The sequence below is a fragment of the Indicator indicator genome, chromosome 5, assembly GCF_027791375.1.
Source record: "Indicator indicator isolate 239-I01 chromosome 5, UM_Iind_1.1, whole genome shotgun sequence".
Taxonomy (NCBI): domain Eukaryota; kingdom Metazoa; phylum Chordata; class Aves; order Piciformes; family Indicatoridae; genus Indicator; species Indicator indicator.
Window position 1 is genome coordinate 26970784 of NC_072014.1, and position 127237 is coordinate 27098020.

The window sequence follows — 127237 nt, forward strand, 5'->3', positions numbered from 1 at the left end:
CCCTGTACCTTTAGAGAAGTAAAATAGAGAAGCCCAAGGTCAGGGAGGATAGCACAGCCTGAATCCAGAAGCAAAGTAGCAAAGAGCGAGGAAGCAAAGAGAAAAAATTCTGCTGCAAGATATAAGCTATTCTTCAGACCAATTTAATTAGATGGACCAATTTAATTATAATGTGAACTCTGAGGAGTCTACCCCTCTCGAGCTGTCTGAAACCTCAGGAAAATTCTGTTTACAACAAAATTTTAGTTCCAAACTGTAACAGGAGTAAAGGTGGTACAGCTGCATTGGCTTCCTGTTGGCTCCCTCCTCTCACTGGGATCTCACCAGTGTCTTGAGCCGGCTCTTTTCAGTGCAAGAATTTTAAGCAAGGCACTTTGATCCATACCAAGAGGCCTAGATGCAGCATCCAAGTGTGAAAACATTGGCTGCTGTCCCATTTGACAAAAGAGGAATAACAGTACTCTGGGAAGCATATGGAACACCTCCGATTTATTATTTGGCTTATTTATTTTGTCGTGTTTATCAGCCATTTAACTCTCTGGGCACACAGCCCATACATTAAATCCCAGAGTATAACACAAAGATCTCCTTTACCCTGAGCATACCCTTTCTGTAAAACCAGGCATGGGCAGGAGTGAAGAATGAAAGATGCTTTACCCAAGCAAAGGATGACAACAATATATTTTTCTCCCAATTCTGTTATTGATGGAGCCATTCTAAAAATGCCGGTGACATCAAGACAAGAAGATGAGGGCAATAAAAAGCAGGGGAGGTGGAAAGCTGTCCTAGAACATGGGCACAGAGACTCAGCCTCTAGCCAGCCTGTCTCATGCTCAGGAAGTCCCTAAAATGCTCTTTCAATTATTATTTCTCTAATGACTCCATTAGACACGTGAAATTCTGAGAAGCCTTACATATGTTGTAAAGAGTCACGTGGCAAATCTGCCCAGCTTTTCTGAGAAATGGCAGACTGAAGCGATGAATGTTTTAGCTTTAGAGCATCCCAATGTGTCATTTATTTACTGGGAATTAATCTTATATGTAGATTTCATTTTTCTATAGCAAATAATCAGTTTTACTCCCTTTTTAATTAGGTAACAAGACAGATTCCTCTGCTGATCCTGGCACAGTGGTTAATACATGCCATGTCTTGTTCTAAGGGAGACAATTTCAAATCATCCTGTAAGGCCAAGCACAATTTGGAGTGACTTCAGGTTGTGTATCAGCTGTAACTCTGGAGTCACTCCCATTGAAGACACTAGGCACAAGACCAGCTAGACAAACCCAGCCTGGGCTTTGATGTGTACTATATTCTACTGAAGCAGGAGTTTGAGGAAACCCTATGGACAAACCAAATTAATGAGCCTGAAATTTCAATGGAGCTGACATGAAGTCAGATCCAGGGCCAGCTCTATGCCACCACAAGTTGCATCCTATTTGGCAGGTCCTGTCTGGTCCCTGGTCTGAGACATTACAGTGACATTAGGCAGATTGCATGGACTCAAAGCCTTCAGAACCGTATTGTTAATACAATACAAACCCAGCACCTTTTTCAGCTGTTCCAGCTGCAGTGGCAAAGAGAAGGTCCCAATGGAGAGACAATTTTCCCCTTGTATTTGGAGGCTGAATGGGGTGGCACTGACACACATAGCAGGGCAATGTGGAGAAAGCCACTTCTGCTGATGTTTGCAGAGAAAAGCTAATGGACTCCAACAGCTGCTGCTTAAAACTGTCAAATAGGCTGAAGAGAGTAAAAACAGCTTTGGCTGCCCTTGGTTATTTTCAGCAAGTCTCTAATCAAGCATTAGTGCTCAGTCATATTTACCCTTCACTGGGCTACATGGAACGATATTTCTGTTGAAATATATGCAAATGAAACAAAACAAATGTATCAGCGAGCAAACGCTGCTGGAGATGAAAAACATATTGATTATCATAGCTATTAAACCATGAAATCCTCTGCAACTAATTAATCTGCTAGGGGAAAAGTTTGTTAGTGGGATTTCGGCTTCCTGCTGGGAACCTGTGAAGCAGGCATCATTGCCCGAGAAACCACTGAACACTCGATCGCTGCCACCTGCCCCGGGAAGTTCCTGTATTCCAACGGTCCCCGTAACGGGCGGCGGCAGGTGAAAGCCGGCCTGAGAACACGCTGGAGCGCAGAAGTCTCGCGTTTGACAGCTTGCGGAGCCTCGCTGCTGCCTTCCGGCTCCTGCGAGGCGGAGGGGCCCGCTCGACAGGGCCGGCGGCGGGGCTCACGGAGGTGGCGGGGGGCGGCTGGCGGGGGCGCGCAGCGCAGAGCGGAGCAGCTCGGAGCCGCCGCGCCCCGCCCGCTGGAGCTGTCCGCCGCTCCTGGTGCTGAAGCCGCAGCGGCCGCCCAGCCCCTTCTCCCGCCCCTCCTCCCGTCCTCCCCGGCGTGGGCTCTTGCAGGCAACCGGCAGCCCAGGGCATCAAAGCTTGGGGAGGGCCCCATTTCTCCCTTCGATTTCCCCCCTCCCACACCTCTCCACCCTGCCTTTTTGCTTTTTGCCTTTTTTTTTTTTTTTGAAAGCGGGGGAGGGAGGAGAGCGCGGCCACGTTACACCCTCCCTTCCTGCAAATCCTCGCTTGCACTGCAAACGATTTGCCTTCCCCATTGCATCCGAGGGAGATAGCAACAGCAACATCATCACGGCAAGCCGGATGGGAGAGCAGAGAGGAGCCTGCTGCTGAGGGAGAAAGGCACACAGGCACACACCAGCTCGATGTTGCCAAAGCGGCAGGAGCCGCACGAAAAATAAGCCATGCTGCCCCGTGTGTCTGGCGCATTGTGCTCCATCCGAGCCTTTTAGAAGGAAGAAGAGAATTATCTGCTCCGATTTCTTTTTTCATTCCTGCCAGCGAGAGTGCGACAGACTTGCGATGGTTGAATGTCAATGCCTGTGAGAGAGAACAACAGTCAGAGGAGGAGGACAGAAGGGGAGGAAAATGAAGGTGGGGACGGTGGTGGAGAGAAAGAAGCAGCCTCGTCCAATGCATCAAAAGGAGGTCCCTGCAATTGCTGATAGAGCCTTGACCGCCTCGCCATCCACAATGGTCTGTACAAGCTGCCAATGCGTTTGATGACGTTCCTATTTTGTGAAAGGAGGAAAAGAAACGTGACCATGTAAGATCCACGTTTCCCCGGTCAATTACATGCGAAGAATAGATCCAATTTCGATGGGGTTTTTTTTGGTCCAGGATGGTAACAGCTTAGGGAATAATACAGCCTCCTTCCCTCACCAATTTCGCTTTGATTTTTTTTTTTTTTAGTGTGGTCCAGACAGCTGTTGGAATAGAGAAGGTCAGAATATATAAATATATATGAATATATATATGATATATATGATATATATTATATATATAAAAATATATTTATCTCAGTACCTCTGGGATTAAGCTCATTGAATGCTAGTTATTTCTTTCAAGACTTTTAATATTTACAGTGAAATCCTTTAAAGGCAACGGCAAAATCTGAAGCCACCTGGGAGTACAGTGTTGGAAACATAGGGTGTTTTCCCACAAACAATGTGAAGGTCTTTTTTTGTCAGACAGGCAATTTTGATAATAACAACAGCTACCAATTTTGCATTTTGATAACCAGACCGGCTGCTATTTTGTCTGGGTGCACACCGGGTCTCGTGTGATCGGGTTTTATTTTTTAATTGAAAGAAAAAATATTTTAAAAAAATCGAAGAAAAAGGAAAATTACTTGAGATGCCAAATACTGTCGAGAGAACCATATTCTCCCTCCTCCCTACACCCACCGGAGACGTGGACCCTTCTTTTTTACAGGCTTAGGAGTTGGGAGAGCCGACCAAGGCTTTCTGCCGAGCCCGCCGCCCGCGCCCCCGGACCCTCGGGCGTGGGAGATTTATTTCCTCCTCCCGCTGATTTCTAAACAAACTTGTGGAGGGGAGGTTGAGAATCCCCCAGGAGCGCAGACCCGGGGTGGGGTTGGCGTTTTAGGGTTTGGATTTTTGTTTCTTTTCAGTTGTCATCCTCGCCGGATTCCAGCGGGCTGTCGGGGATTTAAGCCCCTCGCCCCCCGGCTTTGCTTTTGTCCTTTCCCCGCCAGCCAGCGCAGAAGCCCCCCACCCCAGGCACTGAGGCCGCAGCAGAGCCCCCCCGGCCGCGGGCCGCCCGGCTCCTGCCCTTTTCTTTCCCAGCCCGTCCCCACCTGCCAAGGAAAGGCACATGTTAATACCACCCGGCGCGGGCATTTTCTGCTACTGCTGCTGCGGGCTCCTCCGTCCGAGACAGATGTTGCGAAACCAAGGCCTCCTCAAGTGCCGCTGCCGCATGCTCTTCAATGACCTGAAGGTCTTCCTGTTGCGGAGACCCCCCGCCCCGCCGCCGCCCTCCCCGCCGCCGCCGCTCCCTATGCCCGGCGGAGCTGAGGCGGCGGCAGGCGGCCCGGGGGGGGCCGCACCGCCCGGGGGGCGCGGGCCCGGCTGGCGGGCGGCAGCGGGCGGCGGCGGCGGCGTGGGCAGCCCGGGCGCCGAGGAGTGGGGCAGCCCTGCTGGGGAGCCGCCCGCCTCCCTGCCCAGCAGCACCTCCTCGGATGACTTCGGCAAGGGCAAGGCGGAGGACCGCTACTCGCTGGGCAGCAGCGTCGACAGCGGCATCCGCACCCCGCTCTGCAGGATCTGCTTCCAGGGGCCCGAGCAGGTGAGCCCGCGGAGGGTGCCGGACACCGGGGCGGGGGGACAGCGACAGGCCGCGGCGGGAGCCCGGCTCGCGCGCTAGCAGCGATGCTGCAGCCTGCAGGAACCGGTGCTGCTCTTCTCGGGGGTCTCACCGTTGCCCGGAGCAGGACCTTAAACCCAGAGGGGCTTGCCCTCTGGCCAGGCCTTTAGCAGTGTTTCCCAGGGAAATGCGAGGTGGAGGCCTGCACTGTCCCGCTCTGCTCCGTCCCGCTCTGCTCCCTGGCCAGCCTTACCCCAGGTGCCCATGCTCAGCCTTAGAGTCGTGCATTGTGGCATGGCACTCATGGATTCCTCCAGAGAGCAGAGAGTGTCTCAATAAAGGGGGCTTTTTGTCACCTCATGGGTATGCAGTTGGGGTGATCCTAGGAGGGATGCAAATGATGTGTTTAATATGTTATTTGCTTTTAAAAATGCAACTTAAGTCTGTATAAACATGTGTCAGGAGGCAGCCTCACCTCATCAGTGCTTCCCAGGGGATAGCTAGCAGGAGCTCTGCAGTTTTGTCACTGTTCCCATGCTCCAGTTGCACTAGTTGGAGGAGAAAAACTGCTGGCTGCAATTGTGCATGCTGAAGCTGCAGGCTTGAGCTGGTCCTTGATAGAGACTGAGATTAGGCCAGTGAAGTTTCCCTCCACCACACAGGAGAATGAAACAAATTCAGCCTCACTAGAACAGAAGGTGCCACCCTTGGGCATTATTTTCCCTATTTAATGACAATTAAAAGCAGTTAATGTATTTTCAGGTTGGCAGCTTCCATTCAGTGATGGAGCACTGGTACATAGCAACATTCGTACTTAACATGACACAGCTGCAGGCAGCAAGGAAGGCTGCAGACCTCTGCTTGTGGGATCAAACCCAGATAGGCAGATAACCATTTTTACTTAGGATAGTCCTTTTACAGTAAGAGATCCTTGCACAAGAATGGGTTGTGAGGTTGAATTGGCTGATGCTCATTTCCGTTTTAGGCACAGATCCTGGTGCATAAGGTGATACGGTGAAATCTTGAGAGAAACAGGGTTTATATCAATTCTTCTTTCCCCTTCATGGACCTGTGTACTCTCCTAAAGAAAGCCAGTGCTTATCTGAGTGGCCATGCTCTGTCATACATCCTGCCTGTCCCAAGGCTGCCCACGTCTGTAATGCAGTGATTGTGCCTTCCCTTGTGTCAGTCCAAGGATGATGGTGATGGGGGGTGGGAAGGTGGGGAATGGGTTCCTATTCTTCCATGGGAATTGCGGGGTCTGCCACCAACTCATCTGAATATCCACCTATCCACAGCCCTGCTGGATGTGTCATACCAAGGGCCCTGTAGATCAGAGCTCAGTGCTCAATGAACTGTAGCCTTCTCTAATGGTTTAGGCAGTTGACTGGTAGCTGTGAGACACAATTTTCACTGTAGGCTTTTAGATGAGGGTGGTGGAAATAATTCTTTTCTAGAGATGCTCTATGCCATCCTCACTTGACTGTCTCCTCCCCTTCTCTTCTAAAAGTTGGAAGCCATGCAACTCACTCCCTGGTAATTTACATTATTCCACTTTCTAGTACTCTTCCCTGGCTTGCTATTCTGCCTGTGTACACGAGATGTAGTGCCTGCAAGATTGGCTTACATGTCTGAGCAAATAGAGCTTAAGCAGGATTAAAATAGAGGTAACACACTTCCTTGGAGAACATTAATGCTTGAAAATAATTGGATGCTAATTTTCACACTGAAAACCTGTGTAGGTTGCATTGTAAAAGTGAGACTATTTGCTGACCATCTGCCAGCCTACCTGAGTGAGAAGCAGATCGGACGTGACTGGCATCTAATAGAGTTTCACCAGGATTTCTCTTTTTTGCCTCTCACAGTTTCTGACCAGTATAATAAGACATTTGCAGCTGGATTCTGCCACTTGTCCTTGAGCAGCATCTAATTCTGCAAATAGTTTTTTCTTCACCAGCATGGTTTGAGGAGTATCTGAAACTCTTTGCCCTGTAGCAGCTGGGAGTCACAAGTCATTATGGAGGCCCAAATCATGAGGTTTTAAATCACAGCCAGATGCCGAGACAGCCTCCTAGCAGTACAATTCTGAATAACTGGGAGCCGAATCAGTGCAACTGATGTCAAGTCCTGCAATTTGGTTTATTTGGCCCTTACTGCAATAAAACTTCAGTAGGGCTAAATCCCAAATTCCTTGTTCTGTTTTTATTATGGTGATTATTACCAGTTTAGCCTTTAATTCCCATCCATTTTCCAACTCAACGGCTGAGCGAAGATACTTTGAGTTTTGGGCCCTCACAACTGTAAATGTCATAGATGCACATTATTCCATACTACCCCTGCCAAGATCATCAGGAAAATTTATCCACTTGGAAACAAAATATAATTACTAGTTCTTTACTCTACAGATTAATAACAATGGCAGATATAAACAGTGGTTTATTTACCTGTCAAAAACATCTGAAACTGCTGCAGCTGTGGGCAAATTTACAGGGCTGCATCACAGTACCAAGAACAAAAGCCTTCATTATGAATTGGCTGTTAGGAGCTCTAAGCTTATTTACTCAGATAAAACGACAGTGAGTCTCCAAAAGATGTTTTAATCCTGTTTTGATTTAAAAAACCAAAACAGAACACCACAACAGTCAAAAAGGTTTCTTACTAATCTGGCTTCAAACAATGAAACAAGTAGGTTTCATCTAATATCTAATGCAAAACAAAATCAGTAGGGATTTTCACTTTTAATTTATGATTGCCCAACACTCATGATATGTCAGGCTACTGAATTGCTTATATCTTAAGCTCCTCATGTTTGTTTGTGGTTCTTATGGGTAAGCTGATTCTTTAATTTTAAAATGTGCTGAGGTCCATAGGAAGGACCAAAGCTCATTATTGTGAAACTGTTCTGATTGTTGCACGATACTGGGGAGAAACCAGAGCTTCAGACAAAGAATGGATTTGATGACCAGGTGATCATAGCATCTGGACTCCCATTTGGAGGGCATGGAGAGCAAGCTCTTCTCAGGTCTGGTAGGTGAAAGAGGCAATTGCCTTTATTGAAAAAGAGAGCTTAACATCATGAAAGCTGATGGGCTGAACTCTGTGCTTGGTAATAGCATTGCCTTTCAAGGACTTGCTCAGCATTTTCAAAGATTTCACTCACTGAAGTCCTGCACCACTGTGTTAGCTAATTCTGAGACCCTGGAATGAACAACAAGGCTCTGGGGAGGATGTGAGAAAGAAAGATACTGGAGTATTTTTTATGTTCTAGTTAATGCTCAGTGTTTACAGATTTTTGTCTGTTTTCCTGGATTTCTGACAATATTCTGCAAGAGAAAGAAGCTAAGATGAGCTCTGCTCTCACAAGTGTTTCACAGTATTTGGTATGGTTCCAAGCTGAAGGCAAGTCAGAGAGAGCAGCAGGAGAAGACATGGGGGGAAAAGTTCTTCCCCATCAACAGATAAGCTATTTGCCCATGTCACAAGGAGTTAGCAGTACTGTAGAGCTTAGGATCTCAGAGTCAGTGCTAACTGTGCTGCAAATAAACAAAAAAGTGTTCCTAAATGAAACTGAGGTAATTTGGAAGTCCGTGTGTCTTGAGGATTGCTTGTTTGGATTGTCAGAGCATGCATATGTCTGGTCTTACCTGTCAGTTCCTGTCTGCATTTCTCTGTGTCTCTGTTCTGGGGAAAAAATGCTGCAAAAATGGATATTTGAAAAGTCAGTGCAGATAGGATTGGTTGGCTAAGAAGGATCAGAGAGAACAGACTGTGGACTCTTCTTCCTTCGGGCTGCTAGCTTGGACTTAGAAGTAGACATGTTTGAAAATACTCTATCATTCCCACCAAAGTCCCTCCAGTCTTCAGTGACATCAGCTCATGAATATGTGGCCTTGAAGACCTTTAAGGAAATTGGACGGGAAGACAACTTATAATAGATATTAGGACATGCATTTCCAGGCAGCAGGTAATTAGACTGTGGAGCTCCTTGCTGTAGGATGTTAGCAGAACAAAGAATATAACTAAGGTGAGTGAAGGATTGTAAAATCTTATGGTTGTTAAGAATATCTAGAGTCATCTCAATTAATGATAACACTTCTGGAAGTAAAATTCATGCTTCAGGTCTGAAGCCAATCTAGAGATCAGCATAACACTGTGGTGGAGCAGAGCCCTGGGGCTAGTCTCTAGCCCTACAACTCAGTAGCTCTTCGTACACGGCCAGTAAGGCCCACCTCTCTTCAGGTGCATGTCTAGATTTCAAGCATGTATAATGTAGTATCTTCACCCTGTAGGCACCTGCCATACTCAGGACCTCTCTACAGCTAAGGTGACTTTTATTCAGTCTGGATTAACATGCCATCCTTGAGAGTCCTGTGTAGGATCAGTGAATGATTAGTACCATCAAATGTCTGGTTATTAACATGCCTTGCTTGAAATAACTTGTGAGATTCTCAGCCTCTTTCCTGTTACAAATATAGGCACAGGCAAAAGCCATCATTAGCCTCCTGCCTGGTAGTGTCTGCAGAGAAGGCATGAACTAAGCCAGGAAGTGCTGCCACCCTACAGACTCTCAGCAGCACAGATGAGTAGAGGAAATCTCTGGGATGCTTGATTTCTGATTTACAATGTTGTAAGAATGAGGAGAGTTGGGTATTTCTTTTCTGGAGTGAGACAAAGAGGAGAAGAGGTAACCCATGAGAGAATTCAGGGCTTGAGTGCAATAATGAATTAGTGGAAGAAGAAACAGCTGTGCAGCTAGCATCACAAGCACATCTAAAGCCAAGGAAACTCAGAAAGGGAAATGCTGGTGTTTGGTGGGGTCTGTCCAAACCAGATACACCATCAGGACACTGTTTTCAAACATGTTGAATCATGTATTCATGGTGCAGGCTTCCCATCCATGTCCTTTTCACAGATGTGTTCCCACAAGATTCACTTACTTAGTGTTAGAAGGAGAATCATTCGTTGGAAAACAGCCAGTCCTGCTAAAACTGAAGGCTAAGAAATGCCAGGATGCAGCCTTTAAGATTTCAATCTGTATATTGTAATTTATGACAGAAAGGAAGGGAAGATGCTTCCCGTGACATTCAGTCCACCTTTCTGTCCCAGGATCAAATCTGTACTGTGCAGGCAGAACATTTTTGTCTTTGGCAAAAGCTCTGCTTGAGGCATCAACTGAATGGAGCCCAGGATGTCATCTGTTTTAGATTTAGACTCTCTTGCCACAGAGTTGATTGGCAAAGCTCCCATTAACTTCAGCAGCAAAAGGGTAGGCATCCAGTAGCAGGCACTTGACCCCTGTATTTCAATAATGTTGTGCACACAGCAGGGTTTCTATAAATAATAGTGAAGGCCACTAATCCTATTGACTTTTAATTGCTCCAGGAGACAGAGTTTTCACCTTTTGTGCCTGCTGAAATTCTGATGTCTGACCCATTTATTTCAGTGCCACTAGCTAGCCTGAGGAGCAGTTTTTCTTTTCTTTCCTTTCACTTTTCCCCATATAAAAGACTTCATGAAGAAACTTATCTGTGTTTGTGTCACTGTTTCTTAAAATATACATTTCAGGCCATGATTAACAGTGGCTGGTGTCAGTGACAGAACAAGCTATGCAAAAGCATGTAGCTCCATTGTTTGCATCTGTAGAGTCACTGTTATTTCCAAAGGCAACACTTGCTCCTGGAAGGGCTCTGTTCATACAAAATTGAATTGCATTCAGGTTGTCTTTCAAGCAAAAATTCTTTCACAGCAAGGGCCTCCTCTGTGGCAGTCCTTTACTCACAAAAATACATTGGTATTTTTCCATTCAACGTTGGCCCAGTCCAGAAGTCAGAAATATGGTTGTGCCAAAAATCTGCAAAGCTGTGTGTCCAATGTTTCTGCTGAATATGTTCTCATCACTCCTAGGATTGTAGTAAAATAATAAGGTAGACTATAATCCCTATTGGTCCATATCTGTGGCCACTCTATCCCTTTTATTAGCTGCTTGCTAAAGGAATAAAGCCATGCAGTGTTCATCATCCCTTCTCTAAACCTAATGGCTGATTTCAGCCAGATTTGGCAGAATGGAGAACTGGAAGGCATTATATTCCTAGACGTTTCATGAAAGCTAGCTGGATGAAGAAGGGGAAGCCTAAAAACGTCCTAGAAACCTAGAAATGTTGTGGAAAAGACAACAGCATTGGCTGTGCTGTACGCTGTAGGTAGAATCCATACAGGACAGAACAAAACAAAACAAGAAAAGGAAACCAGACTCAAATAATTCTCACAGAATAGCTTCTTTATCTTTCTTCTTTTCCTTTGTTAATCAGGGTTGCTTGCCTAAAATGAATTGCCTGATGCTGAAGACTTTCTTAGTGTCCCCCATCGTTTCACAACTGACCTTTTATCCTTTTCAGATGTATCCCTGGTTACAGTAGAACAGATTACATTGTTGGCAGTGGAGAGTGATGAGTGATGACTTTCTTCTGGTGAAGAAAAATCCATCAAGACCTGGAAATTTATGTAGATGGGCTGTTCTTATGCCCCTCTGTAAAAAGTGATGAGCTATGGTAAAATGTTGGTGGGCAGACTGGTTCAAGTTACAGGGTCTGGATCCTGAAACCCTCATGCATCTTTTCTTCTGTTGTGTCATTTCTTCTTCTTTACTCTCTTTGGTGGTTTTCTTTTACCTCTTCTTCTTGGCCAAACACGTCAGACCTTGGTGCCACCCATCCTATCTCTCTCTACTCTGTACATGTTCTTCTATGGCCTATGTACCAACAACAGTCACAGAAGTTTAACCTGCTTCCCTGGATGGGAGTGAGGGAAGGAATGGTACAGAATGAGAGAATGATAAGCAAAAATAGGCTTATATGTTGTTTCCTGCATCTGATGCTGTGAGTTTGTTGGAGGAAATCAGGCTGTGCTTGGGAAAACCTGTGTAAGCTCTATGGAGGATGGAGTAGTTTAACACTGAACAGATGCCTGAGAAAGTTTTGTCTCCTCTGCAGAAGAGCTTTGTAAGGAACTTCCATTATGGTTGGAGAATAGGACTATCAGCCATACTTCTTACCATGGAGTCACAGAGGTTTTAGACCAGCAGGTTCATATACAAAACAACTTTGCAGACCAGGAGAGAGAAAACAAACTTGATATTCTACCAGTTTGGAGGTCAAAGACTGCAACTGTCTTTGCAATGTCCCATTGTGCCATGTCACTCTCAGGAGAAGTGTACCAAGGATTGCTTGATTGTCAGTCTGTTTACATGTAAGATAAGGCCATGAGATCATCTTTCCCATGCAAAAAGCTAGGAGATCCCTGTAAGAAGCACCTTGAAAGTTTGTAGTGCACTGAGCACTTGGAAGTGTTTACCCATACTGGATACAGACGTTCCTGTAGCTGCAGCCTTTGTGAAGTCATTTGCTCTGACTACCATTGTAACTTCTGGTACTCTGTGGGCTTAGTTTCTTCTGCTTAATTCATGCACCTGGGCATCAGGTCACAAGAGATCAAGTAGTCCACCCATCCAAAATGTGGACAAAGACTGATCTAACCAGTTATTAAGGGGGATCATCTTTCTTACTGCAGCCTATTTCTTTCTCCATTAGGAGGGCAGCAGATTATTTTTACTGTGTCCTTTTTTCCAAGCAGTAAGTAATTTAAGGTATTATCCAAGTACTTGTGTGCAAATAGAGTAGAAGTTCCTCCTGTGAGGACTTTACAAGTTCAAGTGACAACTAACGCCATGGCACTCTCTATTCATCTTTAGGCCAAACAATCCCAATTTTACCTTTGCTCTTATGGCATGTTTTCTAGACCTCTAATCATCCTTGATGTTATCCTCTGGACTCTCACCAAATGGTCCATAGTTTGCTTTAAATGTACTGTCTAAAGCTGGAAACAGCTCTCCAGCAGAGTCGTCGTCAATGCTGAGCAGTGCAGAAATGTTTTGAATCCTTTTTAACAGATAACATTGCAATCCATTCCAGGGTGATGTTTGCCCTCTTTATTTATTTATTCATTCATTTATTTGTGAAACAGCAGAACATTATTGATTGTTACTCAACTCATGATCCCGTATAATCTTCATGTCCTTCAGAATGGCTTCCTGGCCAGTCCTCCTCCATCCTGGCTCTGTGCAGTTGGCATTATGGCCTTGGTGGAGGAGCTGTACTTGGTCCTACTGAATTGCATCTTTTTTTCCCCACAGTCCCCTCCTCTGCAGTAGCAGCTCCTTTCAGGTGGGCCTGCAGATGTAGTAAGGATTAACTTTATTGAACCTTGTCATTAATGACTTGAACACTTCTGCCTCAACTCCTGAGGAGAGTTGGGAAGAAAAGGCTGGGGGAGCAGCTGTGCTTCTCTTTAGGAATCCCTTGACTGCTAGAGGTGAGACTTATGGCTGGGGCTGTTCCTGTCACTGCTCACATACAGGCATGTGGAGGAGAAGAGAATTGATCTTGGTTACTTCAGTTCAGGTGTCTGCTCTCTACTCCAAATTGAAGCCACACTCAGTAAGGCTGAATATGACCTTTCCTGATAGATGCATACCTCTTGCCGGTTCTGGCTGAAATGTTTGCCCCATCACCCATTTCTCTCCTGCTTCTACAGTCCCTTTATCATTGATGGGGTGGCTCATATTTCCTCCACAATCCCCTTATGGGGTCCCACAAAGCTCCTTTATCCTTCCTATCTTTTCCCAACCCATCGACTTCCTTCATGATATCAGTCAGCCCTTAAGTCTGGCTCTGCAGGCTTGATTTGCTTCAGTCCAACCCCAGATCTCCTCTGTCTCCTGGACATCTGTTATTGAATGCTCTGGCATCAGCTTAGATTTTGGATATCCAGCATTTTCCTCCATGTTTGTGTTTTATCTGCCTTCCTCTTGTGCTAGCACTAACACTTGGGGCATTAACTCTACCTTCAGCTTGAGCTTCTTTCCTCTCACTTTCCAGCTGTGCCCAGATCTTCATTTACTTTCTTTCAGGTTGCACAGACACTTGCTCAGATCATAATTTCTTGCTTTCATTTCTGTGATCTCTTCTTCTCCACCCTCCCAGCAAAGGCATTGCCCTGCTTCAATTGAGTCAAAACCAAGATGTGAAGATCACTTCTTTGACTTTTGATGGAAGTGGTTTCCCTGAGAACTTCCACATCATCTTGCCTGCCATCAGTGTTTCCTCTCCTTAGACAGATATGCCTCATATAGTGTTTTACTCCAATTCCCAGTCTTTTGGAGAGCCAAGAAAGCCTGGGATGAATCTGATAAAGATAAAACATACAGCATTCAGGAATCCTGCTGACACTTCACCCACATCACATCAGCACCTACTCTGGCAATTTCATGCAGGCTCAAAGAATGGTTTGCACTTTCTCTAAGTACAGGACCATGGGCTAAACCTGTCCCTCCAAACACCTCAGCTCTTTTAGTTGTGTCAGGTAATCTTCTCAGCCTGTCTGATATCTTGCATGACTTTGCTCTGTCTGATGAATGAATTACTTTCCATTTCCTCTTCTCCTTGTTAAGCACACTTGGACCTTTCAGGATTAAAGGTGCTGGAGAAGCACAAGCAGATTATTATCCCATTCCAAGCGATATTAAAAGAACATTAAGACAAATCAGATGAGCATTCAAGAAAAGTAGGTAATAATAAAATACTATATCAGAGAGAAATAGCAGTTAAGTAATTAAAGAGAGGGTTTGCACAAGAGGCAGAAGTAAAGTTATGGGTGCTTCTGGCCTCTAGACCATTAATTTTAATGCTGTGGTAACCTTTAGAGGATGTCAGTATGTCAAGCATTCACTAAGAAGTGAAGCAAATGCATTTCTTGCCCCAAAGAATTCATATTTTAGAATATAAAAAAGCGCAACATTTCTTTAACATTGAAGAAAGGTGAATTCTTACAAAATTTAAGGCCAGAGGGGGTTATTGGGCTAGTCTACTCTGAACTTCTCTGTAATAGCAGAAATGAGTTCCCTCAATGAAATTCTCACTTGAAAGTTAATAGCTGTGCAAGGACTGGAGAAGACATAGCCCATCTTGATTTTTTAAATCTCCAACAGTGGGAAATTATTGCAGTGCCCAAGGAGAAAATCTGGGGAAACAGAAACTGAAACTGTCTTTGCATACAAATTTTTGTCTTTTCTGTCACAGAAAGATCTATGTGCAGTGCATATCCTTAGAAACCAGCTTCAGAAACCCTTGGGCTGGCTGGCAGAGAAGATAACCCTCATGTAAAAAGTTCTGTGTTTCAAGACAATTTTATTCCACAGCAGATTAAAAGAAAGAAACTCTGCCTGGAAAAACACACATGGGATTCAGCTAGATTGGAAAAACCAGTTCATAGCCTTCTCTGACATATGAGAGTAGAAGTGACAGTAGAAGTGCTGTCACCTACCTTTAGCCCACATTTGGAAAATGTTCTTTTAGACAGGATAGCTACATCATTTCTAAGAAGGAAACATTTCCACATCTCCCATAGACTGCAGTGAGGACTTCTACACAAAATCCAGTTTGCTAAGCTGCCATGACGTGGCCTAGCTCTCACTATTATTCTCTTTCCTAGTCCTTATGGATTTATTTATTGCCTTTCTTGCTGACATGTAAAAATCTTCAGGAGAGACCCTCATCTTACCATCCTGCAGCTATTCAAGAGACTCTTCTCTCACCTTTTTCTTGGAGACGTGCTCAGGCATGTGGTGCACATGTCAGGTGAAGCTGACAATACTGAGTGTTTTAGTTCAGATCAAACAAATCACACAATCACAGAATAATTGAGGATGCAGGGATCTCTGGAGGCTGTTTTGTCCAACCTCTTCCTCAAGCAGATCCAACTAGATCAGGTTGCTCTGGGCCTTGTCCAGCTGAGAGATGGATATCTCCAAGGACAGTTACTCGACTCACCTGTCTGGACCCTTGGTCCAGTATTTGACCTCCTCATGGTTAAAATGTGGGTTTTTTTCTGATTTCTAATCAGAATTTCTTGTGTTCCAAACTGCCTCTTGTCTTAGAATCTTAGAACCATGCACCTTCGAGAAGAGTCCATCTCCCTGCTATACCTTTCCATGAGGTGGCTGAAAGACAGCAATAAGATCTCCCCTTAGCCTTTACAGTGATTTTAGGTGGAGCTGTGCAAACAATAGGATAGAATGTCTACTCTGGCTCCCCAGGGTGCATCTGGACAGGGGCATTTTTGTAATGGTAGTCTGTTAAATACCAAGGGAAAATAGCTGCCCAGACATAGACTGAAGAATGAGAATAAACATCTCTGATAATAGGAACAGCTCAGATATTTCTGTTTGTAATCACCAATACATTTCCTGATCTGATAATCATGAAACCTCCAAGAGGTGATACTGTTTTGGATCCAAGTTGTAGAAAAGCTTGACTGAGCAATAACTGTTTCTGCCTAAATTGAACAAGAGGATAAGCAAAAAGAGATTTGTAACTAAGGTGTTCAACTATGCAAAAGCATATTTTGAAAAATTAGGAATCTTTAAAAATAAGCAATATAGCAGGAATTTCTTATGGGCTGTGTAATGACTACCAAAACAGTAGTTAGTCTCTTTATAATAAACAAAAGCTTTCTGGAAACTCAGTTACTCTTCCTTCTACAGGCTATTTTTGCTTTCTACCTTCAATTAATTTGTCTGGAAAGCTGTTCCAAACCTGTCCCAAGATGTATTTTAATAAAACTGAAAGATATTCTTCTTTCTAGCTTCCTTCCCTAAGCATCAGTAATTATCCATGTAAGCTCTGTTTGTAAGTCCACAAGATACACTCTGTTGACATTTAAACTTCATTGCCAAATTCAACCATCTTTGATAAATAAAGACTGCATAAATCTTGAGCTTTTGTGGATTGCATGAAAATATGTGTCCAAGTGGGGCATAACACATTGGGTTTGTGATGCCCTGGAAGGAAACTGACATAAGAGGTCCACTCCACCAGGCATCAAAAAAGCCACCTTACTCCCAGGTATATTTCAGGAGGAGCCTACACTTTGTTTGTCTTCAAGAACTTAAGGTTTTGCTGTTGTGTTTTTTCTCCCTTCTGTAAAAAAAAAAAAAAAAAGGGGGGGGGGGACGGAAATGGAGGCAAGAAAAAGATCCACCTGCCAGCAGAATCTGAGCCTAGCAGGATTGAATGCAGCATTAGAGTATTTCAGCATTGTAAAAGTTTTAGTCTTCTGCACCGATCCCAGTCCAGGATCACTTATTTCAATAGGCCTCTTTCAAGGTGACTTTGCAACAGGGCAGTCACAACCATGGTGTTTGTTCTTCAAGCAGCACAAGCATGGAGGAGGTTCATGTAGGATGGCCTGAAAGCCTGAACCAGTCACTCTCCCATGCATCAGTTGCTATAGCAAACCAACTGGAGTGGAGAGCCTGTGATGGTAGACCAGTTAAGTAAGCAAGAATGGCAGGAAGAATATCAGAAATAATTCTGTGCAACTTAGTAAGAGGAGGAGCTTCAACCAGAAGCCTGTGTCTGCCGTGTGCCTGTCAGTGGGAAAGCAAACTAAACTGCTGGGACTCTTCAGGAGTTATTGTTGTGGTAATCCAAGAGGGATGCAGGGAAGGCTACAAGCTTGTGGATTTCCCCAGAGCAGTCTGAGACGCTCAGCATCAGAAACCATTTGCAAACACAAAGTGTACAAATGCGTGTGTGCATGTAAGTGAGCTGCTCTCTGTGTTTAGGAGGATCAGAAACCTACAGGGCAAATACTGCAATCTCATGTGAAGCTGGCAGGAGGTTTGCTACCATAGCATGGATCCGTTTTCTGTTTAGGTTGGATCCAGCTATTTTCCTGTGTAATGGATGTGAGGAGGCCACTGAGATTGGGTTTCTCTGATGAAGTAGAAAGTGCAGGGGGATGATCTTGGGAGAGAAGAGGCTGTAAAACACATTCTCTGCTTCTCTGATCAGCACTAGGTTATGCTGCACCTAATGGAGCATTGCTTCTTTATTCCTGCAGGTGATCCCACTGCCATAAAACCAGCCCAATAACATTCACTTGCTCCTTTCTTCTTTGTGTCACTTCCAGTTCTGCCTTTCCCCACTTGTGTATCTCCTTCCATAGGTTTTACAACTTCTTCCCTCTCCAGGTGGTGTCTCTCCAACTGGGCATAATCATCTGCCCCTAAGCACTTTGATTGGAGCAGCAATACCAGCCTCCCTAGGCTACAGGGGAGATTTTAATGTTCTCTAACTACATCCTGAGTGTTCCCGGTTTTTCAGCATTCTTTGCATTTTGGCCTGATTAGGTTATTTGTTCTGTTGTGTTGCAGGGACAAGAAGTGGTGCTTAGGCACTAGAGAGTATGTTCTCTCTGTATCCTGTAAAATAAGATAAAATTTGCTCAGCTGGAAATGAAACAACTTGGAGTTCAAAACTCACTTCCGCTGGCAGCCGTTTTGCATTTTCATAGACTTAACAGCCATCAGTACTGGCCAAGGTCTCTAGCCCTAGGTAAATGCCCCTAAGGCTCTTAAGCTATTTGCATGCTGGAGGTACTGATGAGTCAAAATAAGGCTGTACAAACACATGGAGATTGGGAAAACCATCCAGATCCCTGCCATTTGGCCTGCCTTAACCATGTCTGGGACAAATATGGATTCCCTGAGTCCTCTTTCTCAGACTGCCCTGTGGTATCTGCATCAGAGGGGTGAGATAAAACCCACGAGTCTTCCTGATGTACACTGGTAACCTTCTGACACAGCTTTGGATGTAATGAGTGGACTGCAGGATGAATAATAGCCTTTCCCATGATTTATATCCTTTCAGAAGGGAGAGAGGGATTTTTGGCAGATACTTGTCTCCCTATAAATGTGTATGGCATAACTGCTGGGACACAGATGCACTCACATGTCTGTCTTTAATCTGTTTCTTACTAAATCACTGTGTCTACATTGCCCTGAGCTGTTTTTCTTCCCTCCTGAAATGTGCACAGCGTCTCACTGGAGCTAGGTGTTTTCCATGCATTGCTCTGCTCTGGAACGCACACCCTTTGGGACTTTCATGAAGTGGTTGGAGGACCATGGAGGTCAGAGCCCTGGGCTCTCACTGACACCCAGCCTGGGCGCTCTGCCTTTGGAAGATCAGCATGATTTCCAAGCAGCAGCCAGCCAGCCTGTGCTGCCGCAGCGTGCGCTGCTCCCAGTGCTCGCTGTTAGGCAGGAGCTGGCTGTGCCCCTGTTTGTGGCAGTGCCGTGGAAGGCAGATGCCACGTGGCTGAGCTAAATTGGATAAAGAAGGAGATTAAATGGTCACTCGTGGGTCAGAATTTCCTGCAGAGGGCAGCTTGGTGCACATCTGGGCTGTTTAGCAGATGCAGCAGAGTTTCACGCTGCTGCAAGGCACTTTTGTGGAGATCTCTGCAGAGCTCCACTGCAGGGTTGGAGGCACAATACACTAACCAAGAACTCCTCCAGTCTGGGATGTTCCTGAGAGGGAAGCAGTCCTTTGGAGGCTGACTACTCTGCTGTTACTGGTATGTTTGTACTCCTAGATCAGCACTTTGGCTGTTTCTCCTGTTGGCATGTACATGGCATGTCCAGTGCAGCCTGGTGGTTTGCAGTGTTTCGCAACTGGGTGGAATCACAGCAGTCCATGGATTAGGCCTGTGTGTGTTTTGTCGTTTTTTTTAAATCCCTATAGCAGTGCTCCATGTCTGACCACTGAAAAAGATCTTTCCATATGGCTTGTCAGCTATGAAGTTCACCAGGTCATAAAAGCAGCCTGACCTGGACAGATCATAGAATCATAGAATGGGTTAGGTTGGAAGGGACCTTAAAGGTCATCTACTCCAACCTCCCTGCCACAGGCAGGGACACCTCTCAACTAGACTCGGCTGCTCATTCAACCTGGCTTTGAGCACCCCCCAGGGAGGAGGCATCCACAACCTCCCTGGGCAGCCTATTCCAGAGTTTCACTACCCTTTTCTTAAGATCCAGTCTAAATCTACTCTCACTCAGGTTAAAACCATCCCTCTTTTCCTGTTACTAGACACCCTTATGCAAAGCCCCTCTCCAGAATTCCTGTAGCGTCCCTTCAGGCATTGGGAGGCAGCTGTAAGATCCCTCTGGAGTCTTCTCTAGGTTGAACAACCCCAGCTCCCTCAGCCTATCCTCATAGCAGAGATGTTCCAACCCTTGGATCATCTTCGTGGCCCTCCTCTGGACTCACTCCAACAGCTCTGTGTCCTTCTTATGCTGGGGACACCAGAACTGGACACAGTATTCGAGCTGGGATCTCAAAAGAGTAAAGGAGAAGATTCACCTCTCAACCTGCTGGCCACACGGTTTGCCTTTTGAGCTTGGCTTAGACTTTCTAACTGGGATATCAGGGTTCTGACTGTGGAATAGCAGTGAGTCCCTGCTGGACAATACAAGTGGTAAAGAAAACTTCCCTGTTAGGGAAGTACATAAGCCATGTTAGTACTCCTCTAAGCAAATAGAGCAAACAGCACCCTGTGGTATGGAGGAAAACTACACAGGCTGCCTCCAAGAGAGCCTGGGGAGGGTCACCTCTGCTTTCAGCAGAGCCAGGGTTTGCCTTTCTGCTAGAAGAAAGGAATTAGACTGAAGGGTGTGGGGAAATGAGCAGCAAACAGGCCTCTCAGATGAGAGTTACCCTATAGGTCAGTATTAGAAAACACCACAATTTAGAGTTAAGGTGGCAGCTAAGTCACTGAGTAACAAACGAGTCCCAGCCTTGGTTGAGAGGGCTACTCGCTGGCTCTAAGAGTACTTGGAGTAGTTCCCCATGGTGACAGCTTGACTAGAGGGGTTTCGTCTTCCAGTTCAAGTGGATAAAGGAGGATGAGCAGCAATCCAAGGATCTCAGCTTCTCCCCAGAGCTCTGTAAACAAGCTGTGATCCTGGGCGCATCACTGAGGTGGCACGCAGCTCTGGATTGCAGACACCTCAATGTGAGTGTTGCGACGTAGGTGTCTACATGTGGACTGAGTGTCTAGGCAGTGAAAAATCAAGAGCTTGACTCATGCCCACACAATGATTTCTTAGTGGAACACATCTCAAGGTAGGTAATTGTGCCCCTAGTCAATACAGTCAGTGAAGCTGGAGAGTTAGACACCTACATTTGCTCAGCTGACTCACTCTTGGGGCTCTGCTGTCAAGATTGACTAGACCTCCATTGATTATGCTGGAACACAGATACCCAGTGCTCATAGAGCCACTACATCTAGACACAAGCTGACTCAACCTGGATTCACCTGCAGTGATGTGAAGGGCCTTTTCATGCCACTGTTAAGCAGGACTAGAAATCTTCACTTCCTCCTAGTAAGGGAGGAAGGGATCCTTGCTTGACTACAAAGCATGTAAACCTCTTCAAAGCTAGGTGTAGCTCTGTAAATGCTGAGTGTTTGCATTATGATCAGTAAGCAGCCATTCGGCGATGCCTGCACAGCACTGAGGAGTAGTAAACAGATGGGAGAAGTTGCCAAGTAAGGCCACACAGAAGCAGTGAGCAAAAATAAGTGTTAGAGGCAGTCTGACATTTTTATGGCGAGACAGACACAAGCAGGATTTGAAGCATATAGCAATGAAATGGGGTCAAGGAGGTGAGATGCCTTTTCTTGGCAAAGGCCTCCTCCTGTTGGGCAGTCTCTTCTGTGCTCAGACAGCAATCACTCCTCATTGCTGGCCTGGCTGGGAGGTTTCAAGATAATCATGGTGCAACACAGCTCCAGTGGACAAGGCAGGAAAAGAGATACTGTTTACGATGAGCTGATGTGTGGGAGAAGAGAGATTTTAAACGGAGCCTTGAAGTCACCGGGTTACACCAGCACTGGGCTGGGTTGAACTGACAACTGCTAATTACTGAGAGAAAAATGATTAACTAAAACCCAAATATAATTGTCATACATCTAATTAAAATGGATGATTTATAGCCAGATAGAAGACTACAGTCTTGGCATGGCGGACACACAGAATGTGATGGACAGCCTGGAATCTTGCATGTCTTTTACTGAAACTGAGTTCAAAAGTTGTTCAAAAGCCAAACTATATTTTAATTAACTGAAGGCCAGAAAAGCTGTTCTGAAAACCTAGGCAGAAACTGCACGAGAACGTGGTTCTCCTGGCAAAACACTGAATGTCCAGTTTGATGCTGCTGACAGCAAAACCTCTCTGGCTTCTGAGGAGTCACTATTCTCCCTTTTCCAATATCCATCTGGAATTTCTGGTGGAAACTTTCCTGTGGGGAGAGGAGAACATTGTCAGAGAGGGTTTTCACGCATAAATAGTGAGAGGGAGCAATTCTTGGGGACTGATGCAGCAAATATGTGACAGGCACTTCTGAAAACTCATGTCTGTCAGAGATGTCAAAACTATTTCCTGTTGGTGTCACAAGAATGTATGAAATATTTGTTGAGATTTACATGGTATGAATTGTAAGGAAAGCTTTTGTATTCTAAGGGTTTACACACTTTGTTACAGTGTATGCCACCTAAGTAGTACTAAGAAGGGCTCTCCTCTGTGTGCGTGTGCTACAAGGGAACGGTAAGAAAAAGGTAAATGGTTGGTGGTGGTCTTATGTGTAATATGGATAATTTTCCTCTTTTTGTCAGTGACTTCGGTGACCTGAAGTCTGTCTGAATTCTGAGCTGGTGTTGATGCTCTCATCATTTGGGTGTAAATGGTTCCACCATGCTTCTTGGGGATCACTCATGAACCTTGATCAGGCCGCTTCCAATCTCTGTTTTGGGAGGGACAGCTCAGCAGACCTTGGCTCTGAATTTTGAGCTGCTGGACCTGCTCAGCAGATGGAGATTTCTGCTGGGGAAGAAGGTACTCAGCATCTCTGGAAATGACACTTTTCTTTTTTAAGAAAAAGTCGTCTTTGTCGGCCGTTACACTACGGTTAACTTCCCACGCGTGTGTTGGAAGTTCCACGTTGTTTGGTCATTTCTCCTTGTAAAGCACTTCAAGTATAGTTCAACACTGGTGTGGGACATGATCTTCCTTAAGACAGTGGTGGCCTCCTGTTCACCTCCCCTTCCCTTTTTCTCTTGCCTCTTTCAATTGCTTGAAAGTTCCCTTGAGCCCTTGCTTAGCTGGTTCACCCTGGCCTCAAAATAGTAACAGCCTTAATCCAGGGGACCTCTTTAATCCTAGGCTCAGAGTATGAGCCATGAGTGATGGCTCTGAGCAGCAGACCCATTTATGCAAAATGTTTTGCTCTCTGAGCAGCATCGTTGAAGAAGGATGAGATTAGAAGGATATCACTGGCAAAGTGACTAAGAGATTTATCTTATTCATAGGCTTGGCTTGTACTTAAGGAATTTACATTATTGGGATTTTTCAAAATCTGAGCTGGCTGAATTTATCCTTCTTCCAGCAGCATCACAGATATTGAAGGCTTGTTGTTTCTTCTCTAGTTCTTACCTTTCAGCACCAAGACATGACTCCCATTGCTTTCTCTGTGGCTTTTCCACTAGTGTTTTCAAATGCTGGGAGTACCACAGCCTCCTCTAAGTCCCTAAGAGGTTATCATAAAACAATTCAATGTCAAGATATATTCCCAGATGTTCAGCCTGGTTTTTCTTTTGCTTAATTAATTTCTTCCTGATTTGTCTAGTTAATACTGTTGGGAAGATTTAAGAGGGATGCATCTCCCTCTGACACTGGCATGTCTGGATATTTGTAATAAAGAAGAGTTAGACCTCCTTGAAACTTCTAGCTCAGAGATCCTCTTTAGAGAGCGAGCTGGGCCAGGCTGTATTAGGGAGACAGACATTTCTGTGCTTTGGTCCTGAGAAAGCCTTTGGGAGGACAGGCCTCAGTGAGCCCTTATGCCACCTCAAGTCAAGGATGCCAGCATCAGGCCCCCCAGCTCACAATGCTGAGGGAAGTCCTGAAGTGCCTTTGTTCCACTAGCACTGCACATTCAGACAGACTGCTTGGGAAATGATATTAGCAAAAAGCCCATACTCCTCTGATAATGAAGACTGACACCTTGCTAGGGGCTTTGGGGAGGTGACAGGGCTGGGTTGGATGAAGACTGGGGATAGCTGGGCTGGGCTGGCACAAGTGAGTTGCTCTGGGGAAGGAAAGGCTGTGTGGAACAAGACATGCTGTGCTGGAAGGCAAGACATCCATGGTGAGTAAAGTCAAGCTAAAGTGAGTTCAGAAAATGTGTCCTCCCGTCAGGGTGTCTCCCTACTCAGTAGCTGAGCCAGGAGCAGCAGGGACATTCCCAAGGGGGAAAAAACAAAGATGTCACTGAAGTTGAAGGCAAGGACATGGGTGTCATCGAAAAAAATTGTAGAATGGCTTGAGTTGGAAAGGACCATAAAGATCATCCAACTGCCCTGACGAGGGCAGGGACACCTCCCCCTAGACCAGGTTGCTCAAAGCCTCATCCAGCCTGATCTTAAGCACTTCCAGGGACAAGGTGTCCACAACATCTCTGGCCAACCCATTTCAGTGTCTCACCACCATCATAGTAAAGAACTTCTTCCTAATGTCTAATCTAAATCTACTCTGCTCTAGTTTAAAACCATTGCCCCTTGTCCTATCACCACATGCCCTTAGAAAAAGTCCTTCTCCAGCTTTCCTGTAGGATCCTCTCAGCTTCAGGTACTGGAAGGCTGCTGTTGAGTCTCCGCAGAGCCTTCTCTTCTGCAGGCTGAACAGACCCAATTTCCTCAGCCTGTCCTCACAGGAGAGGTGCTCCAGCCCTCTGATTATCTTTGTGGTCCTCCCCTTGACCTTCTCTAACAGATCCATGCCCTTCTTGTGTAGGGGGCTTCAGGGCTGGGCACAGTACTCCAGGTGGGGTCTCACCTGGAGTACTGAAGCAGGCAAAGTCTAATCTACAGACCTTTCCTTAGCATAACGATCACTTTCCTGTCTCTTGGTTGTGTGTATTCATAAGCAAGCTGAGCCAATCTAAGCCCATGCAGCTGTAGTGAGCAGCAGCCCCAGCTCTGCATTTCCACACTTTCTGAGCTCTAGCACCAGTGACCATGAAGCCAGGGACTTGTTCCCACACGAATTAGCATTATATATGAGTATTAACTTCTACAGCTGCCAAGTTTGTTGATTGGAATTGCATCTGACCACCTGGTCACCAACAGAGCACCAGTGAAGGGGCAAGGCAGCACACCTGGGAGGGCAAGGGTAGGGAGGAGGTGGCAGCAGAGACTTAGGCATAAACTGTGTGGAATTGCATCCTGATATCAACAATTCAGAAACTCCTTTATAGCAACAATGAAGTATAAGGCATTTGAAGATATACTGCATCATTTTCAAGGGGACTATTCTAAATTCAGCTCAGTGAGATGAAGCATAATTTGGGCTCAGCTCTTTTAAGAAAACAAGCACCTTCCCTGACCTGGCCTCTAAATATCTGTCCCAGGAGGAAGTCTTTTTTACCTCTCTGAAAGGATAAAGAATATCTAGGCATGGACCCATGCCATTTTCGTTCTCATATACTTTGCATTTTTTTCCCAAATGATAATGAAGTTGTTTGCAGATCAGGCAGGCAATGTCTTCTGGCCAGCCTGGGGAAAAGGGCTATACTAAGGCTGTATGGGATTTCTTTCTTAGTACCCAAGTATTTCCCAGTATAGAAGTGTGATTGACAGTGCAGGCTAGTCCAGTGGGAGCTGCTGAAATGGTGAAGGGGCAGAAGAACATTATGTGTGAAGAGAAGGAAAGAGAGTTGGACTTATTCTGTCTGGCAACAAGACAAAAGGGCAAACCTGATGCCTTCTGCTACTTAAAGTCAGATTGTAGAGACCACAGAGCCAGAGGGGCACAGAAAGAACAAGAGGCAATGGCACAAAGTGCAGTAAGGGAAATGCTCATTGGATATACAGAACAAACTTTCACAGTGGGAGTGGTGCAGCCCTGAGACGAGAGCCTGGAGATATTGTAGGATCTTAGTCCTCAGAGATCTTTGTGGTTCAGCAAACAAAGCTCTGGCAGCCCTGAAGCTAGTCCTGGTTTGAGCAGGAGGTTGGACTACAGAAATCCAGACACCTTTCCTAATATAAATTCTCTGACTCTATGAAAACCACAGGGTGAGGGCACTGAGAAGTGGTTGCAATGTCACTATTCATAGGATTTATACTTCTTGTTCTGGAGAAGGGTGTTGGTGGGAGAGGGAAAAGGTTTTACACATGCAGAGATGTGCACCCACCCACTGCCTGCCTTCAGACACGAATGTGCCTGCAGCCATCTCAGTGGGGTCCAGACTTCTGTCTTACTGACCTTTAAAACAACTGAGCTGGCCCAGCATGAAAGCCTGCCCTAATGAGCACACCAAAGCTCATGGCCTCTTGAACTGGTGACAGCAGTCAGTGCATCACTGCTGCACAAGAGGTGCCTGTGCCCAGCTTCCCACTCATGTTGGGAGAGTTGCTACTGCCATCTTTTGCCTGTTGCACTTTCAAGATCAATTTAATATAAAACCAGTGAAAACTGGAGCTGGAAAGGGCTGGATAGACCTGCTGTATGCCCACCACCTGCCTTACCTGTACCTCTGACATGACCCCTGACCTGTCTCCTGCATAACCCTCAATTTCCCATATCATCCTGCTTTTCTACATACCACGGTTCCCAGCTGATTCCACACTACTCACTTTTCTCCTGTTTCCAAGCACTAATCTCCTGCTTTTCCCCTCCTCTCTCCCTTGGAGCTGGTGCTTTTACAGATGGTCCCTTCTGTCCTCCCTGGGACAGCATCAGAGTGGAACTGATGATGAAGCCACACTCCAAAGTCTGCTTTGCTCCCATGGTGAGACCATCTTCTGGTGAGGGTGAGGCTGGGTTTGGTGCCTCTGTCTCCTGATGTCCCTCTCAGCAGAGATGGAAATAGTTCCCAAGCCTGTCTTACTTATGAGAGCCTGGGGTGCATGGACAAACTGTGTGCCCATGCTCCTGCTAGCACTGCTGCTGCTCTTTTGCCTTCAGGGAGCAAGGAAGGGAAAGTAGTCAGGAGTGAGAAAGCACTTCTTTGACCAACCTGGTTTACTGCAGTTTAGTACCTAGGTCCCTCTGTGTACCATCAGACCCTTGCTCCCCAGGTCATCAAGCTCTTTCAGTATCGTTCCCCAGCCCGTCTTGCTGGAGCATCCCAGTATTCCATCCCCAGAGACTGTCACCTCAGAGCCACACTTAGCAGCATCCCTCTTACATGCCCATTTTCCAAAGCTCTTCCAAGCCCAGTATTGCCAGCTCATCACACTTGTGACTGTCCTCAGCACGGCACTCTTTCCTGTCTGGCACATCCCCATGATGTGCATCCCCTCCCCTATCCTAGTAGCTCTTGCAGCCCAGCCTCCAGAAATGGTCCTTCTGTGTACCCTCCCTTCATCTTCACCTTCCTCCCTGGCAGGAGAAGGCAGGAAAACCTCTCCCTGTCGAGTGGGCGTGCTTAATTCTGTGTTTGTTTTCAGTGCCGTCTGCTCAGTCACTGCTTAATGGAGTTCATTTGTGATGTTCAAAGAAAGAAAAAAAAGAGAGATATCCCTGCCTCACTGCAGGACCTTAAAATACTTTCCATGTTTGCTTGTAGATCCTGGTTTCTGTCAGTGAGGTTCAGCTACTAAAAGGCTTGAGTGTGGTCGCCTAAAGCAGGCTTTGAAATTCTGCTTATTTTCTCTCTCAAGGGAGCAAGTGAAAGGTTTTTAATCTGATTCTGTTCTGCAAAGGGAGAAAGCGATGCCAAAATGCAATGTGCCCCAGTGGAAGAGAAGTGAAGAGGACAGCTCTGGAAAGGCAGCGTGGGCTCACTGGGAAGGGTCCGGCCGTCACAGGCAACCCTCTATATAACCTGAGCATATCCAGCATCAGCAGATAGGGAGTTTCTTTCTCATTGCTTTTGGTGGAGACAGACCCTGAGCATCCCTGCACTGGGGATGATCAGGAAATACCAACTGATTTCTAGCCTTCCTGCAAGTCCAGGCTACTTGAGACTCATATGGTTTTGTGTCCACAAAGTCCTTTATTTAACCAAAGTCTAGCCTTAAGCCTCCAAAAGTGTGAAATAGTGGATCTATATCCCTTTAACTTGCTATTACTTTTCTCTTTTAAAATTTACCTCAGATTCTCCTATACTCTATCTATCAGATGCCACAACCAGGCTGTGACCCTGGACAGGGGCAGCTTTCCCATCCTCCAGGTGGGGTTTGTTATCAGCCCGCTGGTTTGCAGAGGAGCTATTTCCCCGATTGCGGCATGGGCTTTGACTCTTGCTCAAGCTGCTGAGAAAGGAGAAGCATTAGGGAATGGCTATGAGGTCTCCAGAGAGCCAGGCCCAACCAGAAGTGTGAAATGTCTTTCTGCTGGCGGGTGAGAAGGAAGAAAGTGTGTTAATGCTTTTGAGAAGCACAGTCAGGCTACAGACATCGTTTCTCAGCCATCCACCTCACAGCTCTATTTGGCAAACCGCAAATAGTAACACCTCCCTCCATCCCTCCATCTCTCCTGGGAACTGGGAAGCAAAATTAACTTTTGCAAAGCCCGCTGGGCACATGAAATGAAGAGTCCAAAGGGTCTGTGTGAAAGCCTTTCCACAAAGTAAATTCTCACTCATGATGTATTTTAGTCTATTCATAGAATTAAGAATAAAGTGAGACAAGCCTCCTTCCAGCACTTAGAGCTGGGCATGTGTGCAAAGTGGATTTTGGCTCAAAGAAGGCACTGCTCTCCACAGCACAAGTGATTTGACAGGCAAGCCCAGCCTCGCATTGTGCTTTTAGCACAAAAGGATGGATTTTGAGCTTACAGCAAAGGAGTATCACTGCCTTCCCCTGCCACCACGCTCCCACCTTCACTACGGCAGAGCGCGCTGCCAGGAGCAATTAGGCAGAACAAGTTTTGTTCACTCCAAGAGCAAGAGCTGTCTTGCAGAGAGGTTGCTTCTCACTGCTGGAACATGGCATAGCGCAGGAATTTGCCGTGGTTTTTGAAGGGGTGTTGCCAGGCAAGGTAGGACCAACAGGTTTCATTAGAAAGAGGATGAATGCAAAACCAGGGAGGGACATAGAGGCTGGTTAAAGGAAGGAAAGATGGTGCTAAGGTGAAACCTCTTGCACGGCACTTGCAAGCCCAGGGTGTAAATCCTTGCTCTGCCGGAGATCTCCCATGTGTCCTCCAGTGAGTCTCTTGCCCACACACCAGCTCCCGCTTGGGCACTGGGGACACCATGCTGTCCCTTCTGCCTGGGGAGACCATCAAGGTAAAGGTATGGACAGTTACATAGTCCTCAGGCAGTATGAAGAAAGAAGACCCACGTGCACATGCCCCAGATAGCCGCTATTAACCTTGCCTCCTTTTATATGTTTTTTACAGCTGCTGCAGATGTCTCCTTGTCTCCCTGGAGGGACGTTAGGTACTTGCAGACCTTCCAGCTCAGACAGAGCTGCCTAGAGGAGCTGACAGCTTTGGCCCCAGCTCTGCAAGGCTCACTCCTTGTGGGCAGGCTGATTGAAGTCGGTCGAATCATTTCTGCCCTGAAAGGGACTTGTCTGCAAGAGCGCGACTAGGTTTCGGCAGCTAGGGCAGTGCTGGCAGACACTCACCCAGATCTAATTGCAGGCTCAGGACATAAATAAGACAGAGGATAAATATGAAAGGATGTGCTGGGAAGCCCCACAAGAGGAAATAAGGATATTATTATTGATTAGTAATGGTAATAGCAATAGCAGTTATCGACTGGATCTTGCAGCATCAGGCACACCAGCCATGTTGTGCTAATGCAGGAGCAGCGAGAGGTGCAGCAACCCCTGCATGCCAGTCACGCAGTTCATTTGCTCTCACTGAGCTAACTGGAGAGAACATGTTTGTAAAATGTACCTTGAATATCATAAGCTAAAATGACATGTAGGATTTGCCCACTACAGTCACCTGGGAAGTTGTTGGCAGCAGTAGTCCAGAAATATTTTTCCGTGGCATCAGCCAAGAGGCTGATGTCCTTGCCAGGAAATGTGCTGAACTTGGGGAGCTTCGGAGATGGCTGGAAGATTCCTGTGGAAGATGGAGAGGAATAGGGATTTAGTGTCAGGAAAGTGCTAGCTCCCAGGCTCAGTAGAAAGCTAGTATACCTCTTTAACCCCCCTTAAGGGACTACTGGGTACAGAAAAAAAACATTGCCCACCCTCTTGGTGAGCTCTGCACATATTCATGTGATGAAAGAATACACTTGTGATTTCCACTTGTGGTGTAGCCATCTCTGTTGTGACACAAAGTGATTACTTTCTTCCTGTCAAATATTATTTCCCCCATTCCTTCTTAGCTGTCTGCTTCTTGAGGGCTCTCCCTCTTCAGCACACAGCTTGGCTTTGAGTGGAGACTCAAAGCATCCCAGAGTAGGGTACCCTGACAGACAGCTCTGTTCCTGCTTGCTGTGTTCTCCATTCCATACACGGTCCCAGCACACACTGACCAGCCCTGGTCTTGCCCTTCTGCTCTGTCTCCCCATGTTCTCACTGGCTTGAACTGGCAAAATGCCAGTAGCTACGTGAAGATCCCCTTGTAAAGGGGTATTTCTCAGCTTCTGAAGATGATTAATAGGGCAGGTTTGCCTGCCAAAGAGCCAGTATGCCTGGCACGTTACCATTTCTGCAGTTTCCATCTGCTCCCTTTGCCCTCCTTGTGTCTCATTTCCCCCATGTCTAAAGTTCAAATAAGAGTAGCCAGTTCTGTTTGGTACTAAGAAGCTTAACATATTCAAGCTTTCATGGCACCTGGAGAACCTTGGATGAAAGCACATGGGAAATGGCTCCATATTTTCATTACATGCATTTTCTACCATTCAGTCATTCCCTGCTGCCTCCCCAAAGCCACCAATTCTCCTACAGATGAGGCAGAGAGCTGACACTAAGCAACCGAGCCAGCTGCACAGACCTGCTGGTGGCAGAACCATCCCTGAAAGAACTGTAGCTGCCCAGGCTCAGGGCTGGCACAGCCATCCTTGGAAATGCTACATGGTGGGACATATCCCTCCTACCCTGGCTCAGCAGGGACAGCCAGACCCTCAAGGGTGCTCAGGGCAAGGGATGCTTTTCACAGAGTTGAACACTAAACACATTTGCTGTACTGTGCTTCATGGCGCCCCAGCCACCTCTCCATCTGGCCCTCTTTGCAAGGCAGGTAGATTTCAATTGGGAAAAGACAGCTAGAAAGGTGCAGCGGCTGCTGGCTTGGAAAACAGGCTACAAATGGCCTGAGTGAGCAAACACAGAACTCAGGGGCTGTGGGTTGGATGTAGCTCTGACTTGGGTAAGAGGCTTATGTGTGTTATGTGTGTTGCTCTGCACAGGAGCAGCTCATGTTTGTCTTGTCCTCTCACCCCCTAAATCAGATTTAGGGTGGCCTCATCTATGAGGAAACCTGATTATTTCCCATTCCTCCAGCCTGATTCAAAACAACTCTTTGGCCACCCTGCTAGTCCATGGTTGTGTGTGTGTGTAGAGGGGTGTTAAGCTCTTCAGAGCATGAAATGTGACAGCTCTCCCTGCACATGGTGAACTGGGGCTGCAAAGGGAGATGGAATTAATTGCACCAGCAGCAGAAGTTGATTGACAGTCAGCGTTGCGGCCCTGGTGTGGTGAGCCTGCAAAGGGGGGAGCTTTATCAAAAAGCTGGGAATCACCTTAATCAAGAGGGGTTTTCTTCATTTGGTAGCTGGGCAGAAAACATCTCTGTTGACATTAGTGCCTGGGGGCACCCACTGGCTTGGAGTTGGGTGGGGGGAAGCACAGCAGCTGCTTGGATGCCAGCCTGAGTTCCCTAAGGGTGCAGAGAAGGGTTGGGGATGGGGGGGGCGTAAGTGGTGAGCATCTGGAATGCACTACGTGAGAAACCTGTTTTGATGTGACCATAGGAAAGGAGGCACAGACAAATCCCTGGGATACAGGCTATGTGTGAGAGTTTGAGATCAAGCCAGATTTAAGCCAGATTTGTACCAGGTTTAAGAGTGGTTTTTGGAGGTAGCAATTTGCAGAAATAATAGCTGTCCCTGACAATGGAGTCAGAGGAAAAGGGACATTTAGCTGCCTGTCCTGCATGATTTTCAGCCTGGCATTTCTTCTCCTGAGCATGGAGCTACTGTGAATGCACTCTGCCATGACAGGGTAAAAGCACAGTGCCATAGATAACACTGGCAGCTGATCTCCAACCCCCTAGTTCCCTGTGGGAGACTTTATTAAAGATCTCCATAACCCCCAAACCACTTTGTACACCGATTCAAGGTCCCCACTAGGGCCGGATGCTTAGTGACTCCATCTTGGTGTCTTTCCCTCCCTCTTTCCACCTGCCACCAGAGAGGTTTTATTGCATGCATTGGATATGTGACTGCCCAGGCTGATCGGTCCAAGGCTGATAGTCACCATAATGACAAATTACCCCATGGCTCTGCAGGCTCATGCTCTTTTGTTGCAGGGCTATTGCTACCATGTCCGTGACACACCGATGAATCATTCTGCCCAGTGGTAACACACAGCCTCCTCCAGAATGGCTGCTGGTTACTCATGCACATCAGCAATACGTGCTGGCTAACTGCTCCAGGAGTGTCACCTCCAGCTGCTGCTGCAAAATGCAATAAGGGGGTGGTTTAGATCTGCCCCATGCTGTAGATGAGTGGGTCTGAGCTCCCAGGAAAATTGTCTCTGTCCCTCTACGGAGAGCAGAGTTGCTCATGGTCTCTACTGAGCATAAGCAAGAACCAGGATTTCCACCTTTGCATAAAGCCATTTGAGGTGATCTCAGTGGCAAGAGGCAGAACTGGACAGCAGGGCCCCTGAGCCCCTTATTTGGCTCATGGATGATTCACTGCCTGACACAGGAAAATGAACCAGGTTTGTCTGCAGCAGAGAATTTCACACACACCATCCCTCCCTCCCCCCCTTGCACTAATCTGGTCTGGCAGGGGAGGCAGAGTGAAGTGCCAAAATGCGTTGTTGTTTTTTTTCCTTTTCATCCTCTTTTTAAATAGCAGTTCAGCTGATGGGCAAAACATGATCTAGAGTAGCATTTCAGGCAGCAGAAAATTAGTTCAGCTTTTACCCTCATTAGCTGATTGCCAATAATTAACATTTTGTCATTAACTACAGATGTTTATGTCCTGGAAAAGAAGTTTGGGTGTCTCTCCATTAGCTCTCAGAAATGTACTGATTATCTCCATTTAACTGGCTGCCTATGCCTCAGTTTCCTTATCTGCTAAGGGGAAAAAAAAGATTACAATGACTCACTCATGTCCTCTAATTTACATTCCAGCCTGTAAGGGCTGTCAAAGAAGAATGTGCCATCTTCAGGAAGTTCAGCTTCAGGAAATGCAGTTTTTCACTCTCTCTAACTTGCCAGCCCTTCCCTTTAATGAGCCTCATCGTCCAAGAGATCATAATCTCTTTGGCATTAAGTGACTTTTCATTGTGCTCTGGAGTGTTACTCAAATAAGCATGGATGCCCACAAGTTTGTTCATGCCTGTTTTTTCATGGCACCCTTTTCTTTTGCTGCTGGTTACACTATGGTGTCCTAAAGAGCAATAGCTGGGGCGCAGGTGGATCATCCCACTCTAAAGACCCTAATCTTGGTCTGAAAAAGCAGGCATAGCCCAGCACTTGGGTCCTAAACCCAGTGGCAACTGGGGATGGCTAACACTCGTTCAAGTAATTCATCCTCATGCCTTCTCCCTTTTTGGCAAGCTTCTGTATCTCCCTGGGTTTCAGAACTAATCCTTCCATACTGCTTGTTTTCTCATTAAATAAATGCATTTATGTAGCAGCCTCTTCTGGAGGAATAAACCCACAGTAGCAAATTTGTGTGTGCAGTTTGGCACTTCAGAGCAATGGTCTAATGGGAAGTAAAGCCATCTGGAGTTTCACTAGGAAAGCTAAACAAGAGCTCCATCTCTCCTATCCCTACTCCTTCTGCCTGGGGCACTGAGCATGGTTGTGACTTTCCTTCCCATCTCCACTGCAGCAGTGGTGGCCCCAGAAAAGATGAAAGGTAGCAGCTCTTGGGGCAGAAATGTGTTTTCAGGAGGCTGCTGTGTCATTGAGTGAACAGGGAGCCTGGGTATGTAGGGAGAACTGGATAATCATGCACAGTACCCTGCTAGTTTCCCTTTGAAAGCCATTCCTGTCTATCTCCCAGGCACACCTCTCTCCCATTCCTCCCTCTGCTGCTGGGAGCTCAATGCTCTCTGCTTGCCTGCTGTTCCTCCTCATTTGCCTATATAGCAATTGCCACATTTTGATGCTCTTCCTTCAAGCAGGAGGGTGCAGAGCAGAGATTGTCAGCGCAGTTCAAAGGTCCTGGAGGTCAGTGCTGCTTTCTTGCTGCTGCAGTGGCCCTGAGTGTCTTTCTGGTGGTTCCACGTAGAGACTTGTGCACCATTACCTCTCCCAGGTGTAGCTGCAGCCTCTGCAAGCTCAGACAAAGGCTCTGGCTGTATCTGGAGATAGTGGCTGTCTTCAGTAGCAGGGAATATAGGTTTTCAGCAGAGCTGAAGGCAGCTGGGTGGTTTCTGACCCACACAGCAGATTCGGAGCTCAGCTTCTCTCTACACGAGCAGAGTGATTTTACGTGTGCCAGCATAATGCACATCGAAGCAGGCCATGCACCAGCCTCTCCTGCACAGCTGCTCAGCTGCTGATGGTGCTCCCTGCTGTATTTCTGTCCCAGCAGGGCTCGAGCCACGCTCTTCACAGGTGTCAGCATCAGCACAAGCAGATTTGGTGGTCCCCAGGGAGAGCTCACCTGAAGGATAGGGACAAGAGAGCATTGCAGTATCCAGGAACAGGCTACTCAGGCATAGTATTGGTGCTGGAATCCAGGACCAGGCCACTGTGCAGAGGGCAGGAGGCAAGAGAAATGAGGTTTGTGCAGTAATGCATTTTATCACCCTCTCACCTGCTTAGTTTCCACTTCTCTGAAGATGTCACCTGCTGAGTCTTCAGCTCTGCTTTTTCTGGCTTTGCACAGATTTAATCCAAGGGTGGCTGAAAACCCCTGAGGCAGTACTGGGAAAATGTGACAGCACAGAGAGCATCATCCCAGGAGCAGCCAAGAAAAGGGAATTACTGGGTATCCAGATAAACCCAAGGAGGAGTTCAAGAGTAGGCTTCAAGGGGAGCTAGTGTGTGGCCAGAAGCCATGTCACAGCCACATGTAACACCAGGTCATTATGCAGAAACAGGACCCCAGTGGCTGTCCAAGCTGAGCAAAGCATGTTTGCATACAGTGGGAGCTGCATGTCACTCTGCTCACTGCATCCTGCTCAGGCTGAGGCATGGTACAGTCACACCTGATCTCTTGTCAGAGCAATGCCCCCCGTTGTGATGACTTGTTAATCCCAGCATTTTTATTAGGTCTTGCTGGACCCATTAATCAGTTCTCCAGCTCTGCCCTTCAAGCACTGTGCCACTGGGGTGGCTTTGATCAAGGCAGGAATCCCCTCCCTGGATTTGCTCTTGGCAGCTCTTGGCAGACGGGCTTTCCTCGTGTAGTGAAACTTCCAAACACCTACAGGATCCTTGTGGAGTAAAAACTGTTTTTTTTTTGTTTTGTTTTGTTTTGTTTTTTTTTTTTTTGTGAAATCTCTGCTTTCTCTGCTCCTCAGCAAAACATCCAGTCACCTGGGGTGACATTGCTGCTTTGCAGACAGAGGGAACTCCAGAGAAGCCTAGTAAATGTGCTCTTCTTGCTTGTTAGATGTCTTCAAGATGAGAGGATCCTCCACCAACAGCTTCAGAAAACAGTCTCCAGTGCTGGTACACTGGTTCTAGCTCCATGGTTTCCAGGATGAAAAGACCATGGGGCTTCAGTGGAGGTCTTGAAGAAAAGGCTGATCAAGACAGCTTTCCTCTGTGCCTTGCAATCAAATTTTCTTGTGCTTGATCATGCGAACTGGATCAATTTTCAGTATATTAGGGCGTATCTGACACTTCTCTCTGTGTTCTCCCCATCTTGTTTAGAGACTCCAGAGTCTAATAAGGAGTATAACTATGTCTGTGAATTTTTCTACATTGGCATTTTTTAATAAGGTTTCTGTCTTCTATGCATTCCCATAAGTTCAAGAAACATAAGCTGGTGCTGTGACATCTGATGAGATGAGCAAAGTCATGATGGAGGAAGATGCAACACTATAGAGAGGGCAGTGGTGACAGAGCAGCGGTGGGATAGCCCTGACTGCAGGGGAGAAGGAAGAGTTAAATTCAGCAGTGCTCAAGGGTGCCTACAAGGATGGAGGGAGACTGTTTACAAAGGCCTGTGGTGATAGAATGAGAGGCAATGGTTTTGAACAAGAAAAGAGTAGATTTAGATTGAATGTTAGGAAGAAGTTCTTTACCATGAGGGTAGTGGAACACTGGAACAACCAGGGAGGTATTTGAGGCCCCATCCCTGGTAATACTCAAGGTCAGGTGGTGACCTGATCTAATGGAGGATGTCCCTGCTGACTGTGGGGGTTGGGGGTGGGGGGGTGGGGTGGACTAGGTGACCTTTGGAGGTGCCTTCCAACGCAGTTCTGGACAAAGGTTGCTAACTTCAGGTGTGATTAACCATTGGTCTGCATGCTAAGATCTTATGAATTTCCCAGAATTTTAGATAGGGAACTGGACAGACTGGTGGTTACTGGGAAAACTGGGGCAGGGCAGGAACTGGTGCACATATTTCTGCCCATATTAATGCATTGTGCCCTGTGGAACAGCTTGAGGGCTGGAGTGCCAAAGTATCTCAACGGGTTTGAACAAGAAGGACTCTAACAGGTGCTCAGTGTGCCAATGAGAATGGGCCACTGTCTTTGTGATGACTGTAGCAACTAGGAGAGAAAGTCCTTGATTCTCTTGGACACCCAAATGGACCTTTGGTCAGCAGATGAATGCCAGCAAGACCATTTTGTTTGTGGGAACTTTTTCAGTTACTCAATGTGTAACAGCTTGGCCTGAATAACTGTTTTCAGGTAAGAGCTGGAGAGTCATCTGAGACTCAGTATGAGCCTGAACAGCATAGAGATCCTCCTCATGCCTCAGCAAGCATGAAAACAGGGAGAAACACATTCCAAACTGGGAGGCAGATGTCCTGGTTGGGCTGAGACTCATTTGCAGCCTCTGGACAGATCCAGGGGAAAGGAAGGCAGTGTCTGCACCTGAGAGATGCTTGGAGAAAAGAATGTGAGAAGAAAGCATGGGTCTGGGCTGCAAGAGAAGGCAGGTTATTCTGATCATGTATAGGTGTGGAACAGAGGTCATGATTACCATGGGGCTCTTGAAGACTGAGGCAGGAGAGGAGAACTATGTGCAGGTGCTTAATAGCCTGATTAACGTTCTCCTGTATGAGGCACAACTCATGGCTGGAAGGCAACAGCTATGAAACAGACATTCAGAAGCCTTTAGGAAGAAAAGGTAAATCTGTGGGTTGTTGTGAGTCTTTTAGAAACCAGCTGTCTTCGTTTCTCTGTGGTGTAAAATTCATTTCAGACCCAGTGACACCTATTATTTCAGATGTAAACAGGTTTTGTTCAAGACTTCAGGAGCTGGGGGACCTAGTGCATCTAGGTTCTTTAATGGCTAATTGTTTCCCTAAAAATGCCCTTTATTTCAAAACTGTGGTCTGCCTGCCTTCGTCTTCCATCCATCAAATCTCATTCTGCCTGTCTACCAGATTAAAAAGCCCTCCACTGTTATAAGGCTTCTCCCAATTGTAGTACCTAACAGGCTACAGTCATGTCATGTCTGTACCTTCTCTTCATTAAACTAAGCAGATTAAGTTTCCCTTTCTGCTCACCAGAGAGGCAGGTTTTCCCAAACACAGCTTCACAGTTCTGCTTTTCACCTCTGAAATTGTATGAGAGTTGTGGGGAGTCAGGTACACTCCACATGGTCTGAATGACCAGACTAACCTCAAGATACGAGGATAAGGTGCAGGCTGTGTTTGAGAGGCTAAACACACTCTGTGTGAGGTGCTGATCTGTCAGACTATGGTTCATGGTGATGAAGTACAATAAAGTATGGTCTTGGTGACCTTTCCTTTCCACTTCATCCTCTTTCAAGATGTATTTAGAGGAGTTGGAGGTGTAAGAATCCTTCCTGACTTTCCCACTTCATAGTGGCTTCTCTCTCCATCTGGAAGTCTTTGGGTTAATGCTGCATTGGAAAGTTTACTGATTTGCAGATATCTCCTGTTTGTTTCTCATACACATTTTGCTAATGATGGACTCATGTGTCCTGTCTGCTTATCTATGCTGAAGAGGATTGACACGAGTGAGCGGAGCCATCCACAGCCTGATCATTCCTACTTGGCATCCTTGCATTTGGCAGAGACCATGGAGCTAGTTTTAAAGAAGAAGAAAGAACTGTAAGATGCTGTCAACTCTTCTTTCCTAAAGGGCTTGTTAGAAAGTATGTTGTGAGAATCTGCTCAGAAGTTTTGTGATTTGATCAAGAGTACCCAGAAGGGATGGGTGAAGCAATCTGGAAGGAATAAGAATTGATCTAAAGCTCAGCCTGAAACTTGTTGGAAGTTCATGAGTTTGACCAGCTTCATACAACTGTTCCCACTGCTACTTTCTTGAGCTCCTACCTTGCTAACACTAGGGCCAGGGAACTGCTCTCAAACCAGGATGTTTCCAGCCTGACTAGACATGCCAAGTCTTTAAGATGATCTCTGCCTCTGAAATTCTGGCTAAGCCACACTCCTTGATCACATGTTCCTCCCTCACTGTAAATGCACAGTTTCTGTAGAATCATAGAATTGTTTTGGTTGGAAAATACCTTTAAGATCATCAAGTCCAGCTGTCAACCTAACACCACCATGGCCATTAGACCATGTCCCAACGTGCCATGTCCACATGTTTCTTGAGTACCCCCAGGGACAGTGACTCCATCACCTCCCTGGGCAACCTATTTCAAGGCCTGACTACTCTTTCAGTGCAGAAATTTTTCCTAGTATCCATCTAAACAGAGAACATGCTGTCATTGCTGCCACTTGGGAGGAGTGGGTGGGATAGGTCTCTGATCTGGGGACTGAAACATGTTTGTGATGTTGTCTGTGAAAATTTAATCTCTTACTAGATGATTTGGTTTAATGCTCTCAGATCATTTTATGATAGATCCCCAAAGTCTTTCCCATCCTCTTCTATCTGGTTTGTGCAGAGTCAGGAAAGGGATGTCTAGCTGACTAAACCATGATGAAGACTGAAGAGTCCTCAAGACACAGAAGTCATAGAATCACAGAATTATAGAATGGCTTAGCTTGGAAAGGACCTCAGTGGTCATCCACTCCAACCTTCCTGCTGTGGGCAGGGATGACTTTTGACTATACTCAGCTCCTCATTGAGCCTGGCCTTGAACAGCTTCAGGGAGGAGGCATCCACAACCTCCCAAGGCAGCCTATTCCAGAGTCTCACCACCCTCATACTGAAGAACTTCTTCCTAAAATCCAGGCTAAATCTACTCTCTCTCACCTTAAGACCATTTCCTCTTTTCCTGTCACTAGACACCCTTATGCAAAGCCCCTCTCCAGAATTCCTGTAGCGTCCCTTCAGGCATTGGGGGGCAGCTGTAAGATCCCCCTGGAGTCTTCTCCTTTCTAGGCTGAACAACTCCAGCTCCCTCAGCCTATCCTCATAGCAGAGGTGTTTCAACCCTTGGATCATCTTTGCGGCCCTCCTCTGGACTCACTCCAACAGCTCTGTGTCCTTCTTATGCTGGGGACACCAGAACTGGACACAGCATTTGAGCTGAGGTCTCACAAGAGTGGAGGAGTGGACCTCTCTTGACCTGCTGGACACACTCCTTGATGCAGCCTGAGATACAATTTGCAGGAGTGCACACAGAAGGATTTAGTGAGAAAGAAGACTCACAGACTCTAACGTGGGGCATTCAGCAAGCTGGGGAAATCACTACTCCTGAAGTCTGCCTAGATCTCTCCCTACAGTTATTAAATTGTGGTAGGTCTTCCAGCACTAGCAGATGAGGGTAGATTGTGTGTGGTAAAAATTTTGCTACAGTACTTTTGGTGGCAGTCTACTGCCTCCCCCCTTTGGGCCCTAATCTGCCACATTTCCCTTTGCCCAATGACACATGCACACCTTCTCTCCATGTGTCAAGTAGATGAGCTGTACATTGAACAGTAAATGTGATGCCTGCAGGTGACACTAGACTTTCCAGAGCAACTAGTCTTTTCCACAGGAAGAATCATCTTTCCCAGAAGGTGGTGTGGTGATGGTTGGGTGACAGCCCAGGAAATGTCTCTGGTGTGACACACCGTGTGGTGGAGAAGTGGGTGTGGGATTTGATGCCTAGCACATGAAGCTTAGCAGCTACAAGTGCACATTAATTGTGGAGTTGTGCAACTACTATGTGCCCAGCAGGGACCCAATTTCCTTTCTGTCCTGTTAATACAGCAGAAGTGAAAGGTCTCGGGGAGCAAATGTGCTTGGTTACCATGTTCAGACTAAAAATAATTAATTCTTACGAATGCTAAGAGTTCAAGGAGCTGCCTGCCTGTTAGGTTATAAATCCCAACTAAATGTGTTTACCATAGGCAGTCAAACTTGTAACTTAACACTGACAAAGTTACATAGTAAATAAGGAGATTATTAGGTGTCTGGGCAGAAAGAGTGGATCAGAGTGCTTATCCTTAGAAGTCAGTGCCCCTGTGGTGCTTAAAATGTCCACTCTGTGCCCTGCTGAGCTTCCACAAAACATACAGGATAGGATGTTTGACCACCTGTATTTAAGGTAGTGGGTGGTAACTTCAAGCCTGCAGGGACCTGTGAACACTAAGCCCACTATGACTACAGAAGGGATTGTTCAGCACTGAGGAAATCTCTTATGCAAAGATCTTTTCCCATGCAGCAATCATAGGTGTTCACAGTATATACATGTATGGGTTCACATTCCTTTTTGCACCTTAAAGAACATGAGAAGGTTGGGGAAACACGAGTTGTAAAAATTCAAGGTAATTAAAAAAGGAAAAGAAAACAAAATTATGCATAACAGAGAGAGAGTTGTAATCTCTCCATTTTTTTTGCATCTCTGGACACTTCCAGATTAAGGATCAGAACTGCCTTTCCTACACTGCTATCTGAGCCCTAGCCATGGCTGCTGGCGTGGTTAGGTTTTGCTTATCATGTTTCCTGAGGGGTAGGGAAAGTCTGATTGAAGGACAGAGTGGGTTAGTGGGCTATGACAGGAAGGTGCAAATGAAATTTGCTGATGATGTAAGGTTCAGAGCCATTGGCCTTGGAGAGGAGAATGAGAGTCTCAGTTTTGGATTATTCTGGTTAATAGAAATGGCATGAAATGGAGTAGGGCTGCAGGGAATAACAGCCTGGATGTCCAGTGTTGCAGCTGGAAAGGGCAATGCACCTAGCAGGCAAGGTGTTTCCTGCAGAGGCAGGAAAATCATGACCATGGCATTGACAAGCCCTCCTGGGGAAGCCTGGGCAGAAGAGAATTTCTGGGATGGCCACAAACATGGAAATGCCATTAGATGAAAGGAAGACACCAGCCACGTGTTTAGGCTAGGAAAGCAAAGTCTGAAGGAGAAGCAGGTGAGAGGCCACAGCATTAAAGAGCAATGTACAGTAGCAGTCAGCACTGGTTCTCAAAGGAGAGAAATTCAGAAACAGCCTATAAATAGGAATAACAAGAAGAGGAAAATTACTTGTAAGAGGAACCTGAGTCCTTTGTTTGGGATTGAGGCTTGTCTTGGAGTCATGGAACCTGATCTACCCAGGTTTGAAGTCTCCCCTATAAAAACTGCCAGTTCAGAACAGTCTCACATAATTACCCTCCGTTTTATGTCCCAGAATGTGTAACTGCTGTTCTTCACACACTCAGCACCCATTTGCCAAAAATAATAAGGTAGCTACAGATAAAAAGAAGGTGGTATGGAGTTTTAGCTGGGAGATGAAGATTTGAGTTCTACAATTCTATCTGTACAGCTGGTTAATCCCAGCTGGATTGGTTTGTTTCAGTCATTTGAGACTCATCCCCTAGCAAAAATCAAAACATCTTCAGACTTATGACTATTTCATCATCTCTGTTTATTCTTCCTGAACAGAAACTAGAGCTATAAATCAGGCAATCGACATCTGGTTAAAGAAATGTTATCCTAGATCTCAATGAGAGTAAGACCTCCTTTGAACACAGAATATTAAATTTGGGAAAGGTCTAGATGTCCACACACACTCCTCATTCCACCTAAGCAGCCAGCTTTGCTGTCAGGAGTCATAGAAAGGAGATTTGCCTTGGTCCAGCTCCTACTCTCATAAACAAGGGCAGAACAAGCACCAACACCAAGACCTTGTCTTGTCTTTGTCTTGGCAGTCATGGCTTTGTAGAGAGACAGGATGCAAATCATTCAGGTCAGTATTTAAACTTCCACTCATTGTTCAACTGGTGGTCTGTCAAGATGTTATCTGAGGACAATCTCAAATGATCAGCAGGCAACTGGATTTGGCATTAGTTGTAGCTAATTACCTGTAGCTAGTGCAGGCTCTTCAGATGTAGACTCTGGTGACAGTCCCATTGTACCTTAGCCATCTGTGCAAGGCAGTGTGGTGCCTCCAGCACCTGAAGTTACCAACATACCTAATGGTCTCTGCTAGGGAAAAACTCCAACACTACCAGGAAATGTAGTTGAGAATCAGGCTCCATTCCTGGGCCTGAACAAGGGATGTCAGACTCTCCAGCTGGTGTTCAAAGGACTTCTAGCAATGGTAATTTTCCATGAGAAATTGCAAGTTCTACTTTAAACACCTAGCTTCGGTTTCCTGAGATCTTGTGAAAAGGTGGAAAGTACAAGGTGAGACAGTCATTGGTTGGGGTGGCTATTTTCTATGGGAAGCAGTCTTCTGCTGCCCCACACCATGTGTCAGACACCTCTGAGTAGAATTATCTCTGGGCATCTCACAGCCTTGCAAATCAGGGTCCAAAAAAGATGGCAGGAGGGCATCTGAACAAGTATAAATCTGGACAGGCTTGCTGGTCCATCCCAGAATGACCACTTTGCACTTCTTCTTCACTCAGCCCTAAAGCAAACTGTATGTATTTATTCCTTCAGCCTTCACACATGGTAGGGGATCACACAGACTCTTCAAATGCCCCTCATTCAGTGTTCTTCTGTAATATCCTTTCTCCTGGTCCTATTTACACCCTGCTCATAAGTCTCCCAGCTCCTTCTGCGGGTCTCCAGCCTTGCCTCTGCCACTGCTGGCCCTGGCATCATGGTGCATGGCAGACCTGCTGCACAGGCTGTTTTGTTTGCCATCAAAAACTAGTTCCCAAATGGTTTGCCATGGGCCCAGGCAGGTAGAGACAGCTCCCTCCAGGCCAAGTGGGCCTGGGAAAAAGCCTTTTGTTCTTTACAGCTAAAAATGTGGTGGGTTTGAACAAACCCTCCCTGAGCAGCCTGCCCTGAGACCGTGCTGTGGAAAGGCATAAATTACCAGCTCCTGCCAACTGCATGGGGAGTATTAAATGACTCACCAGGCTTTTCTGCCAATTTAATGTGATTTAAAAAAAAAAAAGTATTATTTAGCCACCAAACACATTTTTCATATCTGCTTTTAATGGAATGCATTTGCTTTTTTTTTTTGGTTGGTTGGTTGGTTGGGTTTTTTTAACCCAAGATTAAGGCATGATTTTCTGTTTTTAAACCTGGGCTGGTCATTATCTCTGTCGAAGTTTTTGGTATGTCTGGGAATTCTTTTCCATGTGTGTGTTATGGGAGAGTAGGACTTGAAGCAAGAATAGACATCCTGCATTTTTTCATTGTGCCTGCCATAAAAACCATTCCTGTTTGAGATGAAGTTTTGTTATCTCAAAGATACCTCTTACTTCTGTGGTGGCAGCTGCCAGAGAAAATGTGTTAGCCTTCCAGCTCATGCAGGAGGTTGTAGCTGTGTGTGTGGGAAGGAAGGAGTGTTTTTTCTGGAAGGACCCTTTACCCATGTGCAAACACCTTTCCAGCACAAAACTCTTGCTCCTGGGATGATGGACACCAGGAGAGGAAAAGATGGAGTTTGGTCCTCAGGAAAACATGGGAAGAGCAGTTGAATGGTGTGAGTGTGTTGCATTTTTAGGCAGTCTCTGCTGTTGCTTGACTTTGGTGAAGGCTAACATGCTTTTCTGGTGGAGCAGAGGGCCTCCAAGAGGAGCAGCACAGCCCTCAGTGGCCACCTACATGACAGCACATCGAGGTCTCAATCCCAGCCTTTCCTGAAGCCTTCACCAGCCCTGAAGACGGAGGCGTGTGTGGATGAGATGGGTGCTTCTCAGAGCTGCTCTCCAGATTACATCACTGGAGAAAAACAAGGAATACAAGCAGGGTACAGGGAAGAGAGAGGGAAGCAAACTGGAAGGGTGGACCCAAAAGCAGGCAGGGGGAAAGAGAAAGGCAGGATCCCAGAAGAAGAGGATAAAAAAGAGCTCAATGCTGTCGTCAACCTGGGAGGATCAGGCAAAGAGCATGGGCGTCCCAAGGACTGTGTGTGGCTGTGCTGGGATGTGTGGGTGTATTTGCTATCTGACAGAGACAGCTCAGCATCTTCATCATCCCTATCTAATATATTGATTGTGATTAATGCTATTACATGGCATATCTGATTAATTAAGAATGGCTCCCCACTTGCGACTGCTTCTAGCCCAGCAAGTGCATCAGCTCTTGCCTGGCAGATGCTGGCACTGGTATTGTTGACAGTGGAACTCCTCACTGCCCACTGTGGGAGCATGGTGGCCAGGGCACTACTAACAGGACTGGAGGATACGTGCAAAAGCACCACATTGTTTGCAAACCAAGCTTTGTCATATGAAGAGCAGAGTGGCTCCTTGTGCCAGTAGAAATTATAGCTAAGTGGGACATGTTCATCTGCTCAGATGGAGCAGGAGACTTGGTGAAGCCAGAGTTACTGCTATGCAGTGCCTTCATCTTCCTCCCAGCCCCAGTGCCTTCATCCTCTCCATAGTCCCAGGTCCAAACCACCAGGCTGTAGCCTTTGATCTGCCTCCAAATGGAGATCTCAGCACTATTTGGAGAGGAGGCCTTAAGGCTTTTCATTGCCTTACATCTCCTCCTTCTTTGCCATCGGTTGTCTTTTCTTGCCCATGAAGTCTTCTAGCCTTGCCAGGGAAGAGGCATTATAGGAACCTCCTTGCCTGACCTCCATGACAGGGAAAACTGGGAGCCTGCACATCTGCATCTCCTCTTTCCTGTGCACAAAAAGAACCTGCATGACAAGGGAAAGAGAGTGGTAGATTTTTGCAGCCTCTTCTACATGGAGGACAGGTCTCCCTCTGCCTTCCCCCTCATCCAGGGGCAAAGCCATACTTTGGCATCTTCTTTTCTGTTGTGTGTCCATCTTCCTCCTGCCCCAGGTGCCATCCTTCCTTGTGATAATCCTTTTTGTGGATGTTTTTGATAGCTGTTAACCTGTTACCATGACAACCGGCCTCTGTTTTGACATTGGTCTTGAATGGATGATGATTTTCAAAGTTCCCACATGTCTCAAATGGTCAGAGGCTGCCTTTGTGCCCTCTCTTCATCCCCAGCATGTCTCTGAGGCTGAGAGAAGAAGGGTGAAGTTTCCCTCTAATGAAAGCAGTGAGTGCCTGGCTACATTTTTATGTATTAGTGAACCAGAGAGAGATTAAAGGGAAGAGACTTCACTAAAGGATTAGCAGATTTGGATATTCAACTATCTCTTTAAATTATTATCCCTAATTATGAGTATGATGAAAGTCCATGTGGTGAGGGATTAGAAAAGAGTCAGATGCAGCTCTTGGGGCTCTTGTGCTAGCGCCTGGCTCTGGGGAAGAGCTCCACATCATGCTTTTGTGTGCTCCATTCTGCTCTTTCTTGTTCAGGTGGAGAACAACACACTTAAAAGTGGGTCTGAGGTCCTGGTATTCCTTTTCCTCCCCTGTGAACCCCATGAGATGTATCATTTAGGAAAAACCAAAGCCAAGGACGACCTCCATTGCCTTCCTGGCTCCTCACCTTCTCCCTTTGCATCCTTTTCTGGCTGAACATGGTTTTCTTTGTCTTCCCACATCATGACATGATCAGAGCCTCAGCATCATTTGCAGAACCCTTTGAGGTCCTCACATATGCCCCAGACAGAAGAATGATTAGTATTTAAATTCCACTCAGTCTTTACTGCATATAGATCTTTTGCATCTGCTGCATTATTTTCAACTTAAAGGCCTCCAAAGTTGTTTGCAAGGGTAAGACTTGAGTTCCTGCTGCTGACAGAACTTGTAATGGGAGAGAAGAAGGAGGTGACTCTCACCAGTGACAGAAAAACTCAACTCCTACAGGGCCCGACAATGGAAGTGCTTGGGAAACAGATGAGCTGAAGGATAGAGGCTTCTTCCAAGGAAGAATGCTGAAATTTGACCAGGAGATAGGATCTAACCCACATGTGCCTGCAGAGTGCACACAGAGAGGCTTCAGGTCATTTGGGGCATCGTTCTGGGGATGCTGAACCCCCATTTTTCTGGCAAGCTGGCACACTCCTTCTTGGCAGCTTGTGGGGACCAGAGTGAGAGTCAACTACAACCAGAGCTGAGGAGACCTGAAAGGGGTTTAAGCTCAGGGTGAGCAGGACTGGGGAGAGGGAGAAGCAGCTGACATCTCTGAGTCTGGGCTTCGTCAGAGCCTTGGTGGTCCTACTCCCTTGTGAAGAGCAGACTGGAAGAAGCACCCTGCAACCCCATGTGAACTGCGCCTTGGGGCATCTTTGAGAGCCCCAAAGCTTGCTGCAGCATCCTGGGCTCTCTTGTGGCTGTGGTGTCACACTACAGATTTGGCTGAATAATTTTGGTTTTGGATGTTGGGTGTTTGGGGGTGGGGCAAGGGAGGGTAAATTGCTGGCAAGAATTCAAAACAGAGCCATTAATAGGATTAAAGTGTCATGTTTTACAGGGCTGTGTACACAATTTACAGTCATGGGGGTTGTAATTATAAATTCTCCCAACTGACAGGGAAGTCACAGCTTGGCGAGTCGGAGTGCCTTATCCAGCACACCACAGCATCTCTTTGGGATGGGAAAGAACTGAGCAGCAGTGCTTGGGAATGGCATCATTTGGGTTGGGATGAGTTGAAATATAGGCTCTAGAGGAAACCTGAGTAGTCCCAGGAGGGGAATGGAAACCACATCCAAACCAAACATCATCATCACTAGCAAGGCTGTAGCACTCCAAGTTGCAACCACAGCAGTATTGCCTCCAGACAGTGATAACCATGGCTTTCCTGAGCTTCTTGCTGAGAAGAAGGGAGGAGGAGATCAGAGAGGAGGTGAGAAACCACATTTTGATCGCTGTGACTCAGCAGAGAGATGTGCTCTGCTGGTTTCTTTATGTGGTGACCTTAGGATTGAGCATCTGGTGGAATATGGCTGGATGATGTACAGAGATCCCTACACAGAGGCTGTGGGGTGAATTGAAAGGGCTCCTTCTGCAGGGCTCAGGCCATTGCTCCAAATATCTCCCTGCCTCTGTCACTGTCCTGCCTGCAGGGCATGGTGGCTTCATGGTCCATGTCTCAGAGAAAAGGTCTTTGGGGTGTGCTGAGGGTAAGTAATTAGTAACAACATAATCATGAGCCAAGAGGTGTCAGTATTTGGACTTTGCTACTTCATTTCATCTGCAGCACATAAATTGGGGGGTTCCCAGCACAAGGAGATTGGTGCCAAGCAACACTGGACTTTTTAATGGTTTCTATGTTGGGGCCCTCACTGAAGTTGGCTTCAACATGAACTTTTCTTGGGCCCCAGCATGAAGCTGGGACCCATAACTGGTTCTTCTGCACTCCCATGGCCATGGGCTCAGCTGTTTCCCCGCTCTGCATCATTACCTGGGCCAATGGCACATCCAAGCAAGAGTGCATTGTCCTCAGCCTGACTGATGTGGGAAGAGCCAGCAGATAAATTAAGAAGCCTGAGAGAGGTGGTCTGACCATGCTATCTACAAACTTCATCTCACACCATTAACCACAGAAGCTGAATTCTACCTGTTAGTTTGCAGCCCTTGGGCTGGTTTTGTGGTGCTGTCATGTGGTGGCATGTTCAGATTCAGCTGGGCTGACTGAACTAAGCCCCTGTGCTCTGCAGCCTCACAGTGATTTAGACTAGCTCTGATGTCAGCTTTGTGGGAGCAAGCACATTGAGGTGGGATCTGCCACTTTTCTTTTCTAGAAAACAGTGAAGCTTCCCACAAGTGGCTCCCTCACTACCATTTAAGTATAGTCCAATAAGGCCTCACTTTTCTGGGAAAGAAGCCAGGATTAGGTTGGCCTTGACCTCACCAGGTCTCCAGTTGAAAATAGGTTTAAGTCAGTCTCTACATTGTCCAGTACACCAGAGGTGTGACCTCTGGATGAGTAGGTCCCAAATTAGGGCTCCTCATAGCTAATGGGGTTACAAACACCTTGAAAATACATTCCTAGAAGTAGGGCTATGGAATGAACCCAGCAGAGCTCTAGGAAATGGATAATCCATGAGAAAGTCTGGATACAACAGGGCTAGAAATTGCCACCACAAAGAAAGATGAGATTGCCACTGAAGGGAAACAGGTCCCACTGGCAGGGGAAATGGCACAATATCCATTTAATTTCTGTAGGAGACACCCACTGGAGTGAAAAATATGTCCTTCACCTGACACTGATCAGCAGTCACCAGGATCATTATGTAAAGATCCACACAAAGTTATTGCAGTATTTGGGGGATGCCAAGGGCAGGAGGTGGGCTAGATTTGCTCAAATCCAATTTAGAAGGCATTTTTATGTGTGTTGACTTTGAAATTCACAGCAAGGACAGAACAAAGCTCATGCAACAGAAAGGCCTCACACTACCAAAAAAAAAAAAAATTAAAAATTGAGCACAGCTCAAGTGTGGGGAGGGTTAATTGCCTATTGTCAAGGAAAGTTGGAAAGCAGACCTCCTCCAGCTCATGATGTGCCCATCTTCCTGCCATGTCAGTCTGTAAAATCTCTGCCCACAGCCAAGATTCCTCCTAGCTCTGTGCAGTTGTTGCTCTTGCACCATTTCAACCTGCACCACTTAGGTCGTGTTTACGAAGTGCTAACGGAAACCAAAGTCATAGTTCTTGGCTGAGGAGCTGGGTCTGCACTTAATGAAGAGCAAGATGCTCTTCATGAGCAAATGCTGCCTTGGGTGAGATCAGATGGTGGGGTTGTGTGGTTTTTGTCAGCTAGATTTATACTCCTGTCCAGCCCCACTCCATGTCTGGGGATCATCTATGCACATAATTAATAAGTAAGTGAGAAGGGCTGTGATTTCTGCATTTAAGCACAAAGAAAGTCCCTTTTGGGCTAGTTTTCTGATGGTTGGCAAGGAACAGAACAACTCCAAGCTCCCTGTCCCTTTTGCTGAAGGCTTTTCCTCCATGTTTCAGTAATGGCATTCAAAGTCACCCTCTGGCTGATTTAAATATTTCACAGCTTGCAGGCCTTGTGTATGATGAACAATAAATTACATCACAGCATGTGCAAGTGGGTTCAGCCTACACGTGAAACACCTTTTCCTGAGTCATCACCTTTCCCCAGATCAATTTTAAGGCCATTGGTGTTTAAATGGCATCTGTGCAGAGGATCTTCAACCTGTCTTTTTGCATGCTGAGGTCAGTAACTGCCTAGTGAGTGCCATCAAGAGCAATAAGTATTTTAGTTATCCACCCTCATTTTGTCAGGGAGATTATTGCTTTGTTCACAGAAGTTGTGTGTGGTTTGGAGTATTACAGGGAATTGCAAAATCATAGAAACATCATAAAATCATAGAACAGCTTGAGTTGTAAGTAGTTCCAATTCCTCTGCCGTGGCAGGAACATCTCCCAGTAGCCCAGGTGCTCAAAACCTCATCAAGCCTGATCTTAAACAATTCCAGAGTTGTGGTGTCCAGGACTTCCCTGGGCAACCTGCTCCAGTGTCTCATCACCTTCATAGTGAATATCTATGTAACTTATTCCTAATATCCAGGAAGAAGTTCTTTAAATATGCCAGAAGACTGCATTGTTTGATGGCTGGAGCTCTGTATTTGGTTTTGAGTCCTGGGTTTGACTCTTTATTACATATTTAGTCCTCTGAGGTGTCTGTCATTCCCATACCTCAGTTTCCCCAGCAGTAAACTGGAGACAGTGGCTCCCTCCCCCTAAAAAAGTGCTAGGATGTACTCCTGAAGAACAGCTCATGAAAGTGGTTATATTTTCAATGCAGTGCTAATAAATACTACAATGCAAATAATTTGGTAGCCTTACATGTAATTATATACCTCCTTTAATTATTGAACAGATGCTTTAATAAAATATGTGGCAAATAATTCAAAATCTATTTAAGGAGAAAAAAAACACGCAAAAGATCCTTCCTGTAAATATATGCAAAAAATAATTTGTGTATTATTTAAAAACCAGAGAAGTCCTTTGCTCAATCTGTAGAGAATAATTGAATAGAAAAATATTGAAATTAGTGAACAGCAAATTAATAATTCACACAGTATTCATAGTCACAGTGCACCATATTTTCCATCAAGTGGATGTTCTCTTTTCACCAGACGACTGAGGAGATGCTGCAGTCTGAGACACTTGTGCCTGGGCACTTTTGTGAGCCATTTTGTGACTGAAGGATGCTACTGTGAATCTTGTCAAGTTACCCACCTGGCACTGGGGCCAGTGAAAACCTGCCAACATAGAAAGACATCCCTGACTAGAAGTCTGCAATATCTCAGCTGCAGTGCCCAGACTGTTGTACAACCCCTGTTGTACACGTGAGGACTAATGATCTCATTTGCATGCTCTGCATCCTAGTTCGGTTATCACAGGCTGAATCTAGTTTGTAGCACACAAAGAATTTGATTTTAACTTATTTTCCTTGCTCCAAGCTCCACAATGGTCAGTTTTGGAGGTGATTGTCCTATGTTAACATTTATTCTTCTCTGAAATTGTCTGAAAATCTATTACTTTGCCTGTAGCAAAATCTGTGTTTCTCAGGAGAAGTGAGAAGTCGTTCAGGATTCTCATTTAAAGAGGAAATGGGAGCGGAGAACAAATTTTGTCACAGACCTCCTGTGGGATCTTGATGAATTACTCAGAGCCAATCTGAAACCATCACTACAGTGTGCAAATCTGGGGGAAAAAAGGAACAACTTGGGTTGCCTCCTCTCCTGAGTCCTTCTGCTTTAGCCCTGGGGGCAGTGCCAAGAGGTGTGCACTCTCAATATCCAGAAACTGGGTGCTCAGGGCACCTCAGTGTTGAATCAGCACTGCTATGGGGGTGGTTTGAAAGCAATGAGTCATTGTGGAAACATGAGATCGTCTCTCCAGAGCAGTTTGTAGCTAACCAGATTGTACTCCCAAAGGCAGTCCCATCCAGCAGTGGGGGCATCCCCTCTCTCTCCCTGTCCCCAGCTATGAAGTGTCCTCACACCTGCACACAGTAGTGCAGCAGGAGACATTGCAAGGGCAGTATGGGGCCAGCCTCCATAGGCAGCAGTGTCTCAGCTGGCAGACAGCAGGGAAAACTCTTTCCCAATAGTTGCTGTGGGAGGGTTGATTTAACAGGGATGTCTGCGTCTTCCTGCAACATCCCTGTTAAATCAATCCTCCCACAGCAACTGCTGGGAAAGAGTTTTCTGTGGGTCAGACCTTTGGTTTCAGCTGCTGTCCCTAAAAGATGCTGAAGCCCAGCAGTTAGACAGATTTCATGTGGGCAGCCCTCCTGGGAAGGAGTCAGACCTGAACTCAGCAGCTTTTGGGCCACTTCTTTTCCAGCTGACAAACCTTCCAGTTTTTCTAATGACACTGCCCAGGGCATGTCTCTAGATTCCAGTGCATTAAAAGTTTTGGGGTTTTTTGGTGCTAAATCATGGGGGAGAAGGCTTTTTCCGAGGCTCTTGGAACAGGTTTTTCTAAGATCTAGATTTATGTTCTGTCCCTTCCCTTTCTTCAGATCTGAAAATGAACTTCTGCCTGACTTCTCCAGGAGTTTAGCCCCAGAGCAATCACATGTTTTTTCTATTCTGAAAACCATTATTTTCTGAAGAGCATTCACAGCATCTGTGAGCTCAGCAGCCTGGAATCGGGGAAAAAAATGTTTTCCTTACTAGCTCGCTGGTCTAAATCCTGGTCAGTGAATGTCCACCTGGAGTGGTCCTGTCAGGAGAAGAGCTGAACCTTGTTTCTTGTCCTAAGCCCTGAAAGGAGCAGTGTCAAAGGAGCAAGATGCCAAGACACGCTCACAGATAGGTGTTAGTGAGGCTAGGATAGAGTCAGGGAGCTTTTCAGGGAATCAAGGACTTTGGTGAAAAGGAAGCAAATGGTAGGTGGCTCTCTAGCATGAGCCATCACCAAGGAGAGGCCAGGAGCAATGAAACAAGCCTTCAGCCAGGAGTTAGGAGTGCTAAAAGGGTGGAGGTGTCTGCTGAGCAGGGAGATAAGGAGCTGTATCCTTTTTTGCATCATTCAGACATCAGCCCTTGGGGGTGTGTCTGGATCTGCTAATGAAGGTGGTCAGGGAAGTCACCAGAGATCTGAACTGGGGTTTATTTTCTCAATGAGGTTCCTCTTGCATTTTCCCCTGGGAACCCCCAAGTGACAGCTCTCCAGCAGGGATTTGTACAGCATGGTCAGTTGGTCATTACTGATGGAGATGTCACGTGCTGACCACAGCCACTGATGGGACAAAGAGGGAATGGGGGTTATCTGAAGGACAGGAGGTACTTTTTACTTCATCTGTAATTTCCTTTCCTTGTCTGGGCCCACATGACTTCATAAGTGACAAAGACAGGGTTATTATCTTCAGCTCTGTGACCAGATTTTAACGAGGCAATTCTTCTATTTCTGCTTTACATTCATTGAATGTCTGGATGCAGAGAGGAAGCCTTGCACAACGATTAAGCCATTGTCAAACCTGTAAGCAGTGGCAAGCCAGAGCTCTTCTTCATGCTTTCAGTCCCAAATCTCCTGCAGAGGTTGTGATGGCCACCTTGCCCCAACACACAGTCAGGAACTTGAGCAGCAGATGGTCAGGCACTTTGGGGCAGAAGTTGCTTGTGAAAGCCAACATTTTACCCCTCAGGGTAAGGAGTGCTTGGAGACCATGGAGCACAAAAACCAAGCATGAGTTTCACAAATGTTACTTTGCCATCCCATCAGAACAGTCTGGGTTACAGGTTGCAACAGGAGGGTCCACTTGTGCTTGTACTTGATGAGGGCTGGTAGGGCTGAGTGGTTGAGCACCCACTGAGGGGGGACCCTAGCCTGCCTCTAGACTGCCTTGGACACTCACAACCATGTTAGGGAAAGCAGAGGAAAGTGAGATGATGTGATCCACATGGCAACACCTGCTATTTTCACTTCTCCATCTTCTCCCACATTTTTTGATTCCTATCATCTATAACTGTCTGCTTGAATGAGGTCCTCAGTCACAATCTTGCCTTGATCACAGAGCAGTACCTGGAGACAGGTGCTGCAGAGTTTTGTCCTACCTTGGCAGGTTTAAAAAGTTAGGGGCTGGCAGTTCTTGACAGTGATATATGTTCTACCATCTAGGTGGAACCTTCCCTTTTTTCAAGGGGGAACTACTTCATTGTGTGTTTATCACTGAAGATAGATCCCATTGCTGCCATGACTAAGGACCCTTTTCTGAGCCTTTGGCATGTATTTAATATATTCAGCAAGTCTCATGTTAAGGCTGCTGCTTCTTTTGCTCATGAGAACACCACAAGAAGAACTGAAGAGAGATTTAGATGATTTTCTTTGTTCTCCTCAAAATATAAAAGGCATTATTCACACTAAAGACATATTTTAAATCAAGAAAGCCTGGCTCCCTCTCTATACACATGTAATGTAATTTCAACTACAGTTCAAAAATGAGGAAAGTTATCCTTATAAAAGTTAATTATATTCAAAGACAATTAGTGTAAATGAGATGTCAACTGATCAAAAATATTGCTGCATTTTTAAAAAACTTAAATTCTAGTCAGCCTGATTGTGCAGGAAAAAGCCTAAAAATATCACCTCTCAGATTCCTTGAGACAGAATTTCTGCCACTCAAATCAGAGGAGGGAAATTTCCAGGTGTGCAGGAGTAAGTAAGCATACTGCACCCCATATATAGGGGTGAGAAGAGAAGACTGAGAGGGGATCTGATCAATGTGTATAAATATGTGAGGGGTGGGTGTCAAGTGGAGGGGGCCAGGCTCTTTTTGGTGGTTCACAGTGATAAGACAAGGAACAATGGGTTCAAACTTGAACATAGAAAATTTCACCTCAACATGAGGAGAAACTTCTTTACAGTGAGGGTAACAGAGCACTGGAACAGGCTCCCCAGGGGGTTGTGGAGTCTCTTTCTCTAGAGACTTTCAAAACCCACCTGGATGCATTCCTGTACAGACTACCCTAAGTGATCCTGCTCTGGCAGGGGGATTGGACCTGATGATCTCTTGAGGTCCCTTCCAACCTCTGACATACTGTGAGACTGTGATACCTCCAGAAACATGTAGAAACCGGGCACTATCCCCATGGATTAATAATGGGTGGTACAACAAGGGAGTCTCAAGACCATCTCACTGGTTGTGGCTGGCTAACAGTTACTGCTTTGGCTCCCATCCTGAGAGTCTTACTTAACTAAATGTTGCTACCACATCAAAAAGCAGGTGTCCACATCTGCTTCAGCCTCCATTAGAGACAGGAGGCTGTAAGACAGGTGTACACTCATCCAAAAGAAGCCAAACAAACCCTGCCCTCTCTCACCAGCCCCTAAACCAAGAGCCCAGTGAGGAAACCTCAGGTGGAGATGTCCGCATGGGAGCACTGTGATCAATCCCACCCTTCAGTGTCTCTCAGGCAAAGTGTTTCTTGTGCTGTCAGTGCCTTTCTCAGTGTTCACCTCCAGGTTTGAAAAAAAGGCTGATGTTGCTGCTATCTATAGGCTATGCAAATCAAACCATTTCCCCCCCCCCCCCCCAAAACACACCACCTTTGCCACATTTCTAAGTACAAAGAAGCTAAATAACTAGCTCACCTTGGCTTGGCAAAGGAATGATGATGGGGATTATAGGGTAGAAATCTATAATATCCAGAATGAAGTGGAAGACAAGAAAAGGGAACAATTAAGTATTGACTGCTTTTTCCAATCCAGGAACCAAAGGGTGCCCAGTTATCACATCATAGGTTGAAAGGCAGCAAAAGGAAGGTGTTCCCACACAAAGCATCAGCTGGGCAGCTTATTTCCTTGGAGAGTTGCAGGAAGAAAAAAAAAAAAAAAAACCTGAAAAGGTCATTAAGAGTTATTAAACTGAGTGGTCTGGAAGTAACCTCTTTCAGTGAACTCAGGGTTTGACACTGTTATGAAGATTGCTGCTGTGAAACATTAACCCCAACCACTGTTGCAGACCCAAGAGGAATACTAATTAAAACACAGTTGTCCAGTCCGGGACAGACAGTGCCCATTGGTAATGGGAGGAAATCCAGCAGATACTGGTGGCTTTAAAGGCAGTATCATCATCTGTCAAAAAAATCAAAGGAGCCCAGCTGGACTTTAGGAATGGGAAGCTGATCTGCTGCATGGCCTCAGGCAAAGCATTTCCTTGGTATTGCTCCTGACCCTGCTCTGTCCTACTAATATGGTGGCCACCCCTGGAGAGCAAAAAGAATCTTTTACTATTTGCCTGTTCAGTTCTTAGGAAAAATCAGCCCATCTCTCAGGCAGTGCCTCTCATTGTGCTTGCAATAGAGACCAAAATTGGCAATAATTATGTCTATTATGGAAATAAAAATAAGTAATTCCATTCCACTGTGTATTTTACTCTGTATATTTGAAGCTATTCCATTTACAGACACCCTCCATGTGTCACTCCTCTTATGATGCAGATGGTGCAATTATTTATTAATCTGGTTTTAAAATATCTTCGGAGTGTTTCAGCAGGAAAAACTTTCTTCATGGTCCCAATTTCAGCAGACTCAACAAGAATTTTGCTGTTGAATTTGCTGGAGAGCAGGATTAAGGCTTCTTTTGTCCTTTCTGACCTTCACTTTCACATACTACCAACATCTTTTAGACCTGAGAGAGGCAGCTACTCTTGTGGTGCATTCATATTTTCAAAATGACTGAAATTGAAGGGATTACATCTTAAATCTTTGCCTGCTGTCCCTAGAGTGTTTCCATACTCTCACAAGCCATAGCAACATGGATAAGAAAAAACATTTAAAATGTCTTGAATTAAGTGTTAGAGCTGTTTTTTTGTTAGGGTTTTTTTTTTCTTTCTTTCTGGCACGTGTCCCAGAAGATTCAGGATGTCTGGGATGTTGGCTGCAGGCCCAAATCAACTGGTTTTAGTGTCAGCTTGATGGGTTTTGCCCTCCCCACCTTATGAATATGTAAAGCTGACCAGGTGATTCATACAATTCAGGCAGCACAGCTGAATTGGGCGTCCCTGTGACTCAGGCTTTTCCCTTGCTGTGCCATGGAAGATGTCTCTGTGCAGAGTAAGCATGGTTAGCCAATCACCACTAGCCAGCCACTGGGCTAGCCACCAGTCACATGCATGGGCTGGGATGTGTGCTGCACTGAAACCCAAAGACCAAATTCACCCAGACTTGGGAATTGTGCACTTTCTCTGTGAAAAGAGGAACTGCCAGGAAACCCATCCACCACCTTGTTGCTTTTACAAGGTGTAACTGAGCATTGTGTCTAATAGGCTCATGGAGGGTGATGCACTTCAGAAAGCACTCCTGCAACCTTCCACTGGCTTCACAGGATGAGGCCTGAAGATAACCATAGCCATCAAAAGCTCACAGCAGAAAATACACACAAGACTTCCCTCTTGTGCATGTTGTGAACCTGAGGTTGTGGTACTACACTGCTTGTTGCCACAGCCAGCCTGAGCACACCTGAGAGAAGGGCTGCCTTGTATTGAATGACATCAAGTGTGCTTTAGAGGTCTGAAACTCTGCCTCCAGGTCATTGCTCTGCCCCACCTGCAGAAACAGTAGGAAAGGCATAGAGAAACAGGGCAGCAGATTTCCCCAGGGTGGGCCAAATAAGACCTCATATCCTGACATGCCTCCCAGAAGTACCTGTCATTTAAATCCCATCATTGCAAGGTTGAGCTCTCTGTTGTTGCACCATGTCAATTTAGAAACAGTTAATTAATCAGTACACTTGTCTTATGCCCATTAAATTATGGTGCAGCAAAAATGTTTTCCCAGGAAGAGACCAGTTGTTTGTGGAAAATGAAAGAAGCTGTTTGTTTAATTCCCTTTTTTTCATTAATTGTTTGGACAAGGCAACATTGAAACTGGTGAGCAGGAAACAAAAGAATTCTGCCATTAAAGAGAAGTGGAACTCTTTCCAGTGCTGGGTAATCCTCCTCCTAGCTCCACAACTTAGAGCATCACTGTGTGAAAGTGCTTGCTGTACCTTGAGTCTGAGAGAGGAACACAGACAAGAGGGGCACTGAGGGGTTCTGCTTTGCTTAAGGAAATCTTCAGCTCACCTGGGCTTTTTCTGCTGTGCCTCTTCAGGCTTTTCCTTCATATGTTTTGCCTTTTTGCAGCCAGGGGTTTCTGTCATTTAAAGACTCTTTGGTGTTAGGAGTGGCTCGGATCCTTACCCTGCCATGGAAGTAGACAGGATGTGAGGGAGCAATGCAAAGCTTAGTCCCAGACAAGGCTTGGGCAGGTCTGAAGCTGATCTAGTGTGGAGCAATGCCAGAAGGGGGGCATGCTCTTGTAAAATTTCTCAGTCCCTAATGCACAGCTATTAGAAATTTGGTAAACTTCTGAGGCTTCCTTCTCACAAGGCTCCAATATGCTCCATCTCATACAAATAATATTTCGATACTTGATGCTGTAAGGTTCTGCACACATCAAAACCAAAAGGATGTATGTTTCCTTGTGTCTGACATGTCCACCCCTAGAGAAAAAAACATGAATAACAGAGAGAAGGTAACTGAGCTCATTGAGCAAGCCTGCTATTGTGCATTGATAACAGGGAGAAAGATCTCATAAGGTGATTTTGAATGACCAGGATGCTTCTGGGCTGAAAAAAAGACAAACAAGACTGCACCACTGTGGAAAACAGTCTCTCTATCAGCTGTCATGCAATATTGATACCTCTGTCTGTCTGAAGGAAGGGCTGGGTTAGGATTGCATGAGGAGCAGATTGCCCATGCTTAAAGGCTTTCAAGTCAGAAGCAGTGGGGACTGGCTACAGACATAACCACAGTGATACCATCTCATGAGCGGAAGCTCAAGAGCCCAGGAAAGGGAAACAGCTGACAGGGGACATGGTTTATCCCTCTAATACACAAGAGAAAGTGAGGGGAATGAAAGGAAGCTGTTCTAACACCCACAATTATTTTACAGCAGGAATATTTAATACAGGTAGAGTGGGAACGAATTGAAGGTGAAAATCATCAGCAAGTTTCTAAGTGACCAAGTAGGGTGGTTTTGGAGAAGCTTACCAGAAGGAGTTGGAGCATTAAATTGAACTGATTTTATAATGGGGCAGAGCACATCTGTGAGCAAATTTATCTGATGTGCAATATCGGAAGGCTAGAGCTGGCTGCTGAAGCAATCTCTTCAATCTTCTATCTGTCTGTTCAAAGCAGGCTCCAATTTCTTAACATAAAGGCATTTACCTCAGTTAGCAAGGGAAGATGTGTGTCTGGCCACTGGCCCCTGGGCCTCTCCCTGTAGCTCAGATCTGGTTTCCACCATGGTCTGTTCTCTGGGGTTGGGCTGGAGACTCACAGTTCTTGGTCTAAGGAGATACCATCAAGCTACAGCACAAAACAAAAACTTCTACACTGAAGAAACATCTTCCTCTGAAGTCAAAACCAGTTGTGCTCTTTCTGGAAGAGCCTCTCTTGAATGCTTTCAAGCTTTTATTCTCTGGCTACAAGGATAAGAGAATGTTATTCCTAATGCAGAAGCAATCTGGAAAAGGCATCCACAGAATGGTAGAAATATTGTGTTTCATGACACATGAAGGCTACAACAGAGTCAGTACAAGGGGAAGCCCAGGTGGGAGATTTTTTGCTCCCTTTCTCCCATTGCCTTTCCTTTAACTTTGCTGAATGAATTCTCCCTCCCTAATCTTGCAGCTTTCAGCAGACCATATGCAGAGTGTGGTTACCTGTCCCTCTCCAGCCCTTTTGCTGACTTCTAGCATGGGTATTCCCCTGTGCTAAACCCCCTCTGGGTTTTGTGAATCTGAATCAGGACAAGCAATCCTCAGATCATTGAAAGGAACCAGCTCCAAACTCTCACACACACGGTGAAGGAACAAGGAAATCAACAGCTTACTGCTTATTTAATAATATCATTCAGCAAAGCTCCTAGTTTGCTAATACATCTGGGTGGTCTTGTTACAATTGCTGTTGAACTGCAGAGGAGCATCCTCCAGAATAATTCCAGGTAGATCCCACTTGACTGGCAGATAGCTCTGAGTACCTCCCAAGTGAAATAAGTACTACTTCCACCTAAACAGGATCTAAGGAGCCATTCAGTGGAATAGAGGAAAATTAAAAAAAAAAAATTGCCCTGAGGAAAAGTATCCCAAAGAACTCAACAGCCTTTCCAGGCTGCTGCTGCCAGTAATACAGGCTAAGACAGCTTTCTTGAAGTGTAAAGGAAAATACAAAATTAGGTGGAGGGAGTGATGGTCTTTGGGGTACAGATATTATAACTGTTTCCAACAGTCTTGGTCTTTCACAATATCTTATCCTGTCACACTTGCAAAAAATATCATTAAGGATGGATTGTGGTGGTTCCAGAGACTGCTCCCCATGTTTTCACAGAGCCCAAGGCAAGAGGTCAGAGCTGAATGATGGCTCATCACAGGTTCACAATAGTGCAAGCAGCAGCCTCAGTGCTGCAAACAACTCACAAATGCACAGAATTACAGCAAAACCACAGACAAGAAGTGAATGCCTACCTGTAGGGCTGCTGAATTGCAGTGCATGTTTCTGTGAGTCTAAAGGTGGGCCAAGGAGATGTTCTTCATGCAGTGCCATAGGTCCCAGCTAGGTCTGCAGAGAGCAGTAATAGCTTTCATCAGCTGAGCTGGTACAGGTTGAAAAATGTCCTAAGCCACAGAAAAACCCATGTCAAGTACAGGCCAGATACAGTGGCTCTGGATATAATCTGGTTGTACAGAAAGAGGTGAGGGGTGAGCAGCCCCAGGAAAAGCTAAAGATAGGAGACAAAGGTTGCAAGTCCCCAGTGGAGAGAGGAAAGGATGTTGAGCACCAACCAAAACCAGGGGTGAGCAACCCCATTGTTGTGGGCCTTAAACTTGAGAGAAACAGTGGTTCATGGCCAGAAAACTGATTTGTAGCACCAAGATTATCTCAAGCTCTTGAGAATTAGGGGGGAAGATAAAACCAAAGCTGAATTTGGTCTAATGAAAACTACTGCCTTCCCCTTGCTTTGGTGTCTCTATTCATGCTCATTTGAAAGGGCACCAATCCTGAGCCTAAAACTCAGCAAGGGTGAGGTAGGTTAGACACAACACACCATGCTTTCTGTCTGAGGCAGCCCAGTTTTCTAGTCCTGCACTATGCAGACTCTCCTCTAGGGACTGGAGAACTGTGAGGGACTTCTGAATGACAGAAGCTTAGAGATAAAATGTGCTTAGCTTCAGGTTAGAAAGCTGATGCCAGCCCTCTATTCTCAGTCAGCCATTAGCCTGCTCTTGAGACATTTTGTACCTGAGAAGCATGCAGAGCAAATGTGGATACAAGAGGAATCCCAGCCAGATCAGTTCAGAGCTCGTGCTTCCATTTGCACCTGGCTGTGTTGTGGACCAAGACTGACCAATCTGTCCTCAAGGGTTCCAAAGTGACCCCTGGGGCTGCCCAGCCTTCCATGGCAGGGGAGATAAATTCCTTCATGAGGATGTGGGGTTAGGTGTTTTCTGGTCATTGCAGGCTGCTAGGTGACTTCTGTTTCTTCCCTGTGACAGTAGCTGTGATTTAGGAATGAAGTTCATATTTTGTTATTAGATACTATAAATACATGGCAGGAATGAGCTCACAGAATGTATGCAGGCACTGCATGCCCACTTGGAGACAAGCAGAGGAGACAGGGGAAGGGGAGGCTGAGAAAAATCAATAATACCTGATCCCATGTGACCACAAGACTGGCAAGCCAGCCTTCCTCAGAGGGAGGTGCAGATTAACATTGTCATTCTGCCTACCTACCTACCTACCTACCTACCTACCTACCTACCTCGCTCCTTCTTTCTCTCTTTTCTGGTCCACCAAAGACTTCATTTTTTCCCCACGTTGGTTTTCAGACAAGTGCACAGCCACTAAAATGCCAACAGGAGCACCAGTCAGCAAAAACTTCCCAGATGTCTGTATGACCATAGCAAACCCAGCAACCTCACTGTTCATTAAAACAGGCTTTAAAAGTACCTCCTCAGAGCTGCTCAGAGAAGCAATTCAGCTGTGGAGGCTCCATTTCTGGAGACCCTGAGATTGTTCCTGGGCAGGCAGCCTGAGACTCCCCAAGAGAAGAACCTGCTGCCTCATCCAAACCTTAAACCAACCTGGCTTTCTTCTCTTAAAGGGTGTACACGGGGAAATCTAGTATGACTGATAATGAGGGACAGAATTATGATGATGAGCCTAATGGCTCTAAAACACAAGTTAAAGGGAAGACTTGGGCAAGAGAATTCCTGAAATGCTTTTTGGAGAGCTGCAGTGCTGCAGCAGTAGGTAGGTTCTGATGCTGTGTGTTCCTTGCTGAGCATGTCTGAGCTGCAGAAGCCTCAGGTTCTCCCTGGGCAGTTTTTTAGGAAGTTGGGCTCCTGGAAAGGTTTTCTACTTATGCCAAGATGCTTTTAGTTTTAATTCAATATTAATGCTTAAAAACAAAGGACTGTTCCATGTTCCAGGGCACTTACCATCTTCCTTCCACTGCCCAGTAGGAACATGGAAGCTTTTCTCTGTGTGACAGTCTCCATAACTGAGTATCAGTGTACAGAAAGCCTGGGTACACTTGCATCAATGATAGATAGTTTCCCCTGTAGGCCCTGTGTCTGTCCCCAGCTATTGCCCCATCATCTCTCACAGCTGCACCATATGATGTTTCTCCTGAGTGAACAGTGCAGGTAGACATGACACAGTGTAAGCAGCCATCTATTGCTATCTCCCCCTGACAGTCTGGGATGAAAAAGGATGTAGAGAGGTCATGTAAAGAGCAGACAGGGAGGAAAATAAAGGTTATAGCAGCATCAGGCAGGCAGGTTTGAGGGACCACCTTTGTATATCTGAGCTTGTTTGATAATGCAGGGAAAACAACATGCAAGGCTCTGTACAAAGCTGGGGGACAGTGCACAGCCCTGCTCTGAAGGGCTTGTTCCCCAGGATGAGAGGCAGGTGATCAGCCCTGAAATCACCCTGCCTGAAATCCTAAGGCCCAAAGCAGGCAGGCAAAGCATCACCCAGGGCAAGGCAGGACTTGACCTGCTGGCAGTCTTGAGGCAATGTGACTTTAACATGTTCAGACCTAGCAGCATCTTATCCCTGCCTCACGGGGAAAATCAAATAACAAATCTCCCTGGGTTGCCACCCCAGTGCCACCTCTGCAGAGCCGGTGGCTCTATCGACTGCAGCCTGCCTGTAGGCTGCAGCAGGCAGGGCTTGGCGTGTGTGCTACCAGCCTCTGTTTACTCTTCACACCACAGCTCTTTGCTCTCAGTTTCCTTTGCACTTTCACACCTCCTTCCCTGTCATCACATTATGCTGAGGTGACCACTTCCCCTTTGCCTTCCCTTTGGTGAGCTCCAGCCCTAGCCCCAAGTGTTGCCTTCACATGCCTGAGTTACCTGCAGGATGTGCAAATAAAATCACCCCTGCAGTGGCAAATCCCACATACATTTGCCAATGTATTGTACAAGGTATTTCTGGCTTACCTTGGGGAAACTTTCACTCAGCTCATGCCCCTGTTTCCTTGCAATCTAATCAGGGAAGGACGAAGGAAAAACCCTTCAGTAAGTATGTACAGAACTAATAGTCACAGGTTGGATTATATATATTTTTTTAACTTATTAATTAAATTAAGTAGAAAACAAGCTGGTCAGGAGTGACCTGGCTACCCTGCTATCTGTTTGTGAGCCAGCCAGCCCTGAAACACAAGGCAATGCAGCAGAGCACGCCTCTAAGACCTGCCTTCCATGTGCTCAAAGTTCATCAGTGCTGTTACCAGGCCGACTTTCATCTCTGACATCTCCCAAGAAATTAAAGAATATAAATTAAATTAAAAATTCAAAGACTGTGGCTCTCCTTCCAGTAGCAGGAAGGCAAAATTGCTGAAGATCCTGGGCAGTGAAGCCCAGGGTGCAGGTCCCACATGGAGATCCCACTTAGCTTCCTAGGCTGGTTGCTGGCAGAGCCCAGGGATGGTGGCCAAGCAGGAGGGGAGCTGAAGGAGGCAGAAGGAGCATTTCCACCTGCCAGGTCCTGGGGCTCTCAGAAGTCCTCCAGCTTCTTGGGACGATTGGAAGTGCCCTTGCCAGCAGGCAGTACCAATTTCATTTCCCACTTGCTGCCCCTCAAAAATAATCTCTGAGTGAATTTATCATCTATGGAAATGTGTAGATATGAGAGCTGAAGGCAGATGTGTCTTGGGCAGAAACCATGGATGCAGGCATGGGCAGAAACCAGGCTCTGCTGTCCCTGGAGCTAGGTGCCTCACTGAACACCAGCACTTCACAGAAGCCAGAGATACTCATTTTGGAAATTAAATTTTAAAATATCATCTCCCATTGCCCATTCCTTTCAGGAAGGGCACAGAAGTCAGGCTGAGGGTTTGTGTGTGGATTTATTAAGAGATGGATGTGCAGTAATAGGATAATTTCTTTTCCCTCAAAGGCTCAGTTTACTTTCACATGATGCTGGCTCTGAGGACACCTGCCACATAAACACCCCTGCAGGTGGACAGGGCTCTAGCAAGGGATGGGACCTTCCTTCAGAGCAGATGTGGGCTGCCCCAGTACACAAGACTGGGACATGCTCTGCCAGAGTGACCATCAGTGCCCATGCAGGCTGGTGACCAACCATGTTTAACCACATGCTCTTCAAGAGCCTTGCTCATTGAAGGTCTTAAACCCCTCAACAAGTGCAGTTACATGAAGTCTCTGGCTGGCCATCTGCAATGGATAGGGGTCATTACCCTGGTACACAGAGCAAGGATCCTGATATGGAGATTGCCCCACAGCCAACAGCATGTCATCTGTGGACCTGCAGGAGGGACAGCCAGGGCTGGGACCTGTTCTGTTTATGCTGACCTCAGACAGCTGAGCTTCCCAGTGCACTGCAGCCCATAAGGAGCATCCACAGCTGCTGCAGATATTTCCCATTCCTGGAGCATCGCAGTGAAGGGTGATGGCTGGGTAATGAGTTTCTTTAGTCTTGCCTGAGTGCTTTCAGCTCTGCAGACACAACTTGTCAGTGTTCAGCACCAAAGATCAGATGAGTAGCTGATTACACACTACCCTGCCCTGAACACAGCTCTCAACAATTAATGGGACTTCTTCCAGGTAATATACATCTGTGAATAGAAATAATTTCTGTGCTCATCTCTCTACCAACCCCAGTTCTGCAAAAGGCAAGAATAAAACATGAGGTTCAAAAACGTCTTAAATCTTCCTGATTGGGGTTCAAAAACTTCTTAAATCTTCCTGACATCCCACAACCCAGGAACACCACACTAAAAGATCTCAGCTCTTGGGAATTCTAGTCCTGGCCACTTTGCATGCATTGCATCCATGGCAAAGCAATGAGAATAGCATCCCTTTTTCCTCTTCTGTCTCTGGTGGACCAGCTGATGATTCTCTTGCATCCCAGCTGCTTGCAGCATGGACAAGAGTAAAGGAGTAATTACTCCTACAAGAAGACAGCAAGTCATCCAGGATGTGGTCTGGTCAAGCATCAGATTTCTATGTTTGGTGCACCAAGAAACAGACTAGAGCAGCTGGGTGGATGTAAAGGACAATCCCATCCTAAAATCAGACTGCAGATTAGAAAGATAATAAAGTAGCTGTTTCTGTGCAGTTCTAGTGGCTGAAGCTCATGGTCAGCACACACCAGCTTTTCATTCCAAACACTGCCCAAGAGCAGGCTGAGCACTAGTTTTGTGGCTTGTCCTTTGGCTTCTTCACCAAGACAAAACAAAAGCTGGCCAGGAGCATGCACTTGTTCCTGTACAGAGACACACCTTGGTAAGCCAACTCTAAGTTGTTGCAGAGGATATGTGTTGCTTCAGAGGAAGGCAGCCTACCTGTTGGCTAAAGGAGGGTGCTGGAAGACCTGTCACAAACCTGCCTGACTGGACATAGTTTGCCAAGTTCAATAACCTAAACCAGGTGCAGTAAGAGGAACCTCACATGGCAGAAGTAGGTTTTGTACCTGATACAGCAAAATCCCATGGGGAGGGAGCAGGAGATGCAATTTGACAAAGCACAGTAAAGACAGAGAGGGTAATAATTCATATTTCAATAGGGCATCTCTTGTGCTGAAGGATACAAATGATTTGGCCTCTGGGATTCAGCCACCTCTGGAGTGGAACATAACCATGCATAACATTTGACATTGCCTCAGTGTTGATATATTTGTTAATATGCAATTTGCCAATCAGTATATCTTCAAAAGGTTATTGCAGAGTCAGATAATAAATCAGCCCTGTGTAATGCTCGATATCTTCACACTGACAGTGCTGAAAACTGCTGAAAGCTCAGAGCCCTGGCACTGGTACACATCTGTGTGTGTATTTCACTCTCACACACACACAGAATAAACCTGATACTGTTCTTGTGCAAAAGGAAGACTGAAAGAGAAAATAGCAAATGGCTTCTGTATGGCTATTCTTACATTTATTTCTACCTTTTCTCCTCCCTGTTTTATACTCTGCCTGTGGAAGGGAAAGCTGGATTCCCCAGCTGGAGTAGGAAAACACAACAAGGCTTTCCACCAGGAGGTATATGCAGGCAAAGACTGCAACACACAGATTCACAGTTTCTTATACAGGAGGCCTTTGGCCAGGGCAGCATTGAAAAAGTCAGAATTAATGTTGTGCAGCTTCCCCCAGGGACAGTGTGGCCAGCACCGTCAGTACCTTCAGCTCTATCCTCTTGAGCTGCTCTTGGCTGGAAAGCTGTCACGCAAGGCAAAGGGATTTGGGGATTAAGCTGCCTGTTCTTCTTTCCTGTGGTTTATTTTTGCTGCACTTCAACTAAGTGTGCCTATGGGTTTATGAGCTCTGGACCACGCTCCTGCAGTGGGGACAGAGGATGGTGCTCAGGAGAGTCAGCAAGAGCATGCTTGCCTGCCTCCTAATCTCAGCCTTTCCCCATGGAACTTCACCTACTTTTCCAGCAGCCAGAATGCATTTAAAGTAGAGAGCAAGTGAAGGGGCAATGTGACAACTCTTGACATGACCAAGTGGTTTGAGACTCCCTGTTTTTATCCCTCCCTTATCCCATGTGGAGCAGCTCTGGCTGTTCCACACTGCTGCTGGCTCTCTCATCCAATGTGCAGCCCCCTGACTCCCCGAGGTGTGACCCTGAGGTGCCAGCCCTGCAGACACTGCCTACCTCAGCCCTGTGGGTCTTCCCTGGATCCCATTGGAGAGGTATTATCAGAAGTGGTTGGTTTGGCCTGTTGGGGTTCCTGAATGGCATCCATCATTGCTGCATGAGTGCATCCTACAGGCAGCTGCTCTGCAGCCACTCCACCCGCCGGCTCAGCAGATACGTGCTGCAGAAACACTTTGTATTTATGGCTGGTTTGTAGCTCACTGCCACTAAAGGCAGTTCAGCCTCACTCTGTAACTGCATCATTTCCAAAGGAGGTACCTCTGCCTTAAGCACATGTTTGTGCCAGCAAGCATTTTGACTTTCTGCCAAACATTTAAGTGACCTTATGGAAGGATTGGAAAGCGAGGCTCTGGAGCTCTGCTACCCGCAGTCTCTGAGGGCCTTTATTCTTCCCTCTGTGGCCTCCTTCATATATTTTTGTTCAGCATCTCTGCTCACAGGGTTCCCTGTTAAAAAGAAATGCCTTCCCCACTAAGACAGTCTGTAGTAATAAGGAACTTGATCTCACATAAATTGGGATGTTCTGAGAACCATTTTAATTTCTGCTAATCGGCAGATGAAAAATGAATTACTTCAGATGTCATGTACTAACGTGACAGAGTTACCCAGTAATTGAAGGGCTCTACATGAGTGAACTTTATAATTGCATATTCTTCTCCTTGAGTCCAGGAGGCAGAAAGGAAAAGCGGATCAGGCCACGACTTAATGAAACAGCTCAGTCCTGCAGTGCTGCTGAAGCTAAAAGTAAACAAATTGAGCTCATTATTTTATGTCGCAGCTCCCCAGCTGCTGCAGCAGCCATTGTGTGTGATGTGCTCTCTCCCTCTCTTCACTATCCTTCCACTTCTGCTTTCAACCCCACACCAGCCCACTCTTGGCCCCAGTGGTAGCCTTCACCCCAGGTGCACCTGAGGCCAACATCTGCTCCAGTCCCAGCACAAAACCACATAGCAGGAGACACAGACATAGCTTTGGAGGTTTTCCATTTCTGAGCTGCCAGTCCTGACCAGCTGCCCAGCTGGAGCAGGAAAAGCTCCTACATAACCATCCCCATCCAAACCTGTTTGGGCTACCTCTCTTGACAAATCCCCACCTCTACTTCCAGCTGGGAAACACTGCCTTTTAGTACTGGAGACATGTTCTTCACGTCTGTCTGCAGCCTATTATTGGCTTCCACTTATTGAATGTGCACACAGCTTTCCCAGGTCCACACCCCTCTGCCCTCAGTCCTGGCTGAGGGTCACTCAAGGGTGCTATGGCAAATGGGAACCCCCAAATCCTGCAGTAGAGTCATTTTCCACTCCTCTCCATTAATGAACTGTATGTACCTGCACAAAGCAGCTCTTGAGCAGTTGCTGCACTTTTGGAAGGAACATCTCTCTGCTGTAAGGCTGCCAACAACACCTGGCCATTTCTCTCATTCGTGAAAAAAGTGGGAATATGAGGCAAATATTATAAAATAAAGATTTTCTTAGCTATTATGTTGAAGGAGTTTTCAGCTTTCTTGTGGGGGGAAAAAAATAATAAAACAAAAAAAGTCTGTTGCTTTGTTTGGTTCAGAATCTATCATCTGGACAGTCAGACCAGCATCCAGTTCTGTGGATTTTCTGTGGCTGCTCCTCAGCAGCTGATGGCATAATGTTTTCTGAAATGGCCATTAGCTGAGGATCTTTATGAAGAGCTTCCCAAGGAAGTGGCTGCAAAGTTCAATTTGCTGAATTATGAGCACATCCCTGATAAGAATTGCATTACATGGTACTTGCATGCTGAAAGCATTAACTTTCTACTTTGAACTTTTAAAATGCATATTGATGTATCTGACAAGGACTGAAGAAGTAGAAAAGTGAAGGTCCCCAAAGATAAGAAATAATAACAAATAATTGCTGGGGTTTTTTTCCTCCATGAAAAAGAATTGGTATATTTAGAACAAGTCTGTGCAGCTGAGGTTTTTTCACTAGCCAAAGCCATTTGTACCAAAAAAAAAAAAAAAAATTGAAAATTTATTACAACAAGCCATAATTTAAGGGCACTTGATTTGTGCTGAAGAGCTTTTGGCTTCATGGAGCTGCGTCAGATTTACCACAGCATCTTAGGGAGCAAAATTGAGCTCAATTTTGTATCTCACACAGAATAAATCTAAGTATTGTCTGAAATACTTTTAGTTTTTAATTAAGAAGAACCAGAGTGAAACAACAGTGAATTGCTCTTTCAGAGAGACTAGATTGTTCTAGCTCACAAAATCATCTGCAGTAAATCTCCAGAAGTTTAAAGCCTCAGTACTTTGAGTGAAAGCCCAGGAGTTACAGACTAGGACACTTCTTTTCTGGGATGCTGGGCCAGCTCTGCTCTGTATTCAGGACAAATCTTGAGCTGAACTGGATCTAACACCCAAGTGCTCAGGAGTGTTCTGGTAATCTTGATTTCTATGCACTGAAGGCTCTTCATTTAATTGGTGCTGTGATCACACCTGATGAGGCACAGCAGGTGATATTTGAGATGCTTGCCTTTTGATTCCTTGCAACTGAGCAACATTTAGTAAGAATTACTTAAATCAGCTAATCAAAAACATGTTCGATGACATAAAGATGAAGTGGACTCTGGAACACTTAAGTAATGTTATTTTTCTTCTGGAAATCCTTCTGTAGAGAGAAAAGCAAATTAATCCCAATGCATTTTATGTAAGTTCTCTGCTCCTTGAGCTATTGGTCAGTAATTCCTGAAAATCCTTTGTTATTCCGTATTCCAGGCAAGGGTCAGTTTGTTCTGGTTTTCTACTCACATTTTGGTGGTGTAGCTGAGACCAGCCAAGAGTCTGTGATAGGTGCTAGAGCAAGAGCACACTGCAGTACAGCTGAGCTGTGGCTGGGCTCTGTGAACACGTCAGCATACAGCCAGCACAGCTTGGTGTCTGCTGGGGAAACAGGATGCTGGGGCCATTTGCAGGTGTGATTTTGATGGTGGTGCTTCTAGTTGCCATTTCTATTGAATGGGTTTTCAGTGCCTAGGAAGGATGCTCTCTGATGTTAAGAAATTAATTTGCTTGGAGTTTGGCTACCCAAAAGGGCTGATACTGAAAGGACATGAAGAGGGAGCTGTAAAGATGCAAAGTAAGTGGGAAGAGCCAGGGCCAATTCAGTACTCCAATTTCCAGTAACCTGGGAGGTGGGTGAGCTCCTCTCATCCATGTGGAGGGGACCACAACACTTTATGCCACAGAGGTATGAGGGCTTCATCAGGTACAGCAGGCAGATACCACCTAGCTGCCCAGACTCAGCTAACAGAGCTTCCATTTAGGTGAGAAACAAAGCCAGGAATGCCACTAGCACAAACTGCTGGAAAAAGTCAGGAGAAAGTAATCTGCAGAAAGGGAACATATTGTCTGCTCTCTGAAGTCAGTAGAGCCCTTCTGCTGTATTGCACAATGTAGAGTGGGCCAGTTTGCTGGACACAGGGCAGGATCAGTCCCAGCTTCTTTTTGGGCTCAGTGGCAGCGACAGCATGGTTGGAGTGCCTGGTGGTCCCTGTCTTCACTGTGTTATTTGATCTGATGACAACTGATAGCTCAGGATTTCTGTTCAGAGAAACCTCCTCCCCGGATGGCCAATGTCTTGGTAAGACCTGCATACAGAGAAGGAGCTCAGCATCTTTAACTGAAAGGGACCCTTAGGGACTGTCCTCCCCTCTCACTTCCCCAGCAGTGGCTGACACATGTGAGAAACAGTCCCCAGCATCCCTTTCCATGCTGTCTCCCTTTCATAGCTGAGTGGGACTTGCATCATACAGCTCCCTGGCCTCCACCGTTCACATGCCTGAAACCAGGTGTTAAAGTCCTCCATAGCCCATTGCACAAAACTCCCTTGTGATTCTTTCTTGCAAAAATGTGTGCTTTCTGCTTCTTTAATGTACTTTAAAGTTTTTTCTCTTAAAGGAAATTGATGTTGAGCCACTAAACACCTGGTCCTATTTGTACCAGCTCCCTTTGGCCTTTACCACCGTCTCTTGGCAGGGATACTTGCAGAGGTGGTGAATTGTGCCTGCTTGTCTGCAAGCTACTGTCAACTAAATAGTGAAACAGCCTAGATAAAGTCCCCTTTTTTTAATGGGAAAGGATAGGGCCACATCCAAATATTTTACATTAAATTCCACAACATTCCTGCTTTTCTGTTTCCAAGGCATTGTGCAAACATTCCCCAGCTCCCTGACAGCTCCCGTTAATCTCTGTGGAGCGGTTTTCAGTCACCTTCCCCTGGAAATCAGTGAAGGAACGAGGGTAGAGCCATGCCACTGAGCCAAACTGCTCTGAGGATGAGTCACTGCAGCCAAGGTTCCTGTCTGAAGGAGGCAGAGCCACTGCTCTCCGAGACTCTGGGCTTTCTGCACCAAGGACCTCTCAAGCCTCTTCCTCCTCCTTTCTTTTCTTCCAGAGTTGTTATTACTTACCTTCATTCGTTTCTAGACCACCCTCCTGCTCTGCAGGGATCTGTAAGGTTTTAGCAATTAAAGGGGAAATAAAAAACACATCCTTTTTTCTGCTCCCTGGTGGGACCAAGAACTGATCTGTGTACAGAGGAAATCTGTCCCTGCTCCTGCCTGGCTGAGTCTGTTGCAGCCTTGGGGTGTTGCTCACGCTGTGGAGTACAGAGGTTGCCTCAGGGTTTTTCAATGTGGCATCCATCCCTGTTAACGAGCCCTGGGGATCACACAGGGGCACGTGGGCAGCCCTATGGGGCTCTTGTTTTTGAACATCCCACTCAGGTGGCAGAGGAGGAGCAGGGAAGTTTGGTAAAGGGGGCAGCCAATGCTGCAGTGCAGTTCAGGGCCCTGCCGGGGCTCTCCTGTGCTCTGCTGACTAGGGCATGATGATGGGATGGGAACTGGCCAGATGCCTCTCCTTCAAATCCCTGCACAGGGGCCACAGAGGTTTTACCTGATGTCTGCCTTCAACGTAGCTGAGCCTTCTGAGGCAACCACTTTAAAAACAACCCAACAAACATCTTTTGGTCTAAAACACGGGGAAGCTTTGCTGATGGCCAGCAAGCCAGATGTAGTGATGGTCCCTTGGCTCTGTCAGCAAGAAAGAGTCCCCATAAGGATCAGTAAAGCTTAGAGAAAAGGAAGTTTTCTTCCTTCCCCCTTCTCCATCCCACTCCCAAATTCTGAGCTGCCATCTCTGGTGTCATCACAGTAGCAGTGACAGGCACAACATACTGGAGATGGGAAAGAACAGAGGTCACTTAAAATTCCCCTTGGCTGTGGTGAAGCTGAATGCCGTGGGCAGCAGTTGCTCAGCTGGAAAATCACATTGCCTGTGGTAGTGGTAGGATGAGTTTTACTGCAGAAAGAGGCTCCAGAGCCAGTCCCACCCTGCCCTCCATGCAGCTGTGGCTGCAGCTCCTTATATTTCCATCAGAGAGGTGCAGAAAAAGCCTGAGCAGAGCTGCGTGGCAGCCTTGGTGCTCCTCACCCGGTGCGGTGGCACTGCCTCTGTGGGCGGAAAGGCAATTTGTGCTGTTTGGGGGGATTGGGAGCTCTGCAGGCTTGATGGCTTTTCAGACACGACTCACCCTGGAACAAACACTGAGTCTCAGCCTAGGACTGTGTGAGACATATCCTTATCATGACCAGCACCCACGTTTCCAGACACCACCAACATGCATTTGATTGTCCTGGAGGGGTGTGTGGTGGTTTTGCTGGGTACATTGAAAGTGAGCTGCCTTTCTGACCTCACCCAGCCTGTAGGCAGAGGGATGCCTGTGTATTGTTGCTAGATTAGTCATCACCCTATTGGGAGATAAGTGGCCCGTTCACAGGACTGCCAGAACTGCTAACATCCGTCAAAAATTGCAGAAAAAACCTGCAAACCAGCAGATCTGCCCCATACTCCTGTCACAGAGCCCCCAGGATGCTGTGCCCAGCTGTGGCTGCTCACTTCTGTGAGGATGAGGAGCCCTAGAAAGGAACCCACATGTCTCTACCATGCTAAAGCCTCACAGAAGTGTGGTCCTGCCCCAGTGAGTTGCCAGGCCAAGATTCCCTAAGAAAAGTTCATCCAGGAAGCCATAGGCTTGAAGCCACAGCACAGAAAAGAAAGAATTATCCAGAGCTGGATTTTCCTCTACTGCTTTTATGGAGCTGCATTTTCTCTTGCTACTGGGCTGGGGTTACCCATTGCAGCCCAAGGCACATGGATCTTGCCTGGTATGGGGCAACACTGCCTCTGCTTGCCACAGGGATGCCAGGTCTTGCAGGGGGAGTAGTGGGATGAGCCAGTCCTGATCACAGAGGTGACATGGCAGCAGTGGTGGCACCTGGGAGTGGGAAGGGAGCTGCAAGGAGTCTGGGTGTTTTCATTTATTAATCACTCACATAGATTATCCTGTAAATTCCTCAGGTTTCAGGGAGCTGACCAAGCAGAGGATTCCCTCCCCCTCCCAAGCCAAGTCTCTCAGCACATGTCTGCTGAGACGGAGATTCAGGTCAGTGCCCAGCACTGCCAGGACACCTAAAGCCGATGACAACACACCACAGACCCCTCTACATAACCATGCCCTGCCCTGTCCTGACACCACAGCAAATACAAGCCCAATCCTCCTCAGGTCCACACTCTGAATCAATCTCCCACAATGCTCTATAATTTCATACAATATACAAATATATTTATTCTCAGATATTTATTTCATGTCCCTTGTTGTCTGTTGCTGGCTGGCACAGTGCTTCCGTGGGGGAGGGTACTCATGGGAAGTACCTGAGATACTGATTGTAACATATGTGTTTAGTTTAAAAGCAGGGAGGGGCAGTTCTAAGTGTGTGTGAAGGCAGGGTGATCATTAGTACATGTTTATTGAAGTTTACCAGCTCTGTTACAATGGGGTTCTCTTTGCCATCAAACTTAATTCCTCTGTAATTATGTTCCTAAACTAGAAATCATTTGGCATTTATTTGCCATAATAAAGCTTCCCATTGCATTTAAATTCAATGTGAAGATTTAACTGTATTTAGGAGACTCATCTGAAGACCTGAAATTAAATATTCCTGGTTTCCTTTTCCAAACAAGACAAACTCAGATAAATGCTAGCAGTCAGATCTGTGCGTGCAGCCCCTCCTGTGAATGGTGGCAGCTGCATGTGCATACCCAGAGAGAGAGAGATGATAGCACTTAGGATGTGCACAGCTTTTTCAGCTTCTTCTCACTGCCCTGCTCTGGTCCAGAGCCCTGGTTATGTTTGTGATGACTGAAGCTGCTTTGTACACCTGAGCAGGGAAAACACACAGCTGAGAAAAAACTGCAGGTGTTAAGATCACCATCAGCCACCCCTGCTTGCTGAACAGCTTGCACTGGATTTCAAACTGTTTGCTTTAATGGTTGTGGTAGCAGGATGTTGTTACTGTGGCTCTTTCCAGCTGACCTGGTGCTCCGGAGCAGACTAGGCAGTGGACAAAGGTCAGCACAGCTGGAGCTGAGAGAGCCCAGAGGACCATGTCCCAGCCCAATGACACCATTATCCCCAGCCCTGCTGCCTTCAGAGGAGACCGAGTGGGCAAATTCACTATACTTCATTTATAGGTAAAAGAACAGGCCTGGGAAATGCTTGCTGTGACTGTCTGCTGGTGGGTGAGCAGCTGCAGCTTTGGTAGCAATGTGTGGATGGTCTCTCAGAACTGATAAATGACAGATAAAACAGCCAGGCGAAACACTGACACCAACTCGCTACAAGGGTGACGCTGCTCCTGACGTCCTTATTTTCTCCCTAGATATACTGAGCATCAGAGGCAATAATTTTTTTTCCCATCCTTTCACAGAACTCCTCCCAGTAGGCTTAAAATAGCAGGGCTCAGATAATCATTAACCACTTTGACGTATTGCAACAGGCACAGAATGGGAATTCATAAGGAGAGGACAGAGCTGGAGCAGACCCACACTCCCAGTTTGTCTCCAGCTGTATCAGCCTCCCCAGGGTAAAGCAAATCAGCCTGGCCTTGTCCTTGCTTGTCTCTGGATAGAGACAAGCTCCCATCATAGCCAGATATAAGGAAGAATATTATATATAATTGCTTAATATAGTACCCTTCCCAAAAGTAGGAAAGAGCAACATCCAGGGAAGAGTAATTCATTCATATGTTGAGAGAGTTGTGGCTGAAGCCAGAACACCCTTTTTTGGTTTTCTGGTTTTCTACCTTTGACATTGTTACAGTGTGACACAGACATGAACCCTAATTTAGACTTGGATAAGAATTGAAAAAAAAAGGCAGGTGCCCTGAGTCCAAAGCACACTTGGTTGCTTCAGAGGAACAAGATAGTCCTAAGCAATCTGAAGATGAAGCTGGCAGCCAGAAAGTATTTCTGTACTAGCTGCTGACAAAGCAGAATACTACTTGGGCTGGTCTGAGTAATGAGGTGTACCTCTACAAAGGAAAAATTGTAAAAATAAGTGTTGGGAAATAAACCCTTCAAAGGGTCTTTGGAGAGCAGTCCCCAAAGGGAATTGGTGGGAATGCTGTTGTTTGAAGCACCGGAGAATATGTTGTGTAGAGCCACTTTCTATAAGCCTACAGAAATGGGTATGGGAATTTAATATCTCTCTCTAATTGCTGTGATCTGTACCTCATTTTGGGTTTGCTTTTGTGTGCATGAAGCTTTTAGCAGAGGTCTCTGCACAGTAAATTCTTCATGTATATATCAGCCTGATATATCAGACTGTTTCTGAGCTTGCTGTACAGCCAGCAGTGAGACTCCTTCCCATTGTTGTACAAAGGATTTACTCCTTTAATATGCCCGTGGTGTTTATTTTTCTGCTGGTACAAGTACATGTGTGTGCCTCTGTGCATGTGGCAGTGTTTTACAAATGCCTACTGAGGACAGAATTTGGCTTCACAGTATGCAAAGCTAGCCATGCACCACACACATATAATATTTCACATGGCTGGAGCAAATGGGACAAATCAAGTTTTTGCTAGATTTGCAAATATCAAGAAATTAAGAGATTCATGTCCACAGCTGAATCCTGAGCTTTTGCAGGAGCTGCAGGACTAGACAGGGTTGGAGTGTTCCAATTAGGGAAGGGAGACTGGGTCCCCATGGCAGTGTAGGATGTCTCTGAACATCTCTAGGCTCTGAAGAGACAAGCTTAGATTTTGTGGACTAGTTTGTTACGAAGCCCAAGAAGCCAATGTGAATCCAGGCTGCAGCCTCAGCTTTTCTCCTCTTGCCTTTGCCTGGAGGTTATTGTTCTTAGTTCATGCTCTGTTCTTTCCCTTTCCTGATCTCTCAGGTTCGGTGCCTTCAGCTGCTCATTAGACAAAACCCAGGGACCTCATTCGCCATTTTGAGCCCTGCAGAAGACCCTTGTGTGCAGTGAGGTGGAAAAGCAGGGATGCTGTAGGGCTGGGAGGTTTCTGTTACCTGCTTGGTGTTGGGATCACAGTTGTGTGCTGTGGAGTCGGGCTGTTGGGAAAATAAAGCGCCAGGGACTGAGATAAGGAGGACAGACCAGAGGCAGAGGCATGGAACAGTGGTCCTTGTACCAAGCTAGCTCTTACTGGGGAAGAGGTTTCGCAAGGCTGGGGGCAGAGGAGGTGTGCTAAGCCTCAATTCCTCCCATTTTGCATCCTGGCTGGCAGTAAATGCTCATGCAGGTTCTTTATTACACTTGTATTTTCTCACCCCAGTCCCAGGAAAGGCACAAACATGCGCAGCCCTGAGCCCCTCAAAATGCACCTCACCTAGGGAGTCTGAATGCCAAATGTCAGTGCTCCTTCCCACACATACCTTCCTTCCATCTAATCCTTCCCAGCTTCCCTTCTTCTGGCTTGTCCTGTCACACCTTTTGTGGTGAAAAAGGTTCACAGATCCTACAAGTCTCTGTGCCCCTGCCTCCCTTTGCATCTGCACCCGTGTGTAATGAAAACCAGTGACAGGCAGAGCCAAGCCTGGTTTTGTAATGTAAACAGTTATTTACAGTTCTGCTAAAATTTCATGGAAGATGACATTTTCAGGTCACCTAGCTGAAGCAAATGGAATGATTAACATTTTTGCATTAGGTTTTGGGGGCGGGAAGAAAAAGAAAAAGTATCACTCTTGCCCAGCATGGTGCTCAGTTCCTCAGGTCCCAGGACCTGATGTACCCTGAAAGCTCAGGCAGTTTCCCACTAGGGTTGGCAAAAGCAAGATCTAGTTTTCTAATCCAAGGCAGCTGGATCTCTTACTGTGTCCAGCAGCCTCAGACACCAGGGTAATGATGAGGCTGGTCTAGGGATGTAAGAGGAAATATCCTCTCCCCAACACTGAAAGTATGGTGCCAGCTTTCCCCATTCTGTAGATATTCTAATTCTGCCTTTAAAAGCTTTCAACTCTTAGAGCACAGCTAAATACACTGTTGGGGTCTATACTATGGGTTTTAAACACCAAGAGGTGGGGAGTAAAATGTAGTATCTCTGTTCTTCCCTAAACCAGTGATAGTAAATGACTGTAAAATGAGCTCCTGAGCTTGTGTGTGCAGAGAGGAATTTATGCTCATGGTGAACAGGGTGATAGCAGATGGATGAGAATAATATTGGGTTTTCTTGGATACCCTGCTTGAAGCTACACCAGAAACAATGGGGTGATTCAGGAGGTTCAGTGTTTTGTCCACAACTCATAAATGCCTCTGCATAACAAACCAGAACACAATTTATTCTCCATCCTTCTTGCTTCTAGAACGGAGACAGCCAGCCATACAGGTTATGCATCAGTATGACTCACTTCCAGCATGGAGTGTCTGGGGAAAGTGTATGTGTTGTGAAATTTGAGGACCTTTTCCCTGCTGGGCTGTGGGTACACAAAGACCAGGACCCAAGGCACATGCCTGTCACCCAGTCAGATTCATCCTTCCCAGTCCAGAGGCACTAGGAAGGAAAGTCCTGTGTCTAGAGCTGCAGATGCCTACTGTCTGGTAGTACTGCGTGGTTCAGGACTCAGTCCAGCTCCCGGTGAGGAGCAGCACCTCCATGGCTGGCATGATCTAGTGTGTGCAGAAAGTCCAAGGGCCACCACATCTGTGCTCCCCTTCCTGACTGAATGGGCTGAAGGGAGCTGCCCTGGTCTGCAGGACATCAGCCTGCAGCAGAGGCTGTCTTGAAGCTATCTCTGTCACCAGCTTTGCTTTCTGAATTAGGTAGCAGATATACAGAAACCTGAGTAGTGAAACAGTAGCATCTGGTTGTTGACAGAGCTCTGTCCTCTGATTATGGTCTAGTGTGGGTCCTCTGGTAAGAGCTCAGCAGTGAAGCTGGGCATCTCATACTTACTCATCTACCAAAAAAAAATAGTAAGACCCGAGTATTTGAGACTGGTACATCCCTGTCAAGCTCTGCTCACATCAGGTGAGAATTAGTAGAGGGAAAATGGATGGAGGCAGCAGGATTGCCTAAGCTGAAGCAGGTAAAAAGGAATGGAAGGGGAGGGCTCACTGAAGCTGTCTCTTTTTCAGGGGGAGCTGCTGAGCCCGTGTCGATGCGATGGTTCGGTGAAGTGCACGCACCAGCCATGCCTGATCAAATGGATTAGCGAGAGAGGCTGCTGGAGCTGTGAGCTGTGTTACTACAAGTATCACGTCATTGCCATAAGCACAAAGAACCCTCTGCAGGTAAAGGTACTAGAGACATTTCAAAGCCTATTTACTCTTGTTTCAGTTTTCGTTTCTGGGGTCAAGTGAATTTTACCTGTGTGGGTTTTCCTTCCCTGTGCACAGTGATCTGTGCATCTTTGACACTTAAAAAGAACTGGTGGGTGCTGGTCCAAAGCAGCCCCATGTTCTCCTCGGTGCTACCAGGGACATCCCCTGGGAGTCTGCTCTTTCTGCCCTGTGACAATTCCCACATTTGCTTGCCTTCTGTTGAAAATGCCTGGGTGACCACAATAGCTCTGTAACAACCCTCAGCCCTTCAAATGTGTTCATCTACTGGAGACCACAGGAATGCCACTGTCCCCACAGGCAGACGGGGAGAGAGCAGTCTGTGACAGAGCTGTATCTGGTGACTCCCTGTGTCTATAATTGTGCCATTAAGCCTGATTTCCTCCTGCTGAGTCTCCTCTATGTTGGCATGGAGGAGGCAAATGGAGAGCTCTTTCAACTCTCCTTTCTTGATATTGCCATCCTTCTCAGTTTACTGCTTCCCCATGATCAGGTACATCCTGGAATGCACAAGGGTGTTGGCTCTGATGGTTGGTTTTCTCCAAGCCTGATTCTTGGTTGGACATTTGCAGATGTGCACACTACAGGTAAAGTGCATCTTGATGGAAGTGGCTGTGAAAGGCATCAGAGGACTCACCTTTCTTTTCTGAGTTCAAAGGCACTGTGATTTAATTAGCCCCACTGCAGGCTGGTAATTTAAAATACATTCAGAGTGGGGAGAACTGCATTGCTGTTTAAAATGGGATAAATTATTCTTAATAGATATTGATTTATTGTAGGGGTAACATCTGAAGGTGGACTAATTGCTGCTTACATTTGCTGAGCATCATTAGGGCTTCAGCTGTAAGGGAGCACTTTATATCTAGGCACTATTGTTTAATTAAGCATCACCTGGACTGGAGAGTTACTATACAACAGTATGCTGTGTTTTAGAGACTGGGGTGGTATCTGTAAGGATGTTGGCTTGTCATGCAGCTGGTAGAGGGATTTGGCTCTCTGCTGATTGTTCTGCTCTCTGATAGGAGGCAAGGACTTTGCTAGTGGTGGTGCTCAGTTGTATGGAGCTAGTGAGGAGTGCAAACTTCTTCACTCTCCTCTAAACTGCAGTCTCTGTGTCTTTTTCCAGGCCTAATGTCACTAACAACAGTGAGGAAACAGAGACAACCCTTTAGGGCTCCAGACTTAAATGAAGTAATTAAATTAGTGGGGCATTATGGGGAGATTTTGCTGAAGAGCACTAGGGATAGAAGGAAAAAGACTGCCTGCTTTCTGCAAGTCCCTACAGCTTCTGATTCAGTTTTGTGTGTGCCATGGGCTGGAGAGATCAGCAGTTTCATCCTAAGCATCAAACCCAGGGTTTTTTAATTTCTTGGCTGTAGTAACTCAGAGCAGACTGAAGCACAGGAGGGGAGATGTGGACAAAGCAGCATTTGTTTGTTTATGGAAAGATGGTTCATGAGTACCCTAATGCTTCCTGTGCCTCAGATCAGGTGTGTGATGCTGAGCAGCACTGAAGGTTTGTGGCTGCAGATTTAGGAGTTTGTTTGTAGCCAGCACTGCCTTTAATGAGTGACCTCCAAATGGTCTACACCTTCAGGTGGCTCAGGGCAATGGGTCCTGCTCCTCACTTAGCTAACATTTGTTAGAGGTGTTGACAAACAGCTTCCCTCTCATACATATGTTTCAAAAGCCTTTGCAAAACATTGATCTTCCTGGGCTCCCTCATTGTACAGTGGCCTTTCTTGTGAACACAAAAACTGAGTGGCAGAAGCAGCTGAGTTACAGAGCTCAGCTCTGGGAGTGAGGGCCTCAGGGGACAGTGCAGGTGTTGGGCTTAGAGGCTTCACATTGCTGGCTTAGATGTCACAGCATCACAGAACCACTGGAAGATTTGGAGGCTAGGAGGAAGCAACTGGAGTGAAAAGCCGTTTGGTCTGGAATAAATGCAGCATGTGTGGAGTTCCAGCTGTGTGCCCAGGCACCCGGTCTGGTGCCAGAACAAAGGCATTTCTGGGAAGCAGATGCGACATAGCACTAGTATGTGAGATCCCATGGGAAGTGGCTGATGTACCAGGCCTGGAATTCCCATGAGGACTAAGGGCTTGGACCCCTGGAACCCATCACCAAGCATGCTTTGCTCCTCAGTTGCTCTCACCATTTGGGAAAGGAAGGCAGAGAAGACCAAGGAGCTACAGTACCCTGATTCTATGTCCCACAACAACATCTCACAGCTTATGCAGGTGGGAAGAGCATCCTTTCTGCTTGGTCTTCACCCTACACATGGGTAACAGGGGCCACCTGGACATACAAGTATGACTTCAAGTAAAGCAATAGTCCCTAGACTTTCTTTTCAGGGTCTGCTGGAACCTCTGCCCACTATTTTTTTTTTTTACTAGAAAGCTCTGAATTTCTCAAGCACAGATTTTGAAGGGCAAATGCTGTAGAAAGTCATGGTCATCTGTTTATTTCAAATCGACTGTAATACAGGCAAGGGCACCCAAACCTCATCAGCTTGTCTCTAATGCAACTTGTTTGGGTGATGCTCTGGACCTGGCTAGATTTTAACCAGCAATGTGACCTACCTATCCTCTTCATCCTGTCTTGTGACAGGCCATAGGAAAGCTAAATCCAGGCATCTGGCAGGCCTTGGGCTCCCTGAAACCTGTCCAGCTGGTCCAAGCAGAGCAGCACATCCAACACCCACATATTCCCTAGATCTCCACATTTCTCTGCCCATTTCAGCATCTGCTGCACAGTTTTTGGAGTGCCTAGGAGCATGGCATGGGCCAGATGTGTGCGGAGACTTGTGGCGTGGGCAGAGAAGTTACAGCCAGGGGAACATGGTTCATGCATAATTAACACAGACTCCTTCCAGCCTCCAGGCTGTTATGATGTCTCATAGCAGAGAGAGGCCTTTAGTCTGGTATTCTGGCAGAATGAATCTCTATAAATTAACCCTCTCATCCCTGGACTGCAGGCATTTAAGAGCCAAGGTCTTAAAGCAGCAGCACTGCAGACCAACTCATACTGGGAGATTAAAGTTGTTGCACAACATGGCAAGCATCCTGCCAAGCTGTAGTCAGGCAGCAGATGAGCAAAATATCCCACCAGCTGTGAGCAATTGGAAGACCCAGAGCTTTTGCCTGTCCATCCATCCATTCCTCTTTCCATCCATCCATCCATCCATCCTCCTGCTCTCCAGTCTGCCAGTCACTGAGACAAGGTTCATGGGCATGGAGGCTTTAAATGCTCCTCTCCATTGCGATATTTGTGCAAGGACTTGGGGGTGCTGGTGGATGAGAAGCTCAACATGAGCCACCAGTGTGCAGTTGCAGCCCAGAAAGCCAATCACATCCTGGGCTGCATCAAGAGAAGCATAGCCAGCAAGTCAAGGGAGGTGATTCTCCCCCTCTACTCTGCTCTGGTGAGACCCCACCTGGAGTACTGCATCCAGTTCTGGAGCCCCTATTACCAGAAGGATCTGGAGATGCTGGAACGTGTCCAGAGAAGGGCCACCAGGATGAGCAGAGGGCTGGAGCACCTCTCCTATGAGGACAGACTGAAAGAGTTGGGGCTGTTCAGTCTGGAGAAAAGGCTCTGAGGAGACCTTATTGTGGCCTTCCAGTATCTGAAGGGGGCCTACAAGAAAGCTGGAGGGGGACCTTTTAGGGTGTCACATAATGATAGGACTAGGGGGAATGGAATAAAAATAGAAATGGGTAGATTCAGATTGGATGTTAGGAAGAAATTCTTCACCATGAGTGTGGTGAGACACTGGAATAGGTTGCCCAGGGAGGTGGTGGAAGCCCCATCCCTGGAGGTTTTTAAGCGAGGCTGGATGTGGCTGTGAGCAACCTGATCTAGTGTGAGATGTCCCTGCCCATGGCAGGGGGTTGGAACTGGATGATCTTTGAGGTCCCTTCCAACCCTGACAGAATTCTGTGATTCTATGATTTTATGATAAGCCTATGATTAAAAAAAAAAAAAAAAGTCCTGAAGACAGAGGGTTTTAGAAGCATGATAGTAATGCAGGCATGGTGGTGCTGACACATAGTAGAGTAGGTATCTGTCATGGTGGGACTCTGCATTGGATTTCAGCTCCCTTGTAGCTGTTCCTGAGCTGCATCAACTCTGATGCTCTGATTTTAGCAAATAGAAATCTATTTGAACCAACCTTCCCATACCTACAACTGCATGCAGTCTCAGGGAGTTCAACTCTGCTTTGTAGTTGTTATCCTTGACTCTTGGTGTAATGTGGGTTGTTTCAGCACCAAAGATCATAAGTTTTCCAGTGCTAGACTCTGGATCTGGTCCTGGTTCTCCTCAGGCTCTATTTTGGCTGTGGTGATGCTCTATTAAGAGCTGATGCGCTGTCTTCATCAGGGCACCCACATCTGCAAGAAAAGTGGACAAGATCCCAGGGTGTTTGAACTTCAGCCTGAGTTCCTGAGCTAAAAACTTTGAGAGAGGTTCACTGGTGTCTCCTGGTTGTCCCAACTTCCTGAATCACATGTGTTGAGTATGAGCTTTTCTGGTTCCTTCTGAGCTCCTGCCATAGCATGCAATCTGCAAGCAATAGGCATAGTCGTAGCAAGAGAAACTTCATGGCCTGTGCCTTATAATGGGGACTTGCTAGGGTACTGATGCTGTAGCCTGAGTCTTACCAGATGCTCTGGCACGTGGAGGTGAGGAGATTCCATCACTGCATGTTTCCATTACATGGCCTCAGTGGACCAGCCTTCCTCCCTGATGACTTCCCGGTATCTGAATATGCCACAGCATCTGTAGATGTACAGCAGGGGAGCTGTCACAGTGGTGGTATAACTTTGCTTGCTAAATTTATAAAAGGAGAAGAGCCATCCTCCACAAGATAATTGAGGAGGATGGCCAGGTCCTTGGGGTAGCAGTGAGGGAAAAGCCAGACCTAAGTCATGCTGGGAATGGTCCACTCTAACCTTCTAGGAAAAACCTCTGCTTTCTTGAGATGCTGGGTCTGAAATTTAAATTGCTGACTAGCACAGCTGAGGATGTTAATGGTGCCTACTGAGGGGACGTGTCAGATACAGCAATAAAAATAAACTGAGCTGTCTGAGGCAGGCGTGACGGAGCTCTCAGAGGAGTGTAGGAAGGCTTTTCCAGCAAGCAAGTCTTCTTTGCAAGCTGCTGCAGCAAGACATAGATATTTTCTGCAAGCAAATATCTGCCTTGGATCTGCTCATTGCTGGTGCTTGGGAACCTTTGGAGACTGCTGGTGTCAAAGAAAGGGAGATAGAGATCAGGCCTTAAATAGTGTAGTAATGACATTATTAATCTGTGTTACATTAGCAGCGGGAGCTCTCACTGACAAGCCTCCAAGCAGAAGGGCTGAAGCAAACATGGAAATGGGCTTATCCCAAGTACAGCTCACAGGGTGTGAAACAAGAGTGCAAGAAAACAAGAATCATAGAATCATAGAATCAAGAAGGTTGGAAGAGACCTCAAAGATCATCGAGTCCAACCTGTCACCCTACACCTCATGCCTATCTAAACCATGGCACCAAGTGCCACGTCCAATCCCCCCTTGAACACCTCCAGGGATGGTGACTCCAGCACCTCCCTGGGTAGCCCATTCCAATGGCCAACCACTCTCTCTGTGAAGAAGAGTAACATGACTGGCAGGTACTGGTCCCAGCTTGGCCCCTGGCTAAGGTCATCACAAACGTCAGGCCTCAGCTCCAAAGAAACCCTTTCTGAGGCATCTGCGCTGCAGAACTTTGCTATTGGGGGAAAACGGGGAAACATTGAGAAAAAAATCACTGCAAGAGAGTGTGGTGTTCTGCATGTGCACATCTGGGTGGTGTGCCAAAGAGCTCAGCCAGAGAGATGGTAGCAGAGAGCAGACAGACAGCTCCTGAGTGAGTGAGGACGTTGCTTCAGAATGGTCTGGAGGGACAGAGCCCTTTTTCCAGCACAAATGGAAAGCCATCACAGAGAGCTGCTTACGCATGATCTGAAGCCATTGTAAGCCTGGAGCTCACAAAAGGGGCCTTTAAAGCTTTCTGGTACTGCCAAGTCCTTAGTTCTGCCCTGTTCAGCACTGGCAGAACATCTGCAGAGCTTTCTACCTGCTTAAAGGTCACATTCCTGACTGACACCGAGATGTCGGTGGTTGTTAAAGCTGCACTTCAGTACAGCTCAGTGGTTACCTGGGACTCAACAGTCATTATCAGGTGAGGAAAGAAGGGCTCACTTTCAGGTCTCCCCCCTCAAGGTGGGGTTGCTTGACACTGTAACCTTGCTGAGCTTGAACATTTGAGGTGGAGATGTGGAGGGAGGGGGCAGCATCTGTGGCCAGGCATTCATACCAGGAGCCTTGGGTGTTTTAGATATGCTGGTAAATGGAGTCTGCAGCACTGCTGAGACCTTTGCAACTCTAGTGGTGAACCAAGGACAATAGGATCACACACCAAATCCCTGGTCATAATGATGGTGGAGAGGGGTTAGGAAAATCAGTGATTTTCTGAGAGCTGTTATGAAATCTGTGAGGCATACTCCTTTGATTGAGAAGGACTCCCAAGACCATCAGTGCAGGAATGCACCAGGCCCAGCTCTTGCAGATGAAATTCGTTAGCATGTTCCACTTCTGAACAGCTCTTTGGCCTTTCTGGCTGTGCTCTCACTGGATAACACACTTTATCCTCTGTCTCACCTCTTTTCTGCTCTTTGTGCAAACCTCACACCCCAAGATGTGTAGCAAAATTAAATTAAAAGATGAAAAATAATGGTTCCTGTTATTGGTGGCTCGGGCTACATGTGGGACGCTAAATTGCAGTTCTCAGGGTTGCCAGAGAGGAAATATAACATTTATTACTTACCTTTTTTTTTTTCTTTTCTTTCCTGGAAAATATTAAATTTTCTGCAAGCTGGTTGTTTTCCCCAGTGTTCAGCTCTGACCCATTTACCTCCTTGCCAGAGGGTAATCACACCCTAGTGCCACCTCCTGAACAGAGTCAGGGCTGCTGCTGCGTGTGTCACTGTCACTTAGTGGCAGATGCCAGGGGAGAGTCTCCTACCCCCTGGCACAGCTGACAGACTCCAGCCTCTTCATTATCACTGCAGTGAAATTCCTGGCAGCTGCTGCCAGCTGAGCAGCATCAGTTAGCATCCCTGCCTGTGTTCCAACCTCTCTGTTCCCAACCAAAGGGAGAGGGGTCTGGAGTTTTCACCCAGGCGTAACTTCTCTGAGCCCTGAGCTCCATCTCCTTCAATAGTATGTTTAGTGTTGTACCTAGGCCTCCCTGCCTCTGCAAAGCAGTGGTGCTGGTGTTGTGTGGCTTCTAATTGTAGAAAACAGACCCTTCTCCATTTTTTGTCTTTAATGGCTACCTTGGAACAACCTGTTGCTACCACAGGCCTTGCAGTGTGCCAGACAGATGGTGAGGAGCCAGCCCATTACCTCCTCTCCAGAAAGAAATGATGCAGAATGATTTGGCTGGCACGGGCGCAGGCGGGTCAGGGTGAGTGAGGGCCCTGCAGTGAAACCTCCCCAGGCAGCAGTGGGCTCTGTACTGGGCTCCCTGCTCTCACCGCCCCGCCGCATTTGCCAGAGCCACTGGAAGGAGAGATAAGGTCTGGGGAAAGCTGCAAGGGTGAAAGTGCAACCCCATGCATGTACCCAAACCCCCTGCCCACCACACGCCTGCCTCTAGTCCTGGAACACTGAGCTGATGGTACCAGTTGCGAATTTGTCCTGCATCTGCTTGTGGTGCTGTTGAGAACGAAGCTGAAGAGCTGACAAGAGGACAGCATAGCTGCTGAGCCCACTGTCAGAACCCAAATTTGGGGTCGATGGGTGCTGGGTAGTGTTTGCTTTGTCTTACATCAGAGGAGGATTTGCAGAGCCATGCATCTCCTGTGGACTCTACCACCCCTGCCTGCGTCAGCCTTGCCACATTGCAACTGCCACCCCCAAGCTTCCAAACCTAAAAGGAGGGCTGTTCACTTCCTCAACTTCTTCATGGCACAAAGAGGCCATTTGTGTGGCCCAGTTTGGTGGAGACATGGAGCAGGTTGGACTATGGCAGAGTGGGAACAGGCTGTTGAAGAGATCACCTAGTATCCCTGGTGCTCAGTCTTTGGCTGGGCCACCTGCTGGAGTGGATGGCAGGAAGGGGTCTAGGGTAGGCTGAGCCCAGGGAGAAGATTTGGGGGAGCTGACCCCAGTCCTGCTTCAGCAGGGAACATGCTCGCTCTCTGCTCAGCAGCTTTATGGCTGTCTACTCTGTGACCTGGTACCACTCACCTCACTGATGCTGCACATCCCTCACATATGATCTGAGGGCTCTCTACCCCTGCAGGGTGTAAGCCAAGGAGCAAGGCTGGCAGAGGCAGGCACCTCAGCTCACCTCTGAGCTAACCCAGGCAATCTCCTTCCAGCTGCAACCCACAGACCTCAGCTTGAGGCTGATGCTCCTGTCTGTTCCTCTCCAAAGTCAGCCCTTGGCAGGAATCAGTCAGGGGTTTGGTCACTGGACTGGTAGCAATGCCATGCATGCCTGTACAAGCACAAGTCACTTGTCTTTCTTGACCTTTGGTCAGGGTTCAAAGTCCTCTCTACTTCCCAAAACCCACCGGTAACTCCTGGCTGTCCTGGGTATTAAAGAGGGGCCCAGCAACTGAATTGCCTTCTTGCCATGCAGAAGGATGAGGCTTGATGAGTGACCCTGATATTCCAGGGTACGTCTGACAAACCTGCAGGGTGCTGAAGGCTCACCAGAGATGACAGTTCACAGGGACACTGAATTGGGCTGAATCCAAGCTAAATATTTTCAATTCCTCTGAATCCTCTATCCCTGCAGGAGGTTGAAGCCCACCTTTATTTATTCTTCTGCCATTCCCACTGAGATTTCAAGGGCACATATCTCACAGCTAAAGGTGGCCTATATAATTGGATGCCAGGAGACAATGTCTCTTCCCAGCCTGGTTTGTTTTTTCTGTTTGATTTCTGATCTGCAGGAAGGGCTATGTGTCCCCAAGTGTTGTCAAAGACAGCAGTTTCCGTTCTTGGTTTTAACAGGGCAGTTCTCTCAGCAGTGTAAATCTGAGTGGGGAGGTTTTTTGCTGGATGACAGAAAGGAGTTCGGGTTTAGGATATTTATACTGTAGCTTATACAAAGCTGTTTGACACAGTGAATGGATTTGGGGGAGTTAGTTCTATTTTTTTCTGCTTCTGAGGAAGAAGCATTGACGTTTACCTTGGAACACAGCCTGGATGTGTCATCCTCTAAAAGCAGGATGTCCTGACCACAGCAACTTGTGTTGTTTGTAACAAGTTTGGTAGGATGTGCTTCGTCACTGAGAGATCCTACCTAGTGCTGTGTTCCTGTCAGGTCTCAAAAAGTGGCACAGAGCCAGATAATGGGAGGCCTCCAAAGGAAAGCTTAGCTCTCTGAGACACTTTGTCTCATGGTAAGAGGATGCCCTGGCCAAGGATCATGCCTAGCCTCTATTTGAAGTAGCAACTGAATGTCCTGGTGTGTGATGGCTATCACGGACCTCCTGCCATGGGGGTGTTACTTTTGGTGTCTTGCCCCCAGTCCTGCCTCTCTGAGGACTTTGGGCTTTCCTGGTGAGATGCAGCATTCCTCTCCGTTGCCTCTCCAGCAACGATGTCAGGAAACATGAGGCTATGCACTGTTGAACAACTGCCATGCTCCCCCCCAGATGTTGACCAGGTAAAAGCATCTATGCTCATAGGTACTCTCTGAGGTCTCCAAAACCACCACAATGATGTAAAACAGCAATGTGCCCCAAGTAACTAACCTCTTCTCTTTTTCCTTCTTCTCTCCCTTGTCCCCTCTCCTCATTGCCTCCCCTTGCAGTGGCAGGCCATCTCTCTGACAGTCATTGAGAAGGTTCAGATAGCAGCAGCAATCCTGGGTTCCCTCTTCCTCATCGCCAGTATCTCGTGGCTCATCTGGTCGACCTTCAGTCCTTCAGCCAAATGGCAGCGCCAGGACCTGCTCTTCCAGATCTGCTATGGAATGTATGGCTTCATGGACATTGTCTGTATAGGTGGGTGATTGTATCTTACGGCTCTACAGAAGTCACTTCCCCCCTCACCTGTGGAGAGGAGTGGGAGACAGTGTGGAGAGCCAGCTGGTATAGCTCAGCTCAGATCGAACCTCTCTGGCTTTTCCTCCTCTTTGCTTTTGTGGCACCTTTTTCACAGTCCAATGATCATCTGGGCAGCCACTCTGTTTCCTTGGCTGGGCTGGCAGAGGAACCTGCAGCAATCCCAGAGAGAGACAAACCCCTCTTCAGAGCAATAAGAGGGAGGGGAGGGCTGGGAGAGGCTGGAGAGTGTGAGGCTTTTGAGAAACTCCATCCTTTCTGGTATAGCTAATTGTGGAATGGTCCCATGGTGGGGTACAGCAGAGTCTCTCTACATGCATCTCCTTGGCTCTCCATCCCAGTCTCTCTGCTGGGCAGAGGTGGTTGCCCTTTCTTTGACCTTCCCTGGTGCTGCAAGTCCAACCAGCCCAGATCATGGCCCAGGCTAAAGTCCTTGTCAGGTTGCTGGTACAGAGTAGCTCTGAGGATGAAGCTGCCCCACACTGAACAAGCCCAGACAGAAAAGCATATGCTGGCAACCTGTCCCCAGCAGGGTCTTGCTGAGAGCTGTAGCCCCAGTGCAGGTCTGCATGACGTGGGCAGAGGCACTCACTCACCAGGCCATTGAAAGAGAGATGGTTACCAAAACTGTCCAGTGAACCCCAGCCACGTCCAAATATAGTCCTGAGCAGCATCCAGTCCAAGTACAGGCCACCAGGTAATGTCAGTTCAAGTGACCTTACCAGGAAGCAAAGAGGGTCCCAGTGACCTCTTCATATGTGGGTCTTTCCATCATTAGTATAAAGGCAGAAGGAGCCTCCAAGGAGTGTAAAGGCAGAGGAGCATCCCAGGAACTCAGTGGGTCGAGGCAATCCTCTTGACTTGGTGGATGTGTTTGTGTGGATGGAGCCACTCCAGAGGAAAGGAGCACAGCCTTCAGTTTAGCCCTCAGGAGAAGCAGGACAGACTATATCACAGAGCAGCAGTTGGTGAAACTGGGAAACAGAAGTAAAACAAATCCAGCAGCAAAGACAGGGATCTGGACTGCACAGCCTGGTTTCCATGATCAAATGGCTCTTGGCTTCAGCACCCTCCCAGCACAGGACTTGGGCTTCCCACTGTTGCCACTACTGTGCTCACAAGATAGGCACTTGGTCGGTAGAGATCATCCTGCTCCTTCATGAGATCCTGGGGAGCTACTACATTTCTTCAGGAGCAAAGGGTGGCAAAGGAGGTGAGAGACAGGCAGCACCCACATGTTGATACAATATCCACTAAGGACATCCTCTTGCTGGTGGAATTGAGAGTGGAAAAAATTATCCCTGTGTGTGTGAGGTGTGAGTTCATGTTGCCTTGCTGGCAGAGGACAGAAGTGAAGAACCCTGGCCTGGGCAGATGTCAGTAACATGATTAACTGGCTTTGCTAAACCTGCAAGAGCTGAGGGGAACTGATTAGCTCATCCGTCAAGAGCAGCTAAATCCTCCCCCACAGCAGAGAACAAACCACGCCAGCCATGAACTGAAGGGGAACTGGGCAGACAGATCCAGATTTCAGGTTCTTTGTTTCTTTCTGAGTAATTTGTTTAAGGACCTGGCCTCTTTTCCACCTTCTGTGAGAGGGAAAAAGCCTCTTTGCATCTCCACTGATGACACCATTAAGCTTAATGTCCTAATGATTTTTTCCAGCCAAAGAGCAAGCAGGAATATTTCAGAGTCATGGCTTGGTGCAGCCCATTGTCTCATGGTCCTCCTTGCACAGCTGGCAGTCCTGGTGGACCAAGTGTGCTGGTTTTCCCACAAATTCAAAAGCAAGTGCAAGCATTACAGATGCAGTGAGTGAGCACGTCTTTGTGTGGCTTCTCTTGCCCAGAACCTCAGAGGCTACCCACAGATGGCTCCACTTGTGATGTGTAGAGCATGTCTGCTTGTGCTACCAGGCAGCCTATCCATGCTTGACCAGGAGGAATGATGTTCTGGACCACATGAGCTTTTGTATACTTCTCTAGAAAAGCTCATATGTGCCTGCAGCCAGCCACACTCCAGCATGAAACTTGCTCGTGTTGTGCATCAATACCCTTTGCAATCCCAGCTGCTGCTCCTTCCAGGTCTGCCATGGAGGGAAAAGGAGCTCTCACCAGTGCTAGCTGCTATGTGGTGTTCACTCTCTTCTCAGCCTCCTCCTCCTCTGCTTCTTTCTCTGCCCAGGTTGAACCAAGCAGCAAACAAGGGCTTCATAGTGAGCTGTGACTCCCTGGCTGTCCATGCCCATGTCTCCAGTCCTGCTGATTCCAGGGGGCTGCACTAGCACTAGCACTAGCCAAAAGGCTGCTCCATCCTGTGGAGAGACCAGGCCAGCTCAGGCCAGCAGAAGGGGCTGATCAAAGGGAACTCAAAGGGAACTCTGCAGCTGGTTTTAGCATTATAGCTTTGCTCTGCTATGATGGATGCAGTGATGCCAGCTGCATAGAAGACTCACAGTGAGTTTCTCACTGTGGAATAGCTATTATCTCCTTCTTTATCCTTCCCCCAAGCCTTGCAGCCTCGTGCAGGATCTTTGATCACATCTGGGCAAAGCTGGGTCCAGAGATTCAGAGTTCTGCTCCTGACTGACAGCATGGCCCAAGGTTCTTCTTACTCCTTCCTGGGCTTTAGTTCCACTTCTGTAAGTTCAAGATAAAACCTCTCATGGATAATTGCAGTCATAACAGTCCTGGAAATGCCAGGGTGCTATCTGTGCATTTTGCTGTCTGTTCTTCTGCAGTCCAGCCCTTTTCCCCTTTTGCTTTCCAGCCGGTGGGTGGGTAGAAAAGATTTAGGAACTAAGAAATGCTCAGCAATGGGGAAAGATCAGGGCACAAAGTGAGCTCAGTTCTACCACACTTGTTCTTTTCAGCTCTTTTTGGTAACAGCCTGGGCAGCCTTAGCTGTAGGTGCTACACTGATTGTATGAATTAGTTGTTCCTTTCCCCAGTTTGACCCCAAGTTTTGCTTTTACTGGCAGAGGAGCAGAGCTTCGAAAGACAAGGTATAAACTCAAAAGCAGATGTGCTGAAGCAGAGCTCTTCTGTAGTTTCTTTCAGTTCCCATTTGGTTGTCCATGAATGTCTCAAGTTCATTGAGTAGCCATTTGTCCAGGAGGTCAGTTTATAGAACTTGTCGCTGGACAAGCTCAACAGAACACTTCCCCTGGCACTGTAGAGCCTCAAAGCTGGAGAAGACACCAAAACTGCAGAGATCCTGACTATTGTCAAACAGGGAATACACACCTAGTCAGCAACTGCCCAGATGTTTTGCGTGACCTCCTGTCTATGAAGTCATTATGGGATTTAGGTAGCAATTCACCAAGACAATTTGCATGGCAATTTGCAAAGGCAACCCCACAGCAGCATTGGTCTTTTTAATGTGGAGTCAAAGGTGAGGGCATGAGTGCTCACTTGTACCTACAGTTCCCTAAGCACAAATCATTTGGTTGTTGTTATCTTCACTTGAGCTGTATTTGAGCTGAAATAGTCAGATCACTTTCAAGCTGAGCCCTCAAAATATAACTGTTAATTCAGAGACTAGTGCATCAAAATCCAGAGGTCTTGGGTTTGACCTTCAGCCACTCACATTCAGCCACTCATTCACACTCACATCCACTCACTAGTTTTCCTTTGACTTTGCTCTACCCTAGCATACTCCACAGCAGCACAGTTGTAAGAAACAGGCACTATTTGCTACCCCTTCACCCACTATGGAAAGAAAACCATAACCAAAGGAAAATTAATTTGCTCCTCACGACCAGTAGGAGAGATGCTATGGCCCCAAGGTACCAGAAGCTATGTCCATCTGGGAAAGAAGATGGTCTTTCAACATTGTTCTCCCCCTTTCTCTCAGACATCTAACAGGAGAGCACAGGAAAGAATTGCTTAGAATTTGTGGGAGTCTCCAATACTGTGTTTTTTCTAAAAAACCTGTTAGAAAACGTATGTCAAGAACAGGTTGCAGAGAGGTGATCCCAGTTTGTGAAGCAGGAACAGGCTAAACGCTTCTTGATATCCAGCCAGCCTCAATGTCTTTGATTGTGATCTCTCCCTCTTTCATGTGTGCTATCTCTGGTCATGTCTGTAGGAGAGATATGAGAGCTGGATTAAACTAGAAACTGGTAATGGTGCCAGCATAGGCATTGCTCTGCTGTGAAGCCATCTACAACAGAGGCATTTGAGATCAGCAACTAGGAAGTGAATGAAAAGTGAGATGGGGACTGCTCGTTTGATGAACTGCTCTCCCCATGGGTCAATGAGAGGTAAATCCAGAAATCTGGCATAGAGAGGGATTAGCAGAAATGTGGATATTGAACTGCAGAGATGAATGGAGCGAGCTTTCATAGGCCTGAGTTACTGAGTAGGGAGAGTAGCAGCTTAGAGCTAGGCTGTAAATCCTGAGAGATACCTGCCTGTTAATTAAGTGACAGTCCTTGGAGGGGGAAGGAGGGGTTTGCCTCTTTCTCTGTCAAGGTGCAATTAGTGTTTGTAGATTAAGGTGTCATTTGGGGTCAGGGTGACAGGAGACTATCTCCTGTTAAACAAGGAGGAACTCTGCCAGATAATGAGAGCATGTCACATTCTAGGCTCAGGCTCAGGGATGCCATTAGCAGGCTGTGTGCGCAGGGCTGTCACTGTTATGGTTTGTGTGTGCTGTCCTGCTCATGCTCACACAGAAGCATCCCTGGGGTTGGCACGATGCAGGGTTTATTCCCAGCAAAAGCAATCCGATCTGCCTCTCCCTGGATCACTGTCAGGTGGGGACTGTTGCTTTGTCCATGCCCACCCAGTCCTTGCTCTCTGACTCACCCTGCCTTGGTCCTGACAGCCACACTCTTTCACAAGCACTAAATCCTCATGATCTCTGAATCTTTCCTTGGCAGCCTGTCCCAGAGGGTATTTGCCTTCAAAACAGTAGCTGCACTGCAGTGCAATAGCACAAGAGACAGGCAAAGCAGGACTATTCATCCTGCCAACGATTTTTGTTGGCACACCATGGCAATCCATTACAGATCAGGAAGTGTGTGCCCACTGTTTTTAATCCCAGCTGCCAGCAAGAATAATCAAAAGCATCCAGTATGTCTGATGGCATCTCAGCACAACCGTAGGTAATAACCTAAGAAATCAATAGCCAATTAAAACTAATCCACAGCATTTGATCTTTCATAGTGCAATGGGAACTGTAATTAATGGAGCTTCCTTGAGACAGTCACAATTCAAACTTCCTGCCAAGACTAATGTGGTTTTGTTTTAAGTGAGCTTTGCTTCCTAGAGGTAGTCTCAGGGTGTTTTCTAGCCAGGTCATTTGGGCCCTCAGCATTCAAAGGATTTAGGAGTCCCAATAAAATCAGGAGAAACTGAGAAATGAAGTGTCTTCAGGGTATTCATTCGTATTGATCTGATTCTCAAAAGGAAAGCAGATGTTTTCATTCACGTTTCTGTAGTGTCTGAAGGTACAAAGCAGGAAGAATTGCTACAGCATTAGGGAATCAATTCTGAGGAAGCACCAAGCCCATGCCTTGGCTTGATTACATCCTAAAAACAGAGCACAAGGCAAAGAGGTTCAGCAAATGTCTTCAGAGGAGAAACCTGAGACCAGCCCAGAGAGAAACCATTTGTGGCTTTAACATACCTGGAAAAGACCCATTAGAGTATGGAGAAGTCTTCCATTCTCTTCATCTTCATGCAGTACTTGCCATGCTGTTCATGCACTTCTTGCCCAGTTTGCCTGAAAACTGGAGCTACCAGGATGTAGCTACCAGGATGTAGCTACCAGGTAGCTATCAGGAGGAGTGAACAGATCCATCTCCTACCATGAGAGCAGGCATCTGGGATAAAGTTAGGCAGCCAGTTCACTTTTTTTGCATTTTGAATCCTGGTTTGCGTATATTCAGCCACAGTGTGCAGGCCTGGAAAATCACTGAGCAAATAATTGATTTATCAGCTGTAAAGAGGGGCATGGAGACAAAAACATTCCCCACAGGGTATTTCATGGAGCTCCCCATCCATCTGGGCAGGAACCATCCCTGAAGGCAGTCACTGAGGGCCCTGCACCTGGTCCAGCAGCACAAGGAGCAACAATGCACTGCTGATCTGCCGACTAAATCCTTGGCCACTATCCAGGAACAGCGGCTGCTTGGCAAAGCCAAGACATGCCACCTCTCCATTCCTGAAAGACAGGACCTATTTTTATCTAATGCTGCATTGATTATTCAGTAAGAGAGCAGAGTGGGGCAGCTGGTGTGTGTGCATGCGTGCTGCTGTCACCAGCAGGCATTTCTGCAGAGGCTCAATGTGCACTTACTGAACTCCAGTGCAGCTCTGGCAGCTCTCTGCAGAACAAGCACATCACTGCTGAACAAAGAGCCACGGGGTTTGGAACTGGCTCTGAACCCCCACCCTCTTTGCAGGGAGGGAGCTTGGCCTCCAGCAGTCAGAGCAGCACCCAGCCTTTCACATGTGTCCTTTCAGCACTACATCCATCTCCATGAAGTTTACCACTGTTGCTACAGTGCTCTGGAGATGTATTTTGTCAGGAATTAGCATATGGTGCTCTCTGCTCCAGTGGATCAATGTGCTTAGCATTTAATGAGGGCAACATAATTAACATTTTCTGAGGAAGAGAAGAAATCCTTTTGCCTTGTGAACTGCATCTCGAGATTCTGAAGGTGATACATTATTATCAGGCTGATGCTTCCCTGTCACTAAACCTTATGTTGGAATCAAGTTCCTGGTGTCCCTGGATTAAGTTCTCATCCACGTGCAGAGGCAGAAGCACTCACCTACCTGTCACAGCTTCTACACTGTGGCAGGAGATTCCCCTGTAGGCAGCTGGTAGGAGCTCCCACACCAGCTGCACAAATTGTGCTATCTAGTAAAGGATGGAAAAATCCTTGGCTCTATTTTTCCAACTGACTTCTGTGGGATCACTCCTCCTACTACAGCCTCCATCCCCACAGACACATTACTCCTGGAGGTGAGAGGTTGTGGTCCATGGCATATTGCTGTGGCTACAGCAAGACAAGTCAAATTCATAGTCAAAGATGAGGCTGCAGGTGCATCATCCCTCATACATAGTGGGTGAGGCTGCTTTTGGTGTGTTCCCAGCCAGAAGCAACGGTGAGAAGAGAGGTGGTAGGGAGGTTGAAGTAGATGATCTTTAAGGTCCCTTCCAACCTAAGCCATTCTATGATTCTATGATTAACATGAATCCAGGCCAGGACAGCTTCTCAAAGCAGTGGCTAATCAGTTCTTCTCCTGGATGCATAGCCACCTACCAACAGATACAACGGTCTGTAAGCAAGAGTACTGCAAGCAGGCCCATGGGCTAAGTTGTTGAACTTCAGCTGCTTAACTTATTCTGCCTAGAAATGATTCCCTGGAGCAACACTTTTCTTCCTGAACCAAGACCCACTGATAGCAACCACAGCACAATTTCCTCTGCTCCATTGCACAGCTGCTTTCACAATGCCCACACAACCATGTGGTGTTTAGCAGAAGTTGTTCTGTAAGATTAAATAACACCTGGGAATCCTGTGCCCAGAAGTCCAGCCAACACTTGACCTTCTCAGAAGAGGTCCAGCCAGCAAATAAATCCATAGCAATGACATTCAACCAGGGCCAGTGTGGAGAGGGCAGTCATCACTACCTGCTAAATGCAGAGAAGCCCAAAGAGCCAAAGGTCCAGGCATTTACTATGCCAAGTGGGACAAATCACTCTGTTCAGCCACAGCCACATGGCAGATCACTCTGTGTCCTACAAAACTTTACTCCAGACCTTTACTACAGGCCTAGACACTCTCAGTTCCTTTCACTCTTTTGTTCTTATCAGTTCAGCAGTGATGGATCCCATATGAACTCTTACTGTTCCCATTCAGCTTGTATCAGCATTCAATCAGATGGGTTTCACAGTCCCTATGGGTCTTCAGCTCCAGTGGAAGAAAACTGCATAGCCAGAGCAGGAAGACAAAAGCTTTGGCCTCCCAGAGATCCTAGCTAGTGACAAATGAGGAATGATGTATGCTCTTCCTCTTGCTCCTACTGCCTTCTTTAATTTTAAGTAGAGCCTCTGTGTGAGAGGTAAGGACCTTTGCAGAGGAGAAGGTGGGGTGGAGCAGAGGAGAGGCTGCAGCACCCAAAGTGGAATGCTCCTGGAAATCTCACAGAAATGCTGGGGTCTGCAATGAAAGATTTTGCCACACCATGGTGTGCCCCAGGGACACATTTATCCTGACAAAAGGCTGACCAGAGATCACCATGAGCACTTTCTGCTCTGGGATGGCTTCCTACATGGCAGAGGGGAAAGATGCCCACATCTTGTTCCAACAAGGAAGCAGAAGCAATCACAATGCACATGCTGACCTGCAACCTCAGAGGCACTTCCAGGTACATTAATCTAACCTATGTGCCCAACATTGCCCTGGCAGACACTCTGCTAAGGGTGATCTATGCTCACCTTTATATCTCACCTAACTGGTACCCGTTTCTCCTTGTGGAAGAGCCTGAAGCAGTCTGGAGGAATCAGGCTCAGACAGGATCTGCATCCCCAGAAAATGAAAAACTGTGAACTGTTCCCTTTTTTCTTTTTTTTCCTTACAGAATTTCATTTGCTAATAAAAGCAGAGAGGGAGGCACTAGTTCTACCTTCAATGAGCAAATGTCATGTTTTGATCATTATTGAACAAAGCATTTTGATTTAGCATTTAGAAATGACTGCTCAAGCTGAGTATTTAAAACTCAGTGTCAGAACTGGTGTATGACAATTTTAAAAATCCAAGTCTAAATGAAGCATTCTGACCTGTCTGAAATATGTATTCTTCCAGTCTGGGGGACAGCATGACTTTTTCAGCTCTCACTCCAGATTTCCAAGCCCTGCACAAACGGTGCTGCTGCCTGGCTTTGCCTTTAAAGAAATGTCCCAGGAATGACTGAGGATGCTTTGGTCAAAGTATCATTAGCTGTAGGATAGAAAGCTTCAGAACCTAGACCTGGAGGGCTGACTGCTGTTGTGAAAGTGTAGTGAAATGGAACCCATGTGTTTTTTCCTCCTCACCATGAGTATCCACCTCTGTGGACTTCTGTCAGGAAATGTCTGGAACCAGGGACGCAGAGACCATGGTGTGCACTTGGCCAGTGCTCTGTTAATCTAGTCTGCAATTATTTTCTTCTCCCTTCTTTTAAAACCCTAGGAGTATCTGTCGTGCACACTATGAGTGACTTTGATCTCTCATGCACAAAGTGCTTTCAAGAGGTGCTGTTCATGTTTGTTTTAAATTGGGGGGGCCGGCCGGGGGGGGGGGGAGGAATACCAGTATAATCCTAGCTACAAACCAAAGAGGTGAAACTTTCAGAAGGAAGGAGGTATATGGTTAATGCCTCCAAGCCCTACTCTGCCTATACTGTCACAGTGATGGGTAGACTCACAAGTGGGGAATGATGCTGGAGATGTACGATTCAAAGGCAAGGCTGTTCTGCTGGTGGAGCTCCAGTCTTTATTTATTTGCTTTTTCCAGGAAGAGTCTCATTTATTGCTGCCTGCATAGCTAGAGACCGCCTTTTAATCCTCTGCTTTATCGTGCATTGTGAACTAAATACCACAGGAGTACAAGAGCTCTTAAGGGCACAACATCCATTTTGTTGTAGCTGTCCAAAGCCTGCTAAGCTTTACAGGAGGGTTTTTCTTTATGGTTATCTGTTGCCTGAGTGAGGATTTTTCTGGGGCTTATTTTACCTATTTTTACTGTTATTTCTTGGTTGGTTTGTTTGGGTGTTTTTTGCTTGGTTGGGTGGGGTTTTTTCCCCAATTTTGAGACAGGGCATAAAAGGGCTGGGCAGGATAAAGTTGAGTGGTTGGTAGCTCCTATGCTTACAGCTGAAAATGCTTGTGGCATTTCCAGAGCAGTGGTGTGGCTGCGTGTGGCTTATAGATTCAGCTCAGCAAGTCCACCACAGGTGGCATCCCACAGACAGCTGATACAGTTTTCCCATTGCAAACAAGCCATGTGAAAGGGCTGAATGAATGGAATTTCCTGTCCCTTGGACACCTCCTATCAGCTCCTTAATTTTGCCAGTCTTTCGTCATTTGAGGCCTTACCAGCTTAGTCCATGATGTAAAGAAACAGGAGGGTGGGCAGAGGACATGAATGAGGATGGCTGCCCTGGGATAAAACACAGCTCCTAGCAGAGGTAGCAGTTATGAAGGAGGCTGTACTTCCTATTTCATTTTGTCTGAAGGCAAAGAATCCCTGGAAATCTGTATCTAGCAGTAGTTTGTAGGAGAAGTGACTGTGCCATGAAAGCATTCCCGAGTTGAAGAAAAGTGTGATGTGAGGATAATGGACTCCAGAAATGCAGCAGCAGCAGCCTCAGGGGACCAGAGCAGGGAGTGTCTCTTGGGAAGGGAATCTGAAGGATAAAAGAGCTGTGAACAGCTCATGGCTGCCAAAAGGAATGATACTAAAGGCACAACAGCAAACTGTGCCTGTGCAGGGGAAGGCTCAGAAGCGTGGGAAGAGAACACCGAGGCTGCATCAGGAGCTCTTTGAGGACCAAAAATCAGAAGATGCAATCACACAAGAGCCAGAAAGAAGAGCCTGCAAATAATGAAAATTCTCTAGAAATCAGACAGGCATGGGGAGCTGTCAGAGCTGAACTCCAGTATGACCATACAGAGGTAATAAAAGGCCACAAGAAATGGGTCCATAAGCGTATTTAAAGTAAGAAGCACAAGGCATGTCTAAGAGCACAAATAACATTTGATACAAAAGGGCCAAAGAGCTAAATGTTGCCTTCATTTCAGTCCTCAAAACTTAACTAAAATAATTTTAATGAGGAGAAAGGAGCCCAGGGCAGAATCAGGAGAGAACAGACTCAAAAATATTCAAACAAGTTTTCTCTGTCCTTGTCAGCATGTCCTAATGAACTTCAGAGGAAGCTGCAGGAGCAGTCTCTGACCCATGAGCATTTCATCATCAGGATCTTGGGGAGAATGCAGGAGGTGCCAGGCAGCTGGGGAAATGTAAGCAGATTGCTTAGCTTTTAATATAATCTCTGTCATTAAAGAAGGTAGGAACTGAGGATCAAGAAAATGAAGGGCAAATCAGCTAAAGTGGTTCATAGAAAGATATTAGAATATTTTTTTTAACTAACCAATTGATGAGCATGAGAATGTAACCATATCTATTTTGGGAGGGTAACTGTCCTAGGTGGCTAAGGAGAAAGCAGTTTGATATGCCATGACTTGGGCAGTGCTTTTGGTACTTTGCCTTAAGATTCTCCTAACCAAACTAGGGAAGCATGGTCTAGATTAAATAGCTCTAACTCAGGGGTACAATTGAAAATCTGCTATCTCAGTATTCTGGAAACACATTTCAAGTAGGACTGTTGCAGGCTCTGCTCTCTTCAATACTTTTATTAATGGCTTGGATAACGAAACAGGAAGTGCTGTTATGAAATTCACAGATGACACCAAGCTTGGAAAGGCTGCAAGCACTATGGAGGATCTGTTCATCATTTGAAATGATCTTAGCAAATTGGAGCAATCAACAAAGTGGAATTGAATAAAGAGAAGTGCAAGGTGCTACCCTTTGGAAGGAGAAGTCATAATCCCAAAACATAAACTGGACCAAGCAGTCACACCTTTGAAGTCAGAGATTCTGTGACATGCTGGTTTATTTCACCACGGTATCAAAAGCAAAGTGAGGTGTACAATGCTGATTCTGCGCCTCTCTGCTCTGGGGACTGCACTGTTCTGGGTGGAAAAAGGGGGATGAAATGAAGATGCTCTGGAGATAATGGACAGGAGTGAGGAGAGTGAGAACACTACCTGATTCCCCACTTGGTCAACTCCGGTGTTCAAATCTCCTTCCCCAAATGAGTCAAAGTGCAGTGTCCCAGTGGTGCCACAGCATAACTTTCAATTATGAATCTACCTCTCCCCACTGCCTGGTTCAATCTCTTCCCCAAGTGCCTGCAGGAAATGTCTGTATTTTCAGGGAAATGTCCCTCTGGGTCTCTTTCCCCAGTTTATCATCAGGGATTATCTTGTGTCATGGATGAGGTATAAAGTACAAACAAGTGCACTGAGAAGCAGTATGGGTTGGAAGGGTTCAGAGGGAGCTTGGTGACCCTCCCATGTACTGTGAGATACATGCAAAGTTGGTGTAAGGCAGAGATTCATGGTTATTTCTAAAGTGCTTTTTGGGATGGAGTGATCTCCTGGGGACTATGAGAATTTGGGAAGTGGCAGGCCAGCCTAATAAGTGAATGCAGAGCAAGAGTCAGTACACTCTGCTGCACTACACTAGAAACCTATGGTTAGGGAATATAAATGAGCCAAAAGAGACTATCTGTGGCTAGGTATTGCTCCTGCAGTGTGCAAAGCTCATCAGGGAAACATCATTCTTCTGGCTTTGTTTGTACACTCACTCTTCCTTGTACTGTTGGCCACTGCTACAAATAGGACATTACAAGAGACAGGCCCTTGTCTGAACTACTTTTCTGCTCTTAGGCTGAGATAAAAGGCAGCTGAGGATGAAGTGTATAGGATGGGATTAAGGCAATGGGATAGGTGAGGGCTGAGCTGCTGGAGCTTTGGAAACAAAAGTGGAATTTGAGATTGTCACACCAAAAAAAAAAAAAAATTCACAGAAAGGGAAGAAAGGTTTGTGTATGCAATGATGTCAGTAGATAGAAAGCCCAGCAGTGAAAGAGTTAGCTCCCAGGAAGATTGTTTTACCTTGGCCTGAGCCACCACTGCTGTACATGCAAACATTAAACTTTGATCACAGCTGCCATAACCTTCCTCTGACACCCAGCAATGAAAGCAGCAGAAACAGGCTAAAGCATGGCAGGTGTCTGGCTGAGGTGAAAATGCATTTGGAAAGGAAACCAAAGGGGGAAATTGCTGCTGAAGGTTGAAACAAAACATGCAGCTCAGGTGGCAGGACAGGCAGGGCTTTATGAGAAGCAGGACAGAATAAATGGCTGGAATGAACTGTGATTTTTTTCCTCCTGTAGATAATATGAGTGTCAGCACAAAGGTGATATACCAGTCAGTATCAGCAGAAGCCTTGGTTTGGTGTCATCTTTACTGGCAAACAGGAGAAACAGTTCCTTGCCCCCACATTTACCTGTCTCTCTCAAGAAAATTCATGGCAAATGTGGGAATTAGAAGGAGATTAATTAGAGGCTGAAAGTCCTGGTGAAAAGATCACTTAGTGGCAGAGGCTGACAATGTGCAGAAGGTAACTGCTTGTAATTTCTGAGAAACTGCTGCTCCAAAGTTGCCTCAAACTGGAGGCTCAAAACTGGTCCAGTTAGTCTCACAGGATGGTGGTACACCAACTGCTCCTGCCTTGCCCAGCCAGAGGCACAAACACAGTTGTCCTTGTTATATCTGGGGTTTGCTCATGTTCTTCCAAAAGCCCTTCTAGCCATTCACCTGAGAATCACTCTACTGACTAGTCTTGGGCCACTGATGGCAATGCACTTTTATCCTGACTAATCCCAAGAGACAAAAGGTCTCCTGGACACAGCCCATATGTGTCTGCTTGCAGCACCATGAACATTTCCTTACACAGAGACTGCCCACATGAATCATGATGTGATGTGGGCAGGTATTCCAAGGCTCAGAGGAATACTGCAATGACATGAGCCTTACCTCTAGACCATGATACTCACCCTTGGTCATGCTTTGTGTTTTCATTCTTGCATTTTAAGAGTCCAAAAGGTCAGGGTTAGCTATGGCAATCAGTAGAACATGGAAATTAATCTGCTTTCACCAGCACTGTCTCTGCTGCAGCCTGCATCTCCATCATCTGGAAAAGAAACAGTCCAGTTATTCTTGCTCTGGGATGAAATTGAGAGTGAGGGTGGGAGATAAATAGAAGAGGTAGGTCTTTCTCCAGAGTCAGCAGTTCTCAGCTGGCTCTCCCAGATGCTGTGAGCATGTGCTGATTGGGTAGGCAGATGGACTGGCACAACTCTTGTCTAGCTAACCTGTGTTGATGTTTCTCACCTGTTGTTTTAAATCCAGTCTAGAACCAGGATCTGTGCTTTTTTGGGCTGGGTTGTTTGCTATGATAGTTTTGCTTAAGAGCAGTGGTTAGGTGCTGGGTACTCTCTCATGTGTAATAAACTAAAGGAAGCATAAGAAACCAGCATAAACAATGTGTACAGCTTTGGAATAACCTATTGCCAAGGTATTGTTGTGTTTGGCTGTGCTGTGAAGTACAAAGTAGCTTCTGAGCTCTGGGAAGTAATCCCTGCACACAGGATAGTCACTAGTTCATTCTGCCTGGACTCTAAAGAGCTCTACCGGGCTGACCATGACCTGATCCTCTGCATGGATTCAATAGTAAAGCCACAAGAGAAAGAGCAAAAAAAGGCTAATACATGGAGAGAGTGAACACAATGAGAGGAGATCAATATGGTTTCCTGTACATACTGTTCCAGGTTCAGCACGTGTTAATTCATGGCACTGCATTGGGATAGCTCTACCTACCATGTTAGCTCATATCTTGCTCTGGGAACAGCACAACCACATCAATGTGGCAAAGCAAGCAGAGGCATTAGACAGGCATTTTATTTCTTTAGACTTTGCTGTCTGTCTCCAGCTCCAGAGCCATCTGGGAAATCTTTTCACGACATAAGCCAGTGCAAGCTGAAATGTCTAATAATATAAGAATGACCAAGGCTTCCTCTAGCCAGCTGCCTTGTTTCCCTCAATGGCCACAAACAAGCATAAGACTGAAATAAGAACAAGACAAATGTATATTGTAATTCCCCTGAGTTCTTCTTCCAGCATTCAACAACTTTCAGGTCAAGGAATTTCTTCTGTGCTGGTCCAGCCAGGTCTTTACGTGAGAAAATAGGAATGAGAACAGCACATCTTCAGTGCCCACTGTCCATAGGAGTTTCATTTCACCAACAATACAAACAAGGAGTTTCATGGACCAGGCAATAATCTGGACCCACATGTTCTGCATGACACTCACAGAGATTTTCATTCTGTAGAGGATGGTTTGCACAGAGGATCTTTTGAGAATAGGTTTTGTGAAGTAGAAGAGGGTGAGATAAACTTGTGAGGAGTGGAAAAGGACCAGGCCACTACCAGAATCCATCTGAAATTCTGGTACAGACATTTCTGTTTTGAAAAGAGTTCACACCAACCTGCTATCTTCTCCACATACACAGGATTTGGCTTATGGAATAATTGCTTCTAGCTGGACACTTCTACTTGACTATAGCTCTTCTTGAAGGATTTCCCACTCAAGTCTGGCCTTTAATTGGAAAGTTTCACCTCTGTAAACAAGAATGATCCTCAGGGGAGGTGTGTTTCTGGAAGAACTGAATATAGGAATTCCAATCCTAATTTATCTCAGAGAGACAAAATTTGTTTCGATGGGAGCATTAAGTATCCTGCTTCTTGATATAAACTGATGGACTCTAGCTTACACTTGGCATTTACTCTTGCAAATGAATCACTGTTACTTCTGCCTCCCTGCCCACCTCTCCACTTGGTTCTCTTTTAATTTTACAGCTTCCTGAACCTGACACTGTGAAATCGATAAGCAATTTAGAGCCCAGTAAATACAGATGAAAACAAGTTATTTTGTACTTTTGTAAATATTTGGAAACCAAAATTATCTAAGAAAACAGGTGCTCAGTTGACTCAGCAACCCATCCATCAGCATCATACAGTTAATTGCATAAGATCATAAACATTTATAATTAGAAGGCAAACAAACAAGAATTTCATAAACAGCCCTCTTGAATCAGGCTGCACATTAAATATTTGTGATAAGGTAATTAAGAATAGATTTACAATCCTGGCTTAGTGTTTAATACTTCAGAGAATAGATTTGATACTGTGGAGAATGTTCTACAGCCAGGGAGAAAACATTTGATTTCAGCTCCTTTATCTGAGGCTTAAAGTGGTCTCAGAGAAACATTGGCTCTGTCACTGAGCAGAGTATAATTTTATTCATTACAGACCACATAGCTTATTCAAATATATGTCTAATGTCCCTTCTCGTGGACTGATCCACTTCAGTCCTGCTTCAAAGCTCTGCATCCTTGGCTGTATCTGCAGGCTTTCCTGCTCTTTATGCTTGATTCTTTGATCAGAAGATGCCAGCATTCTCAATTGTGTTCCAAAGTAGGGAGGAAAAAAAAAATTCTATTATGACATGCCAGTGTTTGGTTATGAAAAGCTGGCATCACTACAGAATTACAGCTGCTCATAGTGGTCTATGGGAATCAGAGGGAAGAACTCTCTCACAGAATCACAGAATACATCTGGCTGGAAGAGACTTCAAAGATCATCCAGTCCAACTCTTGACATAGCACTGAAGGGTCAACACTAAAGCATGGCCCTAAGTGCCAGGTCTCATACTGTAGTGTCCAATACCATTCCCTGTCCCAAAGCAGCCATATCTGCATACTTAAACTATCCAGTGTAATTACTTCTGCAGCCAGTAAGCAAGCTCAGCACCCCATTACAATGAATATGAGAGTCCCCTTGAAGCTAATCTGTGATCAAGACAGCAGGGCTTCTAGTTATGCTTAAAACCAGAGAGGGCAGAAACTCAGTCTGCACTGGAGCTGAGGTTTTAAACTCTGTAAAATCAGATGCATATCCTAAGAAACCAGGCATCAGTGAGTAATGGGGAGATCAACCCTGTGAGTAGGATGACCTTGAGATATTTAAGGGTTTGATATAGCAGCAGTTTAACTCCAGTAATTATCTGCCATCAGAAACTAGAACAGTCTGGAGAAGGTGGGTAGAGGGTAAAGCTGTAGCGTTTGATTAATCAGGGACAGCCATAAACCACTTTTATTCTATGGTGACCATCATCTCTCCACACTGCTGTTTGAGGTGACCTCCTCATTTAGGCATAATACTGCTTCTTATTTCTTGTGGGCCTTTTGTTCTTTGCTCTTAAATTTATGTGCTTATTACAGGCAGGCAAGAGAGTGGTTCTTCCTAGAAATGTTTCTGAAAATCTTGGTCCTGGCCAAGAATGATGGAGCTGTCCATGTGCTAACTCACACAGTCCTACCTGCTGGTCTGGCATCAGTTCCATGGATCATAAAGACCCTATCCAAACAGACAGACTGCTGCAAAACAAAAAACAGACTCAGAGCCCACTCACTCTGCATAAATCCCAGTCCTAGCAATGCTTTTTCGTTTGCTTAGCATGTCAGCTAAGGCAGTCTACATGAGAGGTTGCAGCTTCCTCCAGCCTCAGTGGAGAACAGTGATACAGTGTTGCAGTCACTGCTGGACCTGATGCTTTCAAAGGGTCTCACCAGAGCATGGCAGCTTGAATAATAATAGAGCTTAATGCCTGAGCACTGCCATCATCTATATAACTTTTAACATTATTTAACCCTTCAATTCTCTTGCAAGGGTGGGGAAGATGACAGACACCACTGGGCAGTGAGCTAACAGCTGAGCGGAAGGGCCTGAGCTCCTACCTCCCTTTGAAACACAGAGGCCATTTCAAGTCAGGTGTCCTACAGCCCAGTGCCATCCCCTAGACACCAGCTGTGGTATGTGCAGATGCATAGCAGGACAGATGCATTACTGCATTACACACAGTGTAAGCTGATCTGCCCTCTCTTTCCCCACTTGGAAGGCAGCAATGATGTACCATGAGGTACCCGCTCTGCGGATCAGCCAAACTTTGCCCAGGCTGACAAATGACTTACAGGTCTAGACAGACCTTTTGTTTTCCCTTTGATTGCAGCTTCTGGCCTCCATGTGTGTGTCTGCTCTGCTGCTGTGTGTGTGTGTGGGGAGAGCCTTGGGCTGTGCACACACACACGAGATGCTGGTGCAGCAGACGTCACCGGCGTGTCGGATCCAGTTACACCCCCTCCAAACGCATGCCGTTAGCTGGGTGAATCATGCCTGTGCAGTACGTAAAACCAGTCCAGTCACTGATCAACCTCAGGTGTTTATTGGTAAACATGCAGTGGTTTGCTGTCAGAGCATAACTCACCCTGCTGCATTTATGATCCATGTGTTGATTGCTGAGATAAAGCTGTAACCCTTTTAATTCAGGGGAAAAGGGATCTGGCAGTGCAGGAGCATTGGTGCTCTGCCACTTGGTAATTAAAATCTGTGATTTATCCTTGAGTAAACACTGCCTGGGCAGAGCTGAGCTAACCAGCAAGCTGGGGGCGGGATGCTGGGGTATGTTGATGGTTCTTTCTAAAGTTTTGTTTCTCTTTTATGTTTATTTGTGTCTCCCTCCCCTGCAGGTCTAATAATACATGAAGGGCCTTCGGTTTACCGGATTTTTAAACGGTGGCAGGCTGTCAATCAGCAGTGGAAAGTGCTGAACTATGACAAAACAAAGGACATGGAGGAACAAAAAACAGGGACCAGGACAAATCAGCGCCCATCCTCCCAAACCACACACTCGTCCTCCACTGGTGGTACAGCCACTAACTCCGCTCCAGCCGACAGCGGGGCACGGGCTGCCGGCCATGCCACAGGCACCCTCTCTGACCACCACTGTGCTTATACCATCCTGCATATACTCAGCCACCTGAGGCCTCACGAACAGAGGAGTCAGTCTAGTAGTAACAGAGAGCTCGTCATGAGGGTCACGACGGTCTGAGACGAAGAATTCAGGAGGCCTTAACACAAAGAAGAGGAGACAAAGAACTCATAAAGCAGAGGAGCATGGTGTGCCTTTTTCTTTCTCTTTCCTTTTCTTTTTTTCATTTTTTTGTTTTTCCTTTCCTTCTCTCCTTTTCTTTTTTTGGTAACTGCACAAGATATAAGAGGCGGCACCTGGCCAGCTGAGGAAAAAAAAAGCAGGTGGAGGGAGAGCTGCACACTCATGCTAAAGAGGTTAATGTTTTCCAGCCAGTTTAAAAAAAAAAGAAAAAGAAAAAAAAAAGAAAAAAAAAAAGAAAAAAAGATAAAAAACCCAACAACAACAACAAACAACAACACAAATCACAAAAATACCAACAAAACAAGTGCAATACAGACTACAAACTGAGTAGGCAGAGTTCTGGGGAAGCAGAGGAACAGACGGTTTAGCATGTCTTACAAATCCTATTACCTGGAATAGGTAATGCTCTGTACACACCCCTGTACACACACGCACACAAACACACACACACAGTGTGAGATTTATAGAAACAAGGAATGGAATGAAATTTTTGGAATATTTTGTTTTCCAGACTGTGATTAACCAGGGCTAGGAGTTGTTTTGTTTCATGAGTCACTCTGGAGCCTTGTTCAATTTACTGTAGGATACCTGAAGTGAAATGGCTGAGGATTTTTCAGTATTGATTTACAGGAAGAGAGATTGAATCATCTCCCACTAAGAAAATCTAACGAAATCCAGGCATACCCAAATTTCACCAAAAATCCTGTTTTTTTCATAATGTTCCTGACAAGGGGTTTGTGAGGGTGGAATTGGGAGGGGGGAGGGCACTCCATGACCTTTATTTGACATATAGGCATTTTTGGCAAATTTTGTACAAGTGCCCCGCAGGTGTTTCAAGCACAAGTATTGGTGTGATTTATGCCTCCATAACTCCAAATCCAGCATCCAGATCTCACCACTCCACACACCATTTCCCATGCAGACATTCCAGGTTAATTTCATTCCATTTAACTCTCATCACAAGGAGCCAACCCATCTTGGTGGGTTTCTGCTTCCTTGCTGATTCAGACACTTATGCGTTGGAGATGTACATTCTTTTTTTTTTTCAGTGTCTGTATCCCTGCTGCTCAATTTGCAACAGTCTCACTCAGTCTTGTAGGCTGAGTCTTTCACATCCAGTCTGTTAGTTTATTACAGAGTCTATTCCATTCAATCATTCAAGAGGGAGTTAGTCTGAAGAGGGAGCACAGTTGCTGATCGAATATGTAACACTTGTAATAAGTCTCCTTCTCTGGGATATATCCTCGAAGGTACCAGTTGCTCTTCAGGAACATTCTCTTTCAGTGCACAATGGCTGAATCATTTGTGGATATTAAAGGGACACTGTCAAGTACTTTTAAAATAGTTTTTAGGGTTTGGGCTTTTTTTACTCTCCATTGTTTGTAATATTCTCTTACAAGCTTGAAAATAAAATTTCTTTCCCTACTGATTTTGTCCTTTTCCATTTGGGCATGTATCGTTCTCTCCACCTACCGCAATCTTTTCACCATCCTCATCCTTCTGCTCCCCGTCTTTCTTCAGTGACAGGAGGAAATCCATGTTACTGATCTCCTGCTAACTGTCCTTGCTCTATGAAGGCTATGTCCCCGCTCTGCAGGGTTGAGCTATATTTGCCAGTACAACTGCATAAAGGAAGGGTTAAGAGCAGGAACCCTACAAATATGGAAATTAGCCAATTGAGGGTAAATAGCTCAGAAATCCCAAAACAATGAACCTGTAGTGATCCAGGCTGAAACCCATTTTCCCCCAAAATTAAGATAAGGACTTCAGCCAAATTGCATCCATTTAGAAGCAGTGCTGAGCAACACTGCACAATGGCTGTGTCCAGCTTCCCTCCATCATCTTACCAACACCTCTTGCAGCTTCTATTGGAGACACGGCAAATGAGCTCTCAGCTCCTTTGGCAGCTAGGCCATCACAGGTCAGGCATTTCTGGACAAGAGAAGGGATCAAACTTTCAGCCCCTGGGTTTGAACAGCTATTCTGCAGCGTTGAAGATGGAGGTTAGCATCTTAAGACAGGTTGTGTTTTTCACCTCAATTACTTGACAGTGTCCCTTTGAATATCAGAATGCAGCAGAACAGGTACTTCTCTGGCAGAGAACAAGGGAAGTGAAATATCAGCCAAAAAAAAAAAAAATAGCTGATGTGAAACAGCATGGTGTGTCTGAGGCCACTGTACCTTTATCTGACCAATCTTATTACCTACCAAAGAGTGCTTTTGGCAGAGGAGAGGGAAGGGATATCGGTGGGTGGGGGGAGAGGGACACGGCAATTCCGATCACCTCTAAAAGCAGCTGCCCCCAGAATGAAGGTGTTGTAATGAATGGTCTCTGGAAGAGTTGCTTCTGATCCACAGTAGCAAGAAACCAGGCCAAAGCAAGCAAACACAGCAGCCTCTCACCCCCATGTCTGCCCTGGAAGCTGTCCTCATTCCAAGAGATGAGGAAATACAGTGGTTTTGGGAAGGGGAAAGCATAAACAGATGAAGGGACCGCTGTCAGACATGGTGCTGTTTCCCTCTCTGCCCTCTGCTTATTTAATATGAAGAAGTCAAATTCCTTTAATTTGGCTAGCAGCTAAAATTTCATGAGGTCAGAAGCACAACTGAAAGAGTGGTATGATCTAGTACTCTGAGCACACAGGACTTTGCATACTCTCACTCCAGCTCTGCCACCAACTCTGTAGCCTTGGGCTGTTCGGCTCAGTCCCCCCTCCACACAAAAAGGGGGAATAACAATACGTACCTACCTCACAGGGGTGTTGTGAGAATCCACGTTGGTAAAGCTTGTCGAAGCGCTGAGTCTACCATGGGTAGTCACGAAGCGTGTGGTGGGGGTGAGCAGCGCTGCCCTTTTGCTGGTTACAGTCTGAACCACTCAGCGGGAGTCCCATCAGCCCTCTCCTGCTTGGAGATCCTCCTTGATCTGAAGCAGAGGGTGTAATTCAAGTGCCCTCTCCTCCGTTGCATGACATTTTAAGCAGCTGTGAGGTGCAGGGTAGTGACAGACCTGAAGTCCTACTTGACCAGGGATTTGCTACAACGTTTTCTATATCTGTGGGGTTTGTTGGTTTGGTTTTTCCATATATTGTGCTTAGAAATAAACTTTCCACTTAGGGCTGGCGGTTCGGGGTCTCTTCTGTTGCATGGCAATGTATACAAGTCTTACTGTCTGTCTTACTGTGCAAATGATCCCGCAGCCCCATTTCAGAGATGGGCATGGTCTGAGCCTTTTCACAGCAGCATAAGACTCCAAAGCCTGTCTAGACTGTTTAATATTTAAACAACACTATGAACTTGTCAATTGTATGTGTTCTGTGCAATACGAAGCATGTCATTAGCTGGCTTGATGGGAAGAGGGATTAAAGGAAGGTCAAAACTTGTTCAAAGAGCTTCATATGTGTGCCAGCACGGAGCTGAAGGGCTGTCACCAGCAAAGCAAACTTGGGGAAGCCACTGGGAACTGTTTTCAGAACAGTTTACTCCAGGACAAGGTACACCTGAGTTTATGAACTTCTAGGCTGCCAGCCTGAGAGAACAAGTGCAAATTTAGTGTGGAGAGTGGAGTTTTGGATTCTCTTTTTCTTTCCTCCCCAAAGTATTGATGGCACAAATACAGACGAGGGTCTCTTGCTTCCATAGCACAGTTCTTTCGTCTCCCTTGTGCCATCCCCTTTGTGCTACTATGCAGGACTTTAATAGGTGCGAATGGAGACAGTGTGCTCCCGAGACATGTAAAATGTGTTGTGTATTGGAGGGTTCTGGCAAACAGAAAAGATGGGGCAGAGCTATGCTATAGAATGCATCTCTTTTCCCCTACAGCTCTTCTCTAGTCTTGTCTGCTGGGTTCCTGAGGAGACGTTCTCTGTATTTTTTACAAAGCAGTCAGATCAGCTTCCAGTGATGAACAAAGCTTGCAGAGTTTGGCAGCTCATTCTCCCAGTGGAGAAAATTACAGGTCCTATCACTGTGGAGATCCCTGAATTCTTGGGCTTTATGATCCTCCAGCACTCTTTGAGGGTGGTCAGCATGGAGGACGGTGTTCAGCCATTAGAAATCTTGTGTGTGTGTTCCTGCTCATTCTTGTGATTTCTGCTAGTCCTCTGATTTTCTATCCAGTTTGACAGGTTTTTCTGGTGATGCTCTTCTGGTTATGCTTTTCAGATGTGTTTTTGCTCTGTGTCAGTTGCCAATGCTATTCTTGCCTACTGAAATATCAGTGCTGGCCTCCAACTTCCACAGCTCTTCCATTCTTGCCATCCAGTCTCTTGGTAAATACCCACTGCCAAGTTCAGATCCTCTTCCTCTGTGCCTGCAGTGGGCCAAGAGCATGCACTAATCCAGAGGTCATCCAAGAACACAGGAACCATTAAAAGACTATCAGTAGTTAGACTCTACACCCACTAGTCAGTCCTCTTTGATAGGTATACACTTTGCCACTTTCAGTGCCTGCTGTTAACTGCTTGCCACAAAACCCCCCTAATGCTAGCAAAACTCAGACACCATCTAACACTTTGTTTCCAGTTTCAAATGGCAGAAGCAATGGACCATTTTTTCAAGTAAATCAGGTGTGTTTCCTGTTGCAGTTTCCCAAGCAAGATGCTGAAGGCATCCATGTCTTACCTTACCATGATGGGCAACCCAAAGAAAGACAAAGTCAGCAGCATAGGCTGGAGTCAAGAGAGGTTTTGGGTATCCACTATGGTTTTACTTGGGAAGACAGGAAAATCCCACTTCTGTCTGCCTGGTCCCTGGCTTTTTTCTTAAAGCCATTGTATCTGGCAGCAGTAAAACATCAGAGGTAGTACCTGCAGATGGAGGACAGGTCTGAAGACAGCCTGAAGACCATTCCCTGCCCACATATGGTGATCAGTCATTCAAGTATCTTGTCTTTGTTTTCCTCAAGAGAAAAAAAAATAATGTTATTTTGACTAAGCAAAGTACTGCTGCTCTTCAGTGTAGGAGGTGGCTGCACCATTAGCACTTCCAAACTGGGTCATCCACCAGGACTCCTGTACATCTCCTTGTGAGAACAGATGGCCAGAGACCTATTCCTTCTTCTCATTATTATATGCCAATCAAGCACTTGGAGGAAAATAATCAACAGTCCAATTGCCTTAATGACTGCTGCCTGAGTACCCCAACATCCCCTCCACTGTCACCACACTTGTGACTACTTCATCCTGAGATAACAGACACCTCATCCCCTCTGCTATTGCTAGAGTCCAGCCCTGAAGATATTCTGAGCAGATAGACAGAGAATTCCTCACACAGCAGTTTTAGAGTCTTCTACATCCTTCATGTATCCAGATAGGCAAATTCATTTCATTGATAGACAATGACATATTTGAATCCTGAGAGGAGAAACAAGTGTAGGAGCTTATTGCATTGACCTTCACCCTCTTCTTCCTTGTTGAAGGATACAGAGCAAAACCATCAACTGGTTTCCATACAACAGAAATGGATGGCTTTAGAAATAATTCCCTGAGTAATGGAAGTCTGACATGTTGCAGTTACTGAAGACAGTCTTTGATCCTACATCTATCACACTGGATGCAACTAGAACAGAACTTGACACTTCTGTGCTGTTTACACAAACATCAAAAACTATCTTAGTTCATTATTCAAATTACCTCCAGGTCACTGGGTGAATTTCTTCTTTGATGAAAGAATGGTATTTTCTTATCCAGAGCTGGAATTGTGAGATAAAATATATGTAGACATACACACATATATTTATAAACATTATCCTGAAAACATAAAGAAAACAAACAAACAAAAAACAACTCCTCAAATAAACCTGAAAGAATAATTAACTGTATTGAGTAAGTCTTGACAGGAGCTAAGGAGATGCTCTGTGGCAAGTATGAATTCAGACAAAGAGAAGACAGAATTGGAAAATGCTTTTATGTGACCTCTGGCCTGTCTCTGGTTTATGCTCATTATTGTATAGCATTTAATTAATGCAGAAGTATGTGGAAAACAGATGCTTGGCTCCATCAGTGGGAAACAGATTGAAGACCCCTCAAACTTACCTGAGCCATACTCAAACAAGCACAACAATGCAAAAGCACAAACACCTGCCATCACAACTGCTTGAGAAGATGTGGATTTCTGACCAGGGCCAAGGACTCAGAGAAATTCTTTTCCAAGTCACTCTGCCACTATTTTTCCCAGTTTCTTTACTTCCTATTATTAGCCCTTCTATTTCCCAAGTATCTTAGGGAACAAACAAACAAACAAAAACCCCCCAAAACTCAACAGAAAATAAAAACAGAATTACAATACCCAGGACTTAAAGGATTAAGTAACAGTAGAGAAACGATACTATGAGAAGATGGTACTTTATATGTTATGCATCAAGATGTGCTTTACCAAACACAATTAGGACATCACATTTGGTTCCCTGCTTGCTCAAAGAAAATCTGTGTGATTAAGTCTGCTCATAACCAAGGAGCCTTCCTACCTGCATGGCCTTCTACAGGGGACCACAGCTTCCCCCTGCATGGGATAGCCAGTATCAGGCAGAGAAATTTTGCCTCCAGCCTCCATTTATGCCTCTCTATGGCAGGATGACAGCTTGGTGTTAGGAGGTTGTTAGCAAGTGACTGTTGGGCAGTGGGAGCATCTATTGGTTTCTATAATTTTTTATATCAACAATCACAGGAATTGCACATGTCCAGTGTGTGTCCATAGGTGACTATCTTATCCTTATGCAGTTCAAGTTTGTGACAGAGCTACTCTGGTCTTTGTTCTTCACTGCAAGAGAGCTTTCCTTTAAAATCCATCCTGCCACACTTCTCTGGGAGTTTTTCCACTGCACATTACAGCAGTTCATTTTAGTCCTTTTTCTTAGAAGGACTGATATCTAACCCACCTGATCTTTCCCAGAGAGGCAAAAATTGATGTTCTCAGAATAGCTGATCTCAGTACTTATATTCTTGTGAGAATAATCTCATAAGAGAATAATCTCATATTCCCCCTCCCCTTTCACTCACTACTCCATAACCTTTGCTTTCCTTTCATTGCTACCAAATGGTGCAGCATTTCCCTGAGATGGGAGTGTGGACAGCCCTTCTACTCCTTGCTAACAGGCACACAAACCTTCCTCCCATCCCTCTGGACTGGTGCAGCCAGCAGAGCCCTTTTTTGTGGAATTTAGCTTCTTGATCCAGAAGAGCAAATGCTTTCAAGCATCTCCTTCACTGCTGTCAAGCTGTGGGATAATGGCATGGGGAATCTTTTTTTTCTTAGCCTCAGGGTAAATAGAGAGGATGATGTATCCGAGCCAAAACCACAGTGAGGACAAAGGAGGTGCGTTTTAGATGGTGGCAAAACTGGGTGAGGTCTGCCTGGATGACAGAGGAACAAGAATCATTGTCAGATTTATACAGCAGAAAATCAAAATGGCCTTGTCCTCCGTGTTTTTAGCTCATACACATCACCTCTCCATTGTAAACAGACCCTCTGTAGGCAATGCAGGCCCAGGCTTGGGGAGGAAATCTTCCTCATTCCAGAAGCACAACCAGCCCATAGCTATGCATCAACCCCTTCAGGACTTTTGCCCTAGAGAGGCTGAGAGTAAGAAAGGAGGCAGCTGGCGGGGATGGCAAGAACACTTCGCTGGATCTTCATTGCCCGTGGGCAGAGTGCCCAGCAGGTTAATTCTGCATCTCCTAACACAAGTTCCCTTTGGAATCACAAACAAGGACTATGGTCTGATCCTTGACTACTACAAGGTCTGGCCAGGACAGGAAGCTGTGTTTCTGCATGGATCTCCAAGGTCTGTCAGTAGACTCCCAAGTAAGGCCTGGAAGAATTTACTGTGTTCACTGAGGGATGTGATGAGTCAATGGTGTGTCCATGCAGAAATACTCTCTTTGAAACTTCTAGAGATGTCTGTGGGGTTGGGAGGGGGGTTGGGTTTGTTCAGGTCAGGAAGCACAGGGAAGGGAAGGCTGCAATGTAAGAAACAGCCACAAAGGAGGGGTTGACTAAGAGGAATGACCATGTCAACTGTGTTACTGTCCCATCATTCTCCTGAACCCAGAATGGAAACTTCCAAGTGCTCTTCATGAGCTTACATTTATTAGAAAACTATTCCTGGGTGTTCGAGGTTGTTTTCTAATGAAAATATACATAATAAAAAAAGCAAATGAATGACTCTTGTTAATCTTTTCCTCTCCTCAACCTGTAACACACACACACATACACACACAAAGTGAAACTTACCTCCTTCCTTCTTTGTTTACTGCCATTCCTAGTCAATAAAATCTCTTTCTTTCTGGTCACAGTCCACACAAAGTTTTCATCTTCTGCCTACACATCAGAGATCAAGACTGCACATAAGAGATTTGAACAAAATGCCACGGCTTAGCATACACAGCACAATGTGTTAACACTTTGACTTGTCATTTGTTTATGGCATTAAACAGCAAAAATAATTTACCAAGCATCACTGTAAAGTTCATGTGTAGTGCCATCCCTATGTGCAAGAAAGGGAAACCATAGCAAGTGCAGACAAACCCTGAAATATGCTGCTAGTCTCATACTACCCACTCTGGTGTGCCAGGTCCTTTCCAGAAAAAGCACAGAACAGTCTTTGATGATGGGCATCTTCCATCTAAGCAGTACTGGAGTCAGGGCTCACTCCAGTGCTTTATCTTCTACAAATTGCTGGGTGGACTTCAAGACACCAGGAATGGTCAGTGCAAGTACACACAGAGAAAGTGAGGATGATGGAAGCAATCACCGATGTCATGGTCGGAAGGGGTTGGTAAAGAGCTAGGCTAGATCCACAGCTTCTCTCCTGAATGCCGAGCACAGGACAGCAAGCTGTGTCCCAGGACATCTTTTCAGGCTGCCTCCTGTTTCTGTGGTGCCCACTGAACGCAAAGGGCATCACTTTTGAAAGTGCCTAGAAGCCCAGTGCAACCAGCTGCACAGCCTTCCTGTCTCAGGAGGAAAGCAGGGGCAGTGTTTCACCAACCAAACATGGTGTTCATCAAAGATGGCCACAAGAAGCCCTGAGAACTGTTCTTCTGACAAAGGGCCACAGAACTTTCCCATGCTTCCATGCTTGAACATGTGAAGATCCTGCCCTGAAGAGACAGAAATTATCTCTTCTTCATCCTTCCCCTGGAAACCAGATAAGTCCTTTTCTTCTCTATCTCTTTTTTACCTTTTTCCTTTGTTGTTTTGTTTGTTTGGTTTTTGTGGTTTGGTTTGGTTTTGTTGATTGGTTTGGTTTTGGTTTTGTTTTCAATATAGGTCTATTCCAGTAAGTCTATTGAAAGACACAAAGGGAGAAGGGAACAAATGAAAAAAGAAATGGGCAGGACAAGAAGCTGCTTGTTAAGAAACAGATGTACTAATCAGAAATGGAGGACAAAAAAACCCAAGGGAATAGGATACTACAGCGAGAGCAAGGGCTGGGGGAAGAGGATAGGGAGCAGGGATAGGACTGGCAGAGAGAAAGGAGAGGTGTCATGGAAAGAAACTAATGGTAGCTATTGATTACTGCAGCAATACCACTGATTGTCTGGAGAAAAGAGGGCAATACAAGCCCGAGATAATATTTAGGGAAAGGAGGAAGGAGTCATAAAACACTGACAGATGGACTTCAGAGTCCAGGACCAAAAGTAGGTCTTTCACAGACTGCAACCTGAAAGTCAGCTCTCTTGTTAGGTTATATCCCTTGATTGATGAAAAACTGCATTATCCAGTCTAGATGAACACAAATGACTTCACACATCATCTTACCTGTAACTCAATTATTCTTGCCAAAACACATTACTCCTGATTCAAGGCAGTCTCCCAGGGCTTGATTGATTCTGTGCACACAGTTACATTACTGAAAAATACAACTTGCTCTGCACCTGCACAGACACAAAGTAATTTCCTACACCAGCCAGCCAGGGCTTTGCTGAATTGCAGCAGCTCTAACACAGAGAGGCCTTTGCCAGCTCAGTGGATTTCAAGAGAACGAGGATGCTGAAGTGCTGGATTGCCCTGCAGACAAAGAAGGTTGTCTTTAAAACAAGGAGGTTTGAGTGATATTGCACCCTGGATTCCCTCATGCACAGGCAGGAATGTTGCCAAAAACACTGGGATCTGAGCTCAAGCTGCAAAAGTCACAGCAGAACTGAAAAAAAAAAAAAAATCACAGTCGTGAGACTAAAAAGCATTTCAGGCAAGGTGAAGGCAGGAAGTTTAACCACTGGGAATGTGAAGCTATTTTGATTTAGAAATGGGTGAAATTTTCCAAACCTAATCTACAATAAATGCAGATGTATCTGGATGGGGGGTATTTTTACTTTTATCTTAAAGATTAAAAAAAAGAAAAAACAACAATAATCTGGTTTGAGAATTTCAGGCAGTGAACAAGTGTCTTCCACCCAGAAGTGAACAAATGTCTTCCACCCAGAAGTTACTTCCAAAAGCATTTCCAGAAGCGATACACCAGCCGTCCACTCAATGACCAGAGGCTGCCAGTCCCTGAAGATGGCTAACAGCTGTCTGCAATTACAGTGATAAAATCCCTAGTGTCATATAAGTCTAGCAGACAACCAGTTTGTTACTCCTGAATGGAATCATCTAAAAACCTGATATAAATCTGGCTGAGGACTTTTCAGCAAGACTTTTCCTCTGGCTTGAATGGACACACAGGATTGGGACTGTGCTCTTTGGGGCATTTCATGCTGCCAGCTCCTCAGCACTCCACCAGTACTCATTGGTTTTACAATCCAGAAGCGAAAGCAGAGGACTGCAGTGAGTGGATCATCTCTGCAAGGCCAACTGAGTCAGTCTTACTGCAAGATTTGCAAAAAATCACTTTTATTACCACTCACCACCAAAAAAACTTCAGCCAGTGAATTAACAGCCATTGCTCTTAAAGCTTCATCTCTGGAACAAAGTTTGTGTCAATCTACAGATGTACATCCCATCATGCTTATAAGTGTAAGACATCACTCAAACTGCTAAGGGCATGCACAAAGTTAGTGCAAGGCAAGCTCAGGGATGTGCACCAGCTCTGCTGTGATGACTCCTAACATACTGTCTTATTGCCCAAGAAACTGGCATCAGCCAAGGTGGAAATATAGTTGGTTACCTTGCACCTGCAGGCAAAAAGGGCCTGTTCACAGGTGGTTATGGTAGATTAGCTGAAATAAGCTCATGACCAAGACAGGTTACTTATACATCTGTATACAAGGCCTAACATCTGCCAAAACAGCCAACAATAGCCTCATGCATCTAGGCAAGGCACAGTCAGAGCTGCACATCTTGCAAATAATAAGCAAAGTGTTACCCTCACTCTCATTCTGAATGTAGGCAGGAGCAACAAGAGCTGATAACTTAATGCAAACAGGGCCCTAGTTATTTAATGCACTAAATAACAACAAACATCTGTAAAACTCCCTTATTTTACATACTTTTCAAATACCCACAGCCTTCTCTGGTTTGTGAATGCTGTGAAGTTTATTATGTCACTAAAAAGGCTTGTCGAATTTTGGTGCAGTCTCAGGTCAGAACAGAAAGGATCACTTTCAAGGCTATAAGCAGAGTAAAGGGAGGCTAAATCATTTCACTGGATTCCCACTTTCACTTACAATCCATGTGTTTGTCCTTTCCATTCAGATAAGGATTCGTGGTGGTGAAAGTTGCCAGATCTGGAGCTGTTTCTGTTCACAGCACACGGAATGACCCTGGAAGCTGCATCTGTCCTCAAACTCCAGTAACAACCTCTATGAGTTAAGCAATGCTTAAGGCCATATATTTCAATCTGCCTTTGTATGTATTTAATGTAGGCATCTACAGCTCACCCAGCTTCATACATCTAAAGGCCACTTGTCAAATTCTAAGCTGCCTTAGTAATCATCAGAGAAAAATAGGTACCTCCTAGGAATTATTCATCCCAATTGTATTCAGCACCAAACTGCCTACGCAGTTGTCTAGTATGATTTGAAATGCTTGACTGGCCTCCAGTGTCTCAATTTTAAACTGACACCCATTTCTAAAGTTAGGGGAAAAAGCACCCACCCCTCTTTTGAACATCTTGGGTAGCCAGCAGTCAAATCTGTCATCTCTCCCCTGGCTTTACTAATCAGAGGAATCATAGAATAGAATCATAGAATCAGTCAGGGTTGGAAAGGACCACAAGGATCATCTAGTTCCAACCCCCCTGCCATGGGCAGGGACACCTCACACTAGAAAGAAAGTTAGGCTGCCCAGGCTATATATAAGATGTGCTTCCTGAAACACTGGTTTCTTCATATATCTCAGTGAAAAAGGGAAAAGGAACCTAAGAGCTTTCTGAGGTTCTCCTACCATCCACAGCCAAAATGAGACTCCAACCACCAAACATATTAGCCCTGCAGTCAGTTGTTCTAATGGTCTACAGCTTGTTACACCTATTGCTTGTGACCTGTCTCCTGTTGTCAACTTTTGTTCTGAATTTGCAAAAAAGAGGAAGTAATTCAGGGTGTTCAACTCAATTTTTTGAAGTGGAATTATAAAAGAATACTGTTAAAGTTTTCCTAAAATTTAAAAAGAAAAAAAGAAAGAAAGAAAGATAAAAAGTCAAACAAACAAAAAACTCCTACAAACAAACACAAACTTTCTGGGCAAATTTAAGGCCCTCAAAATTACTGCTACCTCCCAAAGAGTCATACATAGCATTTCTAAACTCTAAGTGGAAACCCAGTATTTTTAAACAGCAAACTCTGCAAGACTTTCAATGAAGCCTGCCAAAAAGCTGCTCTCTAAATGGCAAGGCAGCTAGTCCTGTGACTGTCACCATTTGTGACTCGTGATACTGCAGAGAGCTCTCATCATTACAGCACATCTTTTATCAGAAGTATCCTTCAGAGCTTGGGGAATTGTTTGTTTTCTTGTTTAAAGACTGCAGCAGGCAGGCAAAAAAAAAACTATGAGAAAACAGAAAAGGGAAGGTAGAGAGCTGCTGGCTACCAGGCAGAATGCAGTACAGCTACCACAGTCAGCAAGCAAGCCTGATGGAAAGCACAGTCCTCTGCTTAAGGACAGTCTCTGGGTTAGAAATCAGCCCTGAAAATGTTTAACTAAGGCATTTCCTTGACTGTCAAAGCAAACAAGGAGCAGCACACAGGGGTGTATCGAGGCTTTAAAGCCCCCTTTGCAAGGTTGAGGGGGATCAGGTACTGAGCAAGCCAAAGCTGTTAGCCCCCATCATATTTTCCAAAGTAAGAGATCTATGAAAGGGAACTACTCATGACCTCACATAACAAGCAACTGATGTATTACAGGGAGACACAGCTTGGGCTGCCTTTCTCAGCTACCCAAACAGCACTGCCAGACAAATCCTATCACTTGCCTTGCAGCTGGTCTCAGTCTTCTCTTCTGGAAAGCCAAGACTTGTTATTCTTCTGCAGAGAAGGGGAAGATTTCACTGGCTTCCTATCAACACTCCATCCACCCCAGCAAGATGACCACTGGGCCTGAGGTCACAAGCACTGGTAGCTATGGTGGGATCATCCCTATACTTCATATGGACACCACCAAAGAGGGGCAGCAATCTTGTTCCTTGTCCAGGAAGCATTTGAAACATCCACAGTACACATGCAAGCACACTGGTTCTGAATATGTGTTTAAAAATCCCATTACTTTAACTCTCCAGGAAAAAAAAAAAGCCACTGTTGTGTTTGGCATCTGTCTCCACATTTCTTCCATGCTTTTCTCTGGGCTTCTGGTCATGACGGCATTTTCTGTTGTTACTGAGATGCATGAGATTATGCAACTGTCTAGCATTTTGATTTAATCAGCTAGGGGGAAAAAATGTTCCAAATTCTATTAATAACTGGCAGACAGCTCTCACCTTCCCTCCCTCCCCAAATTCCCACAGAGGAGGATCACAGACAGATCCCTGCAAGCATGAACTAGCAGCCTGATTGGATCAATAACATCCACAGAGCCAGAGATTTACAACGAATTCTGGGTAATTAATCTGCTAGGGAAAGACAATCTTAATTAAGAAAAGCCAAGCTGTTCTTTTCCCAAACCTGATTAATAAAGCCACAGTATTGGTCTGGCTGAGGATTTTGGGTTAAATTTTAATGGATTTTGTGTTCCTACCAAGTGCTTTGAAAGCAGCCATGCAGGCAGTAGTAGTCTTCAAGCAGAACTCAGAGATGGAAACTCTTCACTTTGTCTCCTTGACTCCACATAAAAGGCAAATGATCTCATTGTTTAGGATGGCCTCTGTGCTGGGGAGAAGCACTGGATTCACAGCTTGGATGGGCAGTATCATGGACAGGTTGCCTACATCTTCATGTTAAGGGCCTCCAATTGTGGTATGACTGATATCCTCCCTTCCCTTCTCAAGAAGAGCAATCAGGACAAGAGGTTTCCTCAAAAGACCAAAGCTTTTACTTTCAGACAACCCTGGAAATATCATTTGGAAGCAAAGGCAACTTGACAGCTCTCACATTAGGCTGCAAGCAGCCATTTGGCTATGAACAGTTGTACAGATTGCTCCAAAGTTCCTGAAGGATCCATTGGCACATGACAGTCGTAAGTCCTCCTAGACGTCACATCCAGATTTGGAAGGAGTATTGGGTATATTTCAGAGACATGGGATCTAAGTTCTTCCTTCTGCTGCTTCTGCTTCTACTTCAAATTCCTCCCGTCATGCTTGATTAGGTATCTATGGCAACACCTATCCTAGTATGCTCAGTGTGCTCAGGACCTTTCTCCGGTGCTGGCTCCAGCTAGTACAGACTTCACCAAGTTCAAACTCCTATTCCTCAAGGCAAAAAAGACCATAGGGTGGCCACATCCAAACCATTGTTCCTGACCCTTGTTAACTCCTGAACCATGCTGGGTGCTCTCATGCAGCCAGTCTGAGCCAAAAACACGTCAAAAGCCATGTTAGCAACTTACCAAGACAACTTCAGTACCTGGAATAGTGTTTCCGGGGCATCCATTCATGATGGAGAACACTGCCTCAAGCCACTTTGGTAGGGCATATCCAGAAAGACCCAAGAAACTCCCAACAAAGCGACATTATTTGCCAGCAAGTACTTGGTCAGCTGCAAGCAAAAGCCTCCTGAAGCAATTTTCACATCCAGTTTTGAGAGCCCAGGAATTGTGGTCTTTTTATTTCCCCAAGATAAGAAGATTGTTTTGGTCTGTGAAACATATGACAGTCGATCACATTTCTGTCCTGACACAGGAGCCAGGAGACCAGACAGTTCAGGACAGAATGTTTCTGGAGGCACTGGATGAGTCACAAAGAAATTCCAAAGACTTTCAAAGGAAACTTTAATCTCACCAGCCCTGCTCATCTTTGCAGGTCAAACTCCACTCACCTGTCTAAAGCCCAGGAGGGTGTACATATTTACTGGGGAAAAAAAAAAAAAAGCATTTTCCCTAGTGGTATCCTGGATACAGGGTAATTATGACAAAGGCTGATGAAAGTCATTTAACTCCTGCTATGGGGACAGCATGATGGTAGCTACATTAAATATATCCTTTATAAACCACTATGGAGCAAGAGAACGTGATAATGAATGAGTTAATTACACCAGCATTTGAGCCTTATAGTACCCATCTGCTGCTTTGATTAATTAAAACTCTAATGGACAACAATGAGGCCCTTCTCAGGTCTGAAAGCAATTAATTGCCAAAGTTCTCAATAAACCTTACAGCACTGCTGACTGAACTGGCAGAAGAGACCACTTTGAACAGCCCCAGAATCTGAAGCACCCCCAACATGATGCATTAACCTTTTGATATCACACTGGGAGCTGGGGCCTAACAAATTTAACTGCTTGTTTAACCTCCTTTTCTCTCCCCTTTCTTTCCACTGCCCCAGAGGAAGGGACAGTCTCAGTAAAGGACATGAATTGTTGAGGAGATTGCTAAGCAAACAATCTCCCTTTTTGCCCTTTGTCCAAACTCTCTGAGCTGTAATGAATGGGCTAATTTATTTGCTCTTGAATGTCTGTTCTCTTTGGACCACTTATACTCAGACTTGACAAAATAGGATTTGAGGAAAAACAATAAGAAGCTGAACTCTTCCACTGCTTTCTCTGTTTGTCATTCAAAGAATGTGAAAAAGCAACAGCAGTTGCCCAAAATGTGCTGGTAAATCAAACCTTGCTATGGGTAGATCAAGGAAAGACTCTGAGAAACCAGAGACCATGAGGGTCAGAAGAGAAGGCAGGGCATGAGAAACAGAAGACAAAGATGATCAAAGGACTTTCTATGGTGAGAAATCCTAGACTCCAGAACTACTTTCCAAGGTAAGCAAAAGGGGAAAGTCCTAGTGCACAACCATTTAAGAGCAAAAGCAGTTGTTAATGTAGTGCAGGAGACCACAGCCAGCAGAGATGGGGGAGGGAGGAATTAGTGTTTTTCACTTTCTGCCCTCTGTCTACATTGAACATCAGTCTTGCAAACTAAGCCCAGCAGAGACACAATGGGATTTTGAGGGAACACCATGAAAGACCACTTTCTTTTGCAACAAACAGGACTAGAGGATACCAGACCATCTTCAAAGCCAGTGCGGCTCAAACACGTGGTTTGGAGATCTTGCACTACAAGGTGCTGCTTTTTCAGAGAGCTGGGGGGTCCAAAAAAAAAAAAAAAAAAAGCCTTTCCTTCCATTTTTATCCTACTTATGCATTGTTAAGCAGCGCTTGCATTTCACCTTGAACAATTACAATGGGGGAATTAACGCTTCTTCACACTACAGATCCAAGACAATGATTAATAACAATTATCAGCAGTGATTAGTTAATACGACCATAATACAACAATCCCACTACCTGCCAGTCAGTTGCATGCATTGAAGCATGACAGCTGCTCTCATTAAACACTGCCTGGCTCTACAGGACAAGGGGAGAATCCTCACTGCAGTGGCAGCTTCAGCTGAGTATGTTGCAGGCTGCAACTTCCCATGCTGGAATGGGAAGGGAAGCTGAGTTTAGACAGATTGACATCAATACAGAAATCATTGCCCTATAATTAGAGAGGGGGGGAAATTCTATCCTGGCTGCATGGCTCTTGCTTAGTGCTGGGTCTTTAGTTTAGTCATTGAAAAGAACTTTCCACATGCAAATATAGTAAACAATTTTCCAGTTACAGAAGAGGAAACCAATCAAGGAAAGAAATGGACCTGAAAGAGATGGTAGGAAGGCACTTTTCCGACAGATGATGTGCCCATTTGGAAATATTAAGAACCCTTTGTCTCCATCTAAACAAAGGAGGATGAGAGACAGACACCACACACATACCTAGATTTCCCAGGAGAAGAATGGATGAGAAATTAGGACAGACCAGATGTTCGAGAATTAACATTTTTGAAGAGTAACTGAAACACACAAGGAGCTGTTATTGCTCAGGTGAGCTCCAGCTGCCTCAAGGCATATCTATATCACACAGTACAGAAGCATGCAGATGTGCCTATGGCATCTCAAAAAAACCCAACCAAACAAAAAAAAAGCCAGTTGGGTCAGAGTCCTGCAAGTACCTCTTCAGAGCACCGTGTTACCCCAAGCCCAAAAGGCAAGAGGAAGCTAATGTTCTCCCAGTGCATTTAAAGCCACCTTCAGGAAGCAGATAGTGCAGAACGTCTCTGCAGATCAGTTGATGTGACAGATATGTGCAGACATGTGCATCCACTGTGGAGTGAAGCCATCATTCAGCCTAAGATTTGGGTCAGATTTTCTGATTCCACCTGCAACTCAACTAAAGGTGACTCAAACAGAGGGATAAGGACAGGGTATGAGGATTAGGCTTTTTTATGTTTTTGCTTTCTGTCCCTTCCAAGTACCACACAACTCATCTTACTCTCCATAAAGTCCTTTCCCTGTTACCCAGCCCCCAAAGACTGCACTCTCCAAAGGGAGGGGGCTTTTGTCCCAGTTTCAGGTTTAAGCCCCTTTCACATATTTGCTTTTAATGTTAAAGCCACAGCTCCCTCCCAAAGATCAGGTTAGAAGAAACAACTTTTTAACACATCATCAAAACCTTCCATTATACTGCAAAAAGAACTATTGTTCCCAGATCCCTGCAGTATTTGGCCATTGCAAGGTGAGACAGGGATGTGGGTATTACTTCAGCTTTAAACTTCTTTCTTACCACTCTCAGTTCAAGGCAAGCTTCAATGTTATTTTTATCCACTGTATAAGTCAGGTACTGCAGAAGTGCTTGATGTAACCTGCCACACTGCAAAACAAGTGTCATACTGAATTAACAATTCTTTGCTGCACTTCTGCCCTGTTCCACCATAAACAGGCATACAGTGGAAGTGCAATCTGAAAAAAAAACCCGTGGCACTTTTTAACTCCTATTTTATAAACCAACTAATACTTCCACTTACATGGCATTATTGTCATGGGCAATCAAGTGAAGCACTAATGAGACTGGCATATTCTCAGTTCTCAAAGTCAGGACTGTCTCTTCTTTGTACCTCTAGAAGCTGTGAGGAAGAGGGGAAAACAAAACCAACACTTCTCTGATCTTGTGTAGTCATTGAGTGCAGCTGCCTTATTTCTGTCACAGACCAGTGCATGTGGATATTGAGATAGACTGATTTCATCCATAAGAATATACAAAATAAATATCTCTCTGCTGAAGTCAATGAAACCATATGAGTATGCAGACCAGCAAAAATAAAATCAAAATGAAACACATCACTCCCACCATTTGGATGCACAGATGATGTTTCAAAGTATTCATGTGTCTGGATTTGAGCATTTAGGTTGGGCTGGTACAGCGAGTAAGAACTCAGTTTAAAAGACAAAAACACCATCTAGGTTTGAAGGATTTAGAGCTAATAGTTTTGATTCAGGCTCAATTCTGTCTTGAACTGATTTTCTCCTCACCCATTTATATGGTACCTCTTTTAATATCATCCTCTCCAACAAAATTGTTACACTTTTCTCATGCCTCTCCATCTCACCTACTTAACACTGCGTTTTCACAGCTCTTTCACAGGTGGCCTCTGAGCCAAATACCCCTTCTGAGGCACAGAAAGGGGAAGAATGGCTGTTCAGGAAAGTGTAAAAGATATGTTAAGTCTACCAGAGCGCTTGAGAACTAAGCAGTAAGTTGCTCTCACACAAAGGAGCCCTGAAAGGAGGAAAAACCTATGACTAGACTCAACATCCCTCTTGCACAAAAAGTGAACAAAGTGAAGGGTGCATCATCAACAACAGAACAGCTTCTGTGCTGAACAACACTGATCTGTTTGTTCTGATTTGCCAGGCAGATACCAACTCCAACGACACATTGTCTCCTTTATGGAGCCAAGCTGCTGAAGACAGCAGAGCACATGAACAGCCTCTTGAATTGAAATACTTGTGCCTGGAACCCTCTTGCGAGCTCCCACAGAATTAAGCATAAACAGATTATCAGATTATTTTGACTGTTTTGGAAACGTTATTTTAGACATTGTAAAGAGCAATCAAGGGAACACAGTCCTAGTTGAAAGGGAGAATGTTCCCTTTGGAATGAGGATCACGGGCAGCTGCAGGAGACAGCAATCCCCTACACACGGGGCTGCAGCAGTTACCTGGGAGAAGCTGCTGAGTGAAATGCCCTGGGCAGAAAGCAGTGTGGGCTTTCTGTACCTCTTGCTTTTTAATTACTGCAGCTTTCCTGGCATAAAAGGGCCACGCATATGTTGGCTTCTGCTAACACAGTAATCCACTTGAGATGCTTTACAAAGCATCAGTGAACCTACCTTGAACAAAAGTGAGACACTTTTTCTTTGTCCAGCACGGGGGAAAAGTTCTCTTTCCCCAAGTTCAAGGATTGAGGTTAGTCTCAGTCAATCCATGCCAATGAAGGGGACAAAAGTATTGCTCTGTCTTACGCAAGAGAGCTGAGGCAAAAGAAACTACTTAGCACCTCCCATCCTTCTTCCACGCTCTTGCATGCACACAAAAGTTTGTTCAGTTGTGGACTTCTACCCTGAGAAGCAACAACTTGATCATTTGTTCTGATTTATCCCACATTCCTTAGCTTCTTTGGCTAATCATGAATTACTCAGAAAGCTCTCCATAGCACTGATTTGAAGGCTGCAGCACATGGGAAAATCTGTCCACTTCCTCAGTATTTTCATCTGAGGAGCAGGTGTCATAGCAGGAAACCAGGAGTTTCCTGTCATAGCAGGAAACCAGGATTGCCACCACTGCTAGCATACAATTATGCAACCTGGAGCAAATCACATTTAACTACAGATTACAACCTCCAAGTCAGTGCAAAAAGGTTACTACCAGTCCACCAAAGTGCAGTGAGAATGTCACAAGAAACATAGTGCTATTAAAAGCAGACTGTCTAGGGTTAAAGCACTGTCTGCAAAGTGAATCAAAACTTAAAGGTTTTGCTACAGACAGGCGCATGTGCTTCAGATCAAAATTTCTCTGGCTAAGAAAACTGTCTCTCACAGTCACAGCTTGTATTTGCAGCAGCAACAAGAGGAGCTGG

The 127237-nt window shown here is 45.9% G+C and overlaps 1 protein-coding gene across 1 annotated transcript; it reads left to right on the forward strand.

The window, feature by feature from the left end:
* Nucleotides 1-4215: 4215 nt before the first annotated feature.
* Nucleotides 4216-106702, forward strand: MARCHF4 (membrane associated ring-CH-type finger 4). The gene is made up of 4 exons (XM_054381305.1): nt 4216-4689; nt 77752-77907; nt 87816-88008; nt 106341-106702. The coding sequence occupies exons 1-4, from the start codon at nt 4216-4218 to the stop codon at nt 106700-106702; spliced, it is 1185 nt and encodes a 394-aa protein (XP_054237280.1).
* The last annotated feature ends 20535 nt before the right edge of the window (nt 106703-127237 follow it).

Bases quoted from the DNA above. Each gene is read 5' to 3' on its own strand.
- MARCHF4 (XM_054381305.1), top strand. From the start codon at position 4,216: ATGTTAATACCACCCGGCGCGGGCATTTTCTGCTACTGCTGCTGCGGG. The intron at 4,690-77,751 runs GTGAGCCCGCGG...TCTCTTTTTCAG, and splicing joins GCTTCCAGGGGCCCGAGCAG to GGGGAGCTGCTGAGCCCGTG. The intron at 77,908-87,815 runs GTAAAGGTACTA...CTCCCCTTGCAG, and splicing joins GCACAAAGAACCCTCTGCAG to TGGCAGGCCATCTCTCTGAC.